The sequence below is a fragment of the Chamaea fasciata genome, unplaced genomic scaffold (assembly GCF_029207755.1).
Source record: "Chamaea fasciata isolate MVZ Bird 193981 ecotype frontalis unplaced genomic scaffold, bChaFas1.0.hap1 SCAF_1, whole genome shotgun sequence".
Lineage (NCBI taxonomy): Eukaryota > Metazoa > Chordata > Aves > Passeriformes > Sylviidae > Chamaea > Chamaea fasciata.
The window spans coordinates 83,551,577-83,695,755 of record NW_027094086.1 but is presented as its reverse complement, the minus strand read 5'-3'; the positions used below and the strand labels follow the sequence as shown (position 1 = coordinate 83,695,755).

General features: G+C 40.3%; 1 protein-coding gene and 1 long non-coding RNA gene across 3 annotated transcripts; one reads left to right on the top strand and one right to left on the bottom strand.

Moving 5' to 3' along the window:
* Positions 1 to 82,364: 82,364 nt before the first annotated feature.
* MYLK4 (myosin light chain kinase family member 4) lies at positions 82,365 to 143,694 on the bottom strand. Of its 2 annotated transcripts, none has more exons than XM_066186981.1 (14): positions 143,542 to 143,694; positions 103,624 to 103,690; positions 102,697 to 103,171; positions 101,860 to 101,879; positions 99,020 to 99,125; positions 98,072 to 98,165; positions 96,909 to 97,018; positions 95,658 to 95,799; positions 93,274 to 93,344; positions 92,430 to 92,558; positions 91,819 to 91,971; positions 91,402 to 91,474; positions 89,783 to 89,858; positions 82,365 to 87,479 (listed from the first exon to the last, which is right to left on the bottom strand). In XM_066186981.1, exons 1-13 carry the CDS (start codon positions 143,677 to 143,679, stop codon positions 89,811 to 89,813), a joined length of 1,626 nt encoding a protein of 541 aa, XP_066043078.1. In that variant the 5' UTR covers positions 143,680 to 143,694; the 3' UTR covers positions 82,365 to 87,479; positions 89,783 to 89,810. The 2 variants fall into 2 exon arrangements, with proteins under 2 accessions (XP_066043078.1, XP_066043072.1); XM_066186975.1 differs by lacking the exon at positions 143,542 to 143,694 and adding an exon at positions 114,978 to 115,782.
* Positions 88,922 to 98,688, top strand: LOC136291939 (uncharacterized). Its single transcript, XR_010721808.1, has 3 exons — positions 88,922 to 89,071; positions 89,194 to 89,267; positions 98,666 to 98,688. It is a non-coding gene; the product is annotated as an uncharacterized lncRNA (long non-coding RNA).
* Positions 143,695 to 144,179: the final 485 nt, after the last annotated feature.

Below are 144,179 nucleotides of genomic sequence, written 5' to 3'. Positions count from 1 at the left end.
TTTCCCCCCTCTTTCTTGGACACTGTAGATTTATTGCCTCACGGTATTCACAGATGATGTTTTCATAGTCACTAATGAGGTCCCAGCAGTTTTTTAACAATAACAGGACATTACTACTTCCAAGATATATTATGTGTTTTCCCCATTTTTCTCCATTTTGGTTGAATACTCAGAAGTGTGCTAGCTTAAAAATCTCCTGGTTTATTAATATTATGATTGATAGTCCAGTCATGTGACATAAACAACTGCTGAGGTGTAACTTTTCAATTGCTAATTTGTATAAAAATGTAAAATATAATATTTTAACATGTTGGTCAGGGTTTTGTACATAAAAATGACAAAATGCTTTTTTTGGTGGTTTTTTGTTTCTACAAGAAGAAAGACAACACAGCAAAGATCAATTTCCAAGAGTGTTGTGCATTAATTTTTCCTCCCCGCAAGAATCTGGCTTCAGCCCATCACAGTTGACAGAGACACACAAGGTAAGATGAAAATACTTACTGAAAATAGCTAAAATTATTTTGTTTTGAGACCGATGGTCCTTCTATGCTTATTCTGCAAAACCAATTCTTTCATATACTGATTCAGGAAAGCACAAAAATATTTGTTTATTTTATACACATGTTTTAGTTATACTAACCTTCAGATAAGCCTGAGGGTTTTCATTTTCATGAACTCTAACACATAAGTCTTCTATAATAAAAAGTAGGTTTCATTTAGAATAGCTGGTAGTATGATGCTTTCTGATGTTAAATATAGAAGTTGCTGTCATTTAAAATCATAGTACTTAAAGACTGTTAAAGATGAAGTCACGTTTAATGTATATGTATTTAATGAACTATAATGTGTAAACTTAAGCAAAGCTGAGTTTAGGAGATCAGCCTCTCATCCACCTAGTTCTCTGAAGTATAATTTTTGCTGTCTTCTTTGCCTGTGATTTGAAATCTTTGCTCTAAAGTGTGAACCTAAAGAGCCTTGTGCTAGGAAGACACTTGCAGCAAGCACCATTCATAATACCAAAACTGTCCAAGGTCCCAACTACTCCAATATCTACATGCCTAGGGACTTCATGGATGTGGGACTATACACACACACCTAAAGTTAACCTTGGGTGTAGCCTTTCACAGGTTTGGGACCAAAGAAGTTGTTTGGTGGGTATGAGTAAAGCTGTGGTCAGGAAAATTCCTGGAGCTGCTATTTTCTCAATTAGCTCATGTACAATTAGATTCATAACACCTTCCCAGCCCCTTAGGTCTGCACACAGACCTAAGGGGCTCTTCAGAGAGACCTGAAACAGAGGATGAAGTCCACACGCACTGAAATCAACAGGAGCTTTGCAAAATTGGGGTTTTTTTATTATTTTATTTTTTCTTTTTATTGTAATAATTTTCCTTAGTCTACCCTCCTCTCACCTTCTCTCTTCCCTGTGCAGATGATTTGGCAGGCAAGGCAGTAGGCCAAATGGATGAAAGAGGTTGTGGAATGGAGAGTAATTTCCCACAACCTGGGAAGCAAAGCAAAGATTTTCTTTGGTCTGATTTCTGTCCCTTTTGGTGCAAACTAGATTTTTATGCCAGGAATTTTAGTTTCAAAATACTCTTTATATAATTTTGTTCCTGAGAGATACAGGGATGAGGGGCTGAAGCTCTGGTTTTGCAAACTTTGATCCTGATCTGTAAGGAGATCCTCATGGCCAGGCATTTTGTTCTGTTGTAGTTGGATTAGATGACAGTTAGTTGGATTTTAATGCTGTAATTTGTAGGCAAGGAGTCTTCAGTCCCATGCTCTTTATCAACCAGTTTGCCAGATTCAGTCAACAAATGGTTCCAATTTTGCCCCACCTCAAATTCTTATGACGTAAATTTTAATGGAAAACTGTCACTTTGAAAACCCAAAAACTCTGTCAAGGAGCTTAACATTTCATTAACAGATATATTTGCAGCCATTATCAGCAACTTGCTCCTGGCAACAACCCAGGGCGCTCTCCTAGATACAGTGGAAGTCTGCCCTTTGTAGCTGTTAAAGCTGTAATATTTTCCTTGAAAGTTACGCGTAAGAGTCTTATCCCCCAAGCCCCTAGTATCTCCCCCTCACTTTGAACTGCTTAGACCATTTCTAGTCAGTGAAAAAGAGCCAGTTCTTTAGAGCAAATAACTGAAAAGAGTAGAGATGGGGCAGGAAAATCATGGAAACCTAAGGGAAAATAATTTTCTTTTTATTTGGAATCAAAATGTCTCTATCAAAGTTCTGTATCCCCTAGACATTACATTCTCACAGCTCTTAATTATCTCACCTGCCTGAAGTGTTCAAACACACATGAGTTTCCATTGTCATTTTGGAATATTTTTTTCTTTTCCATGAGGTTCCACAACAAAGGGGAAGAGAAGCACTTTTAGCATTTGGTAATGCTCAAAATTAAGAAAATACCAAGTTGTTTCATGAGTGGCAAAACTAGTGAAGCCTTGTCTTCTACAGAATTGTCTTTGTTCTTCTGCCTATCACCCCAAAAATATGCTCAACTTCCTATGGCAGCTCTATCAGAGATAAACAGCTTTTACTGTGGCTAGTTCATGTTAATGCATGGGCTTACTGATCAGCTCTCTGAAATCAAAGAAAATGCACAGACGATGAATAGCAAATGTTTTCCCCGCTGTGTTGTGAGGGGAGGAAGCAGATAGAGAACTCTTCCCCATCCAGCTGTCAGTTTTCTTGAGGTTTGTGAGCTTCTTACCCCTCTTCTGCACAGTCTAGGAAATGTGTAGTGGATTCAAAACATGGTGACAATTGGTAAAAACTGGCAAATACCATGATTACAAAATCTTCACCTTTCTACACATCAACAAAAAAAAATGGGCATACAACTCTAAGTGCCTCAGGTGGCTCTGTCCTTTGCAGACAGTTGAAGTTATCTTGTTCCCAGCAGAGGCAGAGACTTCTGGTTCCTGATGAAGTCAGTGGAAAGGAGATGCTGCTGACTCCTTCCAAAACTGCTTGCCCCACAGGGACCAGGGCTTCCTCTGGTTATAAGATTGTTAGAGGCAAATGGTGACATGCTGAAATTTCAAGCACAAAGTGGTAGCATGGAATCATCCCACATAGCACCTGACTTGTAGTGCAGAACAAAGCCCCAGGAAAAGCAATGCAATGCAAAAATATGAATCCATTTTCCTGCCCCTTATTCACATTTGCCATAAAAGAACAAGGCTTTTTCTCGTAAAGAAAGCTTCAAATCTTCTCTCTCAGGGTAGTGTTTTGAGAGGCTTCTTTGGGAGGCAGGGTAAATCATGGTAGGCTGGTTATTTTTCAGAAGCTCTTGTAAGGGAAGTGTAAGGGCCTGAGGTAAATGTTTTGTTGGAAATAAGTCTCTCTAGACCAAGGCATCTGGAAAGTGTTTGCTACAGAAGGATGTTGTGATGGACAGAACCTGCCCAGATTAGACCTGGAGGAAAGATGCTTGCATCACTATTCACATTTTAAATATGAAGGATGTTTGGAAGAGTATGTCTTCCCTTGCATGCTATGGGGAAGCTATTCCAGGATGGAGCTGTTACTGGTGAGGAAATCTCTGTTTCTGGGTGCTGACTCCCATTGTTGGTGCTTTGGGAATGACAGGAGCAGAAACGATACCACGCATGAGGACCACAGGATGGGAACAGTCCTTCCTTGAAGAGCCCTGCTCCTGCACAGCCTGGTGTACTGGCTGCCTTCTGTGTCTCCCCTGTCTCATTTCCATTGTGCACAGGCAGAGGTTGCCATCTCATTTTAAAGAGAATGTTTTGTTTCCCTTTATGGCATACTAAGGAGCAGTTGCCATGGCCTGATAGTGGGTAGGATGTATGGTGGGACAGCTGTGGATGTGGAGATTCATCCTGTCCCCGTGTTTTCCTCCAATCTGTTCTATCTCCAGTGCTTAACAGCCTTGGCCAGAGGCAGGGGGATGATGACAGCCCCAGGTTTGCTGCAATATCTGTATGCCTTTACCTATACCCCAAGTTCAGCTGCTTCTATTGATTTGTCGACTTAGTCAGAAATGCTGCCTGCTCCAAAATCCTGCTACAAAATCCTCTCACTGACTTCTGAGGAAATTTCCTCTTGCCTGGAGGTGTGTTAGCCAGGAAAGTGGCATCTCACTAGACAGAAGTAATATTTCAACAGAAGTCAGTCAGTCTTTTCCCTAAGAGGAAAGCAATAATAGTTTTCAGGTAAGTGCCTAAAAATGTGTTTCCCTGGGGTAGATGTCCATGCCTGTTTCTGGCAGAGGACTCAGCCAGTCTTCATGGATGCCTGTCGCTCTTGGCAGAGGCATGGAGGCCCCCAATGAGAAGAACCCACTGAAGGACTGGGACACAGCTTTGATGGAGAGAGCTCACTCCTTGATGGACCCTGTGCAAGCAAGTGTCCCCCATCAGCCCCATCTCCCGTGTGGTGAAGTGGAAGCCAGGAAGTAACAGCTGGATGTTCACAGTGTATTTTAAATTTAAATGCCCTGATTTGGAAAGGCCCAAGGCATCAACACATCTCACTGACTGTGGTTGGTAGTATAAGGCCCCTAATATGTCATATCCCTTATTTAGTGCCCTAAATTCAGAACTTGAACTCCCAGCAAGATGAGTATTATTAACCATTGGTTGTTACTGCTATGTGCACAGCAAAATTGTACAGCTGTGGAGCTGCTCGCCTTTCAGGCTATTTGTCTTTTTTCATCCTTTCAGGCAAACTTACACCTGTCAGAATATTTGTTGTCCTGAATTAGCAACATCAGATGACTATAATACTATTTCTGCTGTTAGCTACCATCTCTGCTGTCAGACGAGGCGTTATTAAAAGCATCCTAAATGAAACTTCGTTTTTCATTTCAGAACCACATTTTCATCTTCTGAGTGCAACATCATTCTGCTGAAAGCTAGAAATCAGCTTTGATTTTAGAGCTGCAGGACAGCACAGCATAGTCGTAGACTGAAAGTTTCTCCGAACTATGCCTTTACTATTATAAAGTCAATCTGTCTCCAAAGCTCTTTCTTTTGTTTTAACTGGAACAGAGAAGAAAAGATTAATAAGATTAAAATAGAAGGATAATTTTCTCAGGTCATTTACTTCCTCTCTTTGCTTTACTGTAATGATGGAGAACAAGGCAGTTAACATGTTCTTACTGTGAGTACTCAGTACAATATAGTATTACCCAAGGAAAAATCTTTCATTTCAACTACTCAATTATTTTCTAGTTATGTCCAGTTTAAAAGAAAAGGCAAGACTGATTTGGCTTGGTTTGAAGAATTGAACATGAATTAACAATTTGCAGATTTGGACACCCCCCTGGCCTCCTACATGCAAATTCATAAATATAGGGATAATATGATAAATATATTCACTGATCATTTGAAATTCCAGATAATTCAAAACTGTTAGACCTCTGCTTGGAGACTTTCTTTCCCCAGCTGATTCAATATGTTCTGTTACCTAAAGTCCAAACCAGCCTCACACAAAGTTGCTGAAAGCTTTATGTGCTCTGAGAACACACCACACCTAATTGCAGTAGGACATGGTTTCCTCGCCCTAAAGATTGCAGAGAGTTACAAATAATAGTTCAATTGCCCAACATATTTTTAATGGATTAGCAAAATTAACAAATGATATCTTATTTCTGGCTCCTTCTGGTATGATGTAATTCTTTCAGAAGAATGCTAGATGTTCCAGTTTAGTGATCCTTCCTCTTTTCAGTGAACAAATACAGACATTTTTGTTGCTCAAGTCCTTCACACTAACTGTCCAAAAAATAGTTGGAGACAGGACAGCTTTTGTCTTAACTGTATTACCTTTGTCCTAGCTGAAATACTAGGTTCTAGATTTACTTTCTGATGAGAGGAGCTTTGACAGCTGGGGGGACAATTTTAAGAAAACCGATTTAACTGGAGAGGATGTCAGACCACCTTCCCAAAGCAAGCCAGGAGTCTGTCAGGGGCTACAGTCTCACTTACAGTGATATCAGCTTTTCATTGGCATCATCCGTGTTTCTGGCCGGGGTCGCTGGTGTCTGTGTGTGGTTACACCCAGCCGCAATGATCCCAACAGCGGGAGGGAACACCTTTTGTCTTTTTTTTTTTTTTTTTTCCTCCTTCTTTTAAACCTGACCTTCTTCCATTGGAGTGACCGCTTCAGGCTCCTGCTTCTGGTTTAAAGGGTGAGGCGAATGGCTTCCTCTTCCTCCTCCCTTCCCGTCCCTTCCCGTCCCGTCCCTTCCCGTCCCGTCCCATCCCTTCCCTGCTCCCAGCTCAGCTGTACAGATCACTTGGCTGGGAGAGGCAGAGGGGAAGGGTGTTTCTAATGCTGAGTGCTTGGAAAGGACTGTGAGTATAGTTTGCATGATTCCTGTTTCAGGCAGAAGCAAAGCTCAAGGCAGGGAAGAACGGAAGGAAAAATCCCCAGTCTCCAGGGAGATGCTGATGCCACAAACAAGTCCAGTGAATGGCAAAGACATCTATGAAAAATCTAAGAACCAGTAGGGCTCCCACCAGCACTGAGATGAAATCTAAAGGCCATTTCCCAGTTAGAGGGCTGCCAAATCCTTTCCAGACTCAGGGCTGCACTGTTCTCACCACATTTCAAACTAGGCAGAACCATTTCCCTCAGAACTCACAGTCAAAAAGGAATCAGAACTGAGATGCGAGCACTCTGTAGTGTGAAGTATTTGAGGGGCAAAGGGTGGCAAAAGAGCATCCTCATTTTTTCATCAAATGTAAATGAAGGTAGGGGACTCAGCTGACCACTTTTTCTGGTGCTTTGAATGTTGTACAGCAGTAGAAAGCCCAGCTGAATCTCACTCTCACCATTCCTGGGTAGCTGAGGTAGTGGCTTCCCTACACAGTCAAATAAAAACAGTTTTGTCTAAGACCTAAATCACAGTTCTCCAGTCATTTTCAGGTCAGCCTTTTGCAGTCTGATGCAATCGTGGCAAAATTTACTGGCTGCTTCAGTCCAAAGCAGGCTGTTTTGAATCTCCTGGATCAAAATTACAATATTTTAGAGCAAGTACTACCTGTTCATTTCCAAGAACACCACCAAATCCTATGCACCATGAGGGGTGATATGATCATCTCTGACATGAGAAATGAGGAGCGGTTACCAGAAGCTACTCAGATAATTCTAAATTACCCACAGGGCATGATTTTCCCTTCGAGTCCCTTTTGGGAATGCTGCCATGCATCAAAAACGTGGTCCTTGTCTCTGTCCTGCTCCTGGATGCTGGCAGAAGCTGGTGCCAAGGGGAAATCTGCTCTCACAGTGAAGCCAGCACAGCCTGCTCTCTTTCAGAACATGATGGAAAATGTACTTCTTTGTTCAGCATTTTTACTGAGTGTAAAAGTGTAAAACCCTTGATGGTTTGCCATTTGGATGGAAACTGCTCCCCATTCAGGGGAAGACAGGTAAAATGCAGAGCGTGTGTGTTCTGGGTTTTGATGTGGAAAATATTCAGTCTCTTGGGTGATTACTGCCATATTTATGTGCAAGAATGGTAAATAATATCAAAAGAACAATAATAACCTGTCAAGCATAAGCAGTGATGTTTTGAAACCAGAGTGAGTCAACAGTTCTCTGAAAGACCAGGCTGAAAATGCACCACGTGTTAGGTGCAAAGCGACTTTAGAAATGCATGTCTCCAGCAGGGGAAAAAAAAAAATGGAAAAAAGAGGGCAGAAAAAAAGGGTATGTGTTTGTAGGGGGCAGAACAGCAAGGTGGTGTGGGAGACCTTGTGAGGAGGAGGGCAAGGAAAACGGGAGGATATAAAAAAGAGCAAAGGACTTTTGTGAGCTTTCTGGCAGATTTTGGAGCAGGTGGAATGCAGCGTGTTTATGCAGTTCATATTTCAATATACTAAGAAAACATAGGGAGTCAGGCTCTAAGCTGCTATTAAGCTCCCCTCCCCTCCTGCCCCAACCACTTCTTTAAAATCTGCCTTCAGATCTCAAATGGAACTTCTCTCTGCTGGGCTGGTGGCGCTGGGGCAGCGACTGTGCCACCAGCTGAGAAAACAAATTTGAGAAAGAGAGTGTGCGCTCAGGTTAACAAGCCTTGGGTGAGCGAGGTGTCCCCCCCTGCCCCGCTTTCCCTGTTCTCACCTCCTATTCCCCAAAGCCCCTGGAAACAGCGTACTTGCATAGGAGAAGCCGTGAGGCATTGAATGGCGGATGGGCTTCAGAGCAGCAAGGGTGGAGGAGAGGGGAGATTTACAATGTTCCAGTTTGGACTTTTTGCGTAATGAAAACCAGAGGTCTAATAAAATACAGCAGCAATGACACTGCAATGGAAGGAGGAAAAAGGAAAACAAACTTTTGGGATAAAATAAACATTGTGTACTCAAGTAAGGGGTCTATCTCTATTTCCATCTATCGATACAGGCATAGACATATTCTCCTTTACTAATTCAAATTAAGAAGCTTAAAACCAGGTAAACAGAACACAAGCTAGGTAGAAACATTTCCTGGTAGCAAATCAGTCCTTAGCAAACTAACCAGAAAGGAACATGGCCACAGGACTATGTGAGTGGCACAAAGTTGTTTTTTCATACTTATTTGCACTCAACTGTGTTCTGATCCTAGTTATGAAGAAAGGAGCCAGTTTCTGGAAAAGTTCTTGATTCATTCAGAATTATATTGGCCAGGAGGTTATTGCAGTTACACTTTTACTAGTTTTTAGGGAGAAATTTCTGCTTGAGGTTGGAGCAGAAGCAATTATAGAGCACATATGACTTCCTTAGCGAGCTGGTTTACATCCTGTGGGATAAAAATAGCATTGTACAATATTTTCTATCATTGATATACGTACTGCTTTTCATCTCAAACCAATGTGGAAACATGATGATCAGGACATATTGGCCAGTTAGAGGAGCTGGAAGACCTGTGCAGCACGAAGAGCAGCATGCACCCTTCAGAGGCCCTGCTTAGTGCATTCAATTCAGGATGCAAAATTAAAATTTCTCCATGGTCATGAGTGTAGGGAAAGGCTGAGCGTGGAAGGAAAGCGGTTATGATCTGCAGCCTCTGCCCTTTTCAGCTAATATTGAAGTTCAGTTTCTGAATTTAATTCACAGGTTTGTTTCATTCTCAGTTCTGGGATCCTGGGAAAATCATTTGACTTCTTTAACTTCTCCAGTTACTCATCCATAAACCAGATAGTTTTATTTGAGCTGGGAAGCTCAAGTAGAATTTCTACTTGAAATTTTTACAGGAAAAGTAATATAAAGAGAAAGCAATTGCCAGAACAGCAGTAGCATCAAGTCATACTTACAAATCACAGAGGGCTTCTTTGATGTGTATTTGGTAATTCTATGCTATTTACTTGGATTTGATATGACACATTCTTTGACCACATGCCATATAATTAGTGATATATTCACTAATAAAGTCACAGTGTCCTGAAGACAGTGAAATATAGCATTGGAAATTCAATAGCTGTATCCTGCATCCTGTTCAAGACTGTGAGGAGGCAGTCTGACTGACTTGCTGTACTCCTGCTCTTAGATCATGTTTGGCTAATGCAAACTCAGCTGAAGAGCACCAGTACTGACTTTGGGTGTCCTAATCCATCTCTCAAATTTGAGAGCAAGGCTTGCCATCCATGGATTTATCATAGCTTCATGACTGCTGGCCAGTACATTGAAGAAGACATACTGTGCTCTGCCTAATTCAGAACATACTTTGGAAAAGAAGCAAGTGCTTAATGGGCAGAGTCTGAACTCCTCTGGCCAAAAAACAGATTTCCCTGATTCTTTTCTCTCTCCTCTCCCTTCTCTCCTCGAGGTATTTAGTACAAGATAACATCTCTGGACAGGAGGCAATAAAACTCCTAGGGAGTACACAGCCGTAGAGTCAAAATCCAAACCTGCGTTATTACACATCGTTCTTTGTTCAGTGCCCAAATGACAAACTGAGCCGACGTCTGCTTGTCTTGCGCTCTGTGCGTGGGTCTCGCCCGTGGCAGGGACGCCCTGTCACCCCAGGAAAGACACAACTGGAAGTCTGTACCTGTGAGATCTGTTAAGGGACTGCGAAAGCGGCCATGTGAACTGGTGCTTCCCTCAGCACCTCCAATACAACAGCACCCTCCACTGCCTGCTCGGGGTAGAGAGAAGCCTGCCCGCCTAATTCCCTCTGACAAGATGATAAAACCCAGCCAGCGGAAATCATTCTAATTACCACAGATTATCCAGCTGTTTGAAGAACACAAATTAATATAGATGATGGTAAGTAAGTGATTGGAGTGCCGCCATGCCTTTGAAATAAAAAGAAAAAAAAATTGTAAAAGGGAATGACATTTCAAAAAATGCAACCCACTTTGGAGTAAAATTAAAGATGAAACTGTAATTAGTCTACTGTGTATATTCTACTATGATATCATTCCAAAGAATGTAAAATTCTTTATGGTCAGGATTTTTTCCCTTATACTGTTATTTGACAATACTTTTTCAGTCTTAAGAAAATACAAATCAGATGTGCTTTCTCACAGTAAACCTCAGCCATTTTAAGTTAGTGGCTTATAGCCAGAGAGCTATACACATTTATGAGTCACAGCTTCTTTCAGTCACAAATGCAGGACACTAAACATGACCAACAACTACTATTTCTAGGCTGGGAGGCCTTTCTGGAACAACAGTGGCAGAAATATTTGATGAGAAAGTACTGTAAAAATAGACTGGCTTATTCTTTTTTTTTTTTTTTTCCCCCACATGGTTTTTGTTGGTTTGGTTTTGTGTTGGTTTTTGTTTGTTTGTTTGTTTGTTGTTTGTTTGTTTGGGGGTGTTTTTTCCTTATTTCTTTCTGGTTTATATATGTTTCTTTTCCTTAAAAGACTCATGAATGAGTTAAGTATGCCTTTAGCATTTCCTGGTGTAACAAGTGGAACAGAACTGTTACTGGAAGAAAGTCACCTCCTAAGCAGGGAATGAGGTGCATGTACCAAAAAATGGTTGTAAATGGGAGGAGAGGGCAAGAGAGTGACAGGCAACCAGCATATCTAGACGAAGAGGGAAAAAATGGAGATGATTTATACAGTGAGGAAAAAGCAGGTTCCTCCTCCAGCTCTGTGGAACATCTCTTATCTCCTGTCTGACCTGCAAGTTCACCTTTGGTTGTGATTTCCCTGCATTGCAGCCATACACTCCAATTCTTGTGCTGTGCATACTGCAAACCCTCATGTACCTCAGCAGCTTCTCAGTTCGCATTGCCAAGGAGTGGGAGAATAACACAGATATTACAGACAGGCCTCAACATCCTCAGAAGTTTCCTGACTTCCAGCAGAGAGCATCAGTTCCCAGCAAGGCAGACTTTTCTCACTGGGGAAGCTTCCCTGTTCCAGCAGGAGGGAAATACAAACAAAAATCTCTGTACTGCCCCATCTGGACAATGGGTGCAGAGCCTAAAGTAAAGGTCTTCCTGATTCAGTAGTTTGTTGTTTGGCTTTTTTTTTTTTTTTTTTTTTTTTTTTTTTTTTTTTTTTTTTTTTTTCCATATTAGCATTGCTGGAGCTGGTGACAAGAGCATGAAGAAGTAAAAGCAGGGATTTAAGTGGCAGTTGAGGCAAAAGGAGGCATCTAGTGGACACAAAGAAAAGGAGGAGGAAGATGAAGTAGCATTAGTAAGGCTTATCCCAAGAGTTTGGGATATCTGTACTAATCCTTCCCAGAAGCAGAGAGCAGTGAGCTTCTTTGGGGTGTGGATGCTTTGCTTGGGGGCTCTTGTCTCCAGATGGGTCATACCAGTAACTCCTTACAGATGAGCCATTACTTTGCTTGCAGACCTTGGGAAGGGCTCTGGAAAGAGTTTCAGCTCTGCAAAGCAGGGTAAAAGCCAAGGTGTGTGGTGGTTCAGGTATATGGCAGGGTAGCAGCTCTGTTATAGCCTTCCAGGACAAGACCTGCTGCAGGTGCAGCAAATGCATGAAGGAAAGTCTGTTGCCACAGCTGGATGGTCACTCAGTCCTCAGGGACAGTGAGTGAGGTCTGGGTCCAGGACAGGAGGAGGATAAGTGCTCTCTAAGGATGCAGAAGGACACCTGACAGCAGAGGTGTGCAGCTGGGGTGGCAGAGCCAAGAACCACTGTGCCTCCACCACTTTGTTCCATGAGGCCATGATTGACCTGTGCCAGAGCCAGTGATAAACTGGAGAATGCTGCAGTGGCACTGGGGCTGCTCAAGGGACTGATAGCTCCTCAGCTGTAGCAATGCATAGCTTGGCATGGTTGCTTTGTATCAGTGCTGTCTGAAGAGAAAGGGACTCTTGGTTCACACCTCTGTGGAGACAAAGTCAGGTTACTACTGATACCAAGGAGAAATAAGACATCTCTGCACCAAAACACACTGTTTGCTCTTTACTTACATGTCAGGACTGTGTTGGGTATACAATAAACACTTAGGCAGCAGTCCTGACATGTAAGTCCATGGGAGTCATACTCCCATGGAAAGCAGCAAATAGAGTTCCCCACGGCTTCTCTCAAAAATGTCAGAAAAAAAAAGAAAAGAAAAAAAGAAGTATCCTATTTAATATTCCAGAAGCTTTTCACATAAACATAAGTTGTGCATCCAAAACTTACTTCCTGCTGCACAGAAAGTAAAATACATAACTGAGAAAACCCCATGCTCAGCCCAAATTTTCAAAATGCCATTGTGCAAGATTTTTGGCATGACTTTATCGAGCTCAGATTGCCCACATTTAAGAATGATTTTATTCAGACTGGGACAGTTGTGGAAGACTTAAGGCTCAGGGTAAGAAAAACCTTTCTTTCCAGATGAGGTCAAAAGAGCCTGTCTTGTCTAGTTTGGAAAAAAAAAAAAAAGGTTGAAATGTGTTCACTTTTTATAAACACATCAAGGCAATAGACACCAGGATGGCCGACAAGCTATTTTAGCTAAAGATGTTGTCAGAAGAACAAATAGCAACAGACTGGCCCTGAATGCATTTCCACTGGAAATTATGACATATTTTCTAGCAGAGAGGGCAGAAAATTTCTGGTAAATCAGTAGTAGCAGTTGAAATGTGAAGCTTGAACTGTTTATGGGAAGGATTTTGTGACAAAATTGCCTGCATTGACAGCATCAAAGATGACTCCTCGGGAGGAGGTCCTTCCCAACCCAGGCTTCTCAGCTGGCTGCTGATTTGGACACCTTCCTTACTGAGTTCTCACACAGATCTGATAGAAGGACAGTGGAGTGTGGAAAGTGTGGAGCCTTTCAGAGGGTTTTGTCTGGGACAACCTTAAAGAGACACCCAAAAAAGTTACCACCATGATTTGACCTACTTTTTTTGTCTTCTCTAGAAAGCTATTCTTTTGATCACACATTCAGGATCAACATTCTTAGACACTGACTTGAAAGGGGAGCACCTGGCACACTGGTAGGTAGATGTTAACTTGATAACAGCAATGAGTTCTGGTGCTCCTGCCCTAAGGCTAAATTAAATGGAATAATGAAGCATTCCATTGCCTTGAGGAATCTGGGAGAAGTCCTTGAACTAGAGGAGGTGAGAGAAGACATTCCAGAACTATTTAGGTAGCTCACAGCAGCCTGTATTAAATCCATGTTTCCTCTGGTCTGCAATGCCCAAAAGAAGACAGCAAGTTACCTACATGTTTACAGTCACTTGAGTGTGTCCACATATCATACACTGTGATTACTACACAGGTTAGCACAAAAAGCAAGGCAGGCAATCTTGACAGCAGAAATTCAGTCCGTGTTCCACTAGCATCTGCTGCCCTTAAATATACAATTATTTTCTGTTTTTAAAGAAGATTCAAAACAGTTTTATTATAAAACTACATATAAACAGAACTGCCTCCAATCCTCTTAATTCTTCTGGTTTTTCCATTGTTCATAACACTCTTCTATCAATAATTTGAATTACAAAATGATGAGATCAGTATCTGGGGAAGACTGAAGAAAGGTAAGCTGTGGGTTCTGGCTTGGGAATATAGTGTCTGTATCATGAGACTAATATTTGTAGCAATGGAAGAAAGCAGGCAGAATTATTCACTAACTATTCCTGGGCTTTAGACATTTTGGTGATGTAGACTGGGTTTATGCAAATCCACACACATATACAATATCTGAACAGATAGGTCAACGTGAGAAAAAATGCCACACGTCCTTGATAACATATGATGAAACCCACACAAAAGCCAGAAAGAAGCAGCACATTTCTAGGAGCTGGGATTGGCATTGCAGAAAGATCACCATTTATTGCTCCAGTTATAATGTATAACTAAGGGTATTCATAGTTGCAGAAGAAATGTCAGTGAAACATCTCCTGATTGTAGTTCTCATTCCTCTATCAGCAAATTCACACTGCTGCACACCCTGCAACATGACCATCCTTCTAATTTATGCCCAAATCAGAGCTCTTAACAACACTAACAGCCCTGCAGGGTAATTAAAATATATATATATATATATAGAAAGGAAGTTTACCTCTTTCAGACAGCTTTTCAAGCATTGCAGCTCCTGTTTCTTTTATGTCTACGCTGAGGTCAGCTGGCATGGAGTAGCATCAAGCACTGTTTACTGAATGCCAGAACTAGATGAGAAGCTCCAAAGCTGGACTTTCCACACACTGAATTAAAGGCTTCTCAGAGGCCCATTTCAGGGGCCATCCATTGTTAGGAACATGTTTTATTTTCTTGTTGAAGGAAAGAATTTTGACATAATTTTCTGAACATGACACAATGTTAAATTTTCTGCCCAAAACAGCCATATCAAAATACAATTTACAAAGTGAGGTATCTATGTGTGAATCAATGAATAATTCAGCTGTTTGCAAGAACTGTATCCGTCTGAACAATATTGGTCAGCTCCTTATATTGAAGAGTTCTTTACATTAAAGAAAGGGCTCGCTCCATGTGAAAATTCATCTTTAAACTGGTTGCAGAATTTGTTCAGCCAGGAAGACAACTGTTGAATGTTGTCTCTTAACTACAGGCAGTCTGGTGGTTGCAAGGCACTGAAGACTTTTGCTAGGTTATAACGTCCCACAGGCAACTGTTAAAGTATAGATGTGTTTTTAACCATCATTGTGCAGTTGATTTTCTCACAAAGAAGCACATATGCAAAAACACCATTACTTTTCTGTTATCACTTAGCAGCTTTACAAACAAAGTGTAAAAGTATTGTGACTATTTTGAGAAACTTATTTTCTCTTCTAATATTGCTTTTGAAATTTAATTAGGATCCAATCTAAGATCAACACAGATATGATAATTAAATAAAAATATTTGCACCAGTGTGAAAACCTTCTAGGCAGGTGATATTTCTAGGGAAATTGTTTTGAAGTTTTTTATAACTTCCAGAAAAGCAAACATCTGTGTATCAAGTAATAGCTGCATTGTTTCCCCAAGTTTCTCTCCTCCAGGTGGTCACTGTGGATCTACCTTGTGGAAACACTTGGTTATCTCCTTTGTTGCTCCCATGCTGTCTCTTTAAAAAATAAAAGGGAGTCCAACCAGAAGAGTGGGGTTGATTTTTGTTTTCCATATGCAGGAAGAACAATTCCAAAATAGATGATGTGCAGAATACCAAAAATGCCCCTAAACCAAATCAACCACACCCCAAAATGTATGGAGCATGTGTAAAGGAGCCACAAGTTAAACTGGTCATATTGAAGACCTTCCTCCGTGGTCTATTTACTGAACACGTATCATTTATACACGTTGCTTTCCTGACATAAGTAGATTTGGCCCATATACCTAAGTCAAAATCAGTGATTTTGACTTAATTGGTGCTTTTAATGTTGTGTTGTAATTCTGAGCCCATTGGTATCCCTACATGCCACCTATTTGAAGCATCAGTCCTGCTCCAGTGAAGATTGTTGAATCAGGTGAGTCTTTAAAATACAACTCATCTGGGCCATGTGGCATGTCTGTTCATTATGTTTCAAAGGCAAGGTGAAGTAACCCATCTTCCCAAAGGATTTGACTGGCTGCCAGGTGATCAGATATGCCCATGGGGGCCATTGATTAAACAGTCTAACCTGAAACTCTACATACAGCTAATGGATCTGAAGAGCTCATGTTTGTTGTAGTGTTGTCCGTTCCAACTCCCCATTTACCAGGTACCTCCTTACCTGCCAAAATAATGCAGGCATTCAGCAGCACAATAAATTCTCACTTTTCAGTCTTGAGGAATATTCCATATGTCCATCATTCACTTGGAAAAATGTGACAAAAGGAAAGTTTGCAACTGGAAAAAAAGAATCAGATCATTGTAAAATGTAAACTATGTCTGAAGTTTCACACATGAAGAGATTGGATTTTCTCAGCTGAATGTCAGCCTTGTTTAAGATAGTGAAAGTCCATTTTCATGTAAAAAAAACCTGTCTGACAAGTTTCTGCTAAAACTGACTTCAGTTTATATGTATTATGCTAGTTCCCTCAAAATGGTGTTTCAGACCAGATCAAGGCACAAAACAGGGTAGTCAGCAACCCAGGCTATGCTTCAGATACAGTTCTTTTTTAGCTCTTTTGCCCAACAGTGGATTTTCCCTTCTTTAGGCTCAGCGCATCCCAGAGTTAACAGGAACAGGAGCTGATATCATGTTCCCTGTTGTTTACAGGCCCAGTGTTAGACATCAACTTCATTTCTTCACATTTCATTGATTACTTTCCTTGGTTATGGCTCCAATAAGATTTAGAAGAAACACAGGTTTCAAAGCATATTATAAAGAATGGGCATTTGAATTTCAGCCTGCCTCCAGGTGTGGGTATGTGGAATTAAAGCACCTGTGGCTTCCTAGAGTGCAAAACCCAAGGCCATCTTTCTTTTATGATGATGGCTTTTGCTCCTTCATTTTAACAAAGGATACTGACTCAACAATGGTCATAATCCTCAGCTTGTGCAATCAGAAGAAGCATAAGCCCTTTCCAACCTCTCCTGTGGAAAATACGGGATCACACAGTTTTACCCTTTTTTACAAACCCATTTCTTTCTTCCTTTCTTTCCCCTCTGGCCTTTTATTACCCTTTTAGCTGGCCACATAAAGACAAGATGATGTGGCAGAATTCTCCATACTTGAAAGTGGTGTGGAAAAGATTTAAAGCTGGCTTGGTGAAGAAGGGCACAGCCTTTCAACTGAAGGCCAAGTTCAGAGGCAGTGTTGGCACAGGGGTTTGCACTGACCTCTTTAGAGCCATGGTCACTTTCTGAATTTTACCCAGTCTTTTTGGCCACAAAGTCAAACAATGAGCAAAAAACAGTGGTTATGAAACTGCACATTTATTACAACCACTGAGAACTCAGTTTGTAATACATTCTGGTTGTAACAAAAAAAAAAAAAATCATAATCTTTGACTAAATTACTTCACTTGTTTGACAGCTGATTCCCATTAAACTTTTGTATGGATCATACCAGTAATCTTGATAAACCTCTGATAAGGTGTCCAGATGTCCTAGGTTTGCCAGTTTCTAATTAGCAGTCCTGGGGTCCTGTCAATTAAAGTTGGTGTTTTGTGCCCAGGGCCATAAAGTGAAAAGTTCTCTGCATCTGATGTCAATTCTTCAAAGAAGGACCCCCTCCTTACCATTGGATATTGAGTCCCAGTTGGAGAGACTGCAAATTTGATCAGCCTAACAGAAATTACAGGCAAGCCTGGAAACAATATTCTCTTGTGTACATCCTAAGAAAGTGCCATTCTTACTCCATGCTTCAACTTTGCCTATGGACAGATGGAGCTGACCAATATTGTGCCCCAAACTTCCTGGGGAGAGACAGGGATTCACCTCAAGATGACACACTCTAAAAAGTGGAATCATATAAATTTAAAGTCCTAGGCCAAATAGTTACAATTTAAAAGCGAAATGAGAAGGGCAGGTGGGCTGCAATCCTTCAGATACGTGCTGGGAGGGGGAAATTACATGTGACAATAGTGGCAGTGAATTCAACTAGTCCTTTCTTTTCCCTAAATACCCTTAAGTCCTGTAAACTCCTCATCCTTTTCTCTCTAGCGCTACAGGATAATATTTCAAGGACAAGCTGACTTGCTGAAATGGAGAGCAATCTAACTCTCGCCATAGTGTTTAAAATTTAGAGTTTAACAGGTTGAGGTTTCTCAGTTTCTCTAAGACAGGCAGAAAGCGGTAGATAAAAGCTTTTTCATGATGCACAAGATTGTAATGCCTCTCTCTTAGTGGCATCCTTTGCTTATCCTCTACTACCTTTAGTTTTTTTATGTACTATTACACATGTTTTCACATTGGAGTTCCTAATAACAGCGCTGTGAGAGTCTCCAGAAAAAGAAAAAAAAAAAAAAAAGGGAAAAAAAAGAAAAAAAAAAAAAGAAGAAAAAAAAAAAAACCACAGCTGCAGAACCCTAAAAAGATCAGCTCAGGCACTGCCTTTTTATCCATTTTCATAAGGAGAGAGCTTTTGCTGACAATCTCCGTGTTTTCCATATTGGGAAAGGTGTGGCCCTGTTAACCTGCCAGGTTGGCTCCACTGCCACCTTCTCCACCCTTTTTTCGTTCTTCTCACAGCTGCAGGAGAAAAGCAGAGATGTTGCAGAGCACAGAGTCGTCAGAGCTGTCGCTGAGATTATCAAGCTCAGCCCACAAAAGATTTCTCAACCAAGGCTTTAACAAGGGCACTGAATTGTCACAATGAGAGGTAAATTCAAGTGCCCTGTGAGAGGAAAGGAGTGGAGCTGCAGTGACATCCCACAGGCATCATCTGCTGCCAGGAGCACAGGCACAGACACCCCCAGCTCAGGGGTTTGGTGTGATCCCTCGGCAGACCTAGCTTGTTTCTGTTCAGTTTCAGCAAAAACTTGCCCAGCCAACTCCACAGAGGAGAGCCTTCAATAGCAAATGTAGCTTGCCAGGAAAGTTAGCTGGTCTTGTGAAATCTCAGAAGGAAAATGAGGAGCCCTATTTGTCAGAGTTATAAACTGATAAAATTGGAACCTTGCCTCTAAAATAATTTTAATGGTAAATAAAATGCAGCTTTTAACCAAGCAGACAAGCTAAGCAAAAAATAAAACAATAACAGTAAAACTTTTGAATGTCTGTCCCATCATTGGCTCTATGAAGCCTGCTGATGTGGGAAGCAGAAGCCCTGCTTTGTAGAGATGCAGTTTTTCACTCAATATCAACTAGACTATTTTATGTCCTTCATGTACACATTATGCCGTGCAAGGACCTCACTGAGCAATTTCCACTCATGCTGCTGCTGGATGGTATCAAGCTTGCCACAAGTTTTGCACTCCTTTTTAAGCGCAGTGAACTACAGTAGTTCAGACCACAAAAGACTATTGTCTAATGTGTTAGAAAAAGAAAGATTTATAAGCTGTGCCTTTTTTTTTTCTTTCAACAGATAAACATGACCACAAAAATTATAGCAAAAACTCCTGAAGTCCGATAATTAAAAAAAAAAGTTAGTGCCCATGGCAAGAGGTACTAAGGTCTGCAAGATGTCCTACAAATTGAAACTGACTGTGAACTTGAAAATAATAGGGGTACAAATTAGCTGTATGTGATCATCCCCTTTTGTTCACCTAAGGCATATTCTTTTCTTGTTGCTTTTGCTTACATTGTGTTTACATTGTGAAGGAGCCACACGTTCCTGGTGTTTACCATCCAGTATTTCACATTGGGAAGGCGGCAGTTAATGCTCAGTGCCTGATTTGACTCTTATGACAACTGCAACTGCAAATATCTTGGGGCAAAACAGAAAGAAGCATTTATAAACCCCACATTTCTACAATATTCACTGAAGAGGAGTTGAAAATCTTCCTTAATGCAGTACCATAAAAAATTAAGCACTGACAAGACTAAAACTCATATTTCATTATGCATCCGGTGAACTAACTCATTTGATGTACAAATTAGGGTGCACCGTAAACAAGCTCCTGTGAAAATTTCTTGTCCTTCCTGAATTCAATGACATGTGAAATAAAATTCTTCTAGTCTTCTCTAAAGACATAATTTGTAATTTTAACAAAATGTTAAGGACCGGCCCAGCCCCTGAATAGATCTACTTTTACTGTGTTCTTGACTCTCAATAAAACAAAAGACAAGTTTCTCTCATAGTATGTTAGCATTTTTTCATCAGACCCTTGATGGAGACAGGGATTAGAGTGTACAGTTACTGTGAGTTACTGAGAAAAGCTAAATAAAATCCAAACAGGATCAACTGGCTTTTAGCAGCACTCATGAGGATCTGAGTTTGGATTCAGTTGTATTTGTGGAGAAGAATCTTGTTGATTTTCATCTTGGTTAATTGCCCTCCCTGGCACCTCCAGTCTCCAGCAGAGCATGAACACACGCTTAGCAGGACAGTCCAGTGCCTTGGCAGAGATTTCCACCACAGGCAGCTGTAGCTCAAACCCTGGCCAAGGTCAAAAAGGAAGAGTGACAGTGGGGGTCTAGAGCTATTCCTTGGAGGAATTCTTTCCACGCCACTGGTATGCACACAAATATAGCCTCCACCCCATCAGCTTAGGAGTCAGGGGTTAAGAGAGCTCCTGACCACTCCCTGCAGCACTAAAGCAACAGGGCTGCTGCTGGTCAGAATGGCATCGTGTCAGCAGAGCCGTGTGGGAGTCGGGCACGGTCCCAGAGGATGCTCTGCCTGGTTTTGAGCAAGCCTGTGAGCCCCTTCCCTTTCACTAAAGTTACTCTGCTGCAGAAGATTACACCATAAACAAACATTTTGGCAAAGGCCTCCCAGAAAAGTCCCCAGTCCTTTAGCATGGACAGGGAATTTGCTCAGAGGAACTTCTGCCCCCAGTGCTGGGAGCTGAGCTGTGCAGTGCAGGATGGCCTCTGACCGGGAGCACTGGGCAGCAAAGCCCTGCCACCTATGATCACTTCTGACTCACTCAACCCACTCCCAAGGAGACTTTCCCAGAGAAACACAGTTAACACACTCATACATACAGACAGTGGTGCTTCATGAATCTCTCTGCTATCATCACTGCTCTGCAAGGCCAGTGGTGTGGACTGGGAGCTGCAGTGACACAGCTCCTGCAGAAGCACACACCCCACACCTGAAGGGATCAGACACCCCAGCTAACATCCTTAATTTCCCCTCACCCACATCTTCTGTAGCCCTTCCTCTTCCCCCTCCCCATGTTTTATTTTTTTAACTGACACTTTTCCTTAAATATCTGGGGCTCCTCCTTTAGTCTGACTTCCCTCAGGAATGCTACCATCTCCATCTCCTTTATGAACTACTGGACCTTGGCATCCCTCCAGCACTGGAGTTAAGAAAGACATTCTCTATTCAGCAGCTCTGACTCCATCACATATGTCTCTGTAGAGTAGGTCAGAAGGCAAAGCCTGCAGAGTGCAATAATATTTGTACTGCTGTCTAATCCTAGAGGGAAATTGGTAGGAGGGAGGCAGTTAAGAGAATGCCAAGTACCTCGAAACCGCAGGGCTCTGCAATAAGAAGGGGAACAAAGAGAGATGGCTCTAACAATACCCACAGTGTTTCTTAATCTAATTATATTTTCACTCTCATTTTTGTCATCATAAGAAATGCCCCACATAGGCTTTTGTTATGTTTTCTTCTTCCACAGGTAAAGTTGCTCACCTGGTTAAATAAAAATTTGCTAGTAAAACAGTCCAAATCTATAGCAGATGCATAAGTATGCCTTGAGAAATGATTGCTGGAGACATAAAATCTGATTCTTTCCTCCCCCATAGTTCTTTTATTCTTCCTGTGGTGAAAATGTACCTCTGTCAGAAATGTCCCTGTTTTCTCTTGGACTGATGGTCCTGCTTCAAACTTGAATTATGACTTATATGAAAGATGGAAGAAGGCTTACCCTTTCCAGCATCCAGAGTGGGGAGACATAAAACAGCATCCTTATCTATTAGAAATAATTCTGTTGACAAGTTTTACTATCTTAAAAGTTGAAAGTAGAGGAATGAACTACTGCCTGTAGCTTCCTGATCCTGAATATGAAACCTAAAAAAAAATAAAATTCTTCCTAATTCTTTACAGAAAGACAGAAGCATCATCTTCAACTCACAAAGATCCTGAGTTAAAACTATCACTTTCATTGTGTTGCTTTGTTAGTTTACAAGAAGAAAATTGTGCAAGAAAGAAGACAATCTGTCCAGTGAGAAATTTCTGTAATCACTGTGAAAAGGGTTCCAATAAGACATTACGACATAGAATCCTAATAAGTATACATGACCTTGACTGTTTTCTTCCACTACCCTTCCTTGGAAAAAGCAGTCAGAAATTATGAAGTGACATCTCTTAATTCTTCTTATTTCCTCTATCGAGTTTTTCTTTCAGTTGCTTTCAGTAAGTCTTCTCCATCTAGAAAGAGCAGAGAAAGTTATTTACCTTTCTTCCCTCAACACCAGTGTGTGGTTTCCCATTTTTACTGGTTCTGATGAAGTGAAAGACCCCAGGCTCAGCTCAGCTGCCCAAATGTCTGCCACAGCACTGACCATCCCCCTCAGCTTCCTGCTGCTGTAAGTCTCAGCCACACTTCAGAGCTCTGCTGCATAAACTCTCTAATCCACTCAGCAGGACCAAAATCACTTGAGAGAGATTTCTGGTCCAGAACTATTGAAAACAGATCCTGTCATCCCAGCTACTGCTAGCTTCAGAATCACAGAAAGACACTCAAGAAAGGACAGCCTTGACATGGCTGCAGATCTCTCAGGCTTTACAGACAAAATGGCCTACACACTTGTATACTCTATCTCCGCCTTTAACAATGACAGGAGGGTGAGCACTGGGTCATATTTTGGGTCTTTGTTCAATGTACATAGCATTATGGAACAAGATAAGAGGTCAGTTTTCAAGGTGGATACCCAGAAAATTTGCTGCAGAAATGGTAAGGATAGTTAAAGTGTGTATTTGGAGAACCAGCTCCAAATGATCAGGGCACTTTTTTTCTGAAATGTGGAGACATTGAAAATATTTTCCCCCACATGCTTGGTTTACTTCAAGTATGATTTGAGGCACACAGTGTAGGAGCAGGAGAAGAATAAGTGAAAGATCCTTTCCCCTTTCCTTTCCATTTCATCTTTATCAAGATTCCTGATCTCAGAGTTTCTCAGGAATTTGCCATCATTCCCAGTCTGTCATTTAAATGTTTGATGTTCTGCAGAGAAAAAGTACCAAGACATGAGCAGCATGAGGGGTAAGATTAAGCAAAAGAAAGTGGGAGGCAAAAGTGTCACAATCTTTTATTCAAAGAAATAAGACATGAAAAACTGACTTATCATCTCCCTACTGAGATTGGAAAGCTGGATATGCTGATCTGAGACTGCAGTACATTAGTGCCTGTGCTGATACGTACCAAGGTGTATAATCCATTAGGATGTAATGTGGAAAGAAACAATTTGGTCTGAAGATAATATATGAAATAGACCTGCAGTGAAATACATTAAAATTTATTTGAGGATAGCAGTGAAAAGCAGTCACATCAAAAAAGAAGTTATACATTTGAAACTAATTTTCTTCCTTTTTCAAATGAATCCATGAAAACTAGATGCAAACTCTCCTTGCCTGCCAGTTCTGTGCAAGTTTGGCTTCCAAATAAAAGAAAAAAAGGAAAAAAACACAAAAGACATCATTTTTTATGAAAGATGTGGATCAGGATGCCATGTCTTAACATCCATCTGTAATGTTAGAAGCATGCAAGTGTAGTTTCATTTTTTATAAATCCCTGTTCTACTCTCATTGGTGATGGCAGATTTCAAGATATGAAATTTTCTGCTCCAGTCTGACAGATGGAACTGAAATCTTTCTATTGTTTGAAAATAAATCAGAGTAGTAGACATAAAACTTGGTGGAGGACAGGGGAAAACTACATACCAGGGGAAAAACAATAATACGGAGCTGTCTTAGAATTGTTCAGATCTCCCAGAACAAGAGAAAAAGTCTGCTGTTTTTCCTGAGCTGAATGGAGAAGGCTACTCCCTTCTGCCTCCTTGGCCTGGACCAGGAAAGCCCTATTGCAGGTGCCTTCCCTCACATAGTGCTGCACACAGCTAACAGGATGCCAGCACAGCCAAAATAGTGGGCAGGATTTATCACAAAGCAGAAATACGTGTGAAGGTGGGAGGAAAATGTCCCAGTGCTGTAACCCAGGTAAAAGCCAGAGGACTGCCCATCTTTTCTGCCTCACACTGGGTTTTGAGGGCTGCAGTCTGCTCTGTCATGACTGCAGAGAGAATTTCAGCTTGAGTTTTGGCCTGCTTCCAGGCAAGATGAAAGAGACTAATTATTGACAGGTTTTGCAATACTTTTTGCATTCAGCTACACATTTATGTCACAAGTCACCCAGGTCTTCTCAACTGATTTGATTTTCATAATGTTCTGATTAAAATTTAAGAAGGCCTGGTAGATACATGTGGCTTGATTTTTCAAAGATGCTCTGTTTCTCACAAAGAGACAGCTTGCTCATAAAGCTAGAATAAACACAGGAGCAATAGAAGGCAGGAGCAAAGAGCCAGGAATTACAGTGCATGGCAATCAAACACAGCATGGAATGAAGTGATGAATATTTCAGATGTATTAGGGTGGCTCTAAAGTCCTCGCTATTTTTAGTGACCTGCTAGAACACCTGTATCACCACATAGGATAGAACACTTTTTTCTTCTAAGACTAAACTTGATTTCTACAGGTCCCAGGGAGATCTTTTCCTCGTGAGTGCTGCATCACATGAGGGTTGGGGTATGTACCAGATCTGCAATAGAATGCCAAGTAATATTTCTTTGCTGAGTCACTTCACAGGGTCACACAAGAGCATTTTTCTCTGCTAATGTTTGTGATCTCATTAGCTCTTCCCCTTCACAAGCATCTCATTCACCCACTAAAAAATGTGTACACAGTCTAGTCATTATCCCATTTCAGTTGCCTGGATTTTAAGCTCTGCTCTGTTCCTAGGTGTTCTGTGATGGAATTAAGCACAAAACAAATCTGCTCCTGATTCTTCCTGCCAACAAATGAAAGAAAGACTATAAACTATCCTCTTCCTAATCTACTGTTTCAGCATATTAGCTAACATAAACCTGTTCCAGTGACCCGTGTAATAGCCACACTGACATTTTATGCTTGGTTTCTCAGTTCCATATGTATATGATTAAAAACTACAAGGTATTTCTTTATACAATTCTATTAATAGCTTGGGGAATTTTTTGCTTAGTTTTTAGGATAACGTGTTTTGAGTTTGAAGGGCAGCTTGCATTTTGGTGTCAGAAGCCACTGCAATATACATTTCAGTTTCCTTCAGTCAGCCACAGCAAGAAAATTGATGGCCTGTTCTCTGGGACTCATGTGTTCCTCATTGGCTGCTGTCTCCCACGCTGCTGGTGTATATCTGCTGTTTTCACTGGAAAAGAATGCAGGACATTCAAGCTATTCCAAGCAGCATCCTTGATGTCTGGACTTCATGGGAATGTGTCACACCGCAGCTATTGCTAGTTGCTAACTTTCATACCTCGGGCTGGTTCTTTTGGCAGCTCCCTCTGTTCTGCTCTCTGGGCACACACAAGCCAAAGCAGCTTTTGCTGCAAACACACGAGGTGCATCGCCATCTCTCATGTTGTTGCCAACAGGGAGACCCAGCTGATGGCATCCTAAAAATGGGGAAAAGAAAAATAAAGAAAAAAAGAAAAAAAAAGGGGGGGGGGAGGGAGGGGGGGGGAAGGAAAAGAAATAGAGAAGACTTTTGAAAAAATAAAATCCGTCCTTTCTGTAACCTCCAGGAAAGGCCTTCAGCTGATTCCAAGGAGTAACTTGGAATTTCAGCACCTTAGTGCGGTTAACAGGTATTTAGGCAAATGTGTGTGTTTGTACAAGAGAAGAAGTAAGGAGGCAGAAGCTGTGTCTGAGAAATTCTGGCCTTCTTCATGATCTTCTCTGTGTTATCAAAAAGATTTTACAAGTTGTTGCTCTCTGAAGAATGACTGGAAAGCCTTGGAGGAGGCAGGGGGGCCATAAATGTACCCTGCCACCTCTACCACTTGCACATCACTTCTGTGGCTAGTGCTGTCTGCTGTTAGGAGGTCAAAAGTCAGGCTGGGTTAACCATTCTTTATGGTCTTAAAGCTGGCAGCACATCAAAATATCCTTAACACTGCCTTGACATTGCAAGAATGAAGAAGGGGCATGGGAAGAAAGGGTTTCTATTTGAAGCCGTTCCTGTAGTTGATTTGATTGATACCAGAGAGATAATACAAAGCTTGGATGCAGACTGAGTTTGTCAGAGTTCATGGGTCTTCAGATGGAGAGCTGGGTTCACCTCCTCAAATTAAGGGCTAAAAAAAGTTCAGATGCCGATCTGGTTTGTAATTTTCATGAAGACTGTGAAAAATTAGGTCTTTGGACTGAGTTCATATGCTGCACAGAAAATAAACTATTGTTTATATCACAATGGAAAAACCAAGATAATTATTATTAGGAAGCTGTGTCTACGTTCCATTAAAAAACTCTGAAAATCCCACAGGCTGTGGTGAGAAGAAAAACATAACAAGACATAAGTCTTTCAGCAGATTATTTAACAAGCTTTTAGTGATGTTTTTTCCTTTCACTTGGAGTGCTTCTATATAGTGAGATAGTTGCAAAGTGCCATAGAAAATCTGCTGAGCACCAAGACTTTCCTCAAAACATCTCAAATCCAACAGCAGCTCTCAGAGAGAGGAGCCTGCCTCCAGCCCTGGCAGGTCCACTGCAGCCACAAGCCAGTTTCTTGCATTTTTCCCAGCAAGATTTTGAGAGCTGTCATCCTGATTTCCATCTGCAGTCACCGGAGGGAGAGAAGCACATTTCCAGAAGGCAAGACAGATACTCAGCAGTGACACAGAGTAGTTTGGCACACAGCACTGAATTCAAAGGGTGTTTGGGTTATCTACATTCCTGAGGAACTCAATAAAGACACCCAAATTAAGTGCCATTGTTCTTCTGTAAATACTGAATGGATTAGGCATCTTTGTCAGCCATGAATTGGTGTAAACCCAAAAAAATAAAGCTATAAGGAAACTACAGATACCAGGAGGGACAAAAAAAAAAAAATGGAAAAAGTAAAGAACTGGGTTCAGTCCAGTCCAGATCTTTCCTGCTAGTATAATCATCATCTCACTGACAGAGAAGAAAAACACAAAGGCATTAATGGCTTGTTTGAGGCCACACAGGAAGCCTGAGAGAGGACTGAAAACTGAAACCATATCTTTAGGATCCAAATCCTTAACCACAAGGCCATCCTCCTTTTCATAGCTGTCTGTCTTGGGGAAGAGAAATAGAGTAATTCTGAATCCCAGGGGCCAATAAATTATGTTACCATGACATGTAGAATCAGTGTTTTTTGCTGGAGTATTTTTTCTAGCTTTCAATTACCTTAACAGGGAACACTGAGCTGCATTTGTTGGAGGACCAGTACTTAATTCAGTGTCGATAATATGTCTTACCATTTCATTCGACCTATAAATGAGCTCAGTGCTCTTTAAATCTATTGTCCAGTGAGTAATGGCCCATATTGTGAAACGCCTCCACAATTTATCATCATCTGCAATGTATTTTGAATCAACTTCTGACAACAAAGGCTGCTGCAGATGAGGCTGAATGACACGGCTGGCTAAAGAAAGCTTGGATATACTGCCTATGTGTCTCTCTGGTAATAGTTCCTCATGTTTCTTATCACTCCTAGTGCTTTCAGAGATTGTGGAGGAGTGGAGAAAGGGATGAGTTTTCAGTAATTTTTCTTTTTAAAACACAGCAGTCTTAGGATCAAAGGTGAAGTGAGACAATGCAAGTAGGGAAAGGTAATGCTTTATTTTAGGTGCATAAAATAAAAATATCTGGCCTAATAAAAGATACTAGCCCTGGCCTGTATTCTGGCTGGAGGTCAGTACCAGAATGCTGCTCTGGTGTGGTACACAGCCTTCACTACCCAGTGTTGCAGTCATGCACATACCACTTCTTCACAACCCTCAGAAGAGTAGGAAGCCCTACACACTCATTTCAACATGCAAATCAAGAGGTGGAATTTCATCAGCCCACACTGAAAACCAAGTATGTCAGCACGGCTCAAGAAAATTATATCTCTCCTTCCACATCCAACTGTGTTATTAGAGGTTTTGTTGTCCCCCAGTTATAGAAGAGACACATGTTGATGAAGTCCTATCCACGTACCCTTTCCTCATACCCTTGAGTAATTCACAGGCATTTTAGGACCTCCTAAAAACTGCAGAGCTGCTGTGACTAAATTTCATGCAAATACATGTGACTATTGGAGGCCATATTGGAGGGCTGGCTGATAGCTTACAACTGTGTCTGCTTACCAGTGAGAGAGATTAAACAATTTAAACATAAACCATTTCTCTACGTTTGAAGTCATAAGACAAACCACATGAAATGCAATGAGAGAGATGGTATCAAGCTTTACACGCAAATAATCTGAAAGACTTTACAAACTTTACGCACCTTACACTCATTTGAGAATGAAAAACTGACCTGCACACCTTCTGAGGCATGCAGGGACTGTACTCTACTTTTGTAGCCTTCACCTCTCCAGTCTTCTGCCTGTTTCAGACTCAGGCCTCAAAGCTATTCAAGAAGGACTTGGCCAGATGCTGAGATTATTTGCTCAGCATCCTGGAAATATGCAGTTTTGTGAAAGTTGTGCCTGGCAGCTACTTCCACACTTCCCCACCAATGGAAAACAAATCCAAGTGCCAGAGGCTGTTCAGTAAAAGTTCACTAATAAACTTTGAACTGTGTGTTATAGGTATCCTTGTTAGCCAGTGTGTGTTATGTTTGGCTGTTGAAGTACCTCAGCTTTCATTTTATGCAAATGAACCAGTCAGAGACATCTGACAAAATCTTGGATGGCCTGGCAGTATGGCTTTCTGGACTCTGTTGCACATGAATATATACCCAAATTAAAGTCATCAGAGTTTGGTTTCGCTGCTGACATACATTTTACAGAAATGGAAGCTCTCCCCATATAGGCTCACAGCAACGAGACACACTGACACCTGCTCTGGTTCCAGATTAAGAACATTTAGTAATGAAAAGAAGCCACCTCACTGCCAGACTGCTGCAAGTTTAACATCATATTTCCCGTTAACTGTGTCATATTGAGGAAAGCCTTATAAATCTGAAGAAATCTATAAAGGGACGGTGCCTTAAATAGTTGTAAAATTTACATCAACTTCAAAAAACTTAATCCAGATGTTTGTGACTGGATTAATTACTTGTAAGTGTTCAGGTAGTGAGAGTCAACAATTTCTTGCTTGAAAGTTGTTCACAAGGGAACCACTTTCTCCATGCACCATTTCTGGTGTGTAATTCATCACTTAGGCCCCATAATCCTGTTTCTGATTCCTTGCTGAGTAGTTAAACACATTCAGTCCTGTGGGCATATTTAAACAGGAACATAGGGAAGAAACAAGTGAAAAAAACCTAGCAAACAGACAAAAAGTATTTTTCAAACACACCAACACCCTAAAGTAAAAGAGTCGTGGCCCAAGCATTTATGCAAATGAAGTCTTTGTGCAATCATTGAAAAATCTGTGTCATCAGTTAGCCACAAGTTTGGTGGAGCTAGAAAAGAACACAAAAAATTTGGTTACAAATGCCACTCTTGCTAAAATCGAAGGTGTCAAACCTGTTCTACTTCAGCAGAGCATGGTCAGTATGGATATCTCTAGGCAAAGAGAGAAAAGAAAATAATCACCCTTCTCCCGTGCAGTTCTTTCTCCCATTAGACTGTGGCAGTTTTTGTTACATTGACTGAAAGGTATACTTGAGAAAGGTACTGCTTAGGTCTCATTTCACTATAAAAAGTCCCTGGCATAAGGCTAGCTATAACTCTTCTAAACTATCCATTTTGAATGACTGTCATTAGGAAAGAATTTAGTGGCTTTGCATTTCATATAAGGTAATAGTTTCTAGAGGATTTGGGGGCAGCAAATAATAACTTTAAATGGTCTCAGGAGAAGTCTGGATGACGCACATCATTCAAAGCACCTGAGAGAGTCTGTCTTTTACCACCAAGTTTAAAAGCATCTATTAAAGCATCTATTACTTACCTTCTTGTTCCTGTCCAAGCCAGTTCCTCTAACAGATAGGGACACCTCACCCTGTACTGCCCTACCGTTGCCCTCTCAGCTACAGTTTATGCCAATCTACCCAAATTACCACCAGAGAGAGGTAGGAGGTGAAAAGCAATGCAGCGGACACTCCTGTAGATGCCCTGAGGCCATTTTGAAACAAAGGCAATTTTATGGTATTACTTCTTCAGCTGATGCTTTGCAAATCAGCATCTGGTGTGGTGATCAGAGGGAACACTCTCTGAAGATTTGAACCCAGTTCTTGTGATGAAGTGAACCATGATAGATCCATCCACTGACAGTTACCACAGCCTTCCAACTTTCCATAGTCTCCTATTGAGGAGAAAAAATATTTCATGCTGCATGCTGCTAATGGAAGTGCTGCACAGTTTTACTGCACGCTACTGTTGAGCTTTTGTGGAAATATTGCAGCAGCACCCAGTTCTCTGCATGTGTGGGCATGTGTGATGTTCTTTGAATCTTTGGAAATAATATATATTCATGAAAATTCCTGGGAATAAAATGTTATCAACTCAAGGAGACTCAAATTTTCCAGGCAAGTTCAGTTCTTTCCTTCGAGTAAGAAGGAAAGGCAGGCAGAGGAAGCAGACAGGTTTAAAGGGCCAAGTGCTGTAGTATTCAATTCCGGTAAGTTTGCATGGGTTGAAAGTGAGGGCAGTATTTGTCATAAGGATGGTAGTGCTTCAATCATCTCACAGCTCTGGCCACAATGAAACCAGTGGGACACATTGAGGAACTTTCTTCACTTCTCATTGCTTAAATTCTTTTTAGTACAAAAAGCTCATGATAAGACAGCAAATTTTTAGTATTTCCAGGATGGCTCTTTACTCAAAATCACTTAATCTTAGTTGTACCTGAAAAATGGATAAAAAATAAGGAAGAAAATAACTGGGTTTGGAAGTGCTAACATGTTATTTTACTAGTTTTCAAATAGCTGGATTCCAAAAGCACTCCAGCATGGGCCACAAAACCAGAATAGGCTACACACAATTTCTAGGCAGAGACAGATAAATAAATCTTACTATAGTACACACTACAATTTGGATGAAAAAAGCATCTCCCTCTCACTCCATTGTGAGAATCATAGGCAGAATATGTGCTCTCTGTTCTCATTCTTTTTATGATTCAGCCATCTAAACTCTCATATAATGTGGAGAAGCTGCAAGAGGACAAGACAAGGAAAAGCAAACTGGAATTAAATGCAACATTCCTCAAGGAAGAATGTCTGCCCTGAATCAGGTAAAGATACGATATAGTCTTTGTTTCTCTTGACTCCCTGATGAGTAACCATAGTCCACGCTGTAGGACATAGATTACCACTCAAAAGTCCACTTTCTGTTTTGCCAACAATTCCAAATATGCACATTAATTTTTTTAGGTCAGCCCAAGACAATTTATTTCTTTTCTGCCAGTTGGCCAGAACACCAAACCCTCCAAACCTCAAATTATTTGTATTTTCCTTGTCTCCAACACTGAGTCCCACCAGAGTGAGCAATCCATCTCTCAGGATTACACTGTTGCCTTCATCCATGATCACTTCATATACTGATCTTCATCTGTGCTTTAGAGAACAGAGTTCAGGACAACAACTTAGAGTAGAAATAAATTTCAGGTCCTACTAAATTATTTCAAAAGAAAACTTGGATGTAAAATCAAGGTATTTACTGGACCCAAGAATCTCCAAAAATACAAGAATCACTTTAAATGTGCCTGTTTCCTCTACTGGGCCTTTATTAAGCTGTATCATGAAGATGGACCAAAAGAAATGAACAGACAGTGAAACGTGCACAGAGGGTGGTAAGGAAGCTTTTCACTGATGATAATATCTGTGTTTGAACTGCCTAAAAAGAAGACTTTTAAATAGAAGGAAGATGTGCAGGGGAAGAGAAGAAGTGCAGAGGACAAGAACAGGCAGTTGCAGACAGAAGAATGCTTTTTTCATGTTTTTCTTCTCATTCTTGGCCACAGACCTCTGAGGTGATTTAAGAAGGGTGTAGAGCTCCAAGAGGAAATATGCTCTTGTAAAAGGAATAGTACAGTTATGGTTGAAAAGTAGTTTTGTATCCTTGGAGACATTCTACTTTATTACCCATGACTGAATTTTTCTTTATCTTGTTCTGAAACTCAGAATGTGCTTTAGAAATCTGATTGAACCTGGTTTTGATTTTGCTCTTGCTCCAAAATTTTCAGCTTTCTGCCTGTTTTGGGTCAGATTTTAACAAAGCACAGAAGCACATACTTTAGTTCAGCTGATATGAATAAAAAAGATTTTTAAATTATTTACCCACCTGCATAGTTGACCAAAAAACCAAGAAATATTGAGATAAAAAATGATGGGGAAAAAAAAAGAAATAAAAAACAGAACAAGAAAAAAAGAGAAGCCGTGATTAACATAAATAACTGTACTTCAGGGGAAAAGGCTACGCTTACAAAGGTGTTGCAGGAGAGAGATTTGCACACCAATGCTGCCTGCCTGAAGCTCTCCATCAGGAGGTGAGCAGTCCACTTCCAGAGGAGATTCCTTTCCAAGGCATTCCTCAGTTCCCACCTTGAAAACTGTTTTCCACTACTGTCCTGTACAAGAGAGCAGCAACACTTCAAATCCATAACGGAGGACTTTTCACACTTCAGGGTGTCTCCCCATAATTGCTGTCACGCTCCACTGTTCTCAGGGTTACTGGACCATCCTTGCACAAGATTTCAACCAGATGGTTGTCCTCAAATATGGTTACTGAGCAGCACACTAAAGAGTTCACAGCAGAATATGTACTGCACATATAAACATAACATGAGGAATGGCTAGGGATGTAGCCAGAAGGAATAACACTGCAACTGAAGGGGATGTCCCACTTCAAAAGCTTATTTCTTCCCCCGTCATTTCAAGGGATGAGAAATAACCTTAAATATCGAGACAGAATGTGAACCTTTATGTGAAGCATTTATTCTTAATTTAAAGTACAAACTTCTAGACCATAGACAACTCACATTAATTTTTATTCGTAACAAAATTCATATATGACAAAGTAAATTTAAAAAAAGAAGTAAAGCTATGAAGATCTGGATAATTACAGCTGAATCTTACTGACACCATAAATCATGAAAAACCCTAGAAATACTTGTAACTATGTCACTCCAAATTTCCCTTTGGGTATTCTGTGCATTATTGCACACACTCTCTCTATAAATGCAGATTTAAAAACCCCATGGGTTTCAAATGGCACTTTATTAGGGAGCATTTAAATCATTTCTGAGGGTAAGATCAATTTAAGCATGCAGAATTTTTATTAGTAGCACAAAAGAGGAGTCCAGCTGTTCCTATGGAGCAAGCGTGTGTGAACCAGGCTTCAGAGCAATTTCTGCTGTGCCAGCCACGGCGTTAAATGTTGGCCAAGAGGGACTTTTGCAGAATGGAGCAAACTGAGTATGCAACACAGCTGAGGAAACACTGCCTCACATTTTGCATTTCTTATTAGAGTGACCTAGTCCCTGAATCACCCAAACAAGCCTGTCAGAGCTCTTGATCTCACAGCAGCAGGCACTGTGCAAAAAGCACAATATGAGAAGTCCCTCAGGCTCTGAGAACATGAGAGAAAGAAGGTGAGAGAGTGGGAGGTATCAAGTCTAAAGTATTTCTCCATCAGAGAAGAACATCTCTGTTCTGGGAAGGAAAGAGTTTGGCCATTAGAACCAAATCACAGCCTGGCACATTATCTGTTTAAACCAAATGCATAAACACTGGATTAGGCTGAATTTTGCAGTCAGACTCATGAGTTCACTCTTAACCACCAGGACTGTACTCCCTAATTTGGGAATCACACTATTACAGTGCAGGTAGCTAAGTCATCACAGGGTATCCCCTGGAGCTGCTATATTTTATACCAGTTATGAATTTAGCTACCCCTGGAGCCATTTTTATTTCCAGCAAGGCATTCTTCTTCCAGTGAAATATATGCCTTTTTAAATGCATGAGGAACATTTACCAGAATAATTGATCTTTTACTCTGAATGTTTAAAAAAAAAAATCGGACAGAAAAATGGAGTAGGTCTGCCTTTGTTGGGCCCTGATGGCAATTCCAGAGAGAAATATTTTAATTGCCAAAGAAAGTCCCTTTTGCCAAAAATCATGTCTTTATGGAGCTTGTCAGAAGTTTTCAGTTTCAGTCCAAAAAACTGCCGGAGTGAAATCCAATCACTGATGACAGCAAGATTAAAACTGCACAGACTGGCTGCCTGAATAGCAGTTAATAACAGAACAAAAATGTGGATTTTACACAGTTGATTCATAGCAAAATTTTTCATAGGACATAGATTTTAATTCCAAATGCCCATCATTTTATCCCTTGGTATTTCTTGAATACATGGAAAATGCTGGACTGGAATACTGAAAAAAAGAAATACTTAGAGTACTTTTCCTTTTCTCTAGTGACAATTGGACAGTTAATAAAATTAATTAGAATGGTTACTATTGGAAATACAATAATGTTTGGATCCTTCCCATTCTAGAACTCTGACCTTGAGTCCATACCTTTACCAAGGCTTCTTTACACTTTAAAAGATTAAAGAGCGCTGTTTGGATAGACAAAGCAGTGGTTTTACCACTGTAGTAGTAAAAATTAAGAACCAGAACGAAAAGCAGTGTAATTGTACATTTTGACCCTATTATGTCCACATGTATTAAGCATTCTACTTAATTCTCATTCTATTTCAGTGAAATATTAACAGAGAATGCTGGAAAGCTTTTTCCCTTGACAACATGGATAGTAATATGATGGAGAACAGAAATAGGAACCATTGAGTGCAGAACAGCAAGACAGCCACTAAACCCAAAAATATTAGCAAAGACTTACCTATGCATCTTCAAAACCGAACAAACCCTTCCCCACAACCAAGAGATCCTTTTCCTCAAAAGAAGATTTTTGAGAGGTAACATTGATTAGTGTTGCAAATATCTGCACAGGTTGATGAATGCTCTATATAAACACATAAAGTCCGTTGGGCTCCATTAGGAAAAATCTCAGCAGTTATAGAAAGTTGAAAAAAGCTCCATTCAAGTCCATTGGACTGGAGTCATAGCACAGAAAACTAAGGTGTGCTGCTGTACTCTAGGGACACAAAAAGGTTCTGACTCTAGATTTAAAATCACTAAAGAAAAGGACATCTATTCTCCTTGAAGGCTGAAAGAATCTATTCTTTAAAGCCATGTAGAGAGGGAGAATAATTTTAAAGTTTCTCCAAGGAAGATTAAAAGGTAAAACAACAGCAAACACTTTACAAGACTTTAACCTTCTAAATTCTTATTCAGCAGCTGAGCTGTTTTCCACCCAACTGGTGGTTTTTCTCTGTTTTTATTACTGTGATGACAATGACTGCAAAGAAAAAGAGAGAGGGTTGTTAGTTTTGTGTTTAAATGAGAAAAAGGTCATCACAGAGACTTCATGTCCTGCAGTACCTCATGAATTGAGGTGACTTTAAACAAATAATTTATATGAAATAGCAATATTTTTAAAAAAAGTTTGAAGAAGATAAACCCCAAACATTTGCAACATCCACTAATTTCAATTTAGGTGTGTTATCAAATCCTTATTTTTAGATTAATCTGGTTGAAACTAGCGCCATACACTTTCAGCGAGGGACTTCAGATTTTCCCTCACACTTCTACATACTTCAATTATTTTAATTATGGTAATACTCTTTCCACCTCGGTGCAAGTCTTGGTGAATGATGATTTTGCTTAGCAGTGCCATAGTGCCATTCCATTTAACCATACCATTTAAGTAATGGTTGCTGTTATTTCTTGTTATTTTGCATTAAACATCTCAAAATAATCTGGCCAATCATACATCTTGGTGTTCAGGCTTGTTCAGTCTAATAATACTGGGTGAATAAATAGCTGTTGAGATTTCTTCTTTTTCTAGAGCTGTCTAACTTATCACTTGATTGTTCTTTGGACTTGCCAAATACATTGCTAATATTCCTTAGTTTTGAGGAAAGTGGTTAAAAAAGCCAGAAGTTACAAAGTGATCCAGATACTTTGTTGTTGTAAAAGACCAGCTAATATTAATTTTTAACAGAACTTAATCCCAGCTCTCCTGTAAGCAAAGCATTTTCTGTGCATCTCCTCGCTGCAATATCATGGAAGAATAATGTGACTCATGAAAGCCACCATGGACAAACAGTACTGCTCTTCTACATCTCTTTTAAAATGTTGGTACCTCAACTATACCAGGTTTTTCACTGAAAACACTTTCCTTCTTCCCTATTGCACTGTCCATCCCTCAAGAATGTATATTAGAAATGAAGACCAAATTGTAAACATTCAGGTTTAAAATCAAGTGAAAGACCTGTCAACATAGTGTTTAAAGCATTTGCCAGAGACTGATTTGGTTAAACCCTAATGTTTAGGGCAATGCAAAAGACATTATTGCCTTGATTCAGTAAAGAATTTAATTGTTTCCTTAAAGCTACATGGCTGGCTGTCATTAGATGCTATTACCTTAGACATTATTAGGTGATGAGCATCATGCAACTTGTCTCTTTCAAAACAATTCAGATATTTAAGTAAAACTTCTTGTTTTATACATCTGAACTGCCCTAAAATTAACCATACACACAGGTAAAAAAAACTGTCCCTGTAAGTGTACAGTTGAAAATATATCTCTTCCCCTGCCCCTTAATTCTACCTCCTTACCTTAAGGGGTAGAATTTTCTTGGGGATTTGAATCCCACTTTAGTCAACACAAGTTTTGATATTTACCTTAGTGGAGCCAAAATTTTACCCCTAAAGAGTTAGAAAAGGAAACTAAAGAAGAATTAAATTATTAAATCTAAAATGAAATTATGAAAATATTAAATTATGAAAATAGGCTAATGTACCAAGATACTTGCAATTTACCAAGATAACATACTAAGCAGAGAGACAATTCTGTGTATAGTACTTTACACAACTAATCAAAAGATGAACCACTATTGGAAAATAAATGAAATAAATAAATAAATAAAATTTGACTTAAATAGAAAAAAAAAACCCCATTAAATTCAATTGAGTTATTCTCTTCTATCCATTGAGGAAAAGACTCATCAATATGGTACTTATTTCACTCTTGGCTATTCCTTGGCCTCTCAGGTCTTTTTAACACAGGACTCATCCTTACGTTGACTTTCATACATAAGACAGAAACAATTCATAGTGATCTTACTGAATCTTATTGCCTTCATTTTTCACTCATTCAATATTTTCATTCAATTCTCTTGTCCACTGGTCACAATCTGCATTATGCTTTTCCTTCCTTCACTTTTGAAGATGAAAGTAATTGAAAAGGTGGCACTCTTTTAATCCACTCTGCTGGAGCCTTTGGGAAACCATCTTTGATAGCTGCAAATTTAGTTTTTACCCTATCTAGGGAAAATACAAAAGAAAATTCTCAGACTGCTTCTAAAAGGACTTGGAAGCAAGTATTATGAAAATCCTGAATGGCATTTCACCTGCAGAATTCGTAATGTGCATTTCAGTTGCAGAGTTAGTAATGTGCTATAGATCAAATTTTGCCTACCCCCCTTTTGTTAAAAACCATATCTCTCATTCAAACTAGCAGAGAAAGCTCCTGAAAGAGAGTGCCCTTTGCTAGTGCTTACAAAACATCTTGCCAGTTTTCAGACTCTGCTGTACTTAATGGCAATTAGAAAGATGAATCAGCTTCTCTTTATTAAGTGATTGATCATTTGTAGACACAAAACTATTCGCAACATTTTCAAGGGACTCATCAAGATAAAGAGAGACGTCTGCTTAAAAAAAGCTTCCTTTCTGTAAAACAGCTCTAGAGGATACCCAAATCCACTAAAGGAACATGGTACTAGGAACAATGGGCATTTCAGAAGGGAATGCATTAGCCTCCACTTATTTTCCCTGACAATGGAAACATTCTCAGAGATATACAAACATACCTGCCACATCATTCTGTCAAGACAAAAGAAATCTTCTTTTCTAAGGACATAAATCCAGCTCCTTCCAGTCAAGCATGAGTCATGCAGTTCATCACAAGATATTTCCTCTGATAGAGTCAGCACACAGTTTCTTTCAGCAGACTCCACCACAGGCAGATGGATTTACACAGGTCTTTTTCCAATGGCAGTGATCTCAGAACCTCAGCAGTGTAGCTACACACATTTTCAAACTTACTACATGAGTTCTTTCAGCTGAGGAACAGGTGGTTACTGATTTAAGAATGTGACCTACCCCTTTGGAATTAAAGGCACCTCAAATGAAGTTGGTACTGTTGCACAGGAGTAGGTTAATGCCTTGATGAAGGCTTTTCAACATGAAGAATACAAACAGCAGAGCCACAAGAGTACTTCGTATAGGAAGTAAATGCCTGTCTCAGATAAGCCAGCTCTTTTGCCAGACTCCACTGACTTCATTGATGAGTTTTCCACTATGATAGGATCTTAGATATTAGCTCACATTTACACAGCTACATGCAGAAACCTGAAGCTGTGTTTTATCATGGAGCTGAATCACAGATGCAGTTCCCTTCCTGAGACAGCCAAGCACCACATTAGTTGTGCCCTGCAGTGTCTGAATCCCTCTCTTGCCTCCTCACACAGCCTAGGTCCTCAAGCACATCCTTCCTATGCTTTTTCAGGAAAGGGCTGGCACCAGGCCAGAGATTCATCAAACCCAAGATCTTGTAGGGCAAGCGTCATGTCCAAGCCTCAAGGACTCTTGGAGCACTGGATCATTACAATTGCACAAGGGTGAGGATGATTACCTGCAGGCAGTCTGGTTTCAAGCCAGGCTTTCTTCCCTCCTGCAAACACTTGAGCAATCTCTAAAGCCCTGAGCAGTACCAGTAAGCCCTCAAAGTGACCCAGTACCACCTCTCTCCCCATGGTCCCAACACCTGGCCACTGAGGAAAGTCAGTTCTCTGTAATACTGGAGCTAGATCCTCCCAGGCACTTCTCACCACTCTATCCAAGCACAAGATATTTCAGAGGTCCTTTTGAGATGTCATTCCCTTTGGGCACTCTTACTATCATTTAGCATAACGGAACTGTTTAAGTGAGAGACAAGACAGCGCAGCCTGGAGACCAGACGCTGGGCTGCATGGTAAATGGCATCATGATGCCAAATGAAAATAGATTACTGTTAAGTCTCAGTTGACCTAAAAAACAGTGTGTAACAGCTTGAAGGATTGATCATTCTGCATACCCCAAGCTTTACAATGAGCAAGGGCCTGCTGTCATGGCAGTGATGTAGCCCACATGGAGCAATAGATCTGAATTCACCTGGTTCATATATCATTGGTTTTGATGCAATATACATTGATCCAGCTTTCTCTGTCACATCACTCATCACACCCTGAAATAGGGTATTTGTTGAACTTTTTTTGGTTTCAGTTATTTCACTGCATAATATAAACTTGAGAGACATTTTTAAAAAATGTTTTCATATATGAACCATATTTTTCAATTTCTGCTTTCAGTCTCCAGACAAAGAATGGCTATTCTGTAATATAATAAGAGCTATTTACTGGTATTGGAACTGCAGACTTACCGTAAGTTTCACAGCTTTCAAAATGCAATGTAAATCTTCCCTTTTTTGTTTCAGCCTGTAATAATTTATTGCCATAATCACATCAACACTGTCTCACTGTTTCAAAAAATTTTTTTTCAAGTTGGCTAAAAAGTAGACTGTGAAATACTTGTTTTCAAATTTAAATTTTAATAAATTGCTATTTAACAGAGCATCAAGAAGTTAGTGACTAAAAAGCAACTGTAGTCTGACTGGCAGTTTAATTTTCTTTTTCTTTTTCTTTTTTTATTGGTCTCTTTATTTTCTATCTTCTGAATCAGGTTTCCTCAAACACACGTACACAAATACATACTGGTATTGACTGCTGAAGATCAAAATTCTGTCTCTGTAATGTTTAGGAAGTAAAAAATCCCAGACAGCAACAACAAAAAAGAAAAGACCAATTCCACACCTCAAAGAAACCCAAGAAACTCCAGATCTCAAAACCCAAACCCTTCAATTCCCAAGCACACAGGAGGTATACTTATTTTTGAGGCATGTTGAGGCAATAGTTAGGACTAAATAACTTTATTTGCAGTACATACCTGGAGCTTGAGCCAAAACTCTTTAACATCCATGGGTGTAGGAGCATCCATGGACAGCAGGGAGAAGGAACTCTGCTGACCTGAGATATTCTAGAATACGTGGTTTTATTGCAAGGGTCATGGGTAAAGAGGGCCTTGCCTTCAGCCACCAGCCTTGGCTGAAGAGAAGTCCCAAAGAGAGTGGGAGAGAGAACAAGAGGGCAAGAGTTAAGAGAGAAGGGAGCGAGGAAGCAAGGTGGCAGGGGTCAGAGAGCAGCGGGAAGAGGTAAGAGCGAGAGTAGGGGGCAGAGAAGTGAAGAGGTAAGAGCAGAAGAGACGAGGTCCTTGTTACAATTTATTATATCCTCTCTTGTGAGGAATATTCTAATTTACAGTGACCAACCAATACAAGACACAAAATCCCATAGAATCTACATATAGTCTATAAGAACTACTACATTACCATATTGTGTTATATTTTAAATTTTAAAAACTACTCTTTAGACTTTTCTGTTTTGCTACATTGATCTTTGGACGCCTTAGCCAGCAGAAAGGTATTGTTCAATCAACAGGGATTCTCCTTCAGCTGGCTAGGCTATTGTTTTCAGGTTATATAGTAACTAAGACTCGGTATCCTACAGCTCAAAGTAAGTTTCCATTTCTATTTCGATTGTAGGTTTCATATTTTCAGAATCTTTTGCTAAACAATCATATTTATAAGGTACCCCTGATTCATCTCCCCCAACATATGGGTTCATTCCCACTGGCACTCTCAACAGGATTTGAACCAAAGCTTTGCTGCGCTTCCCAAGCTAATCTTGTGCAAGCCTTGCCAGTTCCACCTGTCTTCAAACCTCTGCAGATTAATCCACTTTTCAGCTCAGTACATATCACTGAGGAACCTGACTCCCCCAAATCAAATCTGTTTTACAACTTGAAATCCTCATCTGGGTCTGTAATTTGGTGTGACTGACATATCTCCAAACTGGTGATTTTCTGTAGGCCTCAACATTGTTTCCTATGCCACTCGTTTATGAGGGACAGAGGATTAAGGATCCCTCTTCAAACCACTCAAATTACACAACATACCCACCCCAAAGTCCCTGCAATAAGCAAGAAGTGATATGCAGAGATGCATATTGGCATAAGAAGCCCTCCTGTCTGTCACAAATTGCTGCCCTTTAATTATGGTGCAGGAGGTGGGCTGATACTTCTCAATTTGTCTCAGAAGCCACCATTTGTCATAAAATTATTTAGCAATCTGAGAAAAAAAAAAAAAAGCCAGATGTAACACTGAACCAATGTGACAAAGAAATTACCACCAAATGGCATTCAATATAATTTATTTAGTTTTCAATTTATCTGGCCTTATTGTTGAGATAGTGGATTTTGCTCACTTTGTGTGACAGGATCAGAGTAAATAAGTGGATTTTTATTTGTTTTATACTGTAAAGGGATTGCTGTTCATGTACTCGTCAGTCCAACTTCCATCTTCTTTCGCACAAGAAGATCCCAAAGGAAACTAGGGTGTCCAGAAATGGGTCAGGTCTCCTAAAACAGACTTACTGGAAGAAAATATGTCAAGTTGGTTGCTAATGCATTTTTGAGTTTCTTTTCCTTCAGTCCTTTATTTCAGCTTTTTATACTCTTCTTCCTTCTTATCTTACTCCTTTGCCCTCTCCTCCAGAGCTTCCATCCTCTCCTCAAATATTAAAGCCAATTGTTTGAGTGACTGCATGATAAGGAAGGAAAAAATGTCTAGGGAAGGTTCACAAAAGTGGGATGCTGGCAATGGGAAGGGAAAGAGAGAGGAACTTTTAAATATGATTCTAAGGAATTGTATTTATTCTCACTAAAATTAATCTTTTTTTTTTTTCTTTTTTTTTTTTTTCTTTTTTTTTTTTTTTTAATCCACTTGAAACTAGTTGTAACCAGTCAGATGTTGTTCACTTTATGCGCCTTGCTCTGCTTAGGGTATGCACATAGACGAGCACATATGCATTTTTCATACTTGTATTTTCAAGAAATGCCTTTGTTCAGTCTCTAAATTTCTATATTCTGGTAACCCAATAGGGACTTTTTCAGTTTACTGCTGCACAATCAGAGAAGTTTTCGGCTATCCTTCAGTTTTGCACTGTAGAATATAAAGGCCCTTTATAATCCTTGATTTTTTCCATCACCTAACTCCTTGGTGAGCATTTCACATTTTCTTGAAAGCTATTTCCTTTCTTAAGTAGTCAACCTAAATTTAGTAAAAGCTGGGATGGCAATGACCTCTACTCTTATTTATCCACAATTAGGTAATTCCACAGCCACTCTCAGGGCTCCTTCACCAAGTTATTTGTCTTTGTGTCACTGTGTTATACGCTAGGAATGAACTGATGACTGCCTGACTAGCCAGATCTCATTTGGAAGAACAGACCTATCAGACCTTTTAACATCAACATTGTTCAATCCTGAGTCACACAAGTTGGTTATCAGGAAGAAGTCTTACAACATTTTAACCTTGTAACATATGAGCACAGTCTGATTTTGAGGTGATACAACCTTTTTCCCTCCCAACTCATTCCTCAGCTTATAAAATCAGGTCCCAGAAATTGGCACTGTAGTGCTCAATCCAAAGGCAGAAAGATTTTCTATAATTATTGCTATAATTACATCATAGCAGACATACCAAGTGCAGGGTAGGGGAATAAAAGAAAACCAAAAAAAAAAAGAAAAAAGACATCAAAATAAGAGCACGTCTGTTCTTTTACAATGTATACGGCTTTCTTATTTAATTCCTCTCCTCTCCTAAAGCAATGGGAATTTTCACCATACTCATTTATTTTCCTGATTTGGGAGCTTATGGGAATAAGTTTTTTTTAAGAGGACATCACCTTTTATTCTCTCTGTGTGAGTCAGTCTGACAGACTGACTGACTGTTTTGTGTTGGTGGCAAAGCCCAGTCATCTTCACAGGGCAACTGGAGGCAGAGACACTTATTTCAAAGCCTCTGCCCTATCCTGACCTGAATTCATAAACCTCAGTGGCTTCACTTCTACCCACATATAGCCTGTCATGTAACTCATGCTAGTATTGCGTATCTGTTGCTGTAGGACCTACACAAAAGGGTTTTTCTTCCTGAGACCTGAGACCTGACTGTTTGGCATCTCCCCTAAGGCAGGATCACCAGGGTGGCATCAGAAAAAGTCACAAATGAAGAACTAGCTCAAAATAAGGGAAAACCACATGGAAGCACATAGACACACGCATGAAATACCCATCCCCTGGTGGGTGTGGGTGGGCAGAGACGTTGCAAACTCAGCCCTTCCTGAAGAGAAAGGTCACCAGTGAAAACTGAAGGGGGAAAGAGATGAAGAAAAATAAAGGGGCCTTTCTTTCCTGAAATGAGCTTTTTTTTTTTCTATAGTACTCAATCTTTTAGTATGCGCGGGCTTAAAGTCTTTTGACTCTAATGAAGAATTGTCCAAGAGGACTTCAGGACTCAACTTTTCGGTCTAAGGGAAGTTATCCTAAGGCAGAACTTGTAAACTACATTCAAATGAAGACACAAAAGAGTGATGAACATGCACATATTACCCTAACATTATGGATCACAGCTGCCAAATTTGCATCTTGTAGGACTAGTGTATTCTACATCTGTGATTTTCAGTTCTTTGGTAATACAAGGTGGCTGAAATACACCAATTATTTGACTGGTAATTCTCAGCAATTACTTCTACCACCACTAAAGATGAAACTCTTGGCAAGTTCTTTAGAGCAAGAAATATTTGAACATGACAGCATCTCCAGGATTTATCACTCCAGTATAATAATATAGGGCATATCAAATGGCATGGCAGACCATAGCTGTGGGATCTACATAAAAGGAGTCTACAACCAATTGATCTTGGTGCCTAGGAAGACCAGAGAAACATGTAGGAGCCTCATCTTGTGAGGAACAGAGAGAAGAGCTCCCATTTAGATTTTATGGCTTAAAACACAACAACAGAAATGTAGTCATATTTATTGTAGTGATGTTTATGTTTTCTCTTCAGCTGAGAAATAGCTTTTAGTCCACCTACACACACCACACAATCCTTCTCTTTTGGGAAGGAATCCAGGTTCTGAATTAATTCAAGTATAAGTTTTATTTACCCTGCAGGACAAGTAAGCAGTAATATAAGTTACATTTATCCTTCATTTCCAAAGCCAAATAGAGCCAGAGAAGCCTCTAATTCCTATCAGCAGCCTTTGCTCTTCCTTCCCCTGATATTTTCTGGCCAAGAGGGGCTATCCTCAAAGGGACCCTCAGGGATTCTGGTCTTCACCAGTCTCTGACACACAGAATCACAGAATCAGGATGTAGCAAGTAACACAGGTGCAAACTTGTAACCATTGTAGTGACATGTGATAACAGAATGATGGCTTCAGGAAAAAAAATAAAGGGGGGGATGATTTTAACAGCAGAAGATGACTGGCTGATGAAAATGTAAAGTCTTAAAGAGAAGCCAAGGAGGGAAAACTGCCAAACACTGAGATTTTCTTCTGAGACAGTCACGTTTACAAGAAACAATTATGTGCCTACATTAATCACTCAGAGTGTCAAATATTTAAAGCTAAGTTGACCTTCACTCAGCTGGAGCAGAAGTACAAGCAGATCAACAGCAGCTGCTGCTGCCCAGTGCCCCATTGCATTTACCCCAGCAAAACTGTGAGTGCCTCTCTCCCAAGACCCCAGCAGCCAAGTTGGACACAGAGCTGGGCAGGGGAACAACAGGCCCCTCAAACACACCTGTTCCAAACACTTCTTGGCTCCTCTTTCCCTTCAGCTGCTGTTTGAAGGGCTCCAGTTCCCCGGGGAGGCCCTAAGACCCCTCATGTTAGGTGAGGAAAAAAGCCAAAATAAAACAGACTCTGATTGCCAGCTGAGAACAAGGGCTTACTGCAGGAGGAATTGAAATAATTCCTTGTAAAGTGGTGTCTCTAATAGGGAGGTTGCTGAGAAATAACACTTCTGGGTGTATTTTTATTTAATTCCTGGAGCTCAGCTCCCTCTGGGAGCTATAACTATTGCCCCCACGCTTGGAGCATCCAACTTTGAATCCCTTACTAATGTAAAGCTCACTGTAAGTTGTTTAAGCACAGTAGAAATCTTGAGAGTTCTACGCTGCCTTATGCACTTGTTTGAACTGCATTTCCAAAAGCAGTCAATACACAAGCCTTCATGCAATCCCACCTTACTAAAGTGGGATTACTAAATTACAAAAGCAATCCCACCTCGAACCTTATGAACCTTAAAATGAGAAACATTCACAGAATACTCCCACATGCTATTGCTGAGTAGCATAGAGAAACACAGGGAGATTGAGGACAAAATCCAGAGTCAGGACAGCGGAGGCAAGTTTCACTACATAAGAGCATGAAATAGCAACCTCACCTGGAAAGGAACGCTGATGGTGCCTTCCTCAGGAGAAGGCTCCAAACTGAAATGTCAAAGAAAGTTAAGGCACCTTCAGCTCCCAGGAGAAAGGAGCAGGGCTGAAGGCTGATCCCACTCCATCCCAGATCCTGCTAGCCAGGGACAGGCATTCCCCTGCTTGTCAGGGGGCAGGAGGAAGGGGCAATGAACTCCGTTTGAAAAGGCCATGTTGTTCCCACCGACTGGATTGGGAGCACTGGTTCTTAATATACTGTTCTGGACTTCATTTCTGCCAAAACCTGAGCTTTTCACAGATGACTTTCAGGCACTTAGGTAGTCTTTTGGATCTATCATTACAAGGTTTGCCAAAGATTGCATAGGAAGGCTAGAGCAGTCCAAGGTCTTGAACCTTGGGTCTCCTGCAGTCCATATGGAGGTGTTAATCACCATGTCTTTCTCCCTCCTCAACAGGTTCTTTTTAAGATTTACCATCATTAAAAGAGAGAAGAGTTACGTCCCATTATAAAGTATATGACCAATCATATAGCCCAAATTTAATGCATAGCAGCCATTTGCATCAGCCTGCCAACAAGCTTGTGTGACAAAGAATTTTTCACAAGATGGCAACAGGCCCAAATTGGCAAATGCCTTTGAAATCAGAAGCTGTAATTACATATGGCTTGGTTTGGGATAATTAACTAAATACGGGTCTCTTCTTGGAGAGAGATACTTTCCAGCCAACAGTGTATTTGACTTAAACAACAACTACAAAACACAGTAGAGCCCAGGAAAATTATGGTCTCTCCCTCTTCCCGGGTCTAGCTTTTCCAGCTTTGTCCGCCATCCTGAACCTCCCAGTAGGACAGCAGCACGTCCGTCTGACTCTATACACACATTGCCATCCTGTGGCCAAGTTCTGCCAGCACAAGTCACTGTCAGCAGGAGGCAAAAGAAACTCCTGGGAACCCAAGGCTGCTACTTCTAGAAAAGGAAGGTGCCACATGGCACAAGAAACATAGGCCTTTACAGTAGTCATAGGCTTGAGATAGAAGAAGCAAAATCCAGTCACCCTTTTTAACCTGGTTGTTCAAGGTGCAGTTGAATTTATGATTCGGGGATTATTGAAAAAATCTAAAAATCCACAGAAACTCAGAATCATTTAGGCTGGAAAAGACCTCCAAGACTGGATCCAATGACAGATCACCGCCCTGTGAACGAGACAGCACTAAGTGCCACGTCCAGTCATTTCTTGGACACCTCCAAGGATGGTGATTCCACCACCTCCCTGGGCAGTCCATTCGGATGCTTAAGAAGCCTTTGCATGACGGAATTCTTCCTGATGTCCAGCCTGAACCTCCCTTGGTACAGCTTGAGTCTCTCTCCTCTCACCTGTCACTAGCTGACTGGGAGAAGAGACCAGCCCCTCCATGCCACAACCTTCTTTCACATAGCTGTAGACATAATAACAATAACCATAACCATAACCATAACAATAACCATAACCATAACCATAACAATAACCATAACGTTGAGATGCAGGTAATGAAAATAGGAGCTTGAGGGAGAGGGAACATCAGGCTCCAAAATCTACAGCAAAAACAGAAGCAGACAATACTGAATTGAGCCCACATGGAGCATCAGGGAATAAAAACCAACTGGGAAATATAAACACAAAGGAAAAGCCTGGACATGACAGATGACCCAAAAGCCTCTGGAAATGTGACCCCCCCACCCCTTTCCAAGAGGCAGTTGGAAGGAGGGCATGACTTAATTAGGGTGAGTGATAGGAGAAAGAAAGCAGAAGCTGGGTGGTACCCCAAGGGTTGCTGGTCCTTTTCAGAAAGTTACCCTGGGTGTTGCATCCAGCCTGCCATGGTCAGGGCGAGGGAGATGTGCAATTTTAGTAAGGCTGTGTTTTGGTTGCCTAATTCTTTTGGCCTGCATGGAGGAGGCAATATTCCCCTTGCAACTGCTTAGAAAAGCAAAAGGAAAATGTTGATTAGCACTTAGCAGAGGAAGTGGCTTATTTGGCCTGATTATAATCATGGGAACTTTGTTGCCTCTGCTCCAGTGACCACATTGGTAGCGTTAACTGGAAAACTCAGTAACTGGTAAGAAAACTGCTGAACTGAGCTTCGTCTGACACTGCTTGTGTAATTTGCCTTGAAAGGACATACAAGGAACATCAACTCACTTTATACATCTCGCCCTTGGTGGCTTTCCCCTGAAAAAAAGCCATTTTTTACAGCTCCTTATTGGGTCAAAATGTGCCTCTCTTTCCCCTGGGTGGCTGCTTGGACAGTTATAATGTTTCAGCAGGGCTGCCTGAGAACAAAATTTGGTCCTTGGATGTGCTGTAGTTATCAGCCTATCAACACTAAATATGCTGAACTAGAGAATTTTATCTGGAGGGACATTTCTGGGCAAGGGGTTCTGTGGGTGTGGGTGTGGGGGGGGGTGTGGGAGGGGGGCGGTGTTTAAAAAAAAAAATTTACAGTGCTATTGACATTCATTTCACTGCAGGGTCCCACAGGCCAGGAGAAAATTATGAAATGGTATTTTCATAATTGACATATTTTATGGTTGTATTATTAAATGCTGGAATGCCAAAGTGAGATTTTTTTTCTGTTAAATTAACAGCTCCAGTCAATATACTTAGCAATTAATAGCATTTACCTCAGCATGGGCTGGAAACACTTCAGCACAGGCAGCTAGAGCTTTGCCAGAGTCTGCTTACAGCCCAAGGTTGTAGAGGTTTAGGTCACACTTTACACTTCTTTGCAGTAGTGCATTAAAGCACCATGTGGAAAAATGATTTTGTTTGGAAGATGCAAATAGAAAAGAATAATTAAAAGGTAACAGAATACTGGTCCACTTAGTGCTGAAACAGACACCCTGGGCTTAGGAGCAACAAATAAAATTACCCTGGAAAATATCCACATAATCCTCCCATCTTCTCTTTCTCTTTAGATAAGAGTGGGGCAGAGTATTCCAGGGATTTAAGGCATCATTTGTTTACATGGTCATATTTTAATCATCTGCAAGAAGCTGAGGTTACACAACCCCAGCGTTCAAAAGATCCCCTACCTTGCTGTTTATAGGAAGTGGGGCCTGACATTCATAACGTTCCCGTGCTGCTCCAAGGGGACAGGAGAAGTGGATTGGGGAGGGAGGAGGAGAAGGAGGAGAAGGAGGAGAAGGAGGAGAAGGAGGAGGAGGAGGAGGAGGAGGAGGAGGAGGAGGAGGAGGAGGAGGGAAGAGAGGAGGGAAAGGTCAGCTCCCTTTTTGAGCATTTCTGAGCTTGCTGGAAGCTTTCAGCGTGTGGGTGGTAGGTGTATCAGCTGACATGGGGAAGTGTAAGCGTGAAGCTGGCCACCCAAGACCTCAGGGTCACTGCTGACACTCCAGATCTCTGAGCTGGGGAAGGCACCTGCTCCCTTGCCAAAACAAACCACCTCCTGCTATGGGCATACTTGAAAAGACCTGCTTTTGTCAGCCCAGGGGGAAGAAGGAAAGGGAGGGGGAGAAGGGGGAGGAATTAGAGGGATGTGGGGGCTTTTGGTTTTACTTAAACAGTCTCAAATATCCAGTTTACAATGCAGCGATGTTCTTCAGAATTTATTAAAGGGGGGGCAGGGCGCGGAAAAGGAGCTGAGGAGACTTAACTCCAGATCTGGTGAGCATTAATATGCATCGTGCTAGAATTTCATGAGGCAAGCGAGTTTTGTAGCCCTTGCTCTGGTGGTCCTCTGCTGACAGGATCTCAAGCCGCTATTTGTTATCTTTAGGCCTGATAAGTACATCTGGTTTTGATTCAGGTGGCCGCGAGCTTGTCTCAGAGTTGAAAAGAGTGCTTTGCTCAAATTGAATTTTCTCACAAATTTCAAACTGGGATGAGAACCAGAAGAAGCTGGGTCCTGTCACACAAAACTCCCGTTTTGCTAGCTTGGCCCTTGGGCTCGTAAAAACCTGGCACAAATCAGTTTCACCTGTTTGGCTAAGTGAGTACATGCTAAAAGTAATAAAGCTATTAGTGCAATCAGATATTTCTCTGCATGTGTTCTGAGGTAAAAAGAAAAAAAAATAAAGGGGAAAAAAAAAAAAAAAAAAAAAAAAAAGAGAAAGAAAGTGGGGAGGTGAACTCTTCTCAACCCTGCCTGTCGCATATCTCCTGTGTCCCTGTAAATTAGTTGCAGAGAGGCTGCTGCCGGTTCTCCTCGCCTTTCTGCCTGGGCAAAGTATAGGCTGGCAAGAAGACCTGGTTGCAAAGAACTGTTCAACTCCATCACCCTCCTTAGAAAAGTGGGTGAAGTCACTGTCTGAGGTAAAGAGGGAACCAGATTACTTTTGTTCTTTTCGTCCTTTCCAGCTCTCTCTTGTAGCTATACCAGCCTTGCCCACTTCTAGGCAGGGAAATCCAAGCTGGCTCTCCAGCTTCAGCACCTGGGCACCTGAGTCCTCCTGTCCCTCCTGCCACTTCCAGCAAGAGGACAGGACTTGGCTGATTAGCTCCTGGGATGTATTTAAAACAACACACACTTCTGACACCATTTCCCAGTGTAGAGTATCGTCATGTCCTCACAACCAGTGTCCTTTATGACTTACGGGAAAGCCTCTGAGGAAGCTAGAGATGACAGAATTTCAGGGGCTTCTGGGCCCTCATACAGACCAGTGACATCTTAAATTAACTATGCTCTGGCAACACACTTTATTACCCATTTTTTTTGTGGCATTCCAGTGCTGTCTCCTGCTCACCTGATATGCTCTGTAAAACACTCTGGGAAACTGCTGAGCAGAAGACACCATAAAACCATATTCTATGACTTTTCACCTTGTCATTGTCTATGCTGCACTTGAAGAACATTCAGGACAAAGCCTGGAGCAGGGTTTTTTCTGTCCTATTATCTATTTTCCAGGTCCCTTTTTTCCATTTTCGTTGTACTTTGCTTTACCAATCATTTTTCCTTGCAGAGGCATCTCTAATGTCTCATTTTATAAGAAGTTTCACCCGCCATAAAGATTAACCAATTACGCTTGTGACTCATATTTGTCATGCCATCTAAATGTAGACAGCCTTACCTTAACAAAATTAATCAAAAAAGCACACTTGTATAAAATAATAATCCTCACACAGATATATTTAAATTGCATCAAAGCTACCCTAACCTAGGTCTCAGAAAACGAATAAAAGAATGATACTGTTGGCATTTTTCATAAGTATTTCTCCATATTTTCCAAAACTTTAATGATATAAAAATATAAAACATCTGTATATTTCCTTGCAGAGAAGGGTGTCTTACTTGAGAAAAGAAATTACTGAATTTCACTTAGAATGTTTTCTATGAACATTAAAAAAAAAAAAAGAAAAAAGCTGAATGTTCCCTCCTAAACCTATAACACGAGAGCTGTCTGCTTTCTGATATGAAAGGTCAAAAAAATGCTAATTGCTCTGACTACCCATTTCCTCCAGTATTCAATAGCTAATATTTAACACACTAATTCATGTACTCTTTATGGTTCTCAAAAGAGACACCCTATTTGCAAGCTCCATCTGTGTGCTAGGGGTCTGAGAGGAATTCACTTTGAAGTGCTATGTAATGAAGATATCACACCTTGCTATTCTGACTGCTCCCATGGAGCGAGCATTTCTGCACAATTCCCAACTGCATTAGTGACCTCCCAACAAAGGATGCTGTCCAGAACACTGGCCATAAATAAGAGGAGCTGAATGCTAGAGCCAAAGCCTTTCTGTCCATCCAAACCAATTATTTTGGGAATTATTTTTGTGTCACATTCTCAGGCAAGCCAAGGGAGAAGAAAAGCCATGGAGTATTCAGGTATCTCCTTCAGTCACTTCTAGCCCCTTGGGTGCTTTAAAGCATCTGAAGAACCTCTTCTCATGGTCTTCATGGATTTATGGGGTTCCCTACAGCAGCTTTTGGCAAATGGAGACTCTGACACCTTTGTGGGATCCTAAGCCTCCTAAACGCAATTTCCTACAGATGGGAGTAACGCATGGACCTTACTCCCATGTGTAGGATGGCAAGAATCATGACAGCACCGTTTGTGACTGGGTAGTACAAAATTGATTGCTCATCTCCACCCTTTCCCCCTTGAATACCTCCTCACAGTTGTTCCTCAAACTTGCAGTCCAACTTTCCCAAACTCTAACAAATGCAGCTTCTTATCTTTCACCCATTTCTGACATCCTGCCTTGCCTTTGCACCCCGACCGACTGAAATTCTCCTCATTCCTGCAGTGTTTCTTTAGGCTGCCAATCACAGAAAAGAATGGGAAAAATCAAAAAAGAAAACAGTCCTAATTTCTACTGGTGGGATGCTCCCCTCCACCCACACAAGCCTTGTTTAGGTGGTTGTGCACACAGCACGGCCCTTTCTAAGCTGACAAAGTTCACACAGGGTAGCAAAGCCAGCTCACCACAAGGTCACCGTCAAATTAGCATCAGCAGTGTTTCTTGGCCCCTCTACAGGATGCTTAGGGACAGAGCAAAAGGAAAGTCATTGAGTTTGGGAATTTTTGCCTTCCAAGTCGTGGGTACAGGTGTCCCTGGCTGAAGAGCAGCAGGGGGAAGATCAGAGCATCAGTCACCATGGGCAGGCTGAGGAGATAAGGAAAGGATAAAGCCCTCCAAACAAGACAGTGCCCCTACACCTGCAGAATCTGGGGATCAGAGCAGCAGAGCAACATGGGGTGGTTCATACAGCCTTTGTGCTGCAGCTGACACAACCCCACCAACCACAATTTGTCACCTGCCTTCTCTCAAAACCCATTCTAATGCTCACATCAGTTCAGAACAATTTTTCCTAACTCCTTTCTGTTTTCTCAGCTAACATATAAGAAGGCAGAATTCATTTAAAAACCAAAATCTCAGTACTTCACTGTTTTTTCAATAAGCTGTTTTACAGTGATGTATGCTTTTCCTCTTTACCTTTCTCATCTTTCTTTCCACCAAATATTTTCCAACAGCCACAGTCTAACAATAAAAGCAAAATATTTAAAGTACCAAGGAAAAATCCCCAACACAACTTATTTAAACTGGTTGAAATAGGTCACATCCACAGATAGGACTTATAAGCAGTAAGAACACAAAAACTTCAGCAGAAACACTTTTTTAAAATTAAAGAATTTAACTAAATGGGTTGGAATAAAGTCTTTTTTTAGAGGTTCTGTTTTCTAGGTTTTCTTTCTTGCACTGTTTATCTTTTCCTTTTTATATATCACACAAGTTTTTTGTGTGTAATTCTGAAAATTTCAAATATATATATATTACTGTTTATATATTACTTTGTATTTTGTGCACATTTTTCATTCAATAAAATAAAAACAGAAAAAGAAAAAGATTTGGTTTAATACATCAGAAAGATAATGGAAATGGCAGGATACATGATAAGTGCAGAAAGAGTGAAAAATACATTTGCTTATTCTATGGAGGCATGCATGCATGTCAGTAGTATTACACAGATTTTTTTTGAGTAGTTTTCATTCCAAGAGGTGCTTAGAAAACTTCCTTCCTTGCCACCCCAAGAAATCCACAGAATTTAAACCTCTACAGAGATTTTACTTTTCTCCATTTTAAAAATAGATCTTTAAAGGTAAACACAAACATAATTATTTTTGAGATAGGATTGGTGTTTCAGTGATTTATAATATTTAAAAGCTGTGAAGTAAATCAGAAGGGAGTTTTGGGAAGAAATTACCTATTTGTACAACACTAGATAGCCAGAAAGAATATGATTGTTTGTTTACCATACATCCCTTTCTGTAGAAAAATGACAATGAATAATTTAATATTTCTAAGTTATACAACACTGCTACAACAACAAGCACTTATTCAAAAGGGTGCAAATTTTAAGGTATCACAGAAAAGAAAAGGTAGAAGTGAATGGATTTTGGAATGTATTTTGTTTCATTTCTTTAAGAATGGTGCAATCCTGTGGTCTGAGGAATTTCACCATCTTTCAACTGATTTAATTTCCTACTTCATTTTCTTAGACTTCAAATAATCACAGACTATGATTCAGTATGTATTTTTTTTAAGGATTATGGTAGAAAATATCATCCTATCACTTCTAGAGACTTTTATTAGTATAGATCCCTTTTTCCTCCAAACCAGCTGATCTTCACAAAGGTTTGAATTTTCCCACTGACTTGGATAAAATGCACAATTAGCAACTTTGGGCCCCTAGTTTTGTGCTCAGAAACAGCTATCCTTGCTGGAGAGCTCTGTGAAAAAATTGCTCAGACTATTCAGGTATTTACCTAATCAATATGAATACACAAAATCAGAAATATTTGTGTGAGATACTGAGCTATTTATCACCATTTCTCAGAAAGGGGAGCAGCCTTATCAACCTGAAAAGCACAAGTGAGAGTGCAACCAGAGTATCCCAACCTCACCTATGTGAAAGGCATGGAAAAGATGCACTACAGATACAAAAATTTTATCCAGTTCCTAACACTGACCCCTGCTTTAGTCCATTCTTGCTGTTGCTTTGACTTAAAAAATATGTATGTGTGTATTTTTCTCCCTACCCTGTCCTTTGCATCCCCTCTACTCTAGCTGTGTTGAAGTATTCCATGAAAGCACCAACCTCAAAGTTCTCTTTGAACACTCCCAGCTCACCTGGAGTAAGTTCCTAGGTATTGGTAAGAAATTTTTTCCACACTTGGGAATGTGTATCATTCAGAGAAACCATCAAGGAACACCTGCATATTTACCCTGTAAGATACACCTGAAGGTTTCACGGGTCAGCCTTGGAACTCTAATTCATGTAGGGCTGGCATGCCTGTTGCAGCTGAGAAGAAAATAATCTCAGAATGTTTCTGTCATCCTATGTCTCGGGTGGGTTCATCTTTGCATGAGCAAACCTCTCCCTCGGTGAAATTTCTAGAGGGGCACTGAAAGGCAAAGTGGGACTGGTGAGAGTTTACCTTAAAACACTTGAACACTGTAAAGTGTTTCGCAGCTGTTCAGCAGCTCCTCTATCTGCCAGGCAGAGGGTGAATGGAGGATTCAGCCTCTCCCAGTCCAAAAATCCCATCTCCACTTTGTGAATCAAGGCACAGGAAAATTTATAAATCACACATTTAAAGCCAGACAGGAACACCGCTGCCATTTTAGCCTGACCTTGTATGTATGTTACAAGACAACCTAACTCAGTAGTATTATTACAATCAAACAATTACTATTTTTCATTATACCTTGGACACTCCTCCCTCACTTCCAGAAGAAAGTTAAGCATATTGAAAAGGCTGTTGCTCTCACAAGTCTTTCTGATGAGTGCACAAAGTAAAGTGTTGTACAGGCTGGAGAAGTTTCTTATCATTCACTTGTTCAGACAAAAAAAAAATTGCTGATGCTTTTTTTATGGCACTCAGCTCTTTACACTGTTATTTTTAAAATGTCAAAATGCTACAAAAAATTAAGCATAGAGAGACCAATAGTGAAAATAGTCTGTGATGTCTATACTATAAAGCAATAAAGAGCCCCTTGAAGTTAGTGGCCTGAGTATGCCCAGAGATAAAGCAACTGAGGGTTTAAAGTCAAAAACTTGGGTCCTAATAAAGTTTGATAGATTTTAAATCCAAACCAGTTCCTACCAGATTCCAACTAACCAGTCTACAACAACCTGACTGTCCTCTGGGGGCAGCCAGAAGACGAGTAGTGGAATACCATAATTTGTTCACTATAAACCTGTCTGGGTATTTCTGGCACTATTGTTAAATTAAAGTTATATTAAAATGAAACACTTCACCATTTAGCTTTCTGTCTGCCTGGCAGGTTTTGCACAATAAATCCAGTTGGAGAAAAGTGGCCTATTTAAATTGGTCATTGGATATGGCATTTCTGCACCATCAAGAAAATGGCTGCACATTTTTTTTAATTGTTTCCCTTGCATATAATTTTTAAGCAGTCTTATAAAAATGTTTTCCTTGTTTCACTCCTCACTGAATTAAGAATGCAGATGAATAGTTGCCAGTTGGCCTATGTGATAGTCATTTCAGCAGGCAGCAGTGAGAAAGTATGAAGTGGTTTTTGGAAGAACTACCTTTCCTTGCAAAATGCACTAGACTTTGCATAGCTTGAAAGAGATGCCTTTTATTCCCTGCAGACCACTTCCTCCAGCTTGGGAGGAAAGAAGAATTTCCTAACTGGTGAGCATAAAGGATAAACAATCTTGCATGTACTGCTTGTGATCTGCTTTGCAAGTAAACAAAATATTGCTATTTCATTGAAATTTAAGTGACTTACATTCTCCAAAAATCCTAGCTGTGTATTAAGACACAAGTCTCTTGTTGCTGTAGGCATATATGGTATTTAATTCTCTCCCCATCCCCTCCAAGCTCTGCCTGTCTCACCAGCACACACTTGCACACACATATCCATTAACAAAATGATTGCCATGTCGTTGCTTGGTTGTAGTCCTTTCTTAGGGTACTGGGAGAGTCACAGTTTCCAGGAAGACTTCATCATGCTGTCACACACAAAAAGGTATGAGATGTATGGAAAGTAAGAACAACAACCAAAACACTTTGTGCTGCCAGTTTATCAGATAAAATCTGCATGAAAAGGTGCCAGAGCTTCTTTTCTGTCACTGGAAGAGAAAGAAGGGAAACAAATTCCCACTGGGGCTGCACTCCCTGCTGATGTCTCCAGAGCTGTAGAAAGTGAACAGACAAGAAGACAGCTATTTTATTGTACTGTGTAAAAACTAAATAGTTTTCAGAATGCAAAGTTTTTAAAAAAAGTTTCATCAGATGAAACAGAAAAAAAAAAAAAGACCAGCCCTCTGCCCTGCTCCACCCACCCCCTGCCTGTGGGGCACAGAAGCTCCCTGGGGCCCCCAGGGCCACCAAACAATTGCTAGTTTGTTGCAGGGAATGGCTGCTCAGGCCACCAGGCCCAGCTGGATCAACACTCCCAGCTCCCAGACTGGCCTGGGGAGCTCCTCCAGTGGGTAACACCAGGCAAACCTACAGGAAACATGAATAAATGAAGGGTTTAGGGAAGGAAAAAAAAAAAAAAAAAAAAGCCTTACAACAAGCTTTCCACTGTGGTGCTCACTTGATGCTTTCAGCTCTCAGACACCCCAAAAAGACACAAACACCTGGGGACCAAATCTCAACCCTGACCCCAGCAGAAAAGCAGGGGCCTCTGACTTAGGAGACACTACCACATAGGAATATCTCCCTGCTCTGCCCAGCTCCTTCCCCAGTGGATGGATCAGTGAGCACCACACCAGGGCCAGCCCAGTGCCCACAAAGGACACCTCTGTCCCAGGGCTCTGCCTTCAGCAAGTCAGGGCTTTGCTCAGGAGCTCCCAGCCTGCTGAACAGGCACCATCGATTTGGTTCACATTTCGTGAACCTCTCTCCACACGGCAGTTGCAAGAGTTTCCACACAAATACCAGAGAAACCTGGAAAAGACACCTTTTTATAACAATCTTCTCCTGCTTCTGCTTTTGAGGATTAGGTTTCTTTCAGTGTGCTCTGGACTGTGTCATCTGGCAAAAACTGGCTTTATCTAGATCTAATTGTTTTCTCAATTAAGCCCAGAGAGAGAGATTTTGCTGCTTGGATTACCAAACTCATTTTAAGAAGATAATTTAGTGGCTTAATTTAGTGACATTAAAATTAAATTTCAACTTCAGTTTTTGCCCCCATGCTGAGTCGTGTAATGAATAAGTTGCCTCCTGGGAGGAGTAAATTTCTCTCCTGTTTTTCCTTAGTGGAGAAGACACTAGGGAGGAGGGAAGTTAGAGGTGAGTTGAAAAAAATTTAATCTTTTCATCTTTGGACTCTAATTCAGAGAATTAAGACTAGGCTAAGAAAAATACAGGGTAATCTTGACACCCCAGCATGTAATCAAGTGCAAGATCTTCCTGCTACCACCAACCAGGCTTCTAGTGCCCAAAGAAAGCTGTGAGGAATAAAACAAGTGGTGAAGATATCTTTTCCCAGTTTGGGAAACACAGCAGCCTTTAACTCTGCTAGTGTTAAATTAGGTAGACAGAGGCATGGGCAGCACACTCCCCTCTTTCCTGGCTTCAGCTGGGAAACTGATGGGGCTGTGAAGGTCCAAGTGGAGAGGCAGATCTTGCTCCCTGTCACACCAATGGCCTCCAAATGCAGAAGAATAACATCAGTTAGCTGCCTTGGGCTATTCAGCTTTATTCTTTAGGTCCTGTCACCTGATGTCCTTGCAGCAGACCTCTCCCCCATCCCTGCCAATGTTCTCAGAACTGCCAGCTTCCCAGCAAGCAGCCAACAGAGAAGTCCTGGTTCCAATCTCCCTACCAGTGCAGAGAAACCCCATGGGCAACTGGGCATCCTTGCACAAATTCTTCTTCTCCAGACAGGCCTGGTCAGTAGTAATTTGAAGTTAATAATTTCACTTTCCACAATGTCCTGGAAGTTTCCAGTCTCAAGATGCTGCTAAGAATCCAAATCTTGTGTTGAACTCTGCTGTGGTGGATGGATTTTAATGTTTCTGAAAATCAGGGTCTGGGTGAGGCAGGCAGAGCTCTGGGGGAGAAAACCAAGACAGCAGCAGAGCCATCTGCTTCTTCACAGAGAGTTTTAAGGGGATTTATCCTGTTATAAGTTACTTTTCTGGATCTAATTTCGATCCCCTTTCTTGTGCTTTCCACAGAAAAATCTGTTGACTGCAGCTGAAGTCAATGTGAAATTTGTTTCACAAGAATGTTTAGAACATTGAATAGGGCCTTTTGTTCACAAATTAAATTTTATTTTTCAAGACATACAGTGACACTTTATAAACAAATGAAAATTCAGCTTTAGAAAAAGCTGGTGAAGGATTGAAGTGCCAAAAAGTTTTGTTGAAATAATTTAAAGAATGGCAATTACATTAATAAAACTAACACCTGAGAGCTGAAATTAAGTGATGTGATTCTATTAGCACTGTTATCAATGGATTAGGAAACATACAAGAGACAACTATTTTATGAAGCACACATTGATCTCCAAGTTCGGAAATAGAAGATTGGAGCAATGATATAGATTGGGCAATGATAATTTTTTAAAATGCAATTCAGACAGTTTAGATGATACACTTCTTTCCTGAGCTGAATCTTTACATTTATTTTTAAAATATTAAGACTACTCTCAATGCCTGCCTTACAGAACTACTAGCAATTTTGCCTTCCTAAAAAACTTTGCCTTTAAAATGTGTGCCTCATCACATATCCATTCATTCCTCGCTCTTGGTCAAACACAAAATTTCCATTTCACACCTCATCTCCCCCACAGGCAACCCCTCACTTGTCATTCAGACATTGATATAAAGAACAACAGAGTAATGACAAAGCAGGTTTTTCTCGATGTCAAGAGTGAAAAGCATTTAAAAAATTCCAGCTGAGGAATATAATAAATTTGATCATTTATATGTTCTAGTATTTTAGAAATAAAGGCAACTAATATATTCACATTTAAATGTAAACCTTATTTCACACCTGAGAACTCACTGAAATTATTAATATTTTCTAGAGACCATTTCTTTAAAAGTTGAATAATTCGAAATGAAATCTTTCAGTAGCAAATCAATTTTTTTTATTAAGATGGAAAGGTAATAGCCTCAAGAAAAATCTTTAAGACTATTCCTTCATATTTCTGCTTCTCATCCTTGTCTGGTCTTACTTAGGACCAGTTATAGTTTTTCCCTAGGCATACTTCTAGAAATGATACCCATAAACACAAAAGTTACACTTTAAAATTGAGAGTCTAATGCTCTTTGATAATTTCAGGCTTCACTGGGTAGGCTGAGCCCTTTTCATGTTGAGTGCTGCAGAGAAAAAAGCAGGCAAAAATTCCATCTCCGGTGTGCGTCTTCAAAGGAGCCCCAAAATTGTTCTGTCCCATAAGTGCGGCTGTCGAATCAGTAGTGGTGGGTTGAGAGGTGTAGTGAGGCCTCTGAAATGCTTTTCAAATATTTTTACAAGAAATGGAGAGATTATATCCTTGAGAATTCCATGTGCCTTGCAGAGGGCTCATAAATAAACAGCTTTCGGGATAATGTTTCACACTTCAGCAAACTCAAGAAAGGAGAATATGTTACTCCAATGCTTTCGAAGGAAAAGTGTTCCTCACAGAGCCCCTTAAAATACAGCAGTGCTTTCTGTCAAGTTTTGCCTTCATATGACTGTGTTTCCTTTGGTGTGGATTAATTATCTGTATTTTTCGGTCTCTTCAGCCACCCTAGACACATGTGTACCTATGATTTTATTACTGAGTTTTCAGTGTTTGCAGGTTCCACCCTCAATCTTCTCCCAAAGTGTTTCTCAAAACCCTCAACACTTCTTTTCTAGTTTTTTGCTTGGTTAGGGGATTTTTTTGGCTTTTTGGGTTTGTGGTTTTTTAAAACATTTACTGTTTCTCTCAATTTTGAATTTGCAGCTCCATCAGAGTAGCAAAATATGCACCATAGTCACAGATCACACACACGTCTGTTCCCACTGGGTATGAACAAGAATATATCAATGAAAAAGGCACCTTCTCATTAACTTACAGTTTAAGCAGAATTTACAGACAACACCACAGAAAATCGCTACCACAGAATCTGCTGATTGCCTGCTTAGGTTTTGTCCCAAATATTTGATTTATCCAGTAACGAGATAAAAAGTGTTAAAGTCTCATCTAGCTCTATAATTTAAGAAACCTCTGTGCCAGGCATGATGATCCCTTTCAGTGAGGTGAAGGCTCTTCTTAGGGCTCTGAGCTATGACTTCTATCAAGTTTATCAGATTCTAAATCAGGTTGAAGTTATGAGTCCTGTTTTTCTGTGCTTCATACTGCTGCTCCTACGTGCGGTTTCCTGACAGCTTCTCAGCTCCTCATTCGGGCTACCTGTAAAACACACAAAAGCATGCAGTAGGGATCAGCTGGCCTCTCATTTCACTTAAGATGAAAATTAGCAAAAAATATGAACCTTTCTGACCAAAACCGAATACTTCGTCTGTGAAGGAGAAAAGTCCAGGGCAAATAAATGTGACAACACATGTGACAATATGCTATTTTGTCTTAGCCTTTCTCTTCTGCTGTTTCCACTTTAACCTCCTGAAATTTAAAATCTATTAGAACTATGCTGTCCCATTCCTGTGCCTGATAGGCACATAGGTTGATAAATGCATACTACAAGCAGCTGCTAACTTCTTTACATTAAGGTGTAAATTTTGGATTCATACCTATGTTACTGCAGATATAGCAATCCTAATTAACATGGAACCATAAAGCTATTTGGTTTTTCAGATCATTGGTAAAAACACAATACTTTTTTCATCATTTTCACCTCATCCTGAAAATAATGGTTTTTCACCCTATCAAGATAAAAATTTATTGTGAAACAAATATTTTATTCAAGGCATTTTGTTTCAGTAAAATGTTTCATGAAATAGTTTTATTTTCAGAAGAAAAACTTAGCTGTTCTAGTTCAAGAGTGCCAACTCAGTGCTGTAAAATTCACTCATATTCTCTAGAGGGTTTTGGGGTTTTTTCCCCGGTCAGGATCCTTCACCAGTCTTAGGAAACAGGCCAAACACCAAGGATGTGGAACTTGAACACAGAAGTAGTTTTAAGTTGTGATTAAATCATCCTGCAAGGATTTTTGCACTACCCCTGCCTCGATAATTTTTAGTGCATGTGAGCTGAAAGAGGGATATTAGAAGGAAGAAAAACATTTTGAATTGAAGAACAAAATTACAAAATCACTGAACCTCAGAGGGACAGAGCGGGGCATTACAGGGGAAGACACCAATGAATTTTAAAAGAGAGATGGTGATTTTATTAACCTTTCAGCTTGCCTGGCTGCTTTCTAAATGGCGGCTACGTCCATATGTCATTTCACAGAGCTGACAAGGTTGCTTGCAAGTACAAGCCCGCAGCAAAATTTGGAAAACCTTCCTGGAGCTCCATTTCTCCCATAACCTGCACGTATGACACATGGGAGGCAGAGAGGCGCTGGGCATTGCCGCGGTGGCAGATATATGTCACTGTCATTTGTCCCAAGGCATGGAGAAGGCCTGCTGGAGCCTGGTGGCCTCAGCTGGCTGGCTGACCTCCTCCTGACTCGGGGCAGGCAGAAACAGAAAGATTTTGTGCTCCGGCAGAGCTGGGCCTTCCCGTGACCCAGGCGAAACCCTCCAGCCGCTTTCCCACAACGCTGCGCCGAAGCCTGGCTGCAGCTCTTCGTTTATTTTTTCAGGTGAGTAGAGGCTGTATCAAGTACTGGTTTCTCAGTTGCTTTTAATTAGGCTTCTGGAAGCCGCTCTTTCATCTCAGGCGAAGCCTGCGTCACTTCGCTCCAGCTATTTTCGGTCCTAAAGCCACGGGTTCGCTTTCATGCGGCTAATTGAAGGCACACGGGAAAGCAGAAAAGGGCTAATCCCAATGATTTGAGATATTTTATGGTTAGGGTGAAACCGCACATTTTTTAGCTGCAGAGGACCGCTTTCTTTTTAACCTCCCAACTGCTTCCCCGATGGCAAGGGGGTGGCTCCCAGGAGAAACTGGCTGTAATGACACAAGATCCCCAAGGGGTCCCCGCATATTGTAAGGGGAGGTCGAGCAGGTGATGGAGACCTGATGTGCCATAATAGACTGCCTTTGATTTAGACTCCTGCCCCTCTGGTCATCTCCTTATCTCCCAGGTTCGCAGCTGAAGTCCAGCAAACTGCCTGCTAAACTTCCAAGGCACAGAGGACTTCAAGGCATGTGACTGCCATTAACATCGGCTGGATTCCTACAATGGGAGTGAGTTTGAAAATAAGCAATAAAAGGCATTTCATGAGCTCACAGAGGAGATTCTTCATTACTGTCTAGAATTGTCCACTACAATGGCTATGCCTGGGCGTTCATCACTCTGTCCTGCTCAAATCTGCTGCGTGACTACACCGCCTTGGTGTGCAAAAGGACATCAGGACTCCATAGCTGATCTGTGTTGTAGTGTGTTGCTGTTTGTGTTGTGTGTTGTTGGTATTCCCTCACACCTGCTCCCTCAGGCAGACACCTGCATCCATACCGCAGCTGCCAGGGACTCCTCTGCTGCTGAAATGCTGCGTGTAGCCCACCTTATGGAAAATATTTCTCAATACACGAAGAAATTGCTGTCAATTACTTTGGAGTTATGCTTATAGACACATACCCTTTAGAGGCAACTGGGTGAAAGCTGGTGCAAATTCAGTGAAAATGCCTGGACTGGTAAGTGATTTTATCTGCTGTGAGCCCAGCCCACACTGTGATACACCTGAAACACCTTCTCACACAAAGCATTGTTTGCAATAAGGGTCTGTGACCCTATGATAAAGTCACTCCTTTTCTCAGTAGTGCCACTGAAGTGCATGAGAGATTTTATCAAGTGCTTCTCATGTAATATCAGGGTCTGACACTTAACACGTTATTGAACTTTGAGGCAGATAATCCAGAGCAATCCTCTTGTATTGATTTTTAAACTCATACACACACACACATGAACATACACACCCTACACATATATGTATACATTTATACACACACACACCCCCACACCAGTTTGCAATAATCTGTTTTCCTGAATGTGTAGCTGTGTGTTTTGTGCAGTGGTTGAATGAATAGCAAAAGCAGAGTTAGGAGCAGAAATTCTTTCACCCTAAAATATGGCAGTGCAGTTAATTGGAAGAGGGGACCCACAAAAGGCTGAAGAAACAGTTTTGTGCCCTGGCTATTCTGTAGGCCTTTGATAGCTTTTGTCTTTCATATTCTTGAATTTTCTTTTCCTGGCAGTCAGTTCAGTGCTCAACACATCATGCATGTAGGCAGCAGTGAAGAAACGTGATGAACCAGAGAGATTAAGGATACCAATGGGATTCTGGGATGTCCAAAGGGCTCCAGGTCTGGCCACTTTTCTTCTTCTGGCAGTTCAGAAACCTGTAAGGATTCATTAAAAAAATGTTTAAAAAGTTTCTATTCCTTGCACCTGGTACAGATGAATGTACAAAGCCTTGTTGCTTGTTTAATTTATCCATGCACTCCCCACATAACATAGGACAGCTCTTCCTCTCCAGAACATTGGTGCAACCTCTTTACTCATGGCGCTGTGTGCTAGTCTCTGGTGGAAATATAGTTGTCTGCTGAGCCATTGGTGGTGGGAATACCTATGGAGTGATGGGTGTGCTCTGGCCTGAGATAACCAGCCCAACCCCGAAGGATGCAAATGGGTGGATGGTGCTAGGTAGAAAGACAGCAAAGAGGCAGAGGGGCCAGAGTAATAGATGGCAGCAAACACAGTGCTCTATTTTTGGTCTTTTCTTTCTTCTTCTGAACTATTTATTGGCTAAAAAAAAATGCATTTCTGAGGAAAAAAAATAATGTGCTTATGAGAAGATTTCAAATTCTTGAAGGAGTTTGCCCTGATAGTGTTATAAAGCAATAAGTTTGGGAAACCAAACATCTCTGAAGGCTGAAGCGACACCATGACTTTTCACTCTGAAATGACGTTTTTCACTTCACAGGCAATCTACAGCTTCTAAAGCATTTTAAAGGGATTAAGTAATTTGAAACAGAAAATAAATAATTCCTGTCTTACATTTCAAGAAAATCTGAAAAATTCTGCTTTGGTTTTAACCAAATGTTTTTCCTCTGATAATTCTGTTCAGCAACTGAACTGAAAACCTACTATTCATTCAGTCCCTACACAGGTAATTGCAGTTTGAAAATGTGAAAGGTTACATAAATTATGCTCAACAGTCCCTCTACTTAATTATTTGCTGGCTATTTTCTCATAGCTTCAAAGCACAAGTGGCTTTCTAAGCAAGATTTGAACGATGTGAAGGTAGAGAGCTAGCTTACAGTGGTTATGGCTTCATATTTTGCATATGGAGCCATTATTCCAACTAATAGATCACCACCGAGAGAAGCCATTTAAAATATCTTTATGGCCTATATCCTGACAGGGAAGGAGTTGTAAAAAGGTCATAAACTGTGCCAAGAACCATAAAAAGAAGTTGGTGTTCTGCATTACAAGAAATGCAAGATAAGGTACTTGCACGTTCCAGGCATGGTGGGTGGGTGGGCAGGGGGCCTAACAATATCCAGATGGGCCCTGGAGCAGGGACTGCAGGAAGGCCCTGCAGAGCTGACCCCTCTCATCTGCCATTTCTTACCCATGTCACTACCTCCTCTCCCCTGGGTTTCTGCCTTTGCCTTGTGTAGCCTGCATGCTCTTAGTCCCTGCTGGGCTTTCTTGTGTCCCTCGACCTCCTCCTCTGGTTCCTGGGCTTCTCCTCTGCCATTCCCAACTAGCCAGAGGGTTGTACCCTCCAGGACCTTGCTCCCCTGGCGGTACTGTCCTACAAAAGACATCACAATCTCAGTCAGCCTTGTCAGAGGAGGTGCCTGCTGTCTCAGGGATTCCTTCAGGGGTGGGATATGGGCAGAGGAAGATAAATAGATCATTTGGTTCTGCAGGAGTTTTGAGTTTCCAGTGTCCAGTCTTGTCCCCTGACAACAGTGGGGTCAGGGATTCAGTAAATCTGTCTAAATCTTTTGCCCACATCCTCTCCCACTTTCCCCAGGGAGTCTTTAGTGAAGAGTCTGGTGGCTGGGGGTTGAATGGGGCTTGTCTGCTGTCCACAGATTTCCAGGCAGGACACATTTATGTCCCTGCAGGATTTAGCTCTTATGCATGCTGTCTTATGCATTCCTGCTTTGAATCTTGCCTCCTCTCCTTCAACCAGAATCTTAATTTTGAGTTTCTGAGCTGACCAATATTTGGTTGTTTTGAGAAAGCTTCAGGGCCCTTGAAATTATTTTTTCTTTCCCTAAAGGAACATTCTTTTTCCTGTGTTCTTAACTAAATCTATGAAAAAAAACCAAACAAAAAAACCTCCCCTGCAAAAAAATCCCCATTTATGCTATGCCAGTTTTATCTTATGCTTATATATATACATTATATATATGTATGTATGTATGTATGTATGTATGTATGTATGTATGTGAATGATATCTGTAGTTCAACCATACGCAGAGTAAGTTGGGTCCCAGCTTCTTTTGAGGTATCACAACTGTGGAAGAGACTACTAGTGCAAATAAGAAACAGGCTGCAACAACTAAATTATTTGGTACTAATTCAGTCTTTGGCAAAAGTCTCCCATTGCCTTCACTGGGTACTTCCATACATGACAACAGAGTGGAAGCTATATTCCAGTTTTCATAACCTTTGTACATACTCACGGTCATTTATGGAGATGCTCAGTCACACTGGGATGACTGCTCACCTATCTTGCTGTGGGTTGCACAGTACATTCCCAAGGAAAACCCACAAAAAAAGTTTAACTCAGAAAGAACATTTCCATGACTGGGGACACTCAGGGCTTCCCTGAAGAATTTGGTCTTCTATAGATAGCTGCAGCAGAGCTCTGATTATAGTTGTGTTTGCATAACTCCTGCAACAAAAATTCACTGAATCCAAAGTGTCAGCATTATGCCATGATTCGCTGGCATGTCACATGTTAACCCTCTGCTGCAGAGACACACAAACCCACTGGTGCTAAATAATCATCCCCTTTCAGTCTCTTCCCTTGCACCACTCCTTGTAGACTCCAGTAGAGATGCCTTAGCCAGCACGAAGCTCTGCAGGAGAGCAGGAGCCTCAATATCAACATTTGTTTCTGACAGACCTCAGCCAATGCACCTCTCTTTTTCCATCAGGAGGGAAAAACATACTTTTCCCTTTCTAGTTCTGCTCCCTGCTATGCTGCCTTATGGGCTCTTTGTCTGGCCTGTATATTATGTAGCTATCATCCTTATGTAATGGCTCTAATGAAACAAGGGTCAGACGAAGCTAATCCAGGGATTTAGGTTCGTTTTGGTACGGGATTGCCTGGAGCCTCTCCTTTCACTTCCAGCAGAGATGGCCAGAAAATTCCCTCACCCCAGTAAAGGTGGGCATTGTAGCCAGAACAACAGCCTTTCTCCAAATGCACACCAAGCATAAAGAGCCTTGCCATTTCACTTGTGAAGTGAATCTTGGCCAATCCAACTGGATTGGTGCCCGCAGAAAACACAGCCAGGGAAGGTGATGCCCCTTCACCAACTTACCCCCGGGGCCAAAAGGTTAAAGCACTCACTGAGGAGACCTGGGAGACCCTGGTTCTGATCTTTCCTCTGTCTGCAGTAATTTGAACCTGCATAAATAGCCAGTGTGCCAGAAGGAAAGTGAGTGATAGTGTCACAGGCCACACACAAAGCCTCCCCTTGGGATGAATGATGCAGATCTCCGTATTCCCACAAAAATGCTGTGACCTCTCGACTTCACCTTCTCCAGTCTGGTGAAGAGTTATTACCAACAAAGCAAAACAACTTCACTGGTGGGAAAGTCTAGGCCCGGGACACCGTGTGCAGCCTGCTCATGACTCAAACACACCTTCATGGGAGGTACATTCTGATCCCCTCAAACAGAAGCAAGATTTACGCTAAGATTTGACACACCCCAGAGTCCTCCTCAGTGATGATGTCTGTACCTCCAGACCAAGGCTGGGACACTCATCACAACTTCTTTTGTCAAGGGTGCCACAGAAGCCCTTGTAACAAATGCCCTGGCTTGCCAGCCATTGGCTGTCCAACAAGCAGGCAGGTACAGCCACCCTTACAGCTGTAAGGAAATTCTGGCTTAGGCAGCTTTGGTCACACCTGCAAATCTCAGACTGAGGAACACGCTTTTCTAGACTGCATGAAATGTAAACATTACTGTCCCGAACACTATGGCAAGGAAATCTTTTTGAGGATCCTTTGGGTGTGCCAACACCACAAAAAGAAACACAATTTCAGCAAGGTCCTCTCATAGGAGAGGGAAGATGAAGTAGAAACATGGTGCCATTCACATTTCTGATCCTCTTCAAATTTTTCTCTTTTGTGTGTGTGTTCCCAGAGACACTCTTACTCCAGTCTGAGTCTTCTGTGCATGCCTATGCACAGGTGTTCATAAAGGTTCACCATGTCTCAAGTAGATACATCCAGCTATATCCATTTAGTGGGAACACCCAGCACCTCCTGGTGAGGGGCAGATATAAATACAGCTATAATCCTTCTTGATTATTAGGAAAACCCTGTAGTTCTAGGGTGTTTGTGCATAATTTCACAGATTAGTGTAAAATAACAAAGCAAATTGCCACATGAGAAAAGCTAACATGAGTGAACTTCAACCAACTGAAATCCAAAGGCTAGGGTTTTGCTTGGAATGTTTCTCCTAAAATGCTTTTGTTTTTGCTGTTCCTGGTAAGCAAGTTAGATCTCAGCAAACAGAAAATGTTTGTGGTATTCCTGAGCTTATCAGCTGCTATGAGTTCCAACCTCTGAATCCTTAATTTTCTTATAATTTAGCCACAATGCCTTCAGAGCAAGAAGACCACACCAGCAAGTGTCTTTTTTAGCCCTCATCTACCTAAATCAGCCTCTAAAGAACCAAATCTTAGGTCACGCTACAAGACTGCAGTCGGTGAAAAAAGAAATTAGCAAACATGGAGAACAACCTCCAGGATCAATCCATCAAGTCAGAAGTCACAGTTGTATCAGGGACTAACTACATTTGCCCTCTCCAGATGGAAGCACATTTCTGTGCAGCAAGATGTGGGAGCAAGCAAAGGAACTGGGTCTTGCTCCTGACTTTGTACCAGCACATGATCCTTGAAGAGAGTGCCTATGTCAAATGTATGGGTAAAACAGCACCCTAATGTACAAGGTTGCTGAGACAGTTCAGAGTCCTGGAAATTAGATTGTGGATGACCAGTAACAGGGTGTTAAACTTCTTGGTCATGGAGAGTTAATCTAATGTTTCATCAATAATTTGTAACTTCTTTCTATTCCTGATAATATTCCCAAGACTTCATGCAGCACCTCCAGAAGAATGACCTATGGTCATGACCCATGGAACCTCTTCTGGTTCCTACATCACAACAGAATTCCTAGGTTCAGTCAAAAAGACCAAACTGCTCCTTCAGTTATCTTTGGAATTGGAGAATGCAACAGAAAACAGAGTGCAGAATTTGATATTCAGAATCTGTTCTATTAATAGTGTCTCTGAAACCAGCAAGAGCTTACTTTGATTTTTTTTTTTTAGATCTGAAGATGAAGCTAGAGAAAATTAACTTCCTATTTGTTCATAAATACACTTAATTCCACATTTATTTCAGCTTTCAGTGTACAAAGCCATGTCTTACTTTTCAGAGTATAATTGTGCTGGCCAAATTCTTAGAAACATGCCTTTTCTTTTACTGTCACCCCAGTGCATTAAGTAACAGTTTTCAGGCATAGAGCATGCCATAAAATATAGCATTCTGTTCTGCTAAATATTTTGGTGATTATCTCAGATCTAAAAGCAGCTTTGGCTTCAACCTTTGGTTATAGACTGCTCTCTATTGCCTCTGTGCTGTAGAAACAACATTTGTCCTGTTCCCTTGATAAATAATTTTCTGTAGTTTTGTCCCGCTGCATTTTAACCTTTTGCTACAGGGTTAGCAGAAATGACTGAAAAAGGAACATTTCTTAAGAGCTTCTTATGTGATAGACTTGGAAAATAAGCCTTCACATGTTGCCAAGATTGGAAGGTAAAGAGAGAAAGGGCATGTTTTGGGCAAGCTCCTTCAGCAGGATGGGAATATTTTGTGGTAAACTGTCATTTTAATCTGAGGTATTTTAGGCCAGACAGCTACAGCTGCTGTCAAAGAGAAAAGCTCCTCATTTCTGCTGGTCTTGCAACTTTGGAAAATGTGTATTTTCTGCTGCCAGTAAAGCCAAGGGTTCTTCCAGAGGGCACTGCTGATCTAGAGGGCAAAGCTATATATAATGTTTCTTGGTATGTCGTGATATGTTGGTCCTAAGGGAACCCAAGCATCCAGGAAAGATTGAAGTTAGAAACGTGGGTGGAAGCTTTGCAGCCCACAGATATTTCTAAGTCCAAATGACATCCTGAGGAAGTGAGTCTGGAAAGGGGCTTTCTCATGCTGTTCCCTTTCCCAGCTATTAGCAGCAGTATGTGCTTCGCAGTACCATTCATGCGCCAGAAATGCAATCACTTATCAGAGATGAAGGCTATTTAATCTATTAAGGAATGCAGCCCTGGGATTAATGCACAGCATGCTGCTGATACTCCCTCTCTGAACATAACATATTGCTGCCATAAATGGTGAAATTGGACAAGATGGATTGAGGCTTGCAGTGTAACTCCTGCCATATTGGTTTGGGGTTTGTGTAGCCACCCACACCGAAAAGAGCATCCTTGGCCCCTCAGATGTTTTAGGTACACTTGGGGCAGTCAGAACTTGAAAGAAATAGTCTGTTTGCAAGACGTACTGATCAAATCCGGCACTTAGAATGAGATATGCAAATGCATAAGGAATATGCTTTTGTGGTGTCCTGTGCATGCCATTTATGCACTTATCTTCTCAGTTTTGACCCAAGCCTATGCTACTAGAAATTGGGCTGCCCAGAATACATTTTAATAAGCTGGTTGGAGCAGCAGTCATTTGACTCCTTGGTGGAAATTTCTTTGGGACTCTCTTTCTTTAGCCAACCCCAGTCTGTCCAAATGACAGCATCTCTGTCATTGTTCCAGATGTCCTAAAAGTGGAGCCATTTACAGTTTTTGTATGTTGATGTCTCATCTCTCTGCCCACCAGGGAGATGAATGATTAGCTGAAAGCAACAAAATGAGAGAAAAGGCAAAAATGGCATCTGCAGCAGAAGGAGTGGTGAAATACAGCCATACCCTTTTTAAAAGTCACTGTGTTGAGAAGGGTCTGCAGCTATGCAGTTGGAGTCTGCAGAGAAGTGGACCTTTCACTATAAGAAAAAAATGGCTAGTACACATTCGACCTGGAAGACTTGGAATTATTTCAGATTAAGAGATTCAGAGCCAGTAAACCTGGTGAATTTGGAACAGGTTAGAAGAAAAGGGTTGGATCTGAGCACCTTACCAACAACTGTGGTACGGTGCTCAGACATCTACAAAGCTGGGGCTTTTTGGAGCCTAGGAAACACCTAACTGTCATAATTCAGTGCTGACAACCTCATTAGAAAGGGGAAGGACTTAAGAAAATTGGAAAATAAACTAACCCTTATCCATTTTAGAGACCTCCAAAACTGAGATGAAGGGCAGATGTTTATAATGCTATGTGCGTTTTATTAAGATTTTTTCAGTACTTATATTTTTCACAACAGGGATGTATCTTCAAAGAAAAGACCACCAACTATCTGCAAATGACTTAGTAACCTGTAAAAAATTAGCACTTCAGAAACTCTTACAGAAATAGCACAGATTTTCTGAGATTTTTATCACAAAGAGAAACTCTCCATCAGAACAGCATCTTGTCATTACAGATGCTGTGCGACAAGTAGCTCACTTGGCTGCTGCAGATTTCAAAATGTTCTGACCATTTATTGTGTATCTTTTCAAAGGTTATCCAGCTGGTGCATTAACCCTTTGCATACTTTTAGCAGCACTATTCTTCTGCCTTTTGTGGTCATTCTCCCTCCTCCTGTTATGCTATGGTAACATCTGCTGGTGGGAAAGTCTCTACTACAGTAAATACTTCTCAAATACCAAGCAACCACTAAGCAACTTCTAGAGTCAGTTGAGCAAGCTATTTTAAAAAATAGTTCTACTAAATGCTTTTAGGTAGTGTAGATTTCAAACAAAAAATTAGTTCAGATCATACAAATAAACAACAGGGTAGGAAGGTCAGTATGTTCCAGCAGAGGAACAGAATTTATTTCCCCAGCCTCAGAGTTGGTTGAACAATAATATTCAGGGTTCCAAAGATTTTTCTTATCAAATATTAAGACTCTCCTCTCTACAAAGTAGGGTGGGATTTTTTTTTTTTTTTTTTTTTTTTTTTTTTTTTAAATAATGTACAGGAGCAAGGCCAGAGACCTGGGAAGAAAGGAGAGTGGCATGTTAGTGCTGGAGTTGGGTGGTCAGGAAATTTTTATTGGGACACAGGATTTTCTATTTCTCACAAATGTTCCATTCTAGAAGCTGATGCTCACAGAAACCATTTTGTGGAGATAAGTGTGTCAGTATGAAATCCAAATTTCTTTCATCTAAAATTCAGAGATACATCTGACTTAAGACATTGAGGGCTGTGTTCAGGTCAGATACCTTTGCAATCATGAATACACCAAACTGTGTAAAAACAGTGGGACCATGAATCTTCCTTCGCCAGACCTCATGCCAAGCCAAGGAATGCTCTAAGGAACAAACCTGTATGGAGGAGAAGTGATTTCTGGTCATTATGCAGACCCCTCCATCAGCCATGGGGTGGCTGGGCTGCAGACCAGTTTCTGCAACTTGTCTTTACTCTGGCTTTTCTTGCGGCAAAACTGATGTGACATCAAAGGGCTCCTTCACACATCAGCACCTGCAGCTCTGAATGCAACAGGGATTATTTCTTTTCCTTCTCCATGGATCAGACCCTCAGTGCCTCTGGCACATCCCAAAGTCCCCAGGAGATTATTTCCCACTGCCTCCTGCAAGTCTTAAAAAACGTGGAAAAATAAAGAAAGCAGTTTTCTATGTTGCAAAAATGACAGAGCAGGCAGCTCTCACACGTGCCCAAGGACTCTTATTGTAAAGACTGATTTGGTGCTATCTCCCAGCCACAGGTGTGGGTGGTTTCTTAGCAGAGAGGTGAGACGGGGAACTCAACAAACTCATCTGACTTCCTTTAGTTCAAACATTTCTTGTCAGGACTAACTGAGGGAAAATAAGTATTAAAACAGCAAAAGCAGGAAAGGGCCATTTGGCTTATCTTGTTCACTTCCTGAAATTCAAACAAACTTTCAAAAAAATCCATATCACACCCTATCCATTCACCCTGTTTCCCTGCACTGAGGATGGGAGAGTCTAGACAAATCTAGGCTTTGGAAAACCTTTGGAACTTTTTTGGAAAATAGATTCCAAATGTTTTGTTAAAGGCTGCAAACATGTCGGAAAACTCTTGCTGGGGGGTTGAGGGAGGTTTTCTTGAATTATTTATTTGTTTTCACTCGAAGCACCATTGCCAAGGGCACAGGGGAGAGAGGCTGGGAGGTCTGAGTCAACACATAATTACTCATACAAGGCAGTCTCAGTGACTTCCCTGGACACCTTTTGCCAGCAGTGACTCAGCCAGTATCACCAAAAGTCAGGAGCCAGCCCCAGTTGTCTGTGGTAGCTCCACTGGCCCTTCCATGTCAGGTGCTTTGCAAGAGCTCCTCCCCTTATAACTCTTACTCCACTCAGGAGCGTGGTGTTCTAGTGTTTATCCACCTGGCTGTGCCCTGTGGCTCCTCATTTACTGCGAAGATCATCTGTGGGGCTTCACTTTTTTGGCAGGAGATGTCTGGTCCCTGGGGTGAGAAGCAGCAGCTCCTATATCTGGCTGGAACTGCCTGGAAGCCAGGTCTGCAGACATACACAGGTACTTCATTTCAGACAAGATGCCTCAAAGCCTGTGTGAACCTGGGATTTACTCTCTGGTGGCCCAGGGTGCCTTTTAATTAGTGGATGACAGTTTCTAGACCAGTGAAAGTGCAATTCTTTACAAGTCAGATTAAACAACAACAACAACAACAAAATCTAAAAAAAAAAAGGATATTTTTTAAAAAAGAGCTGTGTCAGAGTTATCCACAGCAATATTGGAGAGGTGAATTTCTTCAGAGCGTATGCCAAGCTCCTCTCCCCACTCACTCCTCTGGCCTTCTGCTGTGGTTGCCAGCTAATAAATATATTTTCCTGTTCTTGAATCTCAGCCTTCACAAATATTCTGTCCTTTCTCATGTCCTCAGGGAAGAAATTCTCCAGAATGAGCCAGTCTTGTTGGGTCTCCTGGAAAACTTGCGGTTGCTAACTTCATGCCATAAAATAGAAGCAAACAGGGGAGTCTCTTCAGTCCATGGAGATTTAATTGACAATTCATGTAGCTAAGTGATGAAAGTTGGGAGCCCTCATCACAGATTTGACTTCTTAATATCTTAAGCCTTTCTTTTAAGAACCAAGGAATGATCATGTTCAATCCTAGCTGGTTTAGCTGCTTTATCTAATCAGTCTTTTTGCTTAAACACAAGGATTTCAGAACACTATTACTCCTTGTGTCAACTTTTTAGTTTTATTTTAAACACTTGCAAATCCTCACGCTGTAGAACACTTTTTGACCAGCTCCATAAGGTAATTCACAACTTGAGAAAAACTGTCAGAAAAAACTCATGAGGTGACACATCTGTGAGACCACCAGGATTCAAGGGCAAGTGTCACCAAGAAGGCAATATGAAGGAAGTTTCGAGCAGTTTCCAGTTAATATGAAAATCAACAATCATAATACCACATTGTGAGATCCCAAAGTAGCCCGACTCCTACTTTTACATTATTTAGCAGAGGTTAGATGGCTTTGGGGAAAAGTTAGCTCACGCGTTCCCCTGGAATACAGGCTGGGCTTTGGAAAAGTGTGGGAAACACATGTAAATGTTTTTCACACACCAGCGTATTTTACATTTAGAAGTGGAAGAAGAGAGAGTGGAGCCATGGTGGGTGAATAGGTTCTGCTGGATCTGTGCTTCTCAGATATCCAAAACCAAGACATCCTGGGGAACTTACTAGGAATCTCTTTCTCCAATGAAACAAGGTTTAATATCTAGTTTGGCCACACAAAGTAACAAGTTTGGCTAATTGCCAAAAAGTTTTGATTAAACTGTTAATAAATTAAGCCTAAAGAGCAGCCAAAAATCACATCTTGTTGCTGAAATTCATATTCAATTGAAAAATCCTGTGGTTTGAAAGAGAAAGGAATGTTGGGCCAATTTAATGTTGTTCTTTAGACTGACATTTAATTGTCTCTTCAGGTGAGGTTCTTCTGTCACCTGCCCCTCTCTGGGGCAGAGTGGAAGAGGGACACAGACCTCCCTGTCCTCCCCCCAGCCCCTCACCTGGCTCATGCCCTGCCATATTTTTTGCATTAGCAAGCTACAACTCCGAGTGGACCATGCCTCATTTCAGACAGAGGAAGACAAATCCAAGGCTCTCAGCCAGTTTCTAGGGATTAACAGGCATAAATAGCCCTGGAAATGCCTGAAGATCAACTGACTCCTAAAAAGGAAAGAAAAAAAGCAATCAAAGCCCCAACCCACCCTGTAAATTGCAGCACTAGCACAGAACTTACTTAAAGTTTCAAATTTGTGGTTCTTGTGTTTAAAAAGAGGTCTTCCACTGAACAAAAAATATAGGAGATGTTTTTCACATCTTGTAATATATTCTTGACAGGAACAGAGATAGGATTATAGAACAGAGCAGTCCAATACAAACTGTGGTCTCCAAAAAATCGAATCCCCAAACCTTGCACTGTGGGCCTTTCCTCTTTCCTGGCCAAAAATCCCTTCAGATAGATTAGCTTCTGAAGGCCCTTCATCTGGTAACAGACATTTGGTCAGGTGAAGTTCACTGAATAACACAGAGACAGAGGTGCCTTCTGACAGTTTAAAAAAGAGAGGGCTGGGGGGAAAGGGACAAACCGAGTATTTGAAAGCCAGCAGAGGCAACCTGCCCCTTTCTGTAGAGCACCACTTTTCACCTTTGAGCCAATCCTCTTGCACAAATATGACCAACCAAAAAAAGGTCAGGCTGGCAGAGTTTTAACTTTGGGACAAAGGGAAGCACTGGTGTTCTGTTTTGCTGTTTTCTTTGGTTACTTTGTTGAGAGGGTGGGTTATTTTGTCCCTCCTAGTCTGAGCGCCTGTGATTAATCCATCTCCAAATGTTGACATTTTAACCTGATACAAATCCCCCTGTCTAGCTTTCAGTCTTTTCCATTTTCAGTTCAGATTTCCCTTGTGGACTTGCAATTCACTCTCAGATCATTAATATCCTTTGCTGGCAAATCCCTCTCTATGTACAGAGCAGGAACGCTTGCTGCCAAATGATCTTCCTCCACCTTTTACTTCCAATGAGGAATGTAACCTCAGCTGCCTTTCAACATTTCCGGCTTCTATTTTTCTACCTATCATTCCAAGTTGCATAATAGCCACTTTACCTCAGTTATCAAGGTTCTTTATTACTGCTCACTCATTGCTGATGCTTGTCTGTAACCTCACTTTTCTAGAAGGTTGGCAGGCAGGAGGCAAGACAGACTCAGGCCACTGAGCACAGGCTTTTCTAAGGATCCGGGATGTGGCATAAGCCAAGAAAGCTCCCCCTCCTTCTGAAGAAATACAGACGGGGGGGAAAGGAAAAAAAAATGAAGGAGCAAGCAACTCTCAAGACCAATTTAAGCAGAATGAATGGATCTTTGTTCTCTAGGGCAGGTTTTGCATTTATATTTGCTGTGTTAGCCACGGTTGTGATTTAATTGCACGTCTTAATGACTTTTGCTGTTTCCCTTAAAGACCCAGAAGCTGGAATCAAGGGAGTCCAAAAGGCCCTTTGCATTCATTCAGAGCAGAAGGTAAACCTTACTTTTACAACAAAGAGGAAGAAAATTCTCCCCAAAAGGCTCCAAAACCCAAAGGCAAATAAAAGGAAATTGACATTTGTTGTTTTTAAGAAGTCTCAGGATCTTTAAGCCACTCTCAGGAGTTTGGAAGGGGTGATGCTTTGATGCTCAAAATTGACAATGCTGCCTTTATATTGAGTGTGCCACCATGCACAAATTTGCTCAAGAAATTAGGAGTACAGACTCATTCCATATGCTGCACCATCTCTTTCAATTTGTTCCTTGTTCTCTTGATGCAAGTGGCAGCAGGGAGAGAAGACAACTGCCCATCTCACCTTTGCTGCCTCTGGCACCTTTGTTAGTCAGACTGTCATGACCTCTCACCATGTACAAGAGATATAGTGTAAGCACATACTGCACAGTGTGGAGATTCTTTAGTATTTAAATGGGAATACACGAAAACAGGGTTGGGGTTCACAGGAGAACGAGGCCAATGGATGATCTTTCACTGTCTCGGGGCAAGATCTTCCCTGCAAACCAGTGCAGCCAAAGGCCCTGACCCTGTTCAGCCAAATCACCAGTAATGCTGCTGTAACTTTAGTGGTGATCACTGTGGCAGGAAGCAGAGTGTAGGTGGATGACCTGTGTCCTCCACCTTCTGCATCTAGTTTGGCACGTTTGTAACTTTCTTCAGCCTATCTTTTACCCATTAATCTTCAGCCAGATTCATCCCTGACCCTCTGGGCTGCTGGATCTCACATTCACCTTTTTCAAGTGAGCTGGCCTCATTCCCTACCCATGCCACAGATTTATGCTGGTTTCTGACAGTGTGAGCTGGGTTGGCAGTGACCTACTGCCCAGGATCAGGTTCTGCTTGGAAAAGGCTGAGAAATGCTCACAGTAGTGGTGAAGGAGCACACCTGGATGGCAGGGGTTTGGGACAATGTGCATGTGTTGTTGTCAGCATCAGGGAATGTCCTCCACTGAGGCAGGACTGGAGAGGAGATGTGTGACCAAATCTGCAAGAGGAATGGACTCAGGTCAACAACTTTGCACATCTGCTCTCCTGCTGCCTTTGGGTTGTTTGTCTACTTGCACTGTAAACTCAAAGGATTCTGTCTCAGCTATGGCTTGGGAGACCAGAATGAATGACAGCAGTTGAATTTGGTCTCAGTACTTTTATGCTCTTACTTCTAAAAATTCTGCTAAATCCCCACGACAAATACAATACTGGCAGGGTTCTTTGCTTGTACCCCCATCAGCATCATGTGCATTCAGTAAGTCAGATTCCTGACTTTTCTTAAGGCTGAAGTATTTCTACCTTGCTCCCCTACTGCCTGTGGATGCCTACCATCCTGTGACCCTCACAAACAGGGCCTTGCCTGATTTAAGTCATATTTCCATAACAAGTCTTCTCTGTTAATAATTTATTTATTTTATTTTAGTTTTCTTATTTAAACTTCAATTAAAGGAATATGTAGCTCCAGCTTTCTGGGGACCGAGGTGAAAATGTTTGAACTGACCTGAGACACTGTTGTCATATAGGGTCTTCAACTGGTATGTAGAGAGAAGGTGAGTGCAAAATGACATTATTTTTGGAGTCCGGTGACTGCTACCCATGTGGCAATGTTGTTAACCCGATACCAAAGGAACACAGGGCCTGACTGTGGGCTGGGAACTTCTGTCCTGGACAGCAGGGAAAGCCAGGCACTGGTAACTTGTAGGTCATAACCAAAATTGAGTGACCTAACAACCAGTGAAGCTAATGGTGATCAAGGGTGTGGGAAGGGACAGGTTAATTAATAGGAAGGACCCCATGCTCCTGTTATAGCTGACACTGAGGTGACAGTTCCTGGTTGGCTATGTCGCATTACAGTGCCTACAGAATAAAAATGGTTTTGGAAAACCAGCATATACATAAAAAAGAGACTTGTGAAAACATTTCACATTCTGCGGTGAAAAACAGGAAAAGGCAACCCTACATTTTGTAAAGAGAAAGTGAAGTGGGGACTTGGACAGTCAGTCTAGAAGTACATAGGTGAGGAGGCATTTGCTAGCAGGGATTTATTCAGTTTGGCAAATGTAAAGCAAGAACCAATGGCTAGAAGGTGAACAAAATCATACAAGGACTGAGTTGTTTGGGTTTTTTTTTAATGTGCTATAGTGCAAGAAGAAATTGATTGGGGGAGGTCTTATGTCACTGAAGATCAGATGAAGCCATCACAAAGTTCTCTGACCATGTAATTTCTAGTTCTAATTAATGAATAATCATTCAGCTTCCATATGAATAAAGAAATTATAACATTATGGAACTTGGGACCTCCATTCTTGCTTTTTCAAGGCAGAAACAGGACAAAGAAAAAATGAGTGTTTTAGTACACAAAGAACTTAACCCTAGTAGTTGCCTAATTCTCTCTCACTCCATTCAAGCTAGCAGCAGAGTACCCATGGTCCCACTTGACATGTTCAGCTTCTTACAGGATCTCATTCTCAAGACAAAAACCATATCCTGTGTAGATTCCTATTTATAACAGAAGTGTGCTAGTTTCTTCATGTTTTTCTACTCCTGACAGCTGATTAACAGGCAAATCCTAAAGCACATCAGTCTTCTGTTTGTGTTCTGCAGGCGACCTGAAGCAGTGCTATTATTGCCAAAGGGAGAATGATGTAAAATGGCAGTAAGTAAGGAGCACTCCCAGCTGCACTCTACATTTGCCCACAGTCGCCCCAGCCAGCCTCCCATGGTGAAAACTCTCCAACCTTTTTCTGATTTCATATCTCAGGCACTTCCCTACATACTTCTGCTTGGTGTGCTAAGGACAGGCTAAGGATGGAGAGAGGCTAAAAGCTGCACTTAGTGCAGTTTATTCCCTGCAAATAAATAGTCTTTTATTAGTCAGAGGTATTTTGAAGGTCACCCGCCTCCACACGCATTGGTTGGCACGGTTGTCCCCAAGAGGGATTTGGGAGTGCCGCTGTGCTACCTAAGGCAGCCGGCGCCGGCAGTTCAGCGTGCAAGGTGCCTTCCCAAAAGCATCCCCTCGGGAGGCCAGGCAGGGGCCGCCGTCGCAGCTGCCGAGCGGCGCTGCTGGCCTCTGGTGGCCGCTCCGGCCCTTTGCAGCCCGGTGTCACCTGCCCTGCACGGCCATCGCCGGCTCCGGGCACCGCCAGAGCCTCCCGGCCCTGGCAGCGCTGCGAAGGGAACGGCACCAGACCCACACATCGTCCCTTGGAATGCTCCCCATTATGGGGACATCGCCTTCCCACCCGTACCAGTCCTGCCCTGGTGGTACTGACTGACTGACTGACTGACTGACAGCTTTGGCCCCAGCTCAGGAAGGTGTCCATGGCCTGGACACAGCTTGGTGCTGTTGCAGCAGTTGCTATTGCTTTCTGCTCTGACTACAAATGCCTGTGGGACTAAGCCTAACATTTCAGGCCGTCTGAATACCTCTGGGACAGCACTTTCACTGGGGCAAAGATGAAAAAAATCAATAAACTCCCACTATTAGAAAGCTTCTTCCTGCCCATGGAACATGGCAACTGCAGGGATTAAGAGCCGAGTAGATGAAAGCTCCTTGCAATGGATATTTCTTAAGTCTGCACAAGTGAACCATAACAAAAAAAAAAAAAAAAGGCTGAAAGCAAAACGAAGAAACTTAGCAAATGTCAGTGCCAGTTAAATAATCTCCTTTCAGCAATCTGGTGGTTTGGCTTTCCCAGTGTTAGCCATGATACGAGCTTTGTCAGTGGGGGATTAGAAACCCATTATGTCTGACAAAGCAGAAGGGGACAAGTAGCAGGTGACACGGCGATGCAGCAGGAATGCTCAGCTGACACAGTGAGGCCATCACATTTTTACGAGCCAATACCCTGCCACCTGTCTCTAAATTATCCCTGAGACCACACAGACTGAAAAGGAGTGAACACATTCAAGGTTCAGAGCAGGGGTGTCTTGGTACCCCCTCCGTGAAAGTGTGAAAAATTCATGTTATTGGAGGACCGAGGTCATCCTGAAAGTTGCTTGCCTTGGTCTGTTTACAGTGGTCAGATGTCACACCTACATAATTCATGGAGATAGACAAAGATCAGAGTTCATGAAACAGTGACTGAGCACCTCAAGCAAAAAGAGAACATGCATGTAGATTAGCTGGTGAGGAGTGGACTGCTCTGGAAAAGAATGACTTTCACCCTCCCTTCCTCATCTCTGCCACGGGCACAGCTCTGTGTCCCCAGGAGGCAGCAGTTTGTTGAGCGCCGGGGACAGCCCCACGTCTGTGGTGGCAGTGCAGGTGCTTACTGTGCACCCACTGGAGATGGGCTCAAGCTGGAAGCCTGGGGATGGACACAGCCCACCCAACACAGGAGAGGCGCTGCTGGGGGAGGTGGCCCTGCTGTTGCACCCAGGAGAGCCTGCGCTCCAAATACAAGATGGCTCAGCTCCTGGATGAATTCCTACTTGCATGCAAGAGATATGAGTCACCAGAAGAAGTGATTTCCCCCCCGCCCGCTTCATTTCGGATGAGGAGGCTTCGAGAGAGGAATTTTGAAATATCCAGTCCCTTTTCCAAAAGCTTTCATTGAAACAGCCCATAAAATTTCTCTTTAGGGAAAGTTTAGGAGACCTTTAAAGAAAAAAAAAAAATTAAAATTCAGTTTTATTGAATGAATGAGCAGCACTGAAAATATTCAGAAAATTAAAATTAATTTGAAAATAATTAAAAATAAGAGAAGCTTAGTTTATGTTTCCAAGTTCTGGGTAATATAAAAATAGCATTTAAAAAATTGCAAAGGAAATTTACTGTGAGCAGGTGTTTGAAATAATTGAGGGAGAAAAAGGGTTGACTATTAATTAATGAAGAATTATGAATGTTCCTTGTTGGATTTTTTTTCCTGTAGTCAACATATTTTTAACCACATGAACTTAGGGAACACATTTTAAAAGTGTGGAGTTGCTTTACAAACACATACAGGGAGCCGAGCATTATTTTAGCCCCATTTATTTTATTTTTGCCAGTGGCATGCATTTAGCTGGACCTGTTGAGAGGATCAAGGTACTACAACAAAGTTTTCCTCAACAGTTTTAAGGCACAGATGTTAATATTTTTTGGACAAAAACTCTTACGCCAGGGTCAAAAGCACTGAAAACTAAAATACAGCAATGGGTTTCAAGAAAGGCAAATGAAGAGCAAATGTGTAAGGCCTGGTCATGTGTAGGAATTCACTCTGGGCTGTCACCCTGAAAGGCTTTCAGACACCTACTGATCTCCCCAGGGTCCTTTGTGGACAGATGCTGGAGCGTAGGTTTTTCCTGGGCTCACCAACTAACCTGGGCTCCTGTTGAAATGGCTGGTGGTCTTGGGATTGCAAAGGGGCAGCAGCTGCATGTTCTGCGCTTGGCTACTGTAAAATTGTTCTCTTGTTGATTCCTTCAACCTCCAATGCCAGCTGGATTGCGATGGCTTTGTTTCATGTCAGGCAGGAGCACTGAGCTCTCTGTGGAGTGAATGCAACACTGTGGTTGATTTAACTTGCAGCTTAATCAGGAGGGTGTGCACTTAGATCTCACACCTGCAAACCTCAGGCACATCAAATACAGGCCGGTGTTAAATGAGAACCTTCCAGTGTAAGAAGCCAAAGTTGTTTCTCAAGTATGGTGCGTGTCTCAAGTGCTGCAACCAGAGCTGTGGGTAAACCAGGCAGAAAACGTTCTACTTACTGAGTGTAGGCCAGTGTCCATCAGAGGTTGCTTCCTGATTTCTTACCCTGTACATTTCTCTCAATTTTTACTCTTTATTTTTTCACTAGCCAGCCCACTTGAAGTTTGATTTAACTCTGCAGGAAACAATAATTCTGATTCCAGACTGTTTTGGTAGTCAATGAACTCCTAGATGGCACAAGGTTAAAGTGCAGCCCCCAGACGGAAATACTGAAAAGGCCAGTGGCGCAAGTGTGACAACTTAGGGAGAGAAGTACACCAGGTCTCTTGAGTGACCAAACACCAGAAATTTCAGTAATTTCTAATTTCCTCCTTAGTAACCTGGTCTTAAGGATTTCCAGCAGGACTGCAGTCAAGAACACCTCAAGTTCCAGTTACTTGTAGAGAGAGACGAGGTTTTCTTACAAGGAGTAAGTACAAACCGTGAGCCTGAGTCAACCTTTGATGTAGGTACATTTGTTTCAATGGAAATTACTTTTCTCTTCATGTATCTAGAAACAGCAGTTGGGGAAAAGGCCACACTTCTTTCTGTCACTAATTTAAATGACAGGCACATTAAATACAGCAAACAAAAACCCTGGAGTAAACAAAATCAGCATTTATTCCTCCTTCATCTTTTTACAAGATTGCTTCATGGTTTTCACAAAAGAACACATACCAGAGATACATGAGTTAATCTACAAAACCAGATATGCAAACCAAAGTAATAAGGTACGTGAAAATCCACATGCTTTGTGATTTAGTTGCCACATGCGTGTCTTCTAAATTCAGGGGAAGTTGCTGGGGGGTATACAAACATTAGTTCTGCCACACCAAAATGAGATCACTAACTCTACAAACATAGCTAAACAACATATTTACAAAGCACTATCTCTACCAGTCTTCATCTGAGTTTGAAACAGGTAGTTAGTCGTTCAGCTACTAAGCCTTCACGGAAGGTGAAAGAGTCTAGCATTCCTACATGGATTCATGCAGTGTTTAGTTTTATTCACAGGAGACACAAGAACAAGTTTGTATCAGTGATAAAAGTAGTAGATGAAGATGCATCATCCTCGTGGAAGGAGTTTGGAGCATCGGTGCTCATTCATCCATTCATCACTACTCTGGGCACAAAACTGCATTTTGCACCACGTATTTAAAGTCCAAAAGCTAGGGATTGCCCTGCTCACTGGATCCAGTGGAACAGAATCCAATGTTTCCAGGTCTCCATCAGTGGAGAAGAGCGGACAAACACCTTCTTTTCTCACAGCTCCTGGTGGGGGCCATTTTGCTGAAAGAGGCTGTCAGTGATTTATAGTGTCAGTATTAAACTGAAAATGCTAAAATAACTTTACTGCAGCAATTTAACCACTGCAGAAAAACTGTTTCTTGACTGAGATTCCTTCACTGTTAAAAAGATTAAGGTTCTTTTTATTTTTACTGATCAGGACTGGTGCAAAGTAGATATTTTTGGCAGGAAGGCAGGGGGGTTAAAGTGGGCTCTTCTACTACTCACATCACAAAAGGTGGATCTAGCAATTCCCTTACTTTTTCTGTTAGCTATCCTGTTATTCCTGGTTGGAATCAAGAATTTAGCTTGGCTTTAATTTTATTCAGCTTCTGACATTAGAGGGAATATAAAAACAAAATTAAAAAGCAGATGGTCTTGTAATCTCCAGAGTGGATTATCCAGGTTGCCAACTGCTTATTCTGTAAGGATACCCAGAGGAGTGACTGGCTGCAGGTGTTCACAAACATGGACATGATAGTACAGAGATCTTTCTGCAGAAGAGGTTTTTACCCATTTCACATCCTTCAGGATGTACAACATATAAAAACAGTTGAAAAACCACTAGTGTCCCATCTTGTGCCAAGTATATTTGCTACTAATCTTAATGTCAGCCTTAGACTACTCTGGTTTATCTGGCATACAGTATATCTGCTGCATCTATAGGAGTGGGAATAACAGTGTCCTAATTCTTATGAGTGACAGGTGATAGTTGTCCTGTTCCCAGGATTTTATTTTTTAATTTTTACATGTCAGGAAGAATGCACAAAACAAGAATCTGTGCACTTCATCCCTCCCACTGCCACTGATGTTTCTGTACTATTCTTGAGGTACCTGCAGTCATCCCTGTCTGTCCGTGAGTATAGAGCTAAATTGAATAACAGCAGCTAGAACAGTGCCTTTCACACCCAAACCTGCCCACAAACACAGCAATTCACAGTTTCCAAATGCAATCACATAAGCCAATATGTACCAAAAATTACAAGCAAACTCACAAGATGTAGGTGACTTATTAGAACCTAGCAGACTTAGTATTATTATGACCTAGTAGAAAATAAATGATGATGTGTCAAAACAAGAATTTAACACAGTAGGCTTTAGCTATTAGTCATTACAGAACATATTTAAATGATAAAATCATAGAATAGTTTGAGTTGGACAGGACCTTTAAAGGTCATCTAGTCCAAACTTCCTGCAGTGAGAAAGGCGGTCTCCCACTTCATCAGGTTGCTTACAGCCCAGTCCAACTCACCCTAGAATGTTTCCAGAGGTAGGGCAAAGTAAAAGAGAACCCAAACCAAACTTGCATATGTGAGCACACACACAAAACAGCATGCTGCTCAAAGTGCAATGAGACACAATTAGGAAGCCACTAAAAAGAATCTGTCTCAAGCTATTATTTACTTCAATTGCAACAGCCAGAAAAGATCACAGAATTACAGAATTTTTAAGGTTGAAAGGGACCTCTGGAGATCATCCAGTCCAACCCCCCTGCCAAGGCAAAGTCATCTAAAGTAGGTGACACAGGAACATGTCATTTGGAATGTCTCCAGAGAGGGAGACTCCATGATCTCCCTGGGCAGCCTGTTCCAGTGCTCTGCCACCCTCAATGTTAAGAAGCTCTTTTCCACGTTGAGGTGGATACAGGACAAAAATGAACATCTCTGGAGACATTTCTCTCAGGCACATTGCTATACACAGCAGTGATGATTACACAGCAGTATAACTTTTTACCCTTGGTGACAGTAAGGCCCTAGGTAAAGTACCTCCCTTTTAACTCAGTGCAGCTGATCCAGCGTCTGTGGAGCAAAAAGCAGAAGTGCACTTGGGATTCTTTCCTTCTCCACTGGACACCTGCAGGCCCACTTGGGTTTAACCCTGGGCACCAAATGGCACCTTCAGTCACTGCAGAGACTTGCTCAGTCCAACCTCCTCTGACTGTACCTCCCTCAAATTCACTCCCTACTGCAGGAGCTGTTCCAAGAACGAAACAGTGGGACAATTCATAGACAAGACTCTAGAGTGCGACCAGCATTATCTGTGTTATTAAGAATGGAAGCTAAATGCCTTGATTGTGTTAGCACACTGCCTGGTTGCACAAGTCAGAGGCTGCTGAGGGGTCCCATCCTCGACTTATGCCTAAATTCTCAAGGTGGGGGAAATATTCCAACTCTTCTATCCTCCCATGCATTCCTATTTCTGACAGAGCACTGTACAGAGGAACTTGGGGAATGTGCTCAACAGAGGCCATACTTTCTGACAGCTCCTGGAGGATTTGTGGTTGACTCAGTGCAACACACTCTTAAGACTGGGCTGATCTGCATGGCACTTAATTACATAAGCTCTTAATTACTACTCAGATGCAAATATCAGCAAATAATAAATCCTCTTAATTCAACTGAGCAACAAAGCAGAAAAGATTGTAGTCACACTATTATTTTAGATTCAAAATTACTTGCAATTTATCCATGTAAAATCTACCAGAGGAAAAACAAAACCCTGATCCAATTCTACAATAATAGCACCAGAGTGCATAATGAGATCCTGTAATTAGAAAGTGGTTTGCTGCACTTTAGCCTGATCATTGAGTTGTTTACTGTAAAAAAAGTTACAATATCTTGAAGACAGTCAGGAGTGGGAACTCCAGCCCTAACAGAAAGGCAACTTTGCTATTCATTTTGACCAGGCAAGTATAAATGGTGACTAAAAACAAGTAGCCCAGCTTCTACCTAAAAGTTATATGCTCATTTTCTTGCTTTGAGACCACTCAGACTTTTCCCAAAGAAACTTCCATTTCTGCTTGTTAAAGTTTACTTTAGTTAAGACTATAAATGAGGACTTGAAGCTGGCCGTGCTCTATCTCGTATAAAAGTTACGTTGTGTGTCACTGTGTAATATCCATGTTTGCAACCTCTCATGCAACACATCAGTATTACTAAGATGTCACAGCTGTGAGAAGCCCAGTTCATTTACAGGAGCAGTCTTAAGGGGTGTACTACAACGATTTTAAAGCATTGGATCAAACTGGCTGTAGAGGGTGTGATGGCCATGATGACCCATTAATGGGCCCCTTTTTATTTTAAAATGAATGCTATCCAGAAAGGACAAAGGTGTGAGAAGCAATTCACTGTGTGGTGATGAATAATACTGTTATGTCTTTATGTTGATCCCTTTTATAAAAAGACAGAACTTAAATATAGAAACATATGAAATGCATAGATAAATATATGGAGATAGCTATGCTAATATGTGGTTTGATCAGAACTGGATTAAGCAAAGACAATGTAAAGACACCACAAAAGCATGAATAAATAAAATACTCATTACAATTTGCATTTATGTAGTTCTGAAACCAAGCAGTAAAAAAGTCATATACAGCAGGGAGTAAGTTTCATCATTTTAACTTCAGAGCCTTGGCAACTTAGATTCACTTAATGATGAGCCATAATCAAAAAAATTCAGGTGAAAAATTCAGCTGTTCTGACTCCCATTTTTTTACCCAGTTAAGAATCAGAAATGCTTGGGAGCGAGATAAGAAAACTTTAGAAATATAGAGGATTTTTACTTGAGCCTGTACTCAGAGGTTATAATGAGCAAAGCACTGACTCACCTCTTTGCCAGTGGTTCCTAATCAGTTAAAATAGCATTAAACAGATTAGCTGATATAATATCACCCTCTGTTAAAAAAACTCTGAATTATACTTGCATTTCAGAGAACAGAGTCTGCACGGGTACAAGTTAATAATGTCTTGTTCTCTTTCTTGTTTAATTAGTCCAAGTGTATTTACAGCAAGCACTAATTCATCAGGCTAAAAAATCCTGAAATGTACTGTATCACAGTTGCAGCAAATTCACTTATATACAAGGAAAGATTCATTTCTCCCTTCCACTGGTGTTACATTAACGTGGCTTTAAGTCTGGTTGAGCTAATCCTTAACTCATTTTAGTGTGACAGGAAAAACAAACTCCAAATCTTCTACAGAAAGCAACTTGAAATTTGCTGCAATTTTTGGGGGTTTTGTTGGGGGTTTTTTTAATTATTTGACTCCAGCGTCAAATGAACCTTGACTACAGGTATAACATAGTGACAGATTGCCTTCTGGGCTCAGATGAGAAACAGTTAATTTTACATGATAATTTAAACTTTAAGGAGCCTTTGATAAGTAAATGAGGATATAAGACTAGATAGAGAAAAGTTCATTATGAAACCAAGCTAATGTAGCACTTGCAGGCATGGAGAACATGCTGCTCCAGAAGAAACACGTTCCTGCAACCTGGAGAAATACTTTCCTTCTTTTAACAGCTGAATAAAGAAGCAGCTCCACAATGCTGGGACTTGTCCTGCAACTAAAGTGCTGTTGGTCCATTTAGAAGTCTCAGTCATGGCAGGAGGGTGAAGCACCGAGACTGCTGATATTTTCAAATCTCTTAGCAGCAGTAACCACACAGCAGCTTTTCTGCAAAATAAACAAAACAAGAATCCAGTTAATTCAGCAGTATATTTTTTTCATTTGGTTAAGTGTTCTGGGATGACCACATGGTGGTTTCTTCATGCATAAAGAAAAGAAAGCAGCACTGAAGCTTCTTGCTTACAAAGGATTCCCACAGCCACCTTATCTGTGAAACATTTTATACAGTATTAAAATTACAAGGCCTCTTTGTTAAGTGGAGAATTGTTCCTGGAGGTGTCTCTTTAAATGCAGCTACTCTGCTTTTTTTGCCTCTCTTGTCATACAGATCACAGTATGCAAAGGCATGCTGCAAACCTCTCCATTTATTTGTGTTACCACTGCAAGCATTTATAATGCCAGGTCTAAATCAACTGGCACTTGGGTGCATTATTTTGGGTTAAATGTGGTAACCACACTACTTGCCTGATAAAAATAGCTAAGGGGATTCTTTAAAAATAAAGCACAGCTATGACTTTAGATCCACTCATTAAGTAAACTCAAATAAACTCCAAAAAGAAAAACACACACAGAGGAAATAACACTGCAAAAGCCAAAACCAGATTTTCCTGTGAGTTAGATCATGGGTAGGTTACTATGTTACAAAGCTATTAAAAGTTTATTTAAAAATAATTTTGACTGAAGTTGGACAGTCAATTTATCTTAAAGTTGACTTCGGTTGTAACAGAAAATTGTGTAATACAGTGCTTCCTATGTTACAGAGGGAGAATTTTCACCATTTTGTTGTTGTGTTTGTTGCCACAATTTAGTGGCTTGAGATGGGAAATCCAGATACAAACACTAATCTTGCAAAAGGGCTGGAAAACCTGTTTAGAAAACTACTGCGTAGAAGAACAGAGGTGAGCGGACCAAAGCTTCATGGAATTTGTCTCAGCAGCAGTGAAGTGAGGGTGAATACAGAGGATCACAAAGGGGTATAAATTCCCACTGGATTTCTCCTCCATAAGTTGATGCTCAGATATTAGCATATCAGGAAGTTACGTGGCTTCAGAGAGCGTGTGGGATGTAATAATGGTACCTTAGTCCTTAGTGGCTTCCACTGTATCATGGAAAGGCATCTTCATGTCTCTGAAATAGCTCAAGTAGAGATCATTACCTTCTGTGTTACTACACTACACTGCATAAAATCTGCTCTAATCTTACTTAGGTCAGAACAAAAATTTCAACCTCTCACAATACTCTGTTTTCCATATGTTCCTGGAAAAAACTCCTTGCAAAAAAAGCCAATATATCACTTGTCCTACCAAGGTGATGATGGATGATGGCACCATTTAAAACTTGCCTTTTGGCAAGTGGTGAAAGGTGGACTACTTTTATTTTGGCATCCTGTTGTTACTCATGACGCACTACTAAAAGGAAGTGGTTTAACAGTGTATGTGTGTGTTCTCAGCCTAATTCACATCTTGACTCTCCACTGAGTTTTGCCCAGAAATGGCCCTCAGAACCTTTGAGCAGTTCCCCTGGTCCTTGAACAGAGCCACCAACTTCCGTGGTAGTTGGTGAAAGTGGCTGTGGGAATTGCAGTACTGGTTTATGGAGACGCTGCACCGCCTGAGGCAGCACGATATCGAAGAGGCTGAGTGAGTATGCATTGGTCAAAGACCAGGGACAGAAAAACGAGACGAGACTTGAGTCTCCCTGATCCCCAGGGGAGGCAACCAAGCCAACCTGAGAACCACTAATGAACTGTTTGTTAATGAAGGGCAAATACAAGGAGCCAGGGGAAAAGGACAGAGAGACGCTCTGTCAAACTTGTTTGGATTGCTAAAAGAGAAGGTAAGTGCCCTGTCAGAACTAGGTCCTTGGACGTGTGGAGCAGCTTCTTTTAGGGGTCACCTTGCTTTGATTTCGCTGCAGTTAGTCAAGCTGCCCTGAGGGTCTGGCCCGTGCCTCTGCTAAAAAGTTATTATTTTTCATATTTCTCCCCTTTTAAAACTGTACTTCTAACCACAGCATGAAAACCCGAAAGCTTTCAACACTGAAAAATTATTGGGTGAAATCCTGCCCCATGAGAGTCAGTGGGAGCATAACCATTCCCTCTAAAATGGCCAGGGTTTGCAGCACATATGGCTCCATACCCATTAATAATTTTGCACATTGCTGTTGCTTGGTATAAGTAATGGAGCCAGTTTACATTTTGAATGCTTTCCAGACAGCAGCAGGGATGGTGGTGGTGAATACAGTTTGGACGGTGCACTTAGGACTACTCAAGGTTTTCAGCTGTCCACTGATCCCTTCCACAGGGACTACAGCTTTTACATCTGAAGGAACGTTTGGGACCTGAAACAAACCTTCTGTTTGGCAGCTCTTTCAGAGAGGTTATTGAGCCAGGGGTGCTTGAGACACACAGCCACCTTTAGCCTTTTTCTAAGGAAAAAAATGGAAAAGAAAAAAAAAGGAAGATACCATTATTGGAGCATTAATCAAAGACCAACAGTATGTTACTTCTATTTAAGATAATGGCAGAAGAACACTGCAACATCAGCATGTTTAGTGAAGCTATTTTGCAAAGCACAAGTATGAATAAAAAACATTGGGGGAGAAGATGCAAAGGATAACATGAGCTGTAAGGTTTGCGTTAGGGTAGGGTTTACTGAGAAATAAAAATTGGGGATAGGAAGGACAGCAGTTTGTGTTCTTGCAGCATTTGGAACAGACTGTCTGTTCCCCGTTTTGCAGAAATCAGAGCTTCACTGAAGCACAACTTAAGGAGTCAAATTATATCCTACAAAACACTCTGAAGATATATTTACCATGACAAAAATCTCCTATTTTTACTGTGCACACACACTTACAAATCTAATAATCTCATGGGCATTGCTGTTCTGGGAGACTACAACGAAAACTAAATTTAAGTGAAAATTAGAGTAATTTTATTTTTTTATATCCTATTTTATAGTAATTCTAGTTATCCTCAGTCCATAATGGCAACATCTTGCAAAGACAGAGCTATCAAGACACTATTCAGTCCATTCCACTGCCTTATCAGTAGGGCTACCTCTGCTTGATCATCATCATAATCTTTGCTCTTATTTTAATAACATTATTTTGTTAATTAATAATATCATCTATTAATTCTCAATGATGCCTGTATATGGAAATGCACCATGACATATATATCCTAGGCAATATAGAAGTCATTTCATTTAACACAGAAGTACTTTGCCTGCAAAGGAAGAAGTGAATATTGCACTTCAAATGCTGTAAAAAATTTGAAACCTGCTTAAAATTATCGCCTTGTGAATCACTAAACCACAGAGTAGACTCACTTAGAAATAGCCAATGGAGGTGTCATCAACAGTGTGAATCTCCAAAAATTATTGGCACAGGAATAACCAAAGTGATTTAAAATCTTATTGCTCCTCCAGCTCAGCCCAAATGAATTGTTTGCTTGAGCAAAAAACTTCTTCTGTGTTGGCCACTACTAAGCTGGCTGCCACTGAAGGGCAAAAAGGTGCTTAAGTACAAAGGTATGCACCAGGTGAAGTTCCAAGCTGTGTTGGGAAAGGTATCTCTTTGGAAGAAGTAGGATGAAACAGCACTCGGGGGTCTTCAGCAGAGCCTGAAAAGGTTTTCAAAGCAGGAACAAGAATCATCCCCATCTGGAAAATCCTTTTCATATGGTAATTCAGTGCTCATTTTGTAAAAACTTTCATTTTGCTAAGAAACTGATCCACTCAGCAACACACAGCACTGCAGGATCTCATATTTCCTCCCAGACATGCAAGAACTGATGAGCAAGTGTGAGCATGCAAATTCTAATACCTAAAAAAAGCACATGTGGCTCACAGTGGCAAGAAAAGAACCAGCAACAAAGACTCAAATGAAGTTAAGAAAAATATCAAAGCAAAGTGATGTGGCAACACAAGAGGGCAACAGCAGATGCACAAGGATATTTAAATGTAGGGACCTGGAGTCTGAAGTGGAGCTTGTGGTCTGTTAACCAGGGGTGTTTTAAGGCAGCAGTTGCACTTAATCTCCAGCTAGAGGAAAACCAGAATGCTATTAAGAGTTTTTTCCCAGAATCTTACAATTCAGCAATCGTCTGCTACAGGTCATGTGTTCTGCCATCATGCAATGTTGTCATTTCAGAACAGTATGACAGACAGCAGATTAATTAAGTTTTGTTTCCCAGCAAAAATGTATTCAGGTAATTTCAGAGCATTCGATGGATACAATGAACAACGTCCATGATGTGTCATTATAATACTGTATGTGGGAATAAAAAACTTTTAAGTCATATTAATTCTCCAATGGAGCAGCACAAGTGACACTACTGTGTCATGATGGCATGGAATACACATTTCAAAGATACAGGATTATATACCATTTTTCCTTGATGAGAAGCTTTGATATGAAATCTTTGGCCTCATCAGAAACATCTCGAAATTCCTCGTCTTCAAAATCCCAGTTACAGGCCAGGATATTGTTGAGGGTCTCATTGTCATCATCACCCAAAAAAGGAGACAATCCAGTGAGGCTGAAGTAAAAAGGAATATGTTCAGTCTTCATGTCTTTCCCTCTTCCTGTACATGGTCTCAAATGTGACAGCTAAGATTGTTCTGTCACTCTGACCTATCTTAGAAAATACTAGTCTCTAAGAAGGTCTCCAGACCAGTCCCATTTTCTCATCTATTTACATGTTTAAATCACCACCCCTCTTCTCTAACACACCAAGTATTACTGTCTTTCATGGTAGGCCATATTTTCTAGATCTCTGACCACTCTTGTACTAACCACTGGGAATTTACCAAGCAGTGAAAAGTTCATGGCAATTGGAAAAGAGGAGAGAATTCTCAATATGGAACTTGGAAAGAAGTTTATATTTCCTATTTTGGGTACACAGTTTTTCACTCTTCCAGTATAACAGCAAACTTGGATGACCAACACAGTTCAATCTGGAAACAGCTTACAAAGCAGATACTGAATCCTACTTACAGCATATAAGCAATGACTCCTAAACTCCACATGTCTGTAGGAAAAGAGACAAACTCATAATTCACAACTTCAGGAGCAAGAAATTCTGGAGTCCCAAAGTTAACTCGAAGTTTTTCCCGGGGTTTATATCTGGGAAATGGAAAGATTAACAAAGGACATCAATTACAGTTCTTATTAAAGTTGCATCATCAATTGTCTAGCACTCAGAGGAATTCCAGAAGCATACAGAAAATTCAGTAGGAAAACAAGGACAGACAGAGGCACAAATTAAAAAGAAATATAAACATAGATAGAATGACAAGTATTATCAAACTTTGTATCATACTAGGACAAAATGCAATTCCTACAAAAATGAAGAAATTCATAATTCAAGGACTTCTCAGAGCAGCTCTTACCGTCCTTTTGGGACTTGTCCATATCATAGACATGAAATTTTTAACCAGTAAATCCTTCACTGAGGTTATAGCACCTAATTAAACTAGAAAGGGATATAGCATGGGATATACTGTAAGAGCCCTCAATGGTATCTTACACTCTCTTTTGGAGAATCTCTTAATACTGGAGACAAGAGACTAGACAAGATTTAGCTGTTCCAAGATACTTATATGCATTCTTAGTGAGAATCAGCCCTCTTTCAACCTTCTACCTGAATAGAAGGTTTCAGGACAAATCTTTTTTCTGAGCTCCAAACATTCCATAACAAAAGATATCTCTGGTTTAAAGAAACAAATTTGTCCTAAGAACAGTAGAAGACCATTATGTATCGAATACATCATTGCAGGGATGCAACACTTTTTACATTGTTTCCTAATTCATTATGATTAGTGAGAACACATGCATGTACCTTCTTGCCAATCCAAAATCAATAATTTTTATTTGATTTGCCTCTCGGTTCACGCACAGGATATTCTCAGGCTGCCAAGAGAAACAAACAAATAAAAAAAAACGAACACACTTGAATGAGAAACAAGTATGAAAAACTGGGCTTTTAGTAAAATGTAGAGAGAAAAACACTAATAACAGTGCAAATATCTCATAAGCACCTTTTGCTTTCCTCCTTGTTCCAATCTCTCTGCATGGATACCCCTCTTGCTGTTACCAGCCATCAGAGCCATGCATTTTGTGCTTTCCAACTGCTTTTTCTTCTCCACAGCTTTTCAATTTGACATAAGGCAGTAGTTCAGATAAAGAACTCATTAGGGGGAGGGGGACAGGGAATGCAGACTTCGAAGGAGGGGTTTCAGGATGCTTTCACTGTGATTTTACAGACCTTAATACACTCACACTGATTTTTTAAAAAAAAAAATCAAATTTTGGGGGCTTTGAAATTTATTTCACAGCTTTACATTTCTAAGTTCTCAAATGTTCTGTCAGATTGAACATTAATATATTAAGCCAGTCTCATGAACTTTATGTTTTTTTCAGGTGTTTTAGCAAAAGATAGGATTCACGGGTTAAAACCCTCTGGATTTTCATAGGGCCAAAGGCTACTCTTCACTTCCCTGGCAGGAATCCATTAACTTCCAAGAATTACTCCAAATTCTTACAGGAGGAACTGAGAGAAGGAATTGGCCAATTGTCTTTGAAATGTAAATACCTAAAGCACAGTCCCATACTCACTGCCAGCACTTTTATAGCTACTCTGTCTTATTTCTCAGTGAGTCCTCTTTGAAACAAAACAGCCCTCAACACTTAAAACATTAGTTAACCTTTGTCACCATTACTAATTCATTTTACATGTAGGACTTTTAAACACCATATGTCCATAGTTTCTGAGGTCCTGGATGATTATGGTCAAGATGATTTTCTTTCAATTTCAAGCCTTCTTTCCCAAACTCATTTGTTACTGACAGCAATCTATGAACAAGCAAAACAGAAGGGAGAAGCCATAGCTGGCAAACACATGAAAAGAGATCTCTGGGATTAATTTCTTGGGCTGTATATGTATCTTTTTGTCAGCAGTTTGACCTCATACTAAAATTGTGCCATCTCAAGATCATAATTAATGTGTCCCAAAGAACTGTGTGAACTTCTGTTTGACAGGTTTCTAGGTAACTGGATGTTTATAGAGAAAGAGAAAAGTAAGTCTGGTCATTGATCAACTATTGAAGCAGGTCCCAACAAGCATCTGCTCATTTCCTTAACCACTGCAATAATATGTATGCTAACATTATTAAAGATGTACTATATTTACTCTGTTATTACAAGCCAAAACCAGCAGCCGTTATAAAAATCTCACCACAGAGAAAACCATCTTGTGCACTCCGTGTTTCTTTTTATTGTATTGTAAAGCTCAGGGATCACTAGGAAGCTTTCTAGCCAGTCATAAAAGTAAAGACACCATCCCATTTTATTCCTGCACCAAATAGAGGTAATAAACAGTCCATTATTTAATAAGAACTTGGGCTAAGGGTAAAAGAGCCAGCTCCAGTTCACAGTTTAATGAAAAATAATAACAAATGTTTTCTGAGGGGTGGTAGATGTCCATTTGCAGTTGATGAGAGTTAGAATGTGCAAGTCCATGGTAGAGTACTTGCACATGTGTAAGTATGGGGTAGAGAATTTGCCACCTTTCTCTGGGCTTTCAGCTACAAGAGCAGTTATTGTCTAATCGAACATAGACACGCTGTGTTTATTACATTAGCCACTGACTATTTTTGTTCCTTTCATTATAGTACTTTTTAATGTACTTGCCCTTAGTCTGCCTATCTATTGATGTCTTTTCATGACAACAGCAGTTTAGTGCCTCAGAATGTTGTGTGGGCTTACACTGAGCCTGAATGACCCTTGAATTTAGTTCCACTCACTCATACCTTTTGCATAGTAAAAAAACAGGGATAATTGCCACCCCGTGGCTGCTGTATAAAATGTATCTTATGCAGTTGAATTAAATAATATTTGCTCAATATCTTGAGATCTAAACATTGAAATTAAAAATAGCAACATATTTGTAGTCAGCTGCTGGCTTTCTGTAAAATCACTCTGCGGAAAAATTTAAGCACTGTGAAGCTTGATGACATATGACCACAATTTTCATCTAATTTACTTAGTCCTGTAGTAATTTAACTGATCTCAATGTGGTTAAATTAATTATGCATTGAAATAAGGAAAGCAGAATAAGGTTCTTTGTTGTTTCTACCACAGGAATCTGCTAAGCTTTATGGCCTACCATTAAGAATGGAATTTCCACATCTGTCATTGTACAAAACATACATCTCAAAACTCTACCTTGAGATCCAAATGAAGAATGTACATTTGGTGCATGTACTGAATTCCCTTGCAGATCTGTTTTATGAATGAGATAGTATCCATCTCTGTCAAATTGTAGTTTTCGTCAATAATTCGATCAAATAACTCTCCTCCTTCCACACTGAGGAGAAAAAGAAAATAAAGCAGTGACTAAGTTCAAATCTAATCCCATACAGTAAGACTAATGCAGAAAATATGCTATTGACTATTTTTATCATTCCTGGTCAAGTTCAGTAAGATGAGTTTGTATTTTAATCTGAACTTTCTAAAACCTGAGTTACAATGCAGACTGGTCTGAACCTCTTCAAGGCCTAAGAGTCCAGCCTCCCATCTGCTGAAAACCATGAACATCTTGATATTTGGATATTATGTCTGAGTCATCATTTTGTACCAGTGAAATAGTGAAGTTCCATGGAAAACCAAAACAACATGATGAAGAATGTGTATTTAAATCTGTGATCTCTTCCCTCTGAGCTGGAGAGGGTCAGATCCAAAATGTCAATCTCAACCTACCTAAAGTCAACAAAAATGACTTAATTTCGTTTCAAACTTCAGTATGCCTCCAGCTTATCTGTTCGTAGGTAAACAGATACTTTTCTTTTCTGACATGTTAATCATATAGACCAAATTCAGAGGACTATCTGAGAATTTTCAGAATAGTCAAACTCACCTAACTTTGAACCTTCTACCATGCACTTCAGTGTTTTAGTTTTGGCCTTTTTGGCTTCCTTAAGACAGCATCTGTTTAACTTGACCTTAAGGCAGGTATTTTGTGCTTAATTAGCCTGATAACCCAGCATTAAAAGCAGGTTTAATTTTTCAGGCACCCAGTATAATGATTAGCCACAACACCCACATCTGGCTCCTCTTCGGTGTCAGATATCTTCTTGTTTGCCTCACAGAATAGGAGATAATCTGAGAGGTTTATTTCTCAGCTGAGACAAATTGAAGTGTTAAATTTAAGATAAGATATGTAACACAGATCTATCTTCAATTGGAGCAGTTGCTTTACAGCACCAGGAATGTGGCACACTACTGGAAAGAATGCATAAATGGCTGCATTGGAAAACTTTTAAATTCTTTCTTTTCTGTTGTTCATGAGAAAATATTTCATATGCGTTTTCCACTTGTAAGAAGCTTCATTTCTAATTTCAGGAGAAAGCAAGAAGGAAATTGACAATTGTATCAAAAGTAGTAAACACAGAAAGGAAAAAAAAAGAACACACTTACTATTCCATGACAAGTACAATGTCATTTTTAGATTCAAAGGCATCATATAGCTGGATGAGGTTGACATGATTCAGCTGGTTCATGACATTTATTTCATTTTTTACTTCATCCTGTAAAGAATCATGAGTATTGTTTCAGATGTCTTTTTTCCTAAGAAAGCTATGTTTGAAGCAAATCTATATTATCTTCATGTTTTCTCTTTGTGGCAACCAAATTCAGGGCTCCTGCAGTGGTAGATGTCAATTCTACGTCTGTTAGGAACTAACAGACTGAACCCAGAGCTTGAGTGGGGTGTTTCAGTAATAAGATTTTTACTGGAAAAGGAAGAGGAGTGCCCACATGGACAAGTGGCAGGCTCCCAGGGATGTAAAGGAAAAAGGAAAGCAGAGGAGGATTTTGTTCAAACAGCTGTAGGTGTACAAAATCAAGCTGAGAAAAGTCCAGAACAGTCCTCCAAAACCTAACTTTGCAGTCAGAGGAGAGAGACTGGTACCTCCATTCAGTCCAACTATTTTGGACATGCTGAATCGTTCTCTGATGATGTCAGTCTCTCTACATTCACAATGAAGGGATTCTTGGAGATCAGCTTGGCCACAGCTATACCTTAGCAACCCTAGTTACTTGAGACAAATCCCACTCTTGAGTGCCCTTAATGACACCAATGTCACACAAAGGATTTTATGCATGTCTTTCCTGTGAAAGCCAGTCCCAGATGGCCAAGAGGTTTGCAAAACAGCCCAGAATAATTTGTCTCATCTGCATTTGTGTTGATGTCAGGTGCCCAGATCATGTCTGTTATCAGCATCCCCCCCACTGACATCAAGTCATTCCAGCAAAAGCTACAGTGTGCTTGGGAGGGAATACACTATGACACAGGCCTGACAACCGTTTTTAACATTAAAGAAAATACTAGTAGAATTAGCAACAGAAAGAAAAAAAAATAATATAATATTTAAAAGAACCAGAGAACACCCCAAGAATAGTACTTTGATGAGCTACTAGAAGTTTTGGAGGAGAAGGGAAATAGAACTGGAATTATTGGTATTCCAGCACGTCCTGTGAGTGTGATGGCTTGTGAGACACTTCGTTGTGGTCTATTGTGTAGCTGAAAAACAGTGTGTGATCCATTGGGAAACAAAAGACTAACATCATTCTCTACCAACCTTCTGTTTTGGACCTTGTGCTTTTATAATTTTGGCTGCCAGCTTGAGACCTGTTGCTTTCTCTTCACATTTGTGCACTTGCCCAAATCGCCCTCTAGAAAAACGGAGAAACAAATATTATCCAGTGGTACAGGTGTCAACTCTGAGTATAAACTATACTATAAACAACCATAAATCATCCTCCCTCTATTGGCTTTCATTTCAAATGCTCTGTTGTTGCTATTTTATTGTGTAGCTTGTACTTGCTACAACTCATTTAGGCACAGCAACATCACACACTTCTATCTGGTATTATCCCACTGGCATGATTCACTATACTCACCTCATAACCTGCAATGACTAGTCTCAGGAAAGTCAAGGATATACTGTAAGGATAATGGCTCACTTCTGTGCACCACCTGCCCCTCTCCATCACATTGTTCTCCTCCATGGGAGGGTTGTGATTTCTTGATGAAACAGTTTTTCCCAAGAGTATGCTGCCATGAAAATTAAAATATCCCACTCTCCTAAATAATGTCAGCATGAGATCTAAGTAACTGCACGGCCTGTCAGATCAGCCTGCTAATCTGTCTGAAAACATGCATGTGTTTTCAGGGGTGAGACTCTCAGAGAGGAAGAAGACTCCAATGTATCTCTACATACCGCTGGCTGTAATTTGAGGTAAAGTATTTCAGCATCCTAAGAGCCCTGTTATAAAGCCTGAGGGCATCTGGCTGGCCTAGAACAATGCCAAACACAGGCCAAGTCTGCTGGTCCCAAATAGTAAGCCAAAATTCACTCACTCTGTAAAACCAGCCTCCTCTTTTCATCCCTCTATAAAGCACTGTAAGAGCTTAGATTTTCATGACTTCAGCTCTAGTGGGGCATGTTTTCTCCATTCATCTCCCCAGGTGCTTGGCTGTAAATTTGTGCCTTGCTTTCCAAGTTGATTTACTTCACCTGACTTACCCTCCCAGAATTTCATCCTCATTGACATTGTAATAATTGCTGATCCCCACCCTCTTGGCTGAGACAATCCGGTGATCAAATGGTGCTGGTGGAGTAGGAATATCATCTAAAAAAGACAAAACAGACAGAGAGCATATGAGTGGTCACATGCAGTGCTTGTCTAGCCCATATTTTAGTTCCTCTTTTCCCCAGATAAGTTCGTTTAAGAACTGAATACACTTACTGTAAGCTTTATAGATAGGTCTTTCTCTATTATTGAACAAGGGTTTTATTTCAGAAGCTCTGGCTCAGAAAAAGAGATTGTGGTTGGGGAGCTACACTCCCAAGACAAGGACTCCTTTTTTAAGTTATAATCTTTTGTACAACAACTGGGAGAAGCAAAGTGAAGACCACTAGACTATACCAGTGTAGCTTCATACTCACAAGGGGCCTCTGCAATTCAGCCTAATCTCTATTTTTTTAAATATTTCTTCCTCCTCAGGAACTGTTAATACAAGAGTATGTACTGTAACTCTGCAGTGGGGTAGGAAGAGACACAACTCTCTTGCAGGCCCAGCTAAGAGAGGCTATTTCCCAGCTTTTGGTGTTGATGGTGAAGGATCGCTTCTCAACTGATTGACAAAACTTGTGCTTCTCCACAGTGTGGTCATCACCTTGAAAAATCACATTTAGAGCTTGTGCACATGAGGGAGTTTCACCCTGGCAGACAGCACTTGGGGTTTCCAGTATGGCTCAGGACATATGGTAACTGTCATATGCTGCTCTGTCCTTAAAAAAAGATGGCAGATAAAAGGTAAAGTGAAGCACAGGTTCCCGACATTGTACTGCAGCAGCTATGGAGTTTTGGCAGGTCCCAGGTGTTACTTTCTGGACCTCCACATGCTGGACCTTTCTGCCATCCTGATGTCAAAATCCCTGCTGAAGACCAGCCCTCCATGTCTAATTTGGACTTTTTGCAGACTGTTGTGTCTTCGGTTTCATACCCACATTGTTTTTCATTTGATTGATACTCCCGAGAGTGACCTTTGGCTGACCAAGGTGACAAATACTTCTTCAACCATTTGGGAGGGCTACAGCCCCAGTGTTTCAATATGAGCTCTCTGGTTTGGAATGCCAGCTCCTTTTTGTGGGGGGCTTGTTGAGCAATTTTAAAACCATTCATTACTCTAGTGAAAATGATCAAAAACACAAACAAGAAACCCCATGACAGCATGTAGCTGGCAGGAACATTTTGGTCATTAATGTGGCAGTAGATTGTCCTTATTCACAGTCAAGGCCCATTTTTCCAGGACACCAGCTGTGTACCTAGATTTTTTTTTTGACAGTGTTAATAACTTACATGGTCAGGAAGTTAGTTCATGGTCAAGGAATTGTGAAAAGCTGGGGCTTCTGGAAGTTTGCCAGCTACTTGGGATTCTGCAGTTTGAATTGCACGATTGTAAGTATGGGTCTTTGCACGTTACCGAGGCCCACAAAATGCCAAGAAAACCTCTAACCTAAGGCAAAATTTGACTCTAACAACGTGGACTCCATCAGCACCAGCATGTAAGTGACAGAAGAAAATATCTTTTTGAAAGCTCAGCTAAAAACATTACGAGACTTTGGGCAAGGAAATATTCTTTTAAAGACACCAGACTGCTTTTCAAAATGATGTTTAAGTTTTTGCCTTCAAGATGTTCTGCATGACAGACCCTCTCTTCTTCTTTTCTGGCAAACCAGAGGGGATTTCTCTCTAGCCAAGGACAATTTCCTCTTACGGATCAAAGATGCTCCAACAGAAACACTACAACCTTAACATCATCCATAGCAATCTCCCAGAGCTCACAACAGTTTACAGATTTTATAGTTTTAGTCTGCTATCTCCTGTTTTCTGCTAGAAAAACCTAGCACAAACCTGTAATAAGTGTTTCCCTCCCACACTCTCTCCCCTTTCCCAAAGCAGATAAATTCATCTTGAGTCCTGTGTATGCACATGCACACGCATATATTTCCAAGTCTTTCAGGCCACTTCTTCACATGCCATAATTTCATATACAGGAATAGGCACTGAAATTCTCAAGATGAAGGTCTAATATTAGAAATTTCTGCCTCACCATGGTGAGCACTGCTTCAGAGTTCGGTGACTGAGCACCATTTATCTGACTGTTCAACAGCATCACTCAGGCTTCCACACAAAAGTCTGTATTTCTTTACTCTGCAGCCTGCAGTTGTTCTCACTTCAGATTACAATGGTATGAACATGAGCAAGCTGGTTTTTCAGGCTATGTCCACAGCATTGCAGATTCCTTGTTAACACACATTCTCAACACTTCCACAGGTCAACCAAGTTTGCTGCATGTGATATAATTTCTCCCTCCACTCTATACTTAGTGATTTTAGCTCTTTTGTCAAGGGAAGAGGGAGAGAGGATAGTGTTAGTGGAGTAGTTGTGGCAGAAGCAAATTAATTTTGAATAATTTCTGACAGAGCAGAAGACACTAATATGAAAGCAAGCAGAACCATGTTACTTCTCATCAGCTTTAGATGAGGAAAAAAAAAATGTTTCCCATCAGAGCTATCATGCACAGCTTTATCCCCTACTAATTAGAATCATGAAGTCATTCTCTTCTACAGATCTCTTTTCATCATTGCAATACCAGGGGAATCAAATGCTTTGCCTTTAGGATACTTCCTTTAAGAGCTTTTTATAGTTTTACTTATGCCATCGGCACTTTCTGCAACTACTCTGCTCTTTTTGTTGTCATCTTTGACTAGACCTTCATCATGTACTTGATGCTCACTGCTACCACTATGCTCAAATTGGCAGGTCTGCCCAGGGATTGAACTAGAATTTCCTGTACCTTTTTCGCAGCTTTTACACCTGCAAGGACAAAACATGGTATTAGTGCAGAGTACACTTAAAGCAGAGCAACTTTAGAAACATAGGTGAAATATGCCTACACAGATATTGCACTCATATAACATTAAGCTTTTTTGTTTCATGGTGTAAAATTAACTGCTTTAATATTCACACTGAGAAATAAAAATGGCCCTTAAATTAATCATGACAGCCAAATGTTCCTGAAAACCTCACCTGAGTTCTTCTAAACATGACGTTAGTCTATCAATCTCACCTTTAAAGCAAGGGAGAGCAGTGGAACTCCCCTTTGTTCATACAGATTCCTGAGAGCTTAAACCTGTTTATCCCTGAAAGGCTCTATATTAAATCCAGCAAAGAAAGAATTGCAATAAACGAATTTATTAGGTCAATTTCCTGGGTAAATGTTCACATTTTTATCTTGTCCCTTAAGTTACTACATTTGCAGTAAGTTAATTCCCAGTCAGCAGATGACCTAATCTATTTTGCTGATGTTATATGACATTGCAGTATATAAACATAATTTTTCTCCTCAGAAATAAAGAATAGGGTACCATAATTCCCATGTTCCTAACATATTTCCCAAGCAAACAACCACAGCACACTGCTAATACCATGTGTGGTGGATTGTTTGCCTGTCTTTTTTTTAAGAGTATAATTTCACTTAGATCAGAGACATAAACGTATTTTTCACTTTTGTATTGGGCTAAATTTTCACCAATACTTATATTAATCAGCCACTTTGACTTGAAATTTGAACTACACATTTTTCTGAAGCAAGGGTCTCTTCAGAATGTATAGTTTGAGTTTCAGACCTTACCTTCCCTCTGACACCTCTTCATCATCACTTTGTTCTGCCTTATCTTCCTTTTGGGAAGGAGTTGGTGGTTCCTCAGCACTTTTTTCACTCTTATCAGCATTTTCCTCTCCTTCATTCTCTTTCTCCTCTTGTTGTTTCCCAAGTGCATCTTCAGGCACCTGATGTTCCTTCTTCTTTTCTTCATCTGCTGGAGACTCACTCTCTATCTCCTGCACGGTTAGTTTTTGACAACCATCATCAACAGTACCTTCTTCCTGCTGCTTTTCTGGAGTGATGGCTTCCTGAAAAGAGTTTCTCCTATATACATAATTGCTTTCTAAAGACAAATTTTGTTCTTTCTCCTCTGACTCTTCAGTATGAAATTTTGGAGAATTCACTTCAAGCAGAACGGAACTTTCCCTCTTGGCATTTTCCTTGTTGAGCTTATCAACTTCTTCTTCCTGAGAGCAGGGCTGACTCTGCTGGGTGTCCCCATCTATAAGAGATAACAAAGTAATATGTCAGTGGTTTTCTGATAGTCAGTAAAAGTATTAAAGTCAGGCTGCACACTTAGCATAATTTCTGTTGAATTTTGAACGAGACAATTTATTCCTTCTCCCACTTTCAAGGTCAGTATAAGTGTCTCCTAAGCAAGAGCAGACTACTTATTTAAAACTGGGATTTCATGGGTCACAAATGCTTTCTTTGAGACACAGCACTAGAAAATGTTTTTTTCTCACTTGAAATTATTGTCACCCAAGTCAAAGTTAATAAACTCCTCATGCAAAGCACCTTATTGAACAGTTGGATACCCTGTGCTCACTCATGCTGATGAGCACACATGTAACCCAAGCAACTTCACTGGAGTTGCTCAGGAACGTTTTGGCTATTTCTGTGCTTTTTCTTAGGAACTAGAAGTTGATCAGAGAAAAAAAAAAATAGTCTAACCTGTTGAATCTGGTGGCTTCTTTTCTTTTGTTTCTGTTTCAGTGAAATGTGACTTTTCTTTAATGACCTGTGGAGAAGACAATGGACGTGTTAGTCAATTTATACAGTGTGCATGTTGTATTGGTCCTCATGAAATTGCAGCCTGATTTTTGGTTTTGGTCAAATGCAAATACTCTGTCTTCTAACTCACACATTTCCTAGAAATGATGGTCCTAATTTTAATCACGACAAGCCGATTGAAATGATACCAGTGCAAAGCAAGAGAAATTATCTTGGTTGTAATCAGCATCAGTGTTGGCATAGAAACAGCCTAGAAAAGATTAGGACTGAACCTCAGAGACTAAACCAAAGAAGCATCCAGGAAACAACTGCTGCCCTGCCCTAGCTCTTGCTGTTAAAAAAAAAAAAAAATAGGTTAAACCAAATCTCAGAATATTTATTATTCTAGTAAAATGTTCAGCAATGATCTTACTGACCACTTATCAAAAAGTTCCTTGCTGTTTAATCAGCATTTGGTAATAACTTCTTTAATGATGCAACCATTCATTAAGGTCTGACCGAGACAGTAACCAGGAATTGGAGCGTAAAAGCAGTAACTTCAGCTTTGCACCCTTCTTTGACCTACATTTTACAATGTTGCAGTGACACCTAGAGGTGCTTCACACCAATCCAGGTCCTCATAAAACCTCTGCAATTACTGTTTCCTTTGTGGATATTAGCTACTGTTTCTATGCTGTGTGCTGGGTGTGTTTTTTCCTGGCCGCTCCTACACCTGTCAGTAGGTAACTACAGCACAACATGGTATCTGCTGTTGCTCGGTGCTCCTTTTTTCACCTTCTTCCTCTCACAATGCTATGAAACTGGCACAGTCATTACTATTATGAGATCCACATGGTGTGAAAAATGTTTTCACCTCAAAATATTTTCCAGAGGGACTACTAGCTAAAGTAGTATTCTACATATCCTAACAAAACATACAGGTTCAGGCACTTAAATTTTGAGTGTCTTAACTGTGTGATCATTCCCACAGCTCTGGGCACCACCAGTCCTATTACTCCACATTTTTTATGCTTTATTTTTTTAATAAATATGCTTTATTTTTTTAAAACTTTAATTTCATCAGCCTATACAGAAAATAGGCATGAAATCAAAGCAACATGTATCCACTATAAACAGAGTTCAATGGAAAGGAAATTCCATGAGAAGACAGAAGAGTTGAGACAAACTGGAAGTAACTGCATGGAGGGATTTGTTCAGAAAATCTTGATCTGCAAGGGACAAGGGAACTGTAATATGAGCATAAGACCTGAGACTGACAATTATTTTGGATGCAGTTTGTCACAGGAAGTTGCAGGCCACAAAATGAAAAAGGCCACAATACAACAAGGTAAATACCTTTGAAATATAAATTGGAGCCTTGTTCCCACAGAACTTATATGTAATGTTGCCAGATGGAACACAGGGAATCAACTTGTGCACTAAAAAAAAAAAAAAAAAAAAAAAAAAAAAAAAAAAAAAAAAAAAAAAAAAAAAGCTGCAGACTTTATTTATTCTTGTACTCGCATTCCTGTAAGTATGTCAGCCTCTCCATACCACTGAGGACATCAGCTCTGATCAAACACAGTCAGCTGAGCAAATAACCAGCAAAGTGGCCTCCAAGCTCTTTGATGCATGAGGCCAGATTTCACTTCTGCATTCAGAATTAATTGCAGACACACTGCACTTCCAACTAAATATTGCTGTAGTTTGCAGGTGTGAAATACAGAAGCCAGCTTTTGAAAATCCATCTAGTGGAAGGAACACTGGACAGTGCTGAATCCCTGAGACTGCCAGGGCATTACATAAATTACTACTGTGTTTATTCAAGCACCATTTCTGATCTCTGACATTTCACCAGGAGATGAGGAGATCATACTAATTTAAATAAAAGAAAAAATCATACATATGAAATATTTACTGACATTCTTCAGAATCAATTTCCCATAAATATAGGAACAAGAGTGCACTAGAGTAAGAAATACAAGTACAAGAACTAGATATTGAAATACTTGTAAATACATGAGTAGTCTATACATGAACAACCCAGTTTTCTCCACATTTTGCTGTTTGTAGCAACATGTGAGTTCAACTTGTCAAATCTTGACCTGGCAATAAAATCAAGACCTTTTGCCCATTATTTCTTCCCTCTAAAGGGTGGAGGTTTGCCAGGTTCTCTGGAGCTGACAGAAGTCAATGTATCCTTCCCAGCCCAGCCACAGGCAGTACAAAGACCTCCTTGCAGTTTCTCAGGGGGATGCATGATGTCCAGCCCCAGGCAGCTGAGCAGCTGCTCTGAGAACCCACAATTCCCAAAAGCCATCATACTCTTTGAAAATCTCATCTGAAAGGTGTGGTGGTTTGTTAAAGACACCTATCCCACCTAACTACTCTTTACACCACTCCTCTTCCCTCGCTCTTTTAGTGCTTTCTTAAGGGTCTTTTTAATTTAATCTCTAATCATATTTTATTTACTTATGTATTATTCTTCCCAGACCTAGATAACATGACTTTTTCTAGTCTGTATTTTCAAAAATTACAGTAATCCATACTTCTTAGTAGAAAACATTTTCGCCCTTTCTTTAATGACCTGAAATGTAAAATTAGGTAAATGGCACTAGAGTAATTTTTCCTAGTCATTCAAGACCATAAGCTTCCAATGAATTTTACATTTTCATTTCACAAAAGGTTAAATATGAAAGTTTGTGTTGTGACCTGGTAAAGTTTACCACAGCAAATAGATGTCTGTATCTACACAATTTTGTATTGTGTCTTCAAAAATACATTTTCTAGACTTAAACATATTCTTTCATAAAGTATTGCCAGACCCTAAGTAAGAGAGACAGAATAAAAGCCCAGCAGAATAATGTGAGATAGTCCAGAGGCTGAAACTTCAGTACAGACCAATGAAAAAGAAAAAAAAAAATTTGGAAATTATTTAAATTGACTTTAGAAACCTGCAAAAATCAAGCAAAAAGCAATAATATATATAAATATAATATATTGTAATTAAAATTTCAAATGCAGCAAGAAATTAAAGTATTTTATAGACATCTGACTCCTTTTTAATAACCTCTACATGGTTAAATTCCTTCTTTATACTGCAGCAGTCCTGTCCTTGGAATGTTTTTTTTAACTAACTTTAAGATTTTTTTTTTATTCACCTAATAAAACTCTTTGATTCTTTTTTTTTCCTACTGCAAAAATTTTTGTAATGAATGACCTCACAAAGAAGCTCCAACCATTCAGTTAGAGGTCCTTTATCACCCCACCACATTTTATTTGATACCAAGACATTATCCTCAGTTTCCATCTGCCAATACCAAGACACAAACCTTTGCAGGTGCCTAAACCACATTTTAACTCTGTGTCACTTTCTCATATTCTTGATAGTTTGCAGAGCTGTATTATGGCAAGATAACCTGGTTTGGTGTAAGATTTGATCACCAGTCATTTATCAAAATTATTAAGTTACTTGAGATTTGCAATTAATGAGTTTCCCTAAGAGCCAGAACTCAGCCATGGGCTTTGCCACTGAGGATGCTCCCAGTATCTCCTCGTGAGTTTTCAGGAGAGTGCAAAACAGAACACAGAGACCTTGGGACAACCACATGTGTGATGATGCCTCCTGTGCCATCCATCAAAGCTGGAATCCATCCCCACCTCCTCTCTCGTGTTCCTTTTCAATACATACATCTTTCTCCCCTCCAGCAGTGTAAAATATTCAGTGAGAGTATTTTTGCTACAAACTTATAAATGCTAAAAACCACACACATGGGAATTCTGCTTTTATTGGCAGGTGGTGCATGTGCTTCCATGTCATTATTTTTTGGTACACTATAACAACTGCTGGCACCTTCAGGTAAAGATTTTGACTCTTGCATGATTTATACAGAGTTCCTTGAACTAGATAAAGAAATCATTCTTGTGTAAAATCCAAACTCAATCCAGAGACATCTTCTAATCACCCACAAAAAATAAGCTCTGAATCATGAGAATCATGACTCCCCCAATACAAAATACAAGAGAAGTTCTATGTAACCTGCTGCTCTGAAAATACATAGGTAATGAGGTAACAACCTCTGCATGAAAAAATCCCTCAGAGCAACATCATCCTAGGGCAGAAGATGAGAATCAGTGAAGACAAAACATTGTTCATTCCCCACTAAAATTTGCTGACTTCCCACCCACTGTGCTGGAGAAGCTGTGGCTGTCCTGTTTCAAATGGATGCTTCCTCCTGCCAGACCCTTCTTCTCAAAACAGGGAATCTTACACTGAAGAGTAGAAAAGGTTTTCATTCAAACAGGCTCCTGACAAAGCCCATGGCCCAAGTGAAGGTGCAACAGGTTGCACTAACAGTGACGAGTTGATTCTAAACGTCTTTACTTTAGTCTTGAGATCTAGTCACTGTCACTTAACAGGGTCATTATCAGGCCTAAGAAGGGCTTTGGAGGTAGATCTTTTAACTCCAATTGACTGGTTTACTTTTAATGTCTCTGGAATACAGAGACCTGTAATACTCACCAACAAATCTCAGGCTACCAAGACACTGACTAGGACCAGAGCACAAAGCATTACCTGGCTTTGACACATGTCCTTTCACTGTATCTGGGAAATCAAATCAACCAGTCACTGTTGTTTTTGAGTTTTTTATCTGAACAAATCAGAGGCAATATCAGGCAAGCACAAGCACTGAAGAATTCAGCTGCTTTTCTTACCAACACATTGGAAAGCATCACATCTCTCCCTTCCCTATACTTTTCAATTTCCTTATACATGTGATGACTGACAGGGTGCACATGTGCCTCATGTGCACCTGTGCATAGTCTCAAAAGTCTTCCATGTGCTACTCTTCACATTTTCACCATTACTATTAAATGGGACACCCTCCTAAGTGGGTTCCACTATTGTCACAGTCTGAGAAAGGAGAAAAAAAAAATCCATCATGAAAGCCAAATCACTGGCAGATCTTTTTAACTGTGGGCATGAACCACCCACTTGTCAAACTACTCAGGCATTTTTTTTAATTACAGTATCAGTTAAGTAGCCTCAGTGTAAAGAGAGTATTTCTCAACTTAACTAACTCAGCTGAGCCAAGCAGGCAATGGTATGGATGGCAAATATCTTCAGACTTCATGAACTGCCCTTCCTAAGCTTTTCTCCAAAATCACACAGTTGGGAAATTTCCATCCAAAGGGTTATAAACTTAAGAAATCGTCTCCTACAGCATTGATGACTCACTTTGAATTGGACTCCAAGAAGGCAGTTTGGGTTGAGGGCAAAGACCTGCTTGGGTTTTTTTTTAATTTTCCCTTTATAGACAGACCATGGTTCTGTGTCACCTCACCATGAAGAACCCAGCTATTGGAATGTGATGGGGCCCATTCCAGGCTGCTGCCCAGCCACCCATCTCTGCTCCTTCTCACTGCTGCACGTGTATGCAAAACCCAGGGTTCTTCCAGGATGTCACCAAATTAGTTGTGTTCCAGAGCAGACAGCCTTGTTATTAAAACTCGGTGCGGTGGAGACTCCACATTGAGTTGAATGGCACTCTCCTATCAGAGGAAATATTCAGGCATGGTACCCCTGCATTTTCTGATAAGGGCTGAGAGAAGTAGTTACCAGAAAACTGCCTAAATGTCTAGGATATCTGATTACAAAAGGTGAATTTTAGATGGCTGCAGCAGACAAGGACTTCCACCCCGAGCAAATCCCTCTTACTGCTATCTCACCTCTTTGAGGAACTTTCTGCTTTTCCAGTACTGTACTCTGATGAGCTGCCTTGCTTTGCTTTCCTGAACTTACTAGTTATATCTTTATCTTCATCATGAGGTCTCCCTAGTTTTGCAAAGGAATTGTAATGGAATTGTCGCTCTAACACACAGGCATTCACATCATGCCCCAAAAGCCACCCAATGTGGCATGTAGTTATTTAGAAATTAGCTGTGCCTACTTTGATTTCACCATTTTCAGAGCTGTAGAGACAGCAAAAACCCAGCAGTGTTTAGGAAGGGACCCTACGCAGGGAATATTTTATCACAGATAGCAAGTTCTGAGGGTAAATGGAAACAAAGTTAAACAGCATTATGAACTGAAAATGCATGAAACAACTCCAGTGGCTGCCAGTAAGGAAGAGAACATGGTAAAACCAGATGAAAATATTGTCCTAAGCAAACATACCAGTTTTATGACTGGTAGACAGTCAGAGAGAGAGTTTTAACTGATACAGTACAACTTACTCAAAAGGTGAAATTCTTCTACAAATAACATATTTAAGTAAAGGCATCAGTCTTGAGGGAAAGAAGAGCATTCCCAAGTATAATGGCACCTGTGGGTGCTGACCAGCTGCATTGGTCAAGCAACAGACAACTTATCTGCTGAGATTCTGTAGAAATCGCTACCCTTGAAACCAGCAAGCCCAGCAGAAACTCTCACAAATAGATGTTAAAAAAAAAAACAACCTACCTACTTGGCTGTCCTGGGTTGAAGTATATTCTATCACCATCTTCATGAACTGTTGAAACCAGGTGAGGCAGTGCTCCCTGCCTCCTCCACTCTGGCTTACCTTCTGTTAATGGGCCCATCAGCACCTTTGCTACACAGCTCACAGATAACCCCCTCCTGGACTATCTCCTGTTAATGGGCCCATCAGGCCTTATCACATGACTCACCATCCCATTGTGAGATGCTCCGCCCAGAGGGAGGAACCAAGCATTCCAGCCTGGATATAAGCTGAGACTCTGAACACCAGAGGGGCGCTTACCCACTGGATTCCCAGAGGACCCGAGCTACCAGACCTTTCTACAGGATCACTGCTTCAGGAAGACCACCTCATCTGGACTGCTTCCATCACTCCACTCAGGCTGTATTCTGACTCTGTCAGTGGTCTTTGGTATTATTGCATCTATTTTATTTTACTTTCTTTCCTTTTTTCCTATTAAATTGTATCTCTGACTTGGAGCCTCTCATTTGTTTTGCTTTCAAACCACTACATTGGCTGAAAGATGAAAAATACACAGAACATGGCCATTTTGGAGAGAATTTAAGTAATACATAAGGGATCTGTATTTGAAGGCAAAAAGAAGGAATCTGAACAGTTATAGATTGAGACTGAATGGATCTTAAAACACATGTGGCAAACACCAGTTTCATTGTGGGCTCCTACTAAATCAGCCAGTGACCTGCAATTGCAGTGTGATGCCTGCACAGGAGGTACAGAGGTTTCAAGCAGAAAACACAGCTCCCACCACTGGTGTGTCTTTAGTCTGGGAAACAGCCCCAAACTGCTAATAGTTGTTATTCCTACAGCAAAGCCTGCAGAAATGTCAGGAAACCAAAGTTACAGACACCTGCAGGCAAATGTTCAACTCTACTTTACGATGGCAACAAAATGGATTTTCTGACTCTCCAGATGAGTATTTGCAGGTTAATAGTATAGAATCTCTAAACCCTTTAATTTGGAGGAAATAAGTGAAGTATTATATTACCTTCTTCCTTTATAAGTGGAAGAAGTAGGACTGAAAATGGAGTTATAGACAGGAACATTTTGCAATAGGATTATCACAGACTATTTAAAAGAGTGAATTTGAGGAAAACCTCAAGGCTTTTAAAGACACTTACTGTAGAACTGCTGATTTCCCTGAGTGGAAATAGTGACAAAATAACTTAAATGACAAGTAATACACACTACTCCTCTCAGTCATGTGGTCATAAGGTCATGCTGCACTCAGTGGAATATGGCTGGGACACATTTGGCAGCATCAACAAAGCATGAAGTGTCTCCAAGCTACACCATATTACAACTTCAACCCAAACTAGAAATAAACTAAGCTCCTGTATGAGGCAATGGGGGTATTTCAGGATGGCAGTAAAAGGCAGGAAAGCAGAAATTTGCTTCAGAGGAGAGTAGTCCCTATATTTTGCAAAAGCACAAAATGTGCCTATGAAGCCCATGATTAGGAAACTGTTCCAGCTGCTGATGATGCTGAGAGAGAGATTACACATCCCAGCTGCTAATAACCCTTCTTTATCTCTCTCTCATCCCCCCTCTTCCCTCTCTATTCTGTCTCTTTCACAGCTCTCTATATAATATGGCTCTGCAAAAAGAGGCAGTTAGGAAAAAATTAAAAACCAGTACTACATTAAGCAAAGAGCAGCATCTCTCTAGAGAAGGAAGGATGGAAAGGCAGGTGAGCAGTATGTCAATACTATTCACTGCCTTATCCAGTTGTACCCATGGCCACCTACTACCCCACCTACTAGTAATTATTTTTTAAGTTATGGTGGGATTATTTTGCAGAACCAGGCTGCGAACAGACTAACATTTGGCAGCTATTAGAACCAAGAGATGGCATTTACTCATAGATGCAGCAGGGTGCATGACAAACAGGATCATCCAAAATATCTGATCAACTCTAGCCGTGTACAGAAGTGGGCACTGTCCTTCTGAATTAACTGCAGTGAATGGATTGCCTTGTTCGTGGCCATACAGAAACAGAATAGGGCTGTGCCTGTCTAACGGGATTGAAGGTTGCTCAGTGTTGCCACAAGAAGTTTACCTATGATACAAGAGATGTTGTTCTTGCTGCCTGGCAGCTTGCACTTCTACGGGATCAGCACTTTTCAAAACTATCATCATGTGGGACTAGAGATGGGAATGAATATTCTGTTAAGAGAAGCAAGGATTGGTATCTGCACAATTGAGTAAATTTGTTCATCGCTATGTCACCAGATATTAGTGGTGCATTTCAGGTGTGAAACTCTGCAAGGGTGAAATCCCCTATTTTTCTATTCCTTTGCTTTTCTTTTAACTTTAATCACAACTATATAAAACCTATAGAAAAAAATGTAGATCTAATTTAAATACGGAGGCACAAGCAACCAACTTCGCAGTGTCTCATGGACCAGTATTTTGACTAACTTGCTCAGAGATCTTGTTCTTTCCCTCTCACCCAGAGGAGAGTCTGTTTGCCCTAAATGCTGGTACACACTGTCTCCTGCTAAGCTGACAGCCAAGCCCAGCAGTCTCTCCTGAAGGATATCATTCCATGTTCTGTTACTCCTAATGCAGGGCTGACTTCAAGTCTGTTTTTACTTAAACCAAAGATGACTAAGTGTTTCCCAAAGCCAACTGTTGTTCACAGGATAGCTTGGTAATTTTATGATGGCCCTTTTCTAATAAATCAAACACACAGAGAGGAGGTGATGACAAGCTAACATATGTATGCTATCTCATAAAACAAACAAAATATAAACAACATAATAATATCACCAGCATGATTCCAGACATGCTCACGCTGCCTTTCCTAAGCCCACATGCTAGACAAGTTCCTACCAAGTCCACTCAACATCGCCAAGAGTCTGCCTAAACAAAAATGAATCAGTGAGGGAATTACAAATGTAGCTGCTGTTCGAAAAAGACAGAGACTCCACTTGCTACTCTCTTTATTGGGTCCTTGTCCGTAGGCTACCTCTGTTTCCATCATGTTCAAGGCCCCTTGCCTCTGCTTCCAGGTATTTTATAGCCCTGAACTCTCCCTGGGGGGCACCTGCATCTCTGCCGTCCTGGCTCCCCTCAGACCTGTCAGGACCACAAGCTCCTCCTGTTCTGCTACACCCATTGGTTCCCACAAACTCACTAGGAAAGCCTGCAAGGTCCTCTCCTTTCCCCAACCCCGTGTTTCTATTGCAGAGAACCTTGCACCTAATCTGGTCTCCAGGAGGTGCTAGTTCATTAACATGCCAGGTCTGATTCAGTTTACATTTATAAATAATTTAGATGAATATGTACTTTCACTGAGATAAGTAGGTCTCTACCACAAACTGCAGTGACAGCAGAATTACAGAGATGACCTGTAGGTCCCACTCCAATGGGGCTCTTACAACAGATGTTTTCACTGATGCTTGGAAAAGTAAAAGAAGCCCTAAACTCAGATGCTCAAAAAAAAATTTTTTTTCTTATCAAAATAATTGTAGAAACCAAGAAAATTTCTCTCCTGTTGAAACTCCCTTTTTTAAACCAGTCCAACCTGATGTTCAAGAAGGGCCTGTAATGACAATTTTTGTTGTCAGTCTTCTCTGGCAAGGAAACTATTTTTCTCTTCAGTTAATGATGCTCTGGAAACAAGGTTGCACAGTTTATATCCTGACAAGGTGACAGATTGGTCAGTTCAGCTGACAGAGCTTTACAAGATGCTCCTCTGCTGCTACTCAGCACTGACTGATATTTTTATAGTTTTCCTTTGAAGGCTCAAATGCTTCTTGTCTATCTAAGAAGTGGGGTTGCCCTAGGGTAACCAAGCTGGAAAGAAGATAGTTTGCTGACCAGGCCATTCTGAGTAATACTGGGTGCAGTGCTTCTTTTTCTTCCAAGAATGCTGCTTCCAGTAATACCTTCACATGATGTTTTCCTGCTCAAAAACTTTAGAAAAACAAACCCAAGAACTATTCTTTAAATGAATCAAAGAGTAAAGCCTGCATGTGACTTTTTGGGAGAAAAAAAAAATTAAGAAAAATGGAACAAAATATGAAAAGCAACCTTTTTGGTTCACTGTGGATCAATTAAATACCAACATACTTTTTCAGAAGAAATTGCTAAATTTTCTTTACCAAAAAAGAATACTCAAAGTACCTTACACAACTTATTAGAGTCAAGAGAATCTTTCAAGAGATTTTTGGTGTCTTTTAATCTGTACTTTAAAGAACACGATGAAACACTCATTATGGTAACAGAGGCATTTTTAACCCAGGGAAGTTTACACAAGCCACAGCTCCAGTTACAGTAACCCTATCTCAGATCCCAGTTTAGAAGTCCCCTAGTCCTCACCAATGGAGAGAAATACCAGATCGGAACAGCACACTTAAGATGTTCTTTGAAATAAAGGACAAACATATGTACATGCCCTGACCCAAGGAGGCTTTTTACCAGTTCCACTAATCTCTAGACCATGGTGCTCATAACACAACTGCTGCAACTTGATTCCCCCAGGTAATTATAAATCCAGGAAGGATCACTGTAAAATTCATGGCCAGGACCCAAGACTACTGAAGTCTGTCAACCCTTTTTATGTTCTTTGTTATGTTTTACAGCTGCAAAGGAATAATTAAGGAAAAAAAAATGAACATCTGTATAAAAAGTAGATTTTTCTATATTTTTTCCACTGAAGCTTGCTCAGCTTGTTCTTATAATTTTCACTTTTAGAGCACATTGGTTGTTCTTTCTTAAATGTCAACAAAAATGAAAAAGCTGAGCATGTAGCAGAACATATCCGTAGCTTGCAATGATTCCTGCCAAGATGAAGCACAAACCTGGGCTCACCTTTTCGTTTTTCTTCTTGAGCAGATCACCAGCTGTTGTCTCCGAGAAAACATGCATCCTAAAGGGATGTTCAGCTCCTGCCTTGCAAACTTTACGTTTTTTAACATGATGTTTTACACTTGAATTATGAATTATTAATGTTTTCACCTTCTCTACCAGAGGTCCTACAAGTTTCTGTAGTCCAGAAACACTATGTTCAAGTCCATCTAGCCTTTTAACCTGCTGCTCTGCTTTTCTGTTTATATCAGAAAGAGATTTTTTCATTTTAAGGCAAAGTCTCTTCATTTCATTATTTCTCAGTTTTCTGTTTCTTTCCATCCTTGATCCAGGTTCAGATGTTTCTGCCTTTACCATTTCCATGTCTTTTTCAATGCAACAGATTTCATGAGAAACACTGTTAAGCTTCTTAAGGACATTGTCTTGCAGAGTCAACAGTTTATCAATTTTCTCTTCAAGGGAGGCAAACTTCACATCCATGATGTTGAAACTTTCAGATGTGCTGACATCACTTCTCTCAACATGAAGAATTTGAGGAGGTTCCATTCCATTATCTGGCCCTTGGTTTTGCAAAGTGTTTGGATCGAATATTTTGGCCAAGTTGTTGACCATAGACGTAGAAGAGCTCTGCCTGCTGGATGTGGTCATTTTGCTGGTTTGGGTATGGGAAGGAAAGGCTCTGATGATCCGCTGCTTGAGGACAATATCAGTTGCAAAGGCTTTCCATCCAGGCTGCTCAGATATACAACCAAGTTTGGTAACTCCAGCTCAACTAATTTATAAACTACTCTCATGTATTTGACTAAAACAGAGAAAAGAGACACCCAAATTATTTAGCAGAAAAATGTCTTTCATCCATTCTTTTTATATATATATATATCTATATCTATTTCCAAATGAAATGAATGAAGCTGCATAACCTAAATGCACTCGGTTCAGTGACATCAGCCCTAGTAAGGACCAAACTATTTGCACTCCAATGGCATTTGACAGCAAAAAGGCTACGTGATACATGAGAAGTCATTAAGCGTAGAGAGACTTTGGCAGTGGTGTTGTTGCTTGTCACAAGCCTAGTATGTAATGTGATCCCTGCTCTGAAAAGAATAAGGGTCCTTACAGGGAATTTAAATGTGGTTGCTTGAAATTGCTATGTTTTAAGGTAAACTTTTCAGATGAAAACTTCCATTCCTTGAAAAACCTCTTATGCCAGGCAGGAAGTCAACAGAATGGTTTAAAAAAAATCAAAGAAAATAAAACAAGAAGGAGATGCTGGAATGCACATATTTTGGAAAAAAAAAAAAAACAGAGGCTTTTTATGTATCCTATGTGTCAGTTACCACATAGCCAGCTCTATGCACAAGTCATTAGCTCCATAGCTAATGTCTTCATTTAGTTCTGTATTTATCAAGGCTGTTTTTGCCTTAATTTCCCACAAATTAAGAGACTTATGTTTTACCATGATCTGGTCATCCAAATACCAAAACAGAACATTTGATAGGGACTCTGCTATTTTCTTTGTTTGCCTGACAGTAAATGTCTCACGATCAGTGATTAATATTCCTAACTCATACAGCATATTTAAGTTTTGCTTTTGCAAAAGACCTTTATTTCTTTCAGAAAGACAACATTGGACAAAAAAGAAATATCATTACTAGGACTAGGTTTCCCCTAAGGGTAGGTCTGAATTGTTGAACACCTTTCATGTTGGTTAGAAAAATAAAAGAAGAATTTTTAAAAAAGAATAAAACCAGAATTTCTCATCTCAAGTCAGATATACTCCAAAGGAACAAGAAGTAAATCAGTATGGATCAGCTTGATGGAGACAGGCTGCCTCTGAAACAGAAAGAAACAGCTATGGCATATATTGACCACACATAAGTCAGTCTGCACTGTTGCCACATCTTTTATAGAAAATAAACACATAAAGTTGGCCAAACCAGTTGGCTGGTTGAAAAACAGCCAGACTTGCCTGCCCAAAGGATCAAGATTTTCTTTTGGGATCCCTGTGAATTATTTCTTTTGCGAACCTCAGTTTCTCCATCCTTTAAGCAGGGATCATGAGGGATAATTAGGTAAGGGACATAGCGAGTTCTGAATACCTAACACACTAAATAATCTTTCAAAATTGCATGGTCTTCTCTTCGATTTTAGGTGCCAAACAAGTCTTATAGAGTCAATCACAGCTGAAGTTTCCAAAAGCTTCCAAAGGCATTCTCCCACAATCATTTGTGACTCAACATGTAGTCAGTATTGATAAGGACAAGCTAATTCAGGAGTTTGTTCTCCGGTTACTGCAGGTTCATAAGTACATTTGTCACCTTCTGGGATCAGCATGTTACTGCAAGTGAAAGTAAACTGTGTCCATGCATGACCCTAAAACATGTATTGAAATCTCTTCTTTAAATAACAGACATTACCAAGAGGTGGCCTTCATGTGTTACTGTGCACAGCATATTCACTGAGAAGGCTGAGTATTTTTAAAATAGGAAACAGGATTTAAAAAAAAAAAAAAAGTTTAAAGATCTCTATTTAATGAAAAGAACAATATACAGAACAACAGTTAAAAAAGAGGAAGTAATAAAGCAAAGAACATCATATCAGTTCCAGCAAAGTAGTTTTGTTTGAAGCCCTTTTTCTTATTCTGTTCATCTCTGCTAGAGACACAAACTAAACTCTCCTGATAGTTTCATATCTGCAGAAGCCCCTGCTGGACACAAAATTCCAGAAGAGGCATTTGCATGTCAGTTAACTGGCCAGGTTTGAAAAGCCATTTATCTTGGATGAAACATCTCTGCAGGAATTCACTGTGAGCATCCCCCTGTCCCCTGCCATCCGTGCACACAAAAAAAAAAAGATTAAAGGTTTATTAGACCTTGCCACCCATTCAGCAAGGACTCCTGGTCTGGGGAATTTCATAGGCAAAGACTGTTAGGCACAAGAATCCTATTCAAAAAGAAGACTTTGTTAAAGCAAGAAATTATTAAAAGAAAAAAGGACATACAGATAGCAATGGGAAAATCATGTGTTCTATTACTGTGCACAGACACATATGTTAAATATTTAAATCTCCCTAACAGTTGCCCAGGGAAATACCTCAAACTAGTACTATAAACACTAATAAAAATTTTAAGCTCTGTGTAGTAAGATCCTAATATCAAGTATCATCTGTAAAGTCCTGCTGATTTAATATTTTACCATGACATACACTGAAAGGGTAGAAAGCAAACTATAAAAATGCTTCATTAAAAGCTCATCAGTATGCTAGCAGTTCTGTCTGAAGCTGAACTGGAAGAGAGAGCTGCTGTGGAGGGGCTTGAAAAGAGGAATAAATGAAAGAAAACTAACATCAGCTTGCTTTCTAGGCTCAGAGAGCTCTTGCCAGTAACTTCTTCACAGCTGGAAATTTGTGATCCCTACCTCTTGGTCGGTAAACTGGAAATAACCATACATATCCAGATGCTTTCCAGGAGTTCAGTGAGAATTAATTACTTAAGGGAAATTGTTAGGTTAAAAATAGTGCAATTTAAATTATTTGAATATTTTATTCTTAGTACTGTGAATTATTATTGCTACATTATGAAATTCAATAATAATATATGTAAATAATTTTAACCATTTATAATAAGCAAACAGCTGAATGCAGTTTTCCTCATAACTAAGATAATCTCTTAACACCTGTGCCTATCATTAATGCACAAAATAAGCCCAAATAACAGCATTCTTATTTTTGTCTCTCAAATTTTAGTGATGACTGATCACTGGACTTGCACAACACCAAAGACACTGAAAAGTCTGTTGGAAATTAAGGGTATGAGCTGCAGGAACGGATACTTTTCATTAATTGAAAACAAAGAAACACAACTGATGGGAATACATTAGAAAGAAAGCAATTCCACTAGTTTAAAAGATGACATGATTCCCCCTGTTCCAAATATTGTGTAATACTACAATTCAGAATATTAACACTAGGCTGGTGCACCATGGCAGTGACAATGTCAGCTCAAAAGCTGACATTGAACCCTGGGAATTTTTGCCCACAAGTGTAACAATCACCTGCTAATAAACTGAGAAAATGTATGATACTTGCTAATCAGCCATGCAGCTTAATTTCTTCTATACAATTGCTGCCCTGTTGATGACTAATTCTTTTGAGTGGCTTTTACATCAAAGAATATTAACCTGTAGTTCTCTTTTACTTCAAGGTAAGTTGCAAAAGGCCTTAAAGCAAAATATACAATTTCCCAAGTGTCACGGCATTGAAAATTTGGAAGAAATAGCTATGAAGTACCAATGGATAATTGCTCTTACTCTGATTTTCACATTTTTAACATGTCTGCAGACATGATACAGTGAGCCTGTAGGAGATGCCATAAAACTCTGGACCTTATATAGACATAGCTAAAAGGGTTGTAGGTGAAGATTGGACAGAATGGAGAAGTAATTTTTTCTTTCTGATTTCTCTCTTGAATTCAAATTTCAGCCAATGTTATTTTATCTGCACACACAAATATGGAAAGCTGACTAGCATTAGGAAATTATCCCAGCATAGCTATTTGCTCCCTAGCTCTATTAGCTGTCTGCTTCTGAACAGTGATCCTCCAGTTCAGAGATGCCCAGACCAAGCTTTTAGCACATTCTGCCCCAAAGCCTGTAAAAGGCAGGAGGACCTCAGTTCAACAGTGTTTGGATCTCAGTCTCATAGGCATTAGAGGAAAAGAAAAGAAAAAAAAAATCATAGCCCAAAACATCCAAACGGTTTCTAACCGTTTGTGGGCTTTTAATTTCACATGACAATTTATCAGTCCAAAGAAAGCCTGCTTTCTGCTTAAAAAATTTGTTCACTAAGTTTTCATCCATTCTTGGTCCTCCGATCATACAGCAGAGCTGTTAACTACCCTGCCTTATCTTATCTCGTTCCACTGGACCCATGTTACCAGGAGTTACTCTTTCTCTCCATGCTTTTTTAGACTGAGTCTTCTCAATATGGTTCAGTTCAGTTCTTCACTTTTCCTAACAATTACAGGTCCAGACTGTGCACCTCATAAATTTATGTCTGCTGGCATTAAACATTAAAAACAAGAACACAAGTGGAAATATTTTACTTGCAGAGTCTTATTCCAACATTTTCAGGCTGTATGCCATGTATCAGGATATGCCATATTTTGTGGAAGAGTGCTCTGACTGAACTTTATCTGGAAACATGGTACGCATTCATCAGTCTTGAGTTGTCCTAAACAAGGTTTCTCCAAAATTCCTGTGTCCAGCTTAGTATTTTACTGCAATGGAAGACTGGGGTGTTTTCCCCTCAGAAATAACATGGGGCCACCTGCCATGCTTGAGTTTGTAGCACATGTGTGATGCACACTCCACATTCCAGTCATTCCTCATTCATGTTCTCCTGACATTTCTGTACCTGTGTCCTGGCAAGGATTTGGTTTACACAGGGAATATACTAAGGGCAGTGGGCTGCAGGTATGTGAACAATTACCTCTTAGTTTTTGAGTTTTCCAGAAATATCATCTAAATTTCCCTTGGGGTAGTTGAAGTTGTTTTCTTCCTGTGCCATCCATGGATGACTAGAATAATCTGTTCTCTCCTCCTTGCAAAAACATTTAATGTATTTGAAGTTTATTATTGATTCCCCCTCTCAGTGTTCTCTCAAATATATAGTTACGTTGCACACAAAAACATATTATCATTTCCTAGAAGTAATCAGTATTGAGAAAAATGGGGAGAATTTTCCTTGAGTATTTTTTCTGGAGAAGTTGCCTTCCTAGATGAAAAGAAACCTAAGATATTCTGTGTTTGTTGATTTTTAATAAATTCATTTGTGAAAATGGTACAAGGTAACATGTTATGCTGTATCGCCCAAAAAAAAAATGTAAGATTTTGCTTTCCTTAGAATGTATAAATCTTTCTTACTATTAAAAAAAAAATTGCTTAAATCTTTAAAATAAAACCTCAGGACAGAGAAAGGAAAAACTTCATAAACATACAGCAGGATGCTTTCCAGAAGCCCACATAACAAAATTACTATCCATTGTTTTATATTTCAGTGAGTTAAAATAAGAGCTTTGTAAGATTATCTACAATTATCTTACTTCTCTGCTGACTTCTCATTTATTTTTATTCTTTTATATGTCTAGTTCATGCCTCATATATCCCTGCCCTACATATCAGGAACTTCCAAATTCTTCTTCCTTCCTTAAAATTATCTCCTGCCATCCTGACCACTGTTTTGTCTTCAGCATTTTTCCTATGGTTGATCTGAACCCACTTAACGAAAACTCATTCACAAATTAAGAAAGGTCAGGAAATATTTGTTACTCCATCTTTATGAAGTTCTCGTTCAAATAAGCTATTCTAATTATCTATCTTCTACAAATAAAAAAAAAATACCAAACACAACCAACAAATCACTTCTTTTTCTAAAACTCTGGTCAAGAGAAATGCAGACTTTGTTCTCAGATTTTCCCCAGCAATGTGTATTTTGTGGCTGGACTGGCTACAGCACATAGCAGAGGAGTTCAAATTGAATCTTTTATATCTGAATCACCAATTACGTTTTAGAGATAATTCATATCTTTGCATTTTTCCCCATTGTCACAGTGGTCATAAACTCTAGACATCCCTAACAAAAAAGTCTGTCTCCTTTAATCATTTGCAAATAAGGTTCTTCTTTTGAAGAAGACCTTTTTATCGTGCACAGAATATTTGTGTAGAACTCTTGGTAAGACCAATATCTCAGAAAGTCTCAAAGAAAGAACAACTTAAGACTTTGGGGAACAGGAAAGCCACTACCCAAAATACTCAAAGATTTCTATGCGCTAGTCACAAAGCTGAGAATGCCTGTACACAGTAATGCACGTGAGAGCTAAAGCATGTCTGCTCTTTCTCTAGTGCACAAAAACATCTCCCTCAGAAACGGTATAAGCTTACAGCTGCCTAGCTCTGAAACAGATTAGAAAGCAAGCATGAAAGCTATTAACCAGATTCAGAAAGTCATGCTGTTTACTGAAAGTTCACAGATGTCCCTGAAGGTAGAACAGAAAAACCATTCTCTTCCCTCTTCCCCCATTCCTCCCACCCTTCCCAAGCAAAAAAATCCATTAAGACAGATGAGGAAATTTATCCAAAAGGATGTGTTTCTACAATCAGCAGTGATGTTGGACACCTTCACCGTGGGGGCTGAAATAACTGCATGCCTTAAATTAAGTGACATACTGTATCATAAGAGATACACCTTTATGGCTCCTCTGGGGTCTGCCCAAAACATTTGTCTGCAGCTCTGCTTAGGGTCAGAAAAGGAAACAGCTTCATACAGCGCAGGAGCATACAGCAAGACAAGTCTGGCACTGAACTTCATAAGGTAGGACTAGGGAATTTACTGCTCCACAGGGCTCTCTGCACACAGCTACTCTACGACCTGTTAATTAATTATGAATTCTGACTTCCTTTACTGTAATGACTCTGGTAACTAAGTCCTCTGGAATATCCTAGGGATAAATGATCAGAGCAAGCCCCTGAAACAAACTACAGAGAGATCCCAACAAAGTTCAGTGATCAATCTGCAGATGTCTGGTACCAGTCTTTCAGATATAATACCACCTTCAAATTTTGAGCCTCTCCATAAGCATTTATGTGACCACTTTTTGCAGAAAAATAAATGTTAATTGACCTGTATATTCTCCTGTAGAAAATATCTTTGAAGATGAAAATGATAACAGAAAGCATTATCCATGTTCTGGGAGTGAAATCTCATACTCAGGAACTCTGCAGATCTCCTTCATGTGGAAAAGCATTTGCACAGGAAACATAGTGTAACTGCAAGTTGCATGGTGCAGCATGCAATATTATCCAGGTCAAGAACAACTATCTCATACATGACATCCCAGTGTTAATGGGTTTCTTTGGATGAGTAAGAACTGCACAGCACATTAAAAAAGCCATCAAAATCAGCATCTGTCTGCTTAACAGCCAAAGTTCAAAGCACTTCATCATCAAAATGCACGGTGCGCTTTCACTGAGGGTTGGTCTCCACTATCATCTCCTGCTGTCAAGATATCACATCAAGAGTCTCACCTTTGCTTAACTGTCCCCAGTTAACTAAGCTAAAAACAAAACAAACCTCAAAACCCAGAGTTTCTTAAGGCTGAAAAATACGGCGTGATAAATTACCCATTAATAGCCTAAAACTCTATTTCCAGGAAGCCTGTTTAAAGGAAAATTCCTGACTTTCTGAGGCTAAAGCAGAGGTGTCATAACTCTGAAACAGAGAAATGAAAGAAGTACTGTCTCCAGGTGCAGCAGGAGCTATACCTCATTTCATCTGCTGGGTAGACTGGTTAAAATCTTTGGTTTCAATCCAAAACTTTCTGGCAGCTAGCATCCTGTATTAAAATTTATAAACTACAAAAGGCCTTTTCTTACAAAAAAGTTAATTCAGGATGGATAGGCTGAAAAGACTTGAAAGGGACAGTCATCAGAAGTGGTTATATGGAAAATTGGATGTAAGTAACACCTTTTGCTCCATCAGAACATACTAAAAATACAGTACATGTAATTTCAGTGAGAAAGGGAAACTGTACTGATTAAAAGATCTTTAAAAGAGCTGTGCAGAAGAGCCCCAGAGCTGCCTTTCCTGTTGGGAGGTAGAAGTTTTAAAAAGTATGTATTATCCTCTCCAGAAGAAACACATTGATAGCTCAGCTTTCCTCAAGCTGCAAAACTTACCTACTGTCCAGCACAAAAGAGCAGAGCCCTGGCCAGAAACAGTGGGCATCCTCTGTGGTGACTGCCCACTCAACAGGCAGAGCAGACAAGACCCACGTGTGCCTCGGGCTGTCACTCTGTGATCAGCTGGCCTTACAAACTAACCCTTAAAATGCAAAGGCAATCATCTTCTGATTCCCCCAGAATTAACACACATACTCTGCTATAGGAACACTCCTAAAGATAACACCACCAGGCTAGTGAAGATCCCAGTGTGGCAAAGAGGGGAATGTAATGTTCCTCTAATGAATGACTGCTGATTGGTTTTCATTCATGGTGGTTTGTTCCCCGCTGCCTTCTACTGTGAGAACAGCTACGGCAGTGCAGAAGTGAGAAAGAAATTTTATGGATTTTTGCTTGTTTGTTTCTTTAGAATAAAGTAAACACTACCCACAAATACTATTAGCCCAATTCTGCATCATGCACTTGCTACACCAAAAAACAGGAATTCACTCATTCTGTCAGCAAGCCAGAGCACTGGTTATTTATCCAGGCAGACTCTGCTGAAGTAAACTTTTTTTTTACCAGTATGACTGCAACCAGAGTTGGAATTAAACAGACTTTAACTAAAATATCAGCATAAAAAGCTGAATGAAGAAAATGCCTTGATTGATTCATCTCTTGAAAGTCTAACATCAGAAAGAGTGAAATAAATGCCACATTCATATTAGGCATGGATGTCAGAATCGAGGATTACACAGAAGAAAAAAGAAAAAGCACATAAGATGCCATAGTGGCAACCAGTGTTTTCAGGAAAGAGGCAATTTGAGCTTTTTTTATCTGTAGGGTTGGCTAATTCTGGTGAATGTTGAAATTTTAACAGATTGTAACCTGAGCCTGGCAAGTTTCCATAGCATAACTTTATGCTTTAGGGATGAAGAATTCAAAGGAAGGGTGTTACCTAAAATTTAACTTCTGAACTATACTAAAAAGCCCTAAAATCCAGGAAGCTAAGTATTCAAGTATTTCTCCCCTTTGATCCATTTATTTTATGCCAATACAAGTTGCCTATTCTGCTCAATTTCATAACAGAATGAATGGATGTGAGGTAAATAAAGGTCACAGAAATCTTATTCCTTGTCTTCCTGTCCTGCCCAGTGTGCACATGCTAATACCATTTTGCACAAGTGGATATTTTCAGCAACAGAAATGCCTTTTAGCTACATGTCTTCTATTTTAGCTATTTTCACCCCTAAATTGTTCATTCCAAAATGAAACATGGCAAGTTCCCAGCCTTGCAGCTAAACTTCGAAAGCCATCACAATCATCACCTATTTTTGTCTCCTTTAAACCCCACATATTTCAACTAAATGATCATTCCAGATGCCTGGACACCTGGCTGCAAAGATTAGACACATCCAGTGCCCAACCCGAGACATCCAGCAAATTAAGAATATCAACAGCTGTTACAGAGAGCCTGCGTGTCACTTCTTCAATTTTGCATTACCTGGTGAGTTCTAAAAGATTCCCTGCTAGCTGGCAAGACACTGATATACAAGCTGAGATTCACCAAATATCTTCTATAATAAAGCTTTTTCATTTTAATTTGTCAGGTTTTGTTCCGAAGATGAGCATCAGTCTTGGCCTTATTGTTGTGAGAAATTTCAAATTAAATTATTTCCAAGAAAAAAACAAAATTTAAAAGATGCTTTTTGTGTACTAAATATATTCTTATGAACATTTACACAAAATCTGGGGACTCTTGTTGCCAAGTATTTCGCTTTGCTAACAGAGTAGGACTTTCCTGGCAGATGCAGGGAGTTTGAGCAGGATTTAATTTGCAGATGCTTCTTTCACATTCAAGAACCCACAGTGGCCCTGGCAAATGCATCCCCGAACACTGATATCTTTTCTTCCCATGCTTTCACTTCTGTCTATGACACCCTTTAGGCATTTTAGAGTAAGTAAAGAACCTGTTTAAATGGAGCAGAGTGAGTATCACAAGGAAGGATACACTAAATAAGAAGAAACAAAAGTTCTGAAAGTCAAGTTGTTGTAAACAGGCTTCTGTTTACCATCCAGGAAGGTCCCCCAAAAAGTAGTTTGCATCCAGACGTTAAGATAGTCCATAAGAATCAGGGGAGAAACTCTGAAGCTGCACATTTGTAATTTTTCAACTTCAAGTGTATTTCTTGGGAAGCAGTGTTCCTTAAGGCAGGCTAGAAATAAAATAATAGATGTGTCATTCAGCAAAGAAAAGCTAAGGGTTTATTTCATGGTAATGGTGCAGGAAAACTGCTTTCAAAGGTCAGTTTGGGCATCTGATAAGTACAATGAACAAAAGCACAGAGAGTTGGATCACAGTGCCCACAACTGAAACAGTATTTCCCCACCGTAATGCACAGGTTGAGTAAAATCATGTAAGATTTAAAGTGCTTGGCCTTTAGGCCAACTAGTTAAGCAAAAACAGCGCTTCCTTTGGCAGCTGTACCTTTTCCCAGACAGAAATTTCTTTTCACAGGAATCTTATCAACCTGTAACTCTGGATAAGTCTGTGGTTTGAGTCAATAATGAAGTACACCAGTGTCACAGAAGTTGGCTAATTAAACAGAGGATGGTATAACTCATTAATATTCCTGACTATTAATGTGTTCCAGCCTGTAAATACAGAGGAAATAGTGGGTTTTTATTTTTAGGAAAAGATACTTTATTAGTTCTATGCTGCCTGCTGAGAAGCCTCACCTTCCCACCACATTGTATCACTTCCACGCTTGCCATCCTACCTCTTAAATCCCAGATTTAATCACAGTTTAGTCCTTCTTTTTTCTTCCAGAAAGCCTGATGCAGTCTTTCATTAGATGTTAAAAAACTCAGTAGTTAGGATTATTAAGGTAGAGTCCAAAATGAAAGCCTTGTGTTAACAGAATGGCTTAAGTTAGACCACAAGTGCCGAAGGCCAGATATTTTCTCTCAGTGAGTACAGAAGAGCCAAACCAATGAACGCAGTCTGTCTACTGAAGCTCAGCAGCTGTATCACTTCTTTGCCAAAATGCACACATTGTGCTTTCCTGTTGTCACCTGCTCCAAATTAAAACTCTGTTACAGTGCACACCTGCAGGCCGCCAAAGTGGAGGCTTTAAGCCTTTGCTTGCTCCTTGCTGTGGGATTCAGCATTAGTTTTATGAGGACAATTTTAAGTTACAGACACCAGGACTGAAGTATGAACCATTTAGGAGGGCCCATCCATGCAGGTGGCCAGAACAGGTGCAAGGTAACCTCTGCTGACAGTAGTCATGTTCCAGTGTTTCACCACCTGATGTCATTAGGCGCATCCAGAAGCATTTCTGACTGATTTTTGAAAAGCCTTTGGGGAGAAGCTGTGCCTACTGTTCATACTTACTTGTATGAACTTCTGAACTCTAAAGCCTTCTGGAGAGTTCAGGTGAAAACGCCTGTGGTGTTGTGCAACAGGAGTGAGAACCTTTCAGAAGCTGAAGAAAAGAGCATTCTGAACAATTCATGCAGGACACCAGCCACGAGCACTGGCAAACATGCCTAGCTTCTTAGTGAAGCAGATGGTCAGAGCAGTGCTCTCCTAGAAACTTGTCCAGCTAAAAGAAAGGCAGGTGAGGAGTATGTACCCTTACTTTTCCCCACTTGCTTCATTTAGTTGGCCCAATCACTATCTGGATTTCTTATCCTATCTAACAACAGAAAATGGGGGTGATGATGTTTAGACAGCATTGGTTTTCTTGCACCTATAACTTCCCCACTTCTGCATAAGAGGGGCTATAGGGTCTCTAATTTTGAGTGGTTAAAATGCAAAGAAACAGCAATCAGAAAAGTTAGGGTCCTTGCTACATTGCAATTGACCACAGTGAACATCCTATGTTATGCAGGAGTATAATATTTAATAAACCTCACAAACTGCCTGGAAACTCTGACTTGAAAATATAGCAGGAGAAAGAAATATTATACCTAAGTAATATAAGAAAGCAAACATTTCTTAGGAGCCAGATCTTTTGCATTTACTGAAGTGTTTTCAGGCTAAATTATTATGTATTTTTTGTATTGAAAAAAATAAACATAACATTGCTTAGAATAGTTTGTTGTATTTATGTTAATGAAAGATCAGATCTAGATTCCTGAGTGTCTAGTGACTGCTTCTGGGACAGGGAAACACGAGAAGAGCAGTCATGTTATGAAACAAACTCTCCTCTTACCTCAAAGTCACTTTCCTCTCTTCCCCTGACCTATCCTCATCTGTTCCCTGCTTCTATTTACAGAACTCCATTAATGTTACACACTCTAATTTGATCACAAGTTTTTGGGTTCCATACAGAAACCCCCTGGCCAATTTCCACGGCCTCTACACCATGGAAGGGCAGACTGAAAGATAAAAATGGTCCCTTCTCATTTCATGCAACTGATGAAAGTCTATGTTATAGACCTTTTTACCTCTTAAACTCTGTGATATTATTGGGATCACAGATACAAGTAGCATCTTCTTTCTCTCTCCTATTTGAAGGGAAAGCAGAGACAGATAAAGCCCTACTGATACCCTTGTATGGATTTCCTCTTCTCCTCAGCAGCACAGCCAGCTATCACATCAGTTAAAGCTGAGTATAAATACAAGAAAAATTAAGTTAAAGAATCTCTAGGCCCCAAAATATAATTCTAGTCATCTAAAAGATATTTAGCCTAAGGCTGGCATTCTGTATAGTCAAGGGAGAAAAAAGGTGAGTAATGTCTACAGGACAGTTCAACCCCAGCTTATGATAGAGAGCAAATGGAAAGAAGTATCCTAGGTGGTCTCACTCTCCTTCCTGACTAAAGGAGGAGACCTGCTACCATTTCAAGGACTAGGGGCAGAGAAGACTAATCTCACCGTTTTGCCCTCACTACAACAAAGCTTACAAAAAAGTCTGTCATCACAGAAACTTGAATCATGGCTTTCAGCATTGTTCAAGTTATGTCTGTCCCTATCCTGGGAAAGAGCCAGCCTTCTAACCTTCCTTCTACTGCACTGTTGTGTTAGGCTCTAATGAGAGAGCACAAAGAAACAGAGCCGTTTCATTTCATTCTGAGTTCTCATCTCAGAACATCAAATAGTGGGAGTTTGATTTTGTGAGAAGATGTGGCAGATGGTATTTTCATCACAACTTCTATCATGAAACTCATGAATGTTGCTTGGAAAAATTGCATTGGCAGGAATCATAGATTAAATCTTGTCCTAAGGGTAGGAAATATATGAGAACTGATCAGAAACAAAAAAATTGTTTCAATGCTCTGCCTATACAGCAAAGATGAGCACTGCAAAAGGAATTGTTCTTCTCAAAATACCTAACTTTCACTCTTTGGGAAGGCAATTTTCACAAGCTGGAAAAAATCCACAGTCTTTGGAAAGGTGGGGCAATTTCACAGAGCAATCACACCTCACAATTAGGCTATGTTGTTCAGTTTTTTATTAGTCTGCTGAGCTGGTTTCATAAAATAGTTCATTCCTCTCTCAGTTGCCCTTTCTTCCCCCTCTTTTTTTTAAGAAATACACGATTTCTAACTTATCCTTTTGCCTTAATCTCAGTATGTATTGAGGAGTCATACATACACCTGTAAGAAGTACCAGAGCTCTAGAAAACCATGATCGTTGTGACAAGATGAATAGGGAATTACTCTATTTCCCCATTTCTCCAAGTGGAAGAGGATACAGACACTCAAAACAAGTACTGCACATCAGTTTCAAGTCAGAAACAACAGATTCTTACACTATTTACTTGTGGGGGAGCTTACAGGATATTGATGGAGTGGTGGAATAAGAGCACATAAAAAGGCATTGGACAAGATTACAAAGGACAGTTGCATTAGAGGCAAGAGCAAAGAATAACTACTGGCTATGGTCTGATGTCTGACTTAAGCTCAGAAGGTCTCCCTGGGTATGAATCTCATCTTATGTTCCCCATTTTTAGATACTGCTGCTAGTCACCTGCATGTGGGATGCTAGCCAACCTCTAAATCAAAAATACTCACATGAAAACCCCTGGGGTTTTTTGCTTGTAAGCCTTTCTCTCTGCCACTAGAACATGGTGCTTGCATCTGGAAACATTTGGAAACCTTGCCATGACCTCACTCACCTTTCTGCCTCTAAGATTCAATTTCGTGACTGCTGCATTTTTTTTTTTCCTAAATTTTTCACCTGACACTCTGGAAAATGAACTGTGATTACGCAGAGCACAAGCCTCTATTCCCTGACCAATTCATATGATCCAACATGAGAATTAAAAATAGTTGTCACTGGAGCTAACCAAAGAGTTTTGAAACAAAACACTGGAATGTGTTGGAAAATGATGGCTCATGAAAACAGAAGACTGATCAACACATGATGTGCTCTTTCAAGTAAAATTAAGTGGGGAAGAAGGCAGAGCAATACTTGCAACCCTACTGGAATGAAGCATGTCTATTTTTCATTTCAGTGTAGTTTTTCTTTTGCAGCCCTCTCTTCAAGGGTGTGAAATTATTACAATGAAATTCAAAACCTTATGAAATGAGCCAGATTATAAATTTCTTTGCAGACTAATTTCAGCCAGCTTGCTTAGTCAAAGGCCTTTTTTATCTTCTGGAAACCCACTGACTGAACTGAAATGTACTTACTTTGAAATAGAATCAACTAGACTTGACATATAAAGGCAATTTCACATGAAGCTGAAGGAAGATAATTTTGGTTTTAGATGCTAGTCTGTGTTGAACACAGCATACAGAGTTAAGGCAGAGCATGAAGTTCTGACAAGAGGTAGAAGTGCTGGGATCTGCACTGATTTTTTTATATATTTCCTCTTTATTTTCTCCTTTTAACCCTGCATCACTACTTCCTGCTATTTTCCTTAAAAGATGGCATTTCTCAACATCAGGTTTCATCCACAGTTTCTGCAGAGCACAGCAAAATTCTTCAATTCTTTGGTTCTGCTGTACTAGCTGTTTTGAGTTTACTTTTGGCGGTAAACATGCCACAATGGGAAACATCACCATATATCAAGTGGCTGTAATCAGGCAGATCAGGTACCAGTAATTTTCCTAATAGAGAGCCAGTGTCAGAGATCAAGCACGAAGGCTCAGATGTCTGCACTGCCACCATCCAGAATCAAGTGTCAGGGATCAGGACTGTAACCGCCAGGAATAAAGAGTCACCTGTGACAGAGCAAGGAGCAGATCCCACCCCAGACCTCAGTGGGGAGGCTGAGTCTCCAAAGCTTCACCAGTGGGAGTCAAGGACTAATGCAGCAAAGGCAAAGGAGACTAAATGTATGTCCTCCTAGGGGAACCCAATGCTTCTTTGCCAAACATTGATTTGTTCATGCAGGCGTGTCTCTGGGCAGGCAGCACCTGCAATTCTGTGTGCGCAGTCAATCTTTTCAGACGCTGCTAGTCATGCGTTTGGCTTGCTGCTCAAGATATAAATACTTGTATGTTTTCTTAAGGAATACACCCTGAATGCATGTAATGACAGGGGAACATCCCAAACTAGCACAGCAGTACTCCTGAAGGGAGCACAATTTCTTGAAAAGGTCTAATTTCAAACTCAAGGACCTGTCAGTGCCCTCTACTCCTCTTGAACATACTATCAGTATGCCCAGTGCTATAAGACTTAGCCAAAACTGCAGAAGAACATGAAGTAAAAAAGAAAAATGGAAAGAAAAAGAAACTACTATTTTTTAATATAAAAAAATATGTATTTCCTCTCATTTGTATCATGTTTCAGGTTCAGATTTTTGAGATCAAGGGAAAATAACAGGGAACTAAGGTCAGTCAGTACTTACTTGCTGTGCATGCCCCTAAGAAAGTTGTGAAATATCTCTCTGATTCAGTTTCTCCTTTTTTTTCAAACAGGGATAATAATGCAGAAATATCATTCAGAGAGTTCATAACATGTTGAGAGCTTTGATATTGAAAGGAAGCATCCAGCCATGAAAATGTACAGACTATTACTCTGAAAGCTCTCCACAGGAGCAACTTTAATTGTCATGGACATAACCAGAGCTGGAGTGGAGTGGATAAGCATTGCACCAACAGAGAGAATAATTATGCCTCTTTTGAGTAATGATAGTTAAAGTAAGCAATCTCCTTTAACCTTTCCACTTTCTAAAGAAGTGCTCGTATGATTGCCTACTTGTGTGGACACAAAGCCATGAGTAACAGACGAAGAGACATGTTTGTTTGAAATCTCAAGACACCTTGAAATCTCAAGATTCTAACTTGAATATCAAGGACCAGTCAGCCATCTGCACCTCTCAAAGACATTCTCACTGTGTTCATATTGCTGTTCAGAAGCATTTTGTGCGAATCTGTTGAATCTTGTAACCTGGGTGTTTGGACATGACAGAACACCCAATGGCAGCACACCTCCTGCCTCTCACTAACTCCGTGCACAGCAACCCTTAGGCTCTCAAAGCATGAAGAAACATTCAAAGAATCATTGACTTAATCCATATCCTATATGGATATATACTAAATATGTGAAGGTTAAGTAGGGGGATCCTGGTAGGCTCTAAAGCCACACCACTTCAGTGCACAAACACACATTCACCTGCTTGAACACACTAATCCAAATCAAGGAAAAATTTCACTGGGCAGGGGCACTGAGGGAGCATTACATGCAAGAAACAATTTACATGAACCTTGAATACCCTACTCCACTGTGAGGTACAATAATTTACATGTCTCCAACAGAGACTTAGAGGTGTGCTTTAATATGAATAAACAATGTAATTTGTTTCTCGGGGTTTCAGAACTCACTAGAAATTGCAGAGACAGAGTAAAACCTGATAGCAAAGTAAAAGTTTCAGATGCTTCATTAGTTCTGCAGTCCCTCTCACAGCACTGTAAGTTAGTCTGCCTAAGTTCAGGACAGACTATTTGAGTATAGTTGCTTTAAAATTTAGTTTGTTTTTTAAATACTTAACAAAAGAATATGAAGCAACAACGTACAAAGAAGAAATACAGGTAGAATGAAAAAAAAAATAAAAAAGAAACTGGTCTACTCCTTCTTCCGTCTCTCTCCACCTTGCCTCCCCAAACTAAGGGTAACTCCAATTGTCATTTGAAACATGAAACCCTGCAAATGCCTTTACATTGCAAAGAGCTTCAGTTGCTTGCATCTCAGCTTTTCTTCATCCAAGGTGGGCTAGATACAAGTTTCTAAGGAAGGCATCAGAAATTCTGTTCATATCATTCATTCTTTACCTAGAAGCACAAATATTGTTTCTGCCCTACTTCATCTTGAGCTGGGAAGTAATGTTGGTGCATGCAAGCAGCTTTACCTTTTTTTCTTAAGCTAATACACAAAGCCACAGATCTGTAGATTTTAAGATAGGATGGGCAGTTTATTATCATGTATTCTAATTAGTTTACACTAGTTCCTAAAGATTATCTTGTGATTTTCAAGAATCACTCAGAAAGCAATTTATTGTCAAGATGCCTACCACTGCTGAACCAAAAAAGGAAACACCATTGTCCTCAGGAAGCACTTCTGGAAGGTACTGGCACAAGTAGGTTCATGGAGAATATCCAAAACTATGGTTTGAAGCTATGACACACTCACAGTGCTCAGTATTAAGTCCTTGGCATATGAGCCATCTGTAAATCCCATCTATTATTAGCAGGGATAAAGAAATATGACTGGAGCCATTTAAGGAGCAGATACAATTGGGGAGAGGTGGACTCATTACAATTAACAGTCATATCACTGAACACCACAATTAGAAAGTTTCATAAGCCCATAGGACCCATCATCATCTGCAGGTACTTCAGTTCCCAGTTAGCTTTGGTGTAAATGATTTATAAGCCAGAAGAGCAGAGCCTGCTACAGCCACTGCACCACTATATGTCATGTCATAACTCTGAACCTTTGTCACTACAACACCTGCTGTTCTGCTGACAACTACAGTCTTCTGACTTTTCAAGCTGCTCTGACACCATCAGCATCTCTTCAGTGCTCCATGGTCTCTCAGAAAGGCATGAAACCTGATGTCTGTGTTCCACTGCCCAGAGATTTCCAGTGAAATCTTACAGGGAGAGCAGCACATGCCTGCCACAGCAGAACCATCCATGGTTATGCCTATCATCAATTCTCCACCAAATCACCTCAACTCCAATCTGAACCTTGTTTTTTTGCTGGCCTGGACAATGAGATGAATGGACTATTTTTATACATATTTGCTCCACAACAATGAGAAATATGCATTTGAATTCTAGGCATCTACAGGGCTCACAAGGAGCAGGCTACAGGGAAGCTAGGAAGCACCTTGGCAGCATGACACTCAGTCTCCCTCCCTATAGGATTTGAATATTCCCATTTACAAGTATAGCTTCCCCATTGCAGCCTAGAGTAAGGAGTGCAGAAATGTGGACAACACCCTTGTCTTTTACAATGACAACAGGATCTTTCACTGTCAGTCACTGGTGTTATGGCAAAGGTACAGAAAACCTCTGTAAAGGAAATACAACAGCACCCAACTGATCTGTTTGGGAAGGATTTAGAGAATAGCCAGCTCAAGCACAGTTTGTTGTAGAATATTTTGTGCTCTATCTTTCAGTGAGCTGCTTTGCGGTGTTGTTTAATTTTTCAGTTTGTTTTCCAAATTCTAGCCTATCCGGACAAAGACAAGGCACTCCAACAACCTCCCAAATACCATCTCAGAGGTCCAAAGAACATCCATGAGAATGGAAGATCCATAATAATCAGCAAAATATCATTCAGAAAATCAGCAAACAAGACTGTGCAAGATCTGAAACCTGACCTTCATGCCTGTTCGGGTTTCATTCTGTTTATCTAGATATTCCCAGGAAAAAGCAACTCCCAGAATAAACATATTGGCAACTCGGAATATGTCCACTCAAGTAATGCACATCTGGATTTACATTCACAGCAGCTGTCTTAGGCCTGCTGATTTCTGATCCCTTGCGTGTCTATAACAGAGCACATTTACTTGGCATATGAAGTGCAAAAGAATGGAAATCATCTGGGAAAGGCAAGTGATTCCTGTGTCATATTAACCCCCAAAAATTTCCTCCAGATCCCTGTAAAGCCACAAACGACCTGACATCTAGACTGCTCTTTGTAGAATCCAGCTCTGTTTTCATTCCTGAAGATAGCTGTCTATTTTCTACAGGGAAAGGTCAGTAATGCTGAGGAGTGGAAGTAAAGAATGCAGGTTATTCTGTGCCGCCCGTAGTACAGAACCAGTGTAGGCAAAGACAAATATTCCTCTAAAAATTGCTACAAGGGACTCTAAAGCAAAAAGGTATATTCTGCCTTGAAGAATATGGGAATATTTTCCCTTCACTCTCAATAGCACATTTCAGCAGCATAAATTCCAAAATCTACTCTTTCATACTATATGTGGGATCTAGGCTATCCAGATGGCTAAACCTTTGCAGAATCAACTCTCAGCACAGACCACTGAAGAAACCACCTTAAGTGAAATGGGAAAAGTCCTCAATGAACAGCATATGTAAATACATGGAAAAGACAGAAAGAAAGATGTAGAAGCTTTAAAGAAATTATGAGCATTGAGCAGAATACAAAAAAAAAAATCAAGATTTCTGAGGGAAAGAAGAACAGAACTGATTTCATGCCATTATACCAGGAGACACATAATCAAGTAAAGCTTCATAGCTCATATACAACATGGATCCAGTAGGACCATTGTCAACTATTGCCAACCCAAAAAGTAAAGATTCTGAAACAAGAAAAAGCAGAAAGAAGAATATTTTCTTCTTTTATTTTTTAAAAAGCAACAACAGAAACATAGCACAAAACACGGTAAATCAGAATGTATTATGCTGTACAGTAGTGAAGCTGCATCACCTAAACCCTCTGAAGAATGACTTTCAGAAAAACTGGGTATTAGCTCTGTTCTTTTTCGAGAAGAGGGTTTTCACCACTGGAGGTCACTGTGAACTGTAGTTGCTCTTTATCAGCCTCTCAAAGGAAAAAAAAAAATACTGCAGGCAACTTACCTAGGATGCAGGACCTGAGGTGAGACAGAAATGAAATATCACTTGTATTTGGAAAACACCCATAGAAAATTGGTGAGGACTTGTCTTTGCTGGAGACAAACTTAGTCTTGTTTCAACTCATTCCAAGCAGAGCAACTGGCAGACCGCTGAGAGGTTAGATATGTGCCTGCCTATACACAAGGGCCTCATTTTGCATGTCAGTTTGCCTCTCTTACTGGTCTTACAGACACTCTCCCTGAACACCGGTAAGCTAACAGCTATGGTGATGGGGACACAGTGGGAGAACTATTACTGCAACTCTTTAAAATCCCGGGGTTTTTTTTTAGAAAACAAGGGTAGGATTACCTGCATTAGGATTAGGATCTGTTCAAAAAAGACAAAGGTTTGGCAACAGTTCCTAATAAAAAGAAAAGCCTCTAGGTTTGAAGGTTTACATCCTATGTAATCCATAAATCACAGCTCATCTGAATGTAATTTTCTTCTCTCATTTCATTGCATTCAGAGAACTATTACTGGGAACAATCTTCCAAACATTTTCTAGCCCACCACATTCAATCAGATAGCAGTGCATACATACTGTATTCATTGCTGATTTTAAACTGATGCTCAGACAACGGAGGGATGTTTGTTTGAGTTCCTGTCTCCCATACTGTAGGAGTCCTACTGACATGAATACCACAAGGAACAGCCAATGCTCACAAAACAGAGGTGGTGGGCCACTTACAGGGGAAATAAGTATGAAAGCATTGGAAAAGAATAAAGATAAATGAGCTCAGCTAATTCCCAATGTATTAAAAAAATTACCAGCTTCATAAAGCAAAGAATTTATATTTCAAGTACATATCTGAAACTCCCATTGTCCACCATTCTGACAATGAATCAGTGACAGCTGGGCAAGTTTTAGATAAAACATACCATTTTATACACTGAAGTTATGTTCTTTGATATGGAAGGGGAATTATCCCAATGCAGGTTTCCGTATTTTCTGGGCAGTGAAATAGAGCAGACCAATTCTTGGCTTGTGTTTACCAGAAAAACCCCAAAGGAGTTTGGCCTTGTTTGACTCAAACTGAGAACTTCTGTAAAAGACAAGTGATATAAGTATCTGAAAAACTGAAAATAAATTGAAAAGGGACCAGCTTTTCTTCGACTCTGATTTATCTTTTACTTTTCTCTTTATTCTTAGGCACTTCAACCTATTTCAAGGAATCAGCAACTGAAGACTTATTACACAATCCATGGTACAGCAAAATCCTAACAAAGACCAAACCCAGCAGAATGAAGATTGAAAAAATGCTCTAATGTGATTAAAGCATCCCCCTTGTCAAGCACAGGCTAGCTAGAAAAACAAGTTCACTGAACAATAATGTTACTACTATGTTGTGTCATTCTCCTTTCATTTACCTTTACACATAGAATATGAGCTCCTTGAAAATGCAACTTTCCACTGGACATATGCTCAGACAACTTCAATGTAAATGAACACATGATGCCCAGCAAGCCTGGTTTAACAAAGCATTTCAGCACATGCTTAACTTCAAGTGTGTGAAGAGACTCACCGTAAATAATGGGTAATCTGAGACCACCCATTTGGTGAAGGCTCTCTGGCCCTATCCTTTAGCATGTCATTTTGTCTTACTGGAAGGTAGGAAATCCCATCTTTCCACTGGAACAAACAGTACTTGCTTATTTGCAATTATAATTGACAAACAGAGAGCAGGACATTAAAAGTCTTACATAGTTTATAATGCTACGCTTTCATTTCAGATAGTTCTTTCTAATACTGAAGGAATCTTTTGAGCTACATGGAGTACCACACAGACCAAACAAAGCATGCTTTTAAAAACTGAGGAAAAAAATAAACCAGGACAGATATTGAACAATGGATAAACAGATGCTCCAAAGCAATGATTTTTGTAGGCGTTTGTTTTTTGGGGGGTTTTTTTTGGGTTTTTTGTTTGTTTTTTTCAGAAAACATTCATTTGGCATAAACTTCAGTGTTTTCTTTGACAAATTAATTCTCATTCCAAATTCATGCTGATAAAAGTTGTTTGTAACACTACAGAACTGCATTTCTCTTCTTCTTGACTTCCCTTGCATTGACGGGTCTTCATAAATTATTATGATTTCCAAGGTAAAAGACAAAATGCAGTTTCTAAAGTCAAACATTATTGTAGGATAATGCCGAGGGGAGGTTATTTTTAAGAGTCTAATTTTTTCTTTGGCGTCTGCTGAACATTTTGGAAAATTCATAGCTCCAGACACTGCATACATTAAGAGTTATGATTCCAGATGCAGGATGATCCTGGGAACTATAAGAGGATTGGCAGACATGGAAATAGAGCTTTAATCATTATTGCCAACCCATATTCCTTCAAATATGCATTCCACTGATTTTGGAACTCAGAGATAGCTAAGAAGCCAATATTCTCTACTGCAGTCACAGGATGCTGAAATGGAGATGACTGAAGAATTCCTAGGGGGAAAAAGTATCTCCCACATACTTGGCAAATGCTAGCTGATAACATGAAGGCTTTCATACAATGTGTCTCAGAGAATACCGTTCCAGATATAAGAAACAGGTGTGATAACCAAGACATTTCTTTTATTGCAAGGGGGTCCTGCTGCAGTAGCAGCATGACTCAGATCCCAGTCTGGAAGTCAGAAAGTCTGACTTTCAGCCCTGCTTCTGTAACAGATCTGTTGGGTGACCTTGGATGCTTATTTCCATCCTTCTAAGCCCCTGCTTCTCCACTCAGTTTCATAACCGCCTGTCTACTTAGACCGTCCTGTCTCTGATGTGACAACAGTCACTCACAGTGTCCATAAATAATCTCTGATACATTTAAACTTTGTGTTGTCTGGGGATATAAGGAGCAAATTCTCATCCTGAGCTGGCTCCTGAAATATCTAGCCATCCATGAAATTACTGCTAACAAAGCAGAGGGACCTCGTAAAGCACAGTGTGAGCCAGGAATAATGCATCACACAAGCTTTATTTACAAGTCCCATGCTGGCCCTCAAACATTTTGAATCAATCTGTTGGCAATTGGTGGCAGCTAGAATTCCAAGCTAAAGATTTTCATGCCTATTCTCTGGAGTAGCCGCCTGACCAAAAAAAAAAATCGTATAGCAATTTTTATGCAGCATTAAGTGCACAAGATGTTCTCCTTAAGTAAGAAAAGTGGTGTAAATACTGTGTTTAACAAGCCCGAAAACTAAAAATGACAGGAGAGGCAGTAGTTGCATGGGGAATCAGTAAAAGGAAGAGAAAATGCTTTCAAAAGGTTGCCCAGTTTAAGTTTTTTGATAAATTCATGTCTTTCCATGTTTCTCTATTTTAACAGACAGTGAATTATTATACAACTGAAAATGAAGTGCACACACAAGGGAGATTAAAGATACAAAACTTGGATGTAATGCTAGAAAGATGAATTTTAGGGACCAGAATATTGTCTTGAAAAAAGGACAGCTTAATTGATTAGAAGTGACTAAAATAGAAAAATAAATTAATCATTTCAGTCAATTTGTCCTATTCATTTGTCCTAATATTCTGAATTTTGTTCATTCTTCCATTTTACTAATGCAATATGAAGTTATGTTTAGACTCCCAAGCTCTTTTAAAGCTCTCACCATCAAGTTACATTTCTGTACTGTACATTTCTATTCTTATAGAATAGGTTTCTTACAAAACCATTATAAAACCCTGCCAAGACATGAGTTGAAAGAAATACATAGGGTAGGTATATATAGGAGAATGTAGGATGCCTCTCTTATGGTCTAAGACAGGCAGGACCAAGAGGCTTTAGGCAATTGCTCCAGATCTAGAATTACCAAACATGGGTCTACTACGAGGTTCAGAAAGACAGCAGAACATGTTTGATTTAATAAAGCAATAACTCCTTTAGTGAACATGTCCTTTAAAATGCAGCAATGATAATAAGGGCTATGGGAGCATCAAAGCTCAAGAAAAAACCACCCCACACCTTGTTGTCTCCCTGCAAAATAGTTAAGTTTAAAGGCTGAGGTTTTCTCTACCATCTTCAACCACAGTCACTATTTAAGATACGAGGTAAACTAGACAGAGTCATAACTAGGTAGGGTCATAGCTGAAATCAACCCTATCTGCCCACACATCTGGTTTATCACTGTTTAGTCCAGGCATGGTGTTATGGAGATCTCGTGTACCAGTATGTCTGCTTAGTCAGTCTTGAAGACAGGGAACTATGGAAAAACACTCTTCTTTTATTGTCTGTAACAAACTAATTTACATGTATTATAACCACATCCCATGCATTTTCTTTAGCCCGAGGTCATATTATAAAGCCTCATTTTAATTTCTCTCAAGAATTTAAATGTCAAATAAGCACTTACAAGTACCCGCCTACATAGTACTTGAAAAAATCCTCCCTTACAAACTATACAATGCATGCCTAACTTATGTTTTCAATATAAGCAATTTCTTTAACTTGGGAGAGTTAAAAAACATTTTCAGCAAACACAGAAGGATTAAAGAGCAGGAATTACATCACATTGTCCAAATAAGGGGAAAAATGAAGATACTGAACCCCTTTAAATGCTCCTTACATGTGAGTTCTCTGTTCAAGGTAACAGAAATGTGACCTCTCCCATGAAAGGACCCTTGTTTGGAATTCTCATGCCACACTCAGTGCTGGAAAGTCACTTTTACTGCACCGTGACTTCTGCTAAATGTGTCCACAAGACACTGAGCAAGGATGCCAGAAGAGAAAGGTCACAGGGACAGTCTGAATGTCTCTCCCCGGACCTCCGTGTATATTACAAATTGGTTGGGTAGGTAATCTGTAACAAGACACCTCTGAATGATCATGGCCAAAAGAATTCTTTGCTAAGCTGTGCACCCAGGGCAAAAAATAAGTTTTTAAGGGAAGGTAGACAAGAAGCAACATCTTTAACACAGAAAAATATATATGCTTTTGCTTTACTGAAACTGATCTGACTTTCAGATGTTTTAACAGTCATATATTCCAAAGGTTACAATAAGCATCTAACCACGGTATTCATAGGATATAAATAAAAAACAAGGATAATTAACAGGGAGAGGAAGAAGTGATTTGTATGTAAATGGACACCAGTAAAAATAAAGAAGATATCTAGAAGATGCGACAGATTTTTGAAATTTTAGATCCTGGACCAAACGGTGTGCAGGAGCTTTGCCAAGTAATCAGCACCCATTAAACGGCTGGGATCCAGCAGGCTGAGGGTTCTGAGGCATGCCTCCCCTCAGATCTCAGCATATAGCCATGTAAAGAGGACACTAGACAGAGTGAGCAATTTCATTTCCATACTGCAGATGTCTCAGCACAGATGTCACTGACTGAGAGCGTGACCTCAGCATAGTCTTCATCCACGTGTGTACCTGTTTCCCACTTCACTTCTCCCTTATCCAGCTGTTCAGACACTGAATTCTGTGGGGTGGATCCAACCTGTACTAAGCTTCACACAATCCCAGTTAGGGACTCTGCTTCCTCATAATAACACACGTAATTATTACCAAAGGCCCTTCACATCCTGCTGGTCAAACACAGACTCACCAACAGTCCAGTTACATCCCACTGGCAGTAGCGTTCTGCTCTAGTACCACACACAGAAACAAAATGGATTTACTGCTAGTTATTTGTTTTAACTCTAAACCTTCTTTCTCAATTAGGACTTCTTTGGGGAAGGAGCATCATGACCAAAGAGTAGCACTGTTCCTACATACTCACTTAGGAAGCCAAACTCATATTTTCATCAGAACCACAGAAAAATGAGCAAGACCCACAAAGCTCTTTTGATCCAATCCCTGTTCTTCCTCACTTTGGAAGTTCAAGGAAGAACCATTCTCAAAATATGAATGCTGGTGAAGATCACCAGCCTTTCTCATCACAGCAGTCCAAACCTTCACAAGTCTGAGAGCCACAGGGCACATATCAGCATGCACAGGGACAAGGGAGTTCTAGGAACTGTTTTCTTGCAATTGACAACAATGCTTCTCTAGAAAGGAAGAGGGAAGGATGAGTCTGGAATGGACATGCCACGGGGTCCTGAGATGACACAACAATCTTGGTTTCAGGCAGCTGTTGGCTCATTTCCTCCCGAAGCTAAGGATTCCAATTACCCAGGAGTCCCTGCTTGACCACAGTCCTACTGCCAGTTCCTGGAAAGGACACTTGCCCTGCCCTTGGAGGTCTTGTGAGTCCATGCCACCTTTCTATGTATGAGGACTTAGGAGACAGCCCGGGAAACTTGCACTCCATGAAGGACCTTTTTACTCAAAAGAAGAAATGTAACGTATGCAGAACAATAAAAAAAAAATAAAGGGGAAAAAAGTCTGACAGATATTACCACTCTGAATTTCAAAAGTGGGTTCATGTTGTGCAACAAAACTGGCAAAGAGCTCTGACTTACACCTAATTCAGGATAAAATACTTTAGTGCTGATTAGGACTAGTAAACAATGTCTGGTAGTCTTAATCCAGAGTATTTAAAAATCTGTTTTCTTCACAGTACAATGGATACAGTTCTCTTGCTACCAAATACCATGTATTATGCTGGCCTTAAGTCTTAAAAATTGGAAAATAAATAAAATAAATTTTATTTATTTATTTATTTATTTATTTATTTGACTGTAGCAGCACAGTACAAGTGCAATACAAATGGAAGGAAATTAACAAGGACACTGAAATGAAATTAATTTCTTTTTCATTTCAAATTACAATTCATTTAAGAGAAAATGCAAAATCTTAATGACCTAGGCACAAAGAAAAGAGTGAATCCATTTAAAGCTCAGGTGCGAGTGCAGGAACATTTTCAGACAAAATGCAAACTACCAACAACAGATTTGATTTTTTTTTTATTTGCCAGGTGATTTCTTTGTGAATCTTATTAATCTTGAGTACTGATATGTGTAGCAATATTTCAATTATTCTCCTTATCACTATCCTGTGAGGTCCTTACACTATGTGTGAAAAATTCTGCTATAAATTCTCACAATAGGTCATGACTTTTGGCTGGTAACACTAGAAGAATATAGACATTATTCTGGGTGTAAGTAAGGTTGCAGACTTTTCGGACTTCAAACCTTTGTCATGAAAACACTTCTGACATTCTGCAAGTGGCTCTCTTCAAAGAGAGAATGAAAAATGTCGTTTGTAGCAAACTAATTAAAATCCTAAGGATTTTGGCAATCTACATCCTTGGAGATACTTTAGAAAAAAGTGTCTTTCTTTTTGCCTTTCTAAACTCATCTATTTCTTTTGTTTAAATAATGTTTCCTGTTAGGAAGTCTAGAAACTCTTGAGCTACCATGTGATGGGTCATCCCTGCATTACTTTCTGGGAAACCACAGCAAACATGCATACTACCTTTGAAACGTGATGGAATAACAAGTGATGCTAATTCTTTGGGGAGATAAGGCTACATCCACTTGACAACAACAAGAAAATAAGGGGCTTACGAGGGATCTCTGAGTCCCATAGCAAGAAGGGACCTTGCTCCCACCATGGCCACGGACCGTAACCTTGAGGCACTCCCTTGTACTGCACCCAGTAGAGGTCACTAGAGGATGTTTTAATGGCAAGACAAAGACTTCCGACTGCAAGGGAAGAGATGCACCTGCCTGAAAGGTGCACATCATCTGCCTAGGATTTACTGCCGGGCAGACCTAGATACTGCCAGTATGAAAGAGAGAAATAAATGCCGCTCCAGGAAAAAACAAATAGGTTTAATTTGCTATATCCAAACACAAGCAGCATTCATCCAGTTAAACAATACTGAGACTGAGCAGTGAAATGCATCTAATTTATTAAAAGTATATCTACTACCTGTGCATTTCCAGGTGCAGGGATCCCTTTCTTTCTTCCACAGCTTATCACAGTCCACAAGGTGTGCCAGAGATATGAAGCCAAAAGGCAGAAATTACCTACAATCCAGGCAGCATTTCTTTGCAGGATTAGATCCATCCCTTTAATTTTAATCATCTGATTAACTTGGTTCTCCTGCTCTAGCAGATGCAACTTGGCAGGCACCCTCAAAACCCTCTCCAGCTCTGTAAGTACCACCTAGCTAGACAAGGCTCGGACACGCCGCAGGATCCCATCTCACACTTCAACGCATTCCCTGAACCTATAAGGAAAAGAAGTGATGGATCACTGACAAGCATGAAACAGGTGCAGGGATCCACAAGGGATGTGTATTGAATGCACTTGAAGGCAATTACTCTGACATTCCTGAACTTCTCCAATGAAAGCAAACTGTTAGTACAATCCATTTGCAGTTAACATTTCAGGCAATTGATAATCTTATTTCTTTTCCCTTTTAATAGGCAAGAAATGGGGAAAAAGTGCAATAAAATAACCTAAAGTGTCACGGTGCATGGGCATAGAAAGGTCAGTTTGAAATGCCATAATTTTACTGTCTTCAGTCCCTTCTGCTCACTGTGCTTGCAGTGTATCTCCACTGC

What these genes read in the sequence shown, in the direction of transcription:
- MYLK4 (XM_066186975.1), bottom strand. Translation starts at nt 115,622, where the DNA reads ATGACCACATCCAGCAGGCAGAGCTCTTCTACGTCTATGGTCAACAAC. An exon ending in GAGGATGAAATTCTGGGAGG is followed by an intron (nt 98,166 to 99,019) that starts GTAAGTCAGGTG and finishes CCGTTTTTCTAG; the next exon opens with AGGGCGATTTGGGCAAGTGC. An exon ending in GATTTTGGATTGGCAAGAAG is followed by an intron (nt 92,559 to 93,273) that starts GTACATGCATGT and finishes TCCATTTCCCAG; the next exon opens with ATATAAACCCCGGGAAAAAC.